The sequence below is a fragment of the Halichoerus grypus genome, chromosome 5 (genome assembly GCF_964656455.1).
Source record: "Halichoerus grypus chromosome 5, mHalGry1.hap1.1, whole genome shotgun sequence".
In the NCBI taxonomy this organism is placed as follows: domain Eukaryota; kingdom Metazoa; phylum Chordata; class Mammalia; order Carnivora; family Phocidae; genus Halichoerus; species Halichoerus grypus.
Genome location: NC_135716.1, coordinates 89,966,514 through 90,099,270, shown reverse-complemented (window position 1 = coordinate 90,099,270; position 132,757 = coordinate 89,966,514). Strand labels below are relative to the sequence as shown.

The 132,757-nt window shown below is 39.1% G+C and overlaps 2 protein-coding genes across 7 annotated transcripts; one reads left to right on the top strand and one right to left on the bottom strand.

The window, feature by feature from the left end:
• Positions 1-30,766: 30,766 nt before the first annotated feature.
• GDAP2 (ganglioside induced differentiation associated protein 2) lies at positions 30,767-101,593 on the bottom strand. 3 transcript variants are annotated; one of them, XM_036071053.2, is made up of 14 exons: positions 101,424-101,593; positions 92,773-93,015; positions 91,579-91,718; positions 81,232-81,385; positions 80,743-80,831; positions 75,533-75,609; positions 73,975-74,134; positions 71,590-71,746; positions 57,084-57,160; positions 56,261-56,337; positions 53,467-53,606; positions 52,767-52,821; positions 42,031-42,174; positions 30,767-39,079 (listed from the first exon to the last, which is right to left on the bottom strand). In XM_036071053.2, the coding sequence occupies exons 2-14, from the start codon at positions 92,946-92,948 to the stop codon at positions 39,032-39,034; spliced, it is 1,494 nt and encodes a 497-aa protein (XP_035926946.1). In that variant the 5' UTR covers positions 92,949-93,015; positions 101,424-101,593; the 3' UTR covers positions 30,767-39,031. The 3 variants fall into 3 exon arrangements, with proteins under 3 accessions (XP_035926946.1, XP_077928682.1, XP_077928683.1); XM_078072556.1 differs by lacking the exon at positions 52,767-52,821 and having other exon boundaries at positions 42,031-42,137; XM_078072557.1 differs by lacking the exon at positions 30,767-39,079 and having other exon boundaries at positions 42,031-42,137.
• A 109-nt stretch (positions 101,594-101,702) lies between these two features.
• Positions 101,703-132,340, top strand: WDR3 (WD repeat domain 3). 4 transcript variants are annotated; one of them, XM_036071048.2, is made up of 27 exons: positions 101,703-101,753; positions 104,830-105,031; positions 106,010-106,219; positions 108,448-108,566; positions 110,432-110,510; positions 111,634-111,729; positions 112,622-112,735; positions 112,932-113,033; positions 113,486-113,583; positions 114,474-114,581; positions 115,098-115,328; positions 117,592-117,685; positions 119,885-119,986; positions 121,373-121,458; positions 121,634-121,769; positions 122,496-122,552; positions 123,588-123,688; positions 123,890-124,001; positions 124,147-124,281; positions 124,546-124,596; positions 125,783-125,848; positions 126,356-126,448; positions 126,883-126,930; positions 127,819-127,862; positions 129,520-129,648; positions 131,177-131,270; positions 131,585-132,340. In XM_036071048.2, exons 2-27 carry the CDS (start codon positions 104,861-104,863, stop codon positions 131,738-131,740), a joined length of 2,832 nt encoding a protein of 943 aa, XP_035926941.1. In that variant the 5' UTR covers positions 101,703-101,753; positions 104,830-104,860; the 3' UTR covers positions 131,741-132,340. The 4 variants fall into 4 exon arrangements, with proteins under 4 accessions (XP_035926941.1, XP_035926943.1, XP_035926940.1 ...); XM_036071050.2 differs by lacking the exon at positions 101,703-101,753 and adding an exon at positions 101,760-102,041; XM_036071047.2 differs by lacking the exon at positions 101,703-101,753 and adding an exon at positions 101,760-102,139.
• The last annotated feature ends 417 nt before the right edge of the window (positions 132,341-132,757 follow it).

The following is a 132,757-nucleotide window of genomic DNA, read 5'->3' as shown; positions in this document are numbered from 1 at the left end:
TGGCAGGGAAGCTGTCATCTTTAATGCTAGGCTTCTTGTAGGACTTGGAGCCTTGGGCACCACATCTGCAGTGGGCAGGCCCCATAAGTACATGGGATATATCTGCAGGCCCCGTAAGTGAAGGAAGACAGAAATACTCTTTTTTTTCAAACCTTTAAGCCCTCCTATGCCTATGGGTCAATGTATGTTTCTCCTCTTGCCTAGAACTCCATCTCTATCCTGGATCCCTTTGTCTGGCTCCTACGTGTCCTTTAAAACCTTGATGTTTCCCCTCTGTTAAGTCTTCTTGAACTCTCACTTCCAAGTTCCCCATGGACAGCACCTGGTGCCCTATGACTGTGTTACACAGTTTTGTCATTCTCCCATTTAGCCCCCAGTCTTCTTTGAAGTCAGGGCAGTGTCTTATCCGTTCTGTCCACACAGGAACGCTCAGCACTGTTCTCTGAATAAACAAATAAAGGAATGGCATCCTGGGATTCTGAGGAGCTCCAGCAGTGTAGCATAGATGTCCTAAAGATGGAATGTCAGCAGAACAGAGCGGTGAGGCTTCTCCCAGGGATCCTAAGACCAATGGTTCCCATCAAGGTCAAGGATGGGGAAGTGAGTGGGGCCCCCAGGAGTGGCTTGGTGACCATCGTGTTAGTAGAACTGAATATGCAGAATGTGTAGCCGTTCTGAGGCGACTTCCAGAGCAGTGAGGATGAAGGCCTGTTTTAAGTTTTAAGTTATGATGTGGCCCCTGAGACATGTGAATACTACAGTGTTTCAGAGATGCTTCCAGAGCAGGGCTGATAGGAGCCCCAGTTGACCTGTGTTCTGTTGCCAGATACAGCGCAGTGTCACAGCGACCCTGGGGATAGTCACAATGGTGGTGGGGGCGGGGAGATGGATGTGAAGAAGCAGTGGGGGGGTCTGGCACTATTTTGAGTGGATCAAGTTGCCAGACATGATGTAAAGCACATAATTCCTGCCAGAGTAAGCCTCATATATGGAAGACTACTAGTAGTAATAATATCATTATTAATATTATCAAGCCAAAAATTAAAATGACCCCAACACTAAATAGCCAATTATCTGTGGGTGGAGGGGGTGACTTCATGGCTCAAGTAGTCTCATTCTGAGATGAAAGGAATAGAGAGCAAGTAGAAGACAAGAACCGACTAGGCTTGGTCATCAAAGAGCTGTGGGAATCTTGCAGTTTGCCAGTCAACATGTCTCACTTGAGACAAAAGTGGCACAGACCTGTGTTAATGGAGAACTATTCAGCTTCCATTATTAGTTTTTTTGTTTCTGTCCCTGCGGCACCAAGAGGCTCTCCTGGACAGGAGTGGTGAGGAAAGTGGAGGGCTTTGCCTTGGGGAGTTTTTGCCCTGCTTGTCAGCAGAGAGGGGCCCCAGCCCAATCCCTCTCATGAAGCAGGAGTACCTTGGTCACTACGGGGGTGACTGTACTGCCCCGTGGGGGGTCACCCTCCTTTTGTTACCAACTTACTGTTGTATAGCACTCACTAATGTCTTTCAAAGACTCAGCACCTTCTAAAGAAAACACTCACGAACCATTTCTACCTAGCAGAAACAACCGAGAGACTTCTTCAAACAAGCCTTTAGACTCAGCAGAGGATATTCTAGATCAGAGGCCGACAATTTTTTCCTATGAATAGCCAGAGAGTGAATATTTTAGGCTTTTTGCAGACCATGACCTTTATTTCCTAACTACTCACCTCTGCCCTTGAAGCGTGAAAGTAGCCATAGACACCAGGTGAATATGAGTGTGGCTGTATTTCAATAAAATTTCCCTTACAAAATGGTGGGCTGGATTTGACCTGTGGGCCATGGTTTGCTGACCCCTGAGATCAACAAAAGGCTGTCATTTCTGAAATGGTTCTTCCACATTACAGCAGGTTACTGCTGTGTTCTGGGTTCCTGTGGGGGAATAAAACGTAAGGATGGGTGTGACCTGGAGGGCAGAAAGTCAAAAGCAGGTCAATAGCCCTGCCCTGGCAGGGCAGTTCTCAAGGCCACTCTGCCAAAGAGAGCAGAAGGAGGACTGGTCAGGGGCATGAGGGGCCAGGGGAGAGGAAAAATTAGAATGTACGGTGAGAAAGGGGACTCTGCGTGGGACAAAAAAGGGGATGAGGGAGAAGCTGGGGATGGGAAGAGTAAAATAGGTGGAAGGATGGGAACCTCTGTTTTAGCCAACTCCCTTTCCCTGGGGCTGGGGCTAGGAAACACTTGCTCTGGGTCACAGACGACTTCTTCCAGCGTCTCCTGGACAAAGCCTCCAGCACCTCTGGCTGGGCCCTCAGGTGGTCCACGGTCTTAGTGGGTAAAGACCTGGTCCATTCTTTCTGCCATCTCAGATCTTGGACACCTCCTACCCCTTCAGATTTCAACTGAACTCAAATAGATGATGTGCTTAAAAGTGCTGCAGGGCAGATCCCCTTTTTCTAGGCCTGCTCCTGCTCTCCACTGTCACAGAGCTAATCTTTAAAAGTACGGAGTCCCTTAGCCCGGTGATGGGTATTAAGGAGGGCACGTATTGAACGGAGCACTGGGTGTTATACGCAAACAATGAATCATGGAACACTACATCAAAAACGAATGATGTAATGTATGGTGACTAACATAACATAATAAAATAAAATTTAAAAAAACACACAATACAATAGCATTTTAAAAAATAAAACAAATAGTGTTTTAAACAAACAAACAAAAAGTACGGAGTCCCCAGGATTGCTGTGTTTTTCCCGTAGGGGCGAGGAAATACTCAGTGATTTCTTCTTTCTTGTGCTTCTGCTTCTTAAAACACTGAGGATTCTGCAGTATTTGCTGTTGACAGCTCCCAAATAATGAATGGTCAGATCATGGAATGACTTCATAAATGGCAGTCAGCTCAGTAATAAAGAGCAGGTCTTTCCAAGGATGTTTGCATCATGCAGAGTCTACATTGTGCCTACATGTGAACATGGGGTGGAGGGAGGCAGGGGGCATGGGGCTCCACAGTTAGGAATTCTGAGCAAATACTGCACTGGAAGGAAGCATACTGGTGGCTGAGTGGCCTTCCAGGAGCCTTCTCTTCCCTCTCCTAGTCAAGGTTTTTACACAAAGGGGAGAGTGGTAGAGTGTTTAAGAACATGGGCTCTGGAGTCTGATGACCTGGACCCTAAATCACTGCTCTGACACATTCTGGCTATCAGTGACTTCAGGAAAATCATTTTACCCCTCTGAGCTGGATTTCCCTCATCTTTAAAATGAGCATGCTTATGTCTACCTTAGAGAGCTGATGTGAGGATTAATTGAAATAAGCAGTATGAAGGCTTAGGCTAGTTAGAGTTTCTTTTTCTTCTTCTCCTTCCTATTGTTACATGGACAGGAGTCAAAGGATGTAGAGAAAGCCCCATAAAAACCCCAGACCTCCTGCTCTGAGCCTATTCTAGCTGCCTGAATTCTCCTCTGGAGATTCCTTCAGAAGAAATGCACATCTGTCTGGAGATAAAACAATGTCAGTTATTTACATATTATTATATTATTATTATACATTGTCAGTCATTTATATCTCAGGGAGAGTTAATATGCTCCTCTACATGCATTTTTCTTTACTTTAACAGAACACTTTCACATACATTATATGTTCAGAACTCATAAGTCCTGGAAAAGTAAGGCTAGGGAGGAATTGTTCTCTTCATTTCACAAAGGGGAAAAAATGAGTCACAGAATCTAAGTCATTCTGAGGAATCCTGGACAGAAACCAAGTGCTTATTGCTAGAGTAGTGTTTCTCAGAGTGTGTCCAAGGGTGCCCCTGCTCCAGAAGCATTGTGGGGCTTGCTGAAAAAGCACCTTCCTAGGCCACATCCACATGGGTTATTCAGACTCACAAGAGGCAGGCCTGAGAATCTGTATTCTTAGCACCTTCCTCATGTAATTCTGATACATGTTACAGCTTTGAAATCATTGTTCCTGAGTCTACACCAGTGGTTCCCAACCCCAGCTAAACATCTAGATTACCTGTGGGGGATTTACTTAACAAAATATACTCAAGCCATACCTACTCAAGGATGGGCCCTGTACTCCAGAACTCTGACTCAGTGGGTTCAGGGTGGATCTCTGGCGTCCACAGTGATTCTTATTCTCAGCTACAGTTGAACGCTTGCTGCAATTAAAATGACTTGCACAGACTGCACCCCAAGCCATTAAGTCAGAATCTCTGGAAATAGAACCATTCGTCTTTCAAAACTCTCTTCCAGGTTGTTTCTAATGTGTAGTTGCAGCTGAGAATCAGTGGTCTAGAGCAAGGGTCAGCAACTTTTTCTGTAAAGGTCCAGGTAATAAATATTTTTGGCTTTGAGGGCCATATGGTCTCTGTCACAACTACAGACAGTCCTTGACTTACGATGGTTCAACTTACAATTTTTTTATTTAATTTACAATGGTGAGAAAGTGATATGCATTCAGCAGAGACCATACTTCAAATTTTTAATTTTGATTTTTTCCCAGGCTAGTGACATACAGTACAATACACTGTCATAATGCTGGGCAGTTGCAGCTCCCAGTCAGCCAGGTGATCAGGAGGGTAAAGAACTGATACGCTGACAACCATTCTGTCCCACACGGCCATTCTGTTTCTCATTTTCAATAGTCAATAAATTACATGAGCTATTCAACATTTTATTATAAAATAGGCTTTGTGTTAGATGATTTTGCCCAACTGTAGACTAATGTAAACATTTAAGGTAGGCTAGCTACCTTAGGTTAGCTCAAGTAGGTTAAGTGTATTAAACATATTTTTGATGTACACTATTTACAACTCACGACGGGTTTATGGGAACCTAACCCTATCATAAGTCAAGGAAGAGCCGTACTCAGTGTTGCCATTGTAGCATAAAAGCAGCCATAGACAATATGTAAATGAAAGGGTGTACTCGTGTTTCAATACATTTTTATTTACAAAATTAGGTGGTGGGCTGGATTTGGCCCATGGGCCACAATTTGCTGGTTCTGAGCAATGCCTCTCAAACTATCTGTGGTACAGGATAATTTTTAAAAAAATTTCCAGTCTGTGGTAGATTGATTTTTTTTTTTGGTAAAATACAATAAAAGTGAATTCCTTATAAAAATGAAATAAAAAACATAAAATATAAGCCCACTGATTATGCAATTAGATGTCAGAGCAACGTCAAATTACTATCAAAGCTTCTAAATAGTTACACTCAATTTCTTTACCTATCTTGCATGGAATGGCAAAACACATCTTAGATTAGATCCATCCAAAGATTACACTCTGAGTCACACTGCTAAAATCACAATAGTCTTCCTGTTTAAGAGCTAAAGGTAAACAGAATTGGATAGAATTGATGGAAACTTTGTAGAGAAAGAACCTCTGAATCAAACTTTGAAGAAGATGATGGACCTCTGTTAGTGAAGAGGGAAAGAGAAGGCATCTTAACATAATCTTGCCACCTCATAAACACTCCATAAAGTAAGCGAGCTGGATTTGAATCAGGCAGGGAAAAGCAAGCTTTATTTGTTGAAAAGTTAGAGAGGAGTGTGTTGGCTGCTGTAAGTGGAGCAGTGCTGATGGACTCCCAAGTAGAAGCACTTTGAGGGGCTTTGAAATCAGACAGGAAATGAAAACCGGCATTGCCACTTGTAGTCCAGTTGGGGCAATCGTTGACTACCGGGAGCCTTGGTGACCTCATCTGTGAACAAAGTATCACCAACTTCCCGGGACTTTTGAGGAAATTCAAATCACATATAAAGTTCCTACCTCAGTAGCTGGCACTCAGTAAAGGACCACGACTGTTCCTGAAAACAGACAGGGCCACGGGGAGACTGCCAACTCTGCAGCCAGGCAGGTCTCGGAGTGCGAATTCTGACTCCGCCACTTGTGTGGCATTGGGCCATTTAACCTCGGGGAATCTCGGTCAGCTGTAAAATAGAGACGTTAATCCCTATCTACCTTTCAGGTTAAAGTAAGAATTCGAGATGATCAAGATATGTAAAACGAGGCACAAAGGTAGTGCTCAAAAGGTGGTAGGTCCTGTTTTTTCCTCATGTAAGTTCTTTATTGAGCTACAGTACCATGAACATACAATTCACCCTTTTGTGTGTGCAGTTCAGTACTTTCTAGTATATTCACAATGCTGTGCAACGATCATCACCATTTAATTTCAGAACAGCTCTGGCCTTTTAACCCATGCAACTCAATAACCCCGAGGCCAGCCTCTGCCCTCCCACCAGCCACTGAAACTACTGACGGCTTGGTGAAGCCTGACAAGGGAGCAATGCGCCAACAACACTCAGCAAGATTTCTTAACAGTCTCTTTCCCAAGTCTCATGCCCTGCAGCTGCTGCTCCAATCTGTTCTCTCCCCTCCTCATCCTCTCCCTTCTCTGAGCTTCAGAGTCCTGCCCCACTAGCTCTGTGTCATTTCTCCCATTTCCTCAGCTTCTTCACTTTGTTACTGCCAGTCGTTACTTCACCATGTCAGGGACAGCTAGCTGGTTTTCTGAGGTCTGCATCCCCTCTCAGGATGAGGGGTTCTTGAAGAGGGCTTTCCAACTGGAGCTACATTTCCCAACTCCCTGGCATCTGGGGAGAGCTATGTGGACCAGGGAGAATGGTCCTTATCCCTGGGAGGTGGGCAGAAATGATGTGTGTCACTTCCAGGCCAAAGTGATTAAGAACTGAGTATTTCTCCTCCACCTTCTCTTTCCTTGTCTGCCAGCTAAAGGCAGGAAGGACTCCAAGACCCAAGGGAATATAGCTAAGCCTCAAGGAAGGAACATGGGTCCATGAACCATCACATGGGAGGCTACCTCTGGAATCCCTGATGGGACTGATGGGAGCAAGAAATAAAACTATCCTAGTTATGCTATGGAGAATTGGAGGGTTTGCTTCTTACAGAAGCTAGTTTTGCTTGATTAGTATACCTGGTCAGCTCAAAGAAAATAAAACCTTTTTTAACCTCAGGAGCTTCCAGAGGGAAAATGGTTATACATACTATCCTTTGTATAGATTTTTCTGTCATATTACTATGACTCTTATTACATACCCAATTCCATCCAAGATTGGGACTTGCAAGGGTGATATTAAGATGTCTCTGTTGACAAAGAAAGATACTGAGTTGCTCCCCCAATCTGGGGGGTGCTTCTGGGGTAGCTAGTGAGGGTCCCCCACCCCATCTCCCACCCTCTGCTCTGGGACTAGATGCTCTAGCTCAGCAACTCAAGCAGTCAGTGGTAACAGGGCTTTCATAAATATTCATAAATGTATTTATTCATTTATGCATTTACTTGTTCATCTACCAGACATTTCCTGAGACTGTGCCTTGTAACCAGCAGTATTGTAGGTGCCACGGGGTGTGGAGAAATAAAGAGGTCATTATCCCTGTTCCTAAAAAGGAGAACACAGAGGCGGAGATAAGAGCAACAGCTTATGACTAAGTCTGTGTCGAAGCAGTGGCAGCCACCCTCTAACAGTGTGCCAGGGAGGCCTGGGGGTTTGGTGGGACCCAGAGAGCTGGAGGCCCTTGGCTGCTCTGGGCCCTGTGGTCAAAAAAGACAAGGTCTTTGGCAGGGGCTGCACCATCTCCCAGCTAGGGTGGAGCCTATTGGCATTGCGTTAAAGCACAGCAAGAAGGAGACGCCAGAGTTCAGCTGGCTACTCCAAAGCACTAGGGAGTGGGCTCTGGCTAACTCCAAACAGAGATGACACCTCTCTCCCTGAAGTTGGCTGGAACAGTCCCAGAGAACAGCAGAAAACCTTCCTTGGAGACAGGCACTCAGGCTGAATTTCGGTTGTCAAGTCTGGCTCTCTCCCTCTTCTGCTTCTCTGGTCCCTAAGCCAGCAGTCCAAGTGAAGCCTCCATCACCTGCCCAGACTTGATCTGCCAGAGAAACCTCCATGGTGTCACCCAGGGGGAAGCTGGTGTACCTTTTTACAGTGTTAGAGAACGGACCTCTGGGTGTGTGTGTGTTAGGGGCCACGGGGATGCCCTGCCAATGAACAGGAGTCCTTTGGTACAGGTGCTACATTTTCAGACCACTACTATCTCTTTCCTCTCTCCCCTGGAAAGAAAATCAAGAGGACCATATTTCTTATAGCCCAGTGGGTAGTCAAAACCAGTTTGAAATCCACGGGAGATCTAGTTCTGGGGCAGCTCTGAGACCAAGATGACAAAGGATTTGGGTCAAAGCTCACAACCAAACAGGGGAAACACCTAGTGTTTCTTCCCTACAAAAAGGTAAGAGACAGAATGGGAAGATGAGAATGGCTCAAGTGTCTCCCTTAGTCTGTCCCTATGACCAGAGATTACAGAGCATGACATCTATTTGTGCTACAGAATTCAGATCTCCCCACAGGGAGCCAGCCTGAGGGTCACTGAACAGACGTCTGTCATCAAGGCTTCTCAAACTCCTTCCCATGCTGCCTAGTTTTAGGTAGAGAGCACAGTCCCAGAATTATGTGTCCTGTGACAACATATTGCTTCTCCAATGGCCAGTCCCTTCTGTATAAGATGTTACCTTGAATGATGTTTCACTGATGCTGCTGAGAGAGACTTGCCCAGGGTTTCCGTACTGAGTCACCATGACCCAGAGGTTGGCCCTCAGGTTTGCTGGTTTGAGAACTTAATTCTATCAGTTCCTCATAAGGTCAGCAAGCTGTGGAGAACTGAGTCCCTAACTAAGGGCCTGAGTGACAAATTAGATACAGGCTTGTCAATGAGGGGATCAGGTAGGATCACTGGTGCCCAGCCTTTTCTCACAGAGTTCCTGAGGATAATACCACCCAGGATGCTAAAACACAAAGATATTCTTTGTGGACACAGATATTCTTAATGTGGACACAAGTATAGCAAAGCTTCAAGGGATATCCTTTGCTCCTAAGGAATATTTAATCATTCTAGAGTACCTGGATGAACTGTCCTACTGCACTCTGGAGATGTTTCTGGATGAATAGTGCTGGTTCTCAGAATCAGAAGGATCCCACTCTGGCATGGAGCTTGAGAAGCACCAACCAGTTTTGTGTAAATTCATAGAGACCACCTCCTTCTGTGATGTCTGCCTTGCCCCAGACATAATACAGTACAACTGAACAAATAACTTGATAAGCTAGTGCTTCGCAACTTTTTGTACATCATGCACCCCTGCAAAACAATGTTTGTATGGCATACTGGGTGTACTGATAGAAGCACTTGTTATCCTAAGTCCTGTTCTGCCACCATAAGGTTACAAGAAAGTAAAAGCCCCCACACATTTGCAAGTCATTGTTGCCTAATACACACACGTGCTGGAAAGCTCTGTCACATACCGGGATCTTCTTCACTAGACTTGGGAATATTTAGTAGAGAAGGTAAGTTCTCTAGTCTCATCAGCAACACACCTTCTTTTAGGATCTGATCCTTTAACATTGAGTCTCGGGGTGTTTTGGTTTTATTTTCAGCAGGTGAATTCTTTGGATCCTGTCATCCACTCCCCAAATCTTGAATACCTTCTGTTCTCTCCAGATCCCCTCTTCCAGGCTGATGCATCCAGCATCCAGCTCCCAGCTGCTGATGGCTCACAGATTACTAGTCAGTGCCCTTGGCAGAGAGCTGCCTGGCTCAAGATTGAGGCCCCTTCCAGGGGCGTCTCACAGCCAGGACTGGCTAATGCAGCGCTATAAAGGTCAGGCTCCCTTGCTTCCATTGGAAATAATTCTGAAAGCGCACCTCAGTTCCAGAATTGGAGATTGTCTAAGGATTATCTGAGGCCTCAGTTACAACCATAGTAAGGATCAATTTCTTCTTCTTTTTTTTTTTTTTTAAGATTTTTTTATTTATTTGAGAGAGAGAGAGAGAGAGAAACAGCATGAGAGGGGAGAGGGTCAGAGGGACAAGCAGGCTCCCCACTGAGCCGGGAGCCCGATGCAGGACTCGATCCCAGGATTCCGGGATCATGACCTGAGCCGAAGGCAGTTGCTTAACCAACTGAGCCACCCAGGCGCCCTGGATCAATTTCTTCTTCTGAGCAGTCCTTTTGGTGTATCTATGGAAGTACACCCAATAAATTTCTGCACGCAATTCTCTGCACCAGATCTGTTTGCAGGAAACCCTACCTAGGCCATTCTCTAAGATCTCTTTAGCATTTTATGTACTTAGTGTCATATACCTTTTACTGTGTAAAATGGCCAGATTTATATAAAACACACAGAGTAAACATTAAAAGTTACTTGATAATTCGAGGACTGGTGAGTAACTAAGAAAGGACAACAATTCAAAAGGAAAATCCTAGTTTCCCTATGGGAAAGGAGGGATAATCCAGAGAAACCAAAAGACTATCTGTCTTCTACATCTTCTAGGACAAGTTCCCTTCTCTCTCTGGGCCTCATTTCCTTCATCCATCATGTGATCACCACCTGATTGCTCTGTTCAGACTTCCCAACTTCTACGTGTCTGTTTCTCTAAGGCAATGGTTCTCAAACTTCAGCATGCCTCAAACCCCTTGAAAGACTTGTGAGAACACAGTCTGCTGGGCCCCAACTCCCAGAGTTTCTCATTTAGTAGGTCAGGGGTGGGGTCTGAGAATCTGCGTTTCTCATTAAGTTCCAGGTGATGCAGAGGCTCATGCTGTTGGGCTGGGGTCTACACTTTGAGAACTACAGCTCTAATGGCATCTAAGGCTGTCTCTTCTCTCAGACGGAAGAGGGACCGTTCACAAATTATAATGTAGTGGCATTATTACTCAGGTGACTTTAAAGAGTTACTTCAGCTTCTCTATTTCTTAGTGAGAAACTTTCTGTTTAGGGAAGAGATTTCCCAGCCTAGTTGCGGCCTATCTAAAGCTAAATCTTATGTGGAAAAGAAGTCACTCTTTCCAGAGGAGACAGCAAAGATCATAAACCAAATAGATTTGGATTTATGGCAAGCTCCTCAAAGCAGGAGAAGGGAAGGAGGAAAGAGACCGTCTTTTGGAGAGGGTCTTTCTTGAAGACTCTTGCCACCTGAATGTGGTTTGGGATGCAAACAGGGTTAGATGCACAAGATTTCAGACACCAGCGCCCTGGGATTCTGGGAAAGTGCTATAACCTTCTGAGACATGCTCAGTGCCAGCAAGAATCATCGGCATAGGGCTGCACTGCTGGAAGCGCTCTCCCTTCTCTGGCCCGGGGCCTCGCCACCCAGTCTGTTTTTACTGGACATCTTGGAGGTCTGAGAGCCCAGGCGTCAGGGCACTTCCTTCTTAAGAGTGTCGTGTCTGGGATGCTGAACCCAGGCCTGCCAGTTCCCATGCAAGCCTCCAGGCTGTAACATAGCTTTGCTGGCTGGAGGAAGGCAGGCTTTGCCTGTTCTCACCAAGTATTTGGTTGGACGATGCCCTGGAACTGTCCTCTGGAAGCACTCGGGCACTGCATGGATCAGGAACATCTTCAAATAAATCTTCCCTTTTTTCCCCAAGGCAGTTTACCCAGCTTTAAAGCATCAGAGGACCTCAGGAGTTGGAGGGACGATGAGAAACCATCCCGTCTGGCTCTTTCTCTTTAATAATCATAAAATCCTAGTCATCATAATGGAGATCACATTTGACAGTTTGCAAAGTTGACAAAGTTCTTCCATGCAGATTGCATTTCCCCCTCACATATTGCAATGAATCTGCTAAAGTCCTGCTGACTCTTCCCCTAAAGCACGTCCCATGCATCTGCCCACTCTCCCCATCTTTCCTGCTGCCACCTGAGCCACCCTGGTTCAGCATCAGCCTCCAAACAGATTTGTTCTTTTGTACCCTTGCTCCCCTGCCACCCATTTTCCACAGATTTCTAAAAATACACATTGGTGGTGATTGCATGACATTGTGAATATACTAAATGTTCACTTTAGAATGGTTAATTTTATGTATGTTGTGTGAGTTTCACCTCAGTTAAGACGTGTGTGTGTGTATGTGTGTATGTGTATAAATCACAATATGTCACGTGCTGGCACAAAACTCTTCAATGGTTTCCCACTGCACTTAGTCAAAACCTAAATTCTTTACCATGAGCACACTAGGCCTACCCGATGTGACCTTGCAACCTTACCTACCTCATCTCCTACCACTCTTTATTCACTGCTCTGTTCCCAGGCACACAGACTTGCCTTCTGCACAAGCACGCTGAGCTCATTCCTAAGAACCTCTGCACTCCCCTGTCTATAATAATGTTCCACCCAGATCCACCCAGGCCAAAGGAGTCCCACCCAATTGCTTTCAGCACCCTGTTTTGCATTTTATTCATATCACTACTTGATATTGTCTTGTTTGCCTTATTGTCTGACTCTTGCCCCTCAAGAATATTTGTTCCCTGTCTCCTTCAATAGTGTATCCTATTGAACAATGCCTGACCCACAGTAGTTGTATTAGTCAGGGTTTTCCAGAGAAACAGACCAATGGGAAAGGGAGAGAGAGAGAGACAGAGATAGAGAGAGACCTATTATGAGATTAGCTCACATGATTATGGAGATTGGGCCTCCAAATCTGCAGTGTGGGCCACCAGGCTGGTGACCCGGGAGAACCAATGATGTAGATAAGGTCTGAAGGCAGTCTGCTGGACGATTCCCTCTTGCTGGGGGAGCCCGAGCTTTTTGTTCTATGCAGGCCTTCAACTGACTGAATGAGAGCCACCCACATTATGGAGGGTATTCTGCTTACTCAAAATTCACCAATTTAAATATAATCTCATCTAAGACACCCTCCAAGCTGACATATAAAATTAACCATCACAGTAGGTATTGTGTAGGTGTGAACTGAATTTCTAGTTTGATCCTTGGAAATCCTGCGACAGAGGGATGACTAGCCCCGCTTCACAGGTGTCCCCGAAGCAAGAAAGTTAATGGATTCATTTAAGAACACAGAGCTAGAAAGTGGCAAAGGCTGAGGCAAGCCCCTCTTCCACCACCGAGTCCAGAGCTCACTTTAACACTCTGCACTGCACTTGTACGCACATTGTCTTGTGCGTGATGCCAAGTAGGACTGCGTCCGGAGAGCGCCGTATCAACTCTTCTCAGTTAATTCGTCCTTACATTTACAAAAATCTCCCTGCTGGGACAAAACCCCAGAGAAGAGTCTGGTGGAGGACTGCAGTGCTTTTCCCTCTTCCTCAATGCCCTTTTGTTTTTTGTGTCTTTTGCTTCCCACCCTCTTTGCTGCAATCAAGTCAATCAACAACACATTCAGGGGGAAACCGACCCACAGTTTTGCTCTAGCCCACTCCTCGTTGAAATAGCTACCATTTATCAGATGGTATGTCTGATATGCCAGCAACCTTAAAGAGTAGATATTAACTCCATTCCACAGCTGATAAAATGGAGGTTTGGAGGAGGAGTAGCTTGCCAAGGTCACAACTTGTAAATAGCAAGACAGATTCAAATCTCGTCTGACTCCAAAATTACAGTTTTCTCACTACACCACAGGGCCTCTTAAAAGAAGTCAAATCTGTGACTCAATCCCCTCCCCACTTCTTTGCCTTCCTCTGCCAAACTGGAGCAGTGTGGTGCAGTACATAGATCGTAGGTCCTGGAGACAGAAGCCCTGGGCCCTTCCGGGCTGTCTGAACAAGGCTTTTGGTCTCTCTGTTATTCCTACAGTTTATTCATGTATGAAATGAGAAGAATGTACCACCATTTAGATGAAAAGAGATGATGTCTGTGATGGTCCCTGAGGACTAGAGAGTGATACATGTGTTAGTCGGTATTGTTATAATCTGTATACATGACTTCTTTGTTGATCTGAATTAAAAACTTAACTTGCAGGAGTCCTTTTCTGATTGATACAAACCCATTTAATCACCACTTGATTTGTATGCCTTGAGCATTGGCAAGCAGTTATGACCTCGTTTTTAAATAAATTCAGTTATTTGCTATGTATCCTCAAATGGACGGTTCACCGAGGCAGGGACTGAATCTTCTATTTCCTTTTTATCCTTCTGGCTTGCCTGACACAGGGATCTTCATTTAACAGAAGCTAAATAAATGCAAGTTGAAATAACTGGCTCAAGAATGAGAATTGGTAGGAAAAGTCAAGAAGTCATTTTGCCTAGGGCAAGTAAGACCTTTGATGAAGGCAAGTCTGGTGAATCCCAAAGTGCAAATTTGCTATGTATCCTAAGTTGGGAAGATATATTTCCCTAAGGTTAGTGAGGAATAACGGGGCCAAGGAGTGGGGCAAAGTCCCGAGATCACAGTGCTTTTACATTTTGAAAGGGTGGGTATTGGTTTTTTCTGTCTTAGGGTTGGCATGACATAGTGTAAAAATGACTAAACCAGGAGGCAAAAATCTGGGCTCCAGATTCACAAGTCATTTAACACCCTTAAGTCAGCTTTTAAATTTGTAACATGATAGTGCTGAACTCAATTATTGTAAGGTTATTATTTCCAGCTCAGAAATGTTATGATATCACAGACAAGAGGCCAACTTTCTTAACATATAAAGACCTCCTACAAATCAACTAAAAAAAAAGCCAGTAACCCAACAGAGAGGGTGAAGGATATAAGCAGATAGTTCACAGAAAAGAAATATAGGCGACTTTTAAACAAGAAGAGCCAGTGCAAGTTGAAGCTACAAAGAAATTCAATTTTATCAACTATCAGATTAGAAATAGAGTTCCAGGAGTGCCTGGGTGGCTCAGTCAGTTAAGCAACTGCCTTTGGCTTGGGTCATGATCTCAGGGTCCTGGGATCCAGCCCTGCGTGGGGCTCCCTGCTCAGCTTCTCCCTCTCCCCCTATCCCTCCCCTCTCTCTCAAATAAATAAAATCTTAAAAAAAAAAAAAAAGAAATCGAGTTCCATATTACACTGTGTTGCTGAGTATGAGAAGGCCAGCACTCTCAAAAAAGTAGTGGGAGTGTATGCTGGAATATCACCTAGGGAGGACAGTTTGGCGATTACTGTTAAAATTAGAAGCTCACATACTCCGCTGTGGCAGTTCCACTCCTAGGTATTTATACAAGAATGCTTACACACATGAGCAACAACCTAAAAGGGCATTCACTGCGGCAACTGGGCAGTATCAGTGGACTTAAAACAACCTAAATGTCCCTCTATATACTGTTATTTAAATAAATTATGGTACACTATATTTCCGTACAATGCAACAATAGCAGTCTTTTTAAAAAGCATGAGGCATCTCTATATATACTGACATGGACAGACCTTCAAGATATATTGTTAATGAAAAAAGAGAGGGGGAAGACAAAAAGAATATATATGTTATATAATATACATATTCCTTTTTACTTAGAAATACTTTAAAACTTACAACAAAACTTGTAAAAAAAAAAAGTGGTATAAAGAACATCTATGTACCCTTTACACAGATTTACTTATTATGAACATTTTACTGCATTTGTTTTATCACTTGAATATATGTATAGTTTTGATGTCTCTGGAAGCTAGCATAAGAAACTTGTAACGATGGCTGCCTCTGGGGAGGGAACTGAATGAGTTCAAGGGAGGAATGAGCAGGTGAGGAAGGCTTTTTATTCTATACCCTCTTGAACTTTTGAATTTTGTATTATATACAAAAAAGATAAATGAAAAGTTATAGGGGCATCTCTGAAAATTCTGAGGTCTGTACTTTAAAATCACTATTCTAGTTAAAGAAGTCAGAAATCTGGGGCTCCCTGGGTGGCTCAGTCAGTTAAGCATCTGAGTCTTGGTTTTGGCTCAGGTCATGATCTCAGGGTTGAGACCGAGGCCTGCGTCAGGCTCTGCGCTCAGTGCAGAGTCTGCTTGAAATTCTCTCTCCCTCAAAATATAATAAATAAATCTTAAAAAAAAAAAAAGTCAGAAATTTGAAAGGTTGTGAAAGGGTAAAATGAAAGTCAAAAGATCGCCAAGAGTGACCAAATAGTGATAAGGGATAGTTTCTCTTAACAGAGATCTTCCAGCTGGTAAACAAAGAAAGAATGATAAAATTAGTTTATCAGCATTTGCAAGCCCTGTTGTGTCAGTGGGTCAACAGCTGTTTACACCAAAAAGGACATTTCTCTTTGTGTGCCCCCTGAAGGATGTACACACCACTGCCCGAAAAGATTCATGCCAAAGTGATCCTGCACTGGATTGCCTTCTAGACCTATTTATCAGTTAAAGGACATACTGGGATCAGAGGAACATGTTAGATAGATGATATTGCATGTCCGTAGGCAATAGTCACAACTGCAGAAAGATATTTAACCTCAAGAATATACAAAATTAGGAGTAAGAAAGGGGAATTAACTATAAATATAGAAGAGATTTTAAATGGCAAAATGTAATATTTTATGCTAATAATTTGAAAACCTTTTTGAAATAGATGATTTTCTTAGAAAATATTAGATGACCAAAATTAGAAGAATTAGAAGAAAAATTGATTTAAGAAAGGTTTCTGGGCTCAGGTGGAATGCCAGTCCAGGGCCTTCTGCCCTCCAATCCACTACATGCCCTCCCCCTGCTAGGTATTATCTTTGGCAGGCTGTCCCCTGCAGGCTCTGCTTCCCAGGCTCCTGGTCAACTGGCTTCTGGTAGAGGCAGGTAGTGAGAGATTATTGGAAGGCACACAGGAGGCTGGAGGCAGGGGGTGGAGAGAAGCCAAGGTCTGTCCTCTCCTACTCTGCCCCTCATGGAGTCTCTTCCACTGGGTTACCTCTTTTCTGGGACTCAAGCTCCTGCTAGTTACACCAACAGGATTCCAGCTTCCAACTCGTGATTTTAGCCTTCGGACTCCAGTTAACACCTCTTTCTACCTTTGTTCCCTCCAGGTTAGGGGTGACAGTTGTTTCTACTATTGCTAATTTCACTTGGTTGGCTTTTGGGTTCATTCTATCTTGATTTCCCTCTTTTTAAATACTGTGGGTGGTTTCTGTTTTCTTGATTGGACACTGAATGATACAGATGGCTTTAGAGATTTAACAAATATTTCCAAGGTACATATTTTTCAGAGCATAGAAAAGGGACCCTCTGTCTTATTTTATGAGATTAGCATAGTCTTGATACAAAGCCTGTAAACACAGCAGAATAAAACTAAACAAGGTATAAGAAATGGTTTTCATATGGCTACCTGATTTGTAACAAAGATACCACTGCAATTCAGCGCAGGAAAGGATGGTCTTTTCAATAAATAGTGTGGGGACAACTGAAATCCACTGAAATAAAAAGTTCATTGATCCTTTATTTCACACTCTATTTCACAGTATACCAAAAAAAAATTTTTTTTTAAACATGTAGGCCTATATATGATCGTTAAAGCAATAAGGTCCTAGAAAAAAAAAATAACAGGAGATATCTCCATAACTTTAGGTAGGCAAACATTTTTAAAACAAGATATAAAAACCACTAAACAAGAGAAAAACTTAAAAAATTGGATTTCATTAAAACTAAGAACTATTCATCAAAAGACAACATTCAGAGAATGAAAAGGCACGTGACAGACTGGAAGATAACGCCCTCTCTCCCCCAGCATGACAAGGGCCTCATCCAGAATATATACAGACCTACAAATCAAAATAAGAAGACTAAGAGTCCAACAGAAAAATGGGAAAACACCTGAAGTTGGCATTTAACAAAAGAGGATATTCAAATGACCAATACCCATTTTGAAAAGGTGCTCAATGTCATTCGATCAGGAAATTGCAAGTGAAAACCATAATGTGATACCACCACACTACCACCAAAATTAAAATGACTGATTAAGACCAAAAGTGGTAGACAACTAGAATTCTCATACATTGCTGATGGAGTATAAATTGGTTCAACCACTTTGGAAAACTGTTCAATAGGTTTTTAATTTTTTAGCTTTGAGGTATAATTCATGTATAAAATTGCATATTTTTAATGTGTATAATTTGATGAGTTTGACTTATGTATGCACCCATGAAGCAATTACCACAGCCAAGAACATAAACACATCCACCACCCCCAGAAGTTTCCTCAAGCCTTTTGGAATCCATCCCTTCTCTCTATTCTCCACCACCTCATCCTCAGGCAACCACAGATCTGCTTTCTATCACTATGGATTGGTTTGTCTTCTATATTCACGGAATCATACAGTAGGTATTTTGTATCTAGCTTCTTTTACTCAAATAATTATTTTAAAATTCATCCATGTTGATGTATCTATTAATAGTTTGTTTTTTATTGCTGAGTAGTATTCAAGTGTATGGCTGTAGCCCCATTTATTGTTTTATTCACCTGTTGATGAGCATTTGTGTCATTTCCAGTTCTTTGCTATTACAAATAAAGCTTTTATGAACATTAATGTACAAATCTTTGTGTGGATATATGCCTTATTTTCTCTTGGATAAATACTTGGAATGGAATGGCTGAGTCATAGGTAGGTATATATGCAAATATATTAAACAAATGAGCAGCAGTTTTTAATAGTGATAATGAGCGTCGTATTCCCTGTGACCCATCAATAGTGATAATGAATGTCGTATTCCCTGTGACCCATCAAGTCCACCCTGGCTCTATTCCCAAGAGAAATGAATGTGTACGTCCACCCAAAAATATGTATAAGCATGTTCATAATAGCCAGAAATTGGGCACATGTCCAAATGTCCCTGAATGGTAGCCAGAAATCCTCCACCATTGTGGTGTTCCTGAGTTGCTTTGAGCCAGTGGCAGGTATTTTGTTGTTCAGAAAACCTGACTGTGATAATCACTCCATTACACATACCCTCAATCCCTCTGCCCCTCTCTCCTGCCCGTGTTCTTAACTGTCACACCCGAAAACTCCTAAATTCAGATCTCTGCCTACTTCCTGCCAGCATCTGAGGAGCTGAATGTGACTAAAGAAAAGCATGCTCCCTTGTGACTAGTGTCCCAGTTCTTTCCAATGAGGAACGGTTCAGAGCCCCTAGCAGGTATTTGGAAATGCAAGAGGGAGCATTTTTGATCATCACAATCATCAAGGGATATGACTAAGGGCCAGGGATGCTAAATGCCCAGCAACATGCGTGCTCAAAAGGCCAATAGGATCGCCACTGGAAAACACTGCTTGATCACAAAACTCAAGTGGTAAGTGCTGTCCATAGCATGCTATAATTCTGTCATCGACTCCTTTTTCCCACTCCCCTAGATGACTTTTATCTCTTCTCACTTCAAACCTCCAAATCCTTTTCCTTCCTCTTCATTTTCAGCTGAAAACCCTCTTATTCAAAAGAAAAAACAGGAAAGTTCAGGAAAAAATTTCCACATTCTCTTGATATCTACCAATATACCTCACTATACCCACATACTCACTGTCCCCTACAGTCCTGATGGGTACCCTGTCCAGGCTATTTTTTGAGTCCTGGACTGGATCCCATCCCCTCTCACATACTCAACAATTTCCCTCCTGCAATCATTGTGTCCTCAATTTCCCCCTCTCTGCTCTATTATTCCCATCAAGATATAAACAATCCATATCATTTCACAACTCCCAAAATATTCTCTCTTGACATCATGTGCCCCTCTCCACATTTTAGAAGGTGGTAATTTGCAGGGAGTCAGGTGACCTGGCTCTGCCACCATCTCACCAATGACCTTAGGTGGTTGGCCTCTGCACATCTCTTTTTCTCATCTATAAAATGAAAAGGTGACACTAGTTAATCTCTAAGGTTCCTTCCCTGATTAACATTTGATATCTATGACATATGACCTCACAACGTACATATCTGGCAAGGCACAGAGCTAGGCTGTTTAAGAAAGGTGTTGCACAGGGAGTGCAGGGAAACCACACAGTCCTCTTCCTGAAGAACATGCGGCATGGGACAAGAACACAACTGACTCTTCTACAAGGGGTGTTAACAGTAAGGGCCTTAAAATAGGGATCAAGTTCAGTGCGGGGGAGATCAATGAGGTTCAGAAGATTGGGGGTTTCCTGGAGGATAGGGTTTATGACAGGGCTTAAAGGATACTCAGAGGAACAGTATAAATTCAGAAATGGAGAAACTCTGGTAAGATTTAGCCTGATTTCTTTCTTTTTTTTTTTAAGATACAGAGATACAGAGACAGAGAGAGAGAAAGCATGAGCAGGGAGAGAGGCAGAGGGAGAAGGAGAAGCAGGCTCCTCGCTAAGCCAGGAGCCTGATGTGGGGCTCGAACCCAAGACCCCACTGGGATCATGACCTGAGCCGAAGGCAGATGCTTAACCATCTGAGCCACCCAAGTGCCCCTAGCCTGATTTCTTTGGAGGTAAAGGAAAGTAGTGGGAAAAAGACGAGGTTGTAAAAATGGCCTGGGGCCTTATTGTTGGAATCTTGAGGTCTGAATGAAAAACTTGTTTCTTTACATGCAGCATGGAAACTAATGCTGAAAAAACTAAAGATGATGGAAACACGTATGTTTTGCAGCTCAGCTTGAGTCCCACATCCAACATGAAACTGTGTAACTAAGGTTCCATTCTCTAATAGAGTGATTGGGGCTGAGATAAAGAGAAAATCATCTGATTAATTTGGTCAAAGCACATCTAGAAATTGTCCAAAGAGAATAAATAAATAACCCTTTCAAAGTACTATTGTACCAAATATATATATTTTTCTAACTGTTACTATACATTTAACTCTGGAAACTAGTCTCTCCATATCAAGAACATTCTGTTCCAAGTTACCACAGGAGAGTGCCTATTTCTTATTTCATATTGGGACATGCAGTTATCTGGGTGGTTGCCAAGGCAAGTCTTGTCAGAGGAAAGGCAAATGTTAAATTGATAGGACAAAATACTCAGTTCTAAGATCAAATATACATTCTCATTTAATTGCTAGCACATTCTTGGTTACTTCGTATAAAGCTCAACATTAAACACTTCAACAGTGTTCAACAGCCTTCAACACTGGTACCAGTTGTGGGGTCCATCAAGCTGTTTGGGGAGCCTAAGAGTTTGAATTCCCATCGATCCCACCACCAATTCACAGGGTATCCTTAGGAAAGTAACTGCCTATCACTATTAGTTGGCAAATTGGAGGCCTAGATACTTTAATACCAGGTTCAAATCCTGGCCCTGCCACTAATGTAACTGTGGGCCTTAATTCTTTGTGCTTCCATTTCCTAATCAGCAGAATGGGGTAACAGGAGTTCTAGCCTCACAGGATTGTTGGGAAAACCAAATATGTTCATCTATTTAGAATAATGCCTGGCATGTGGTAAGAGATTATAAACACCTGCTACTCTTATTTACCTCACCTCACTATTTCAGCCTCTCTCTGAGGTTATCACTGCTTACTGATGATTTTAAATAACTCGAAGGACCGTGAAGCAGAACTTAGGATGCTCAGAAATGTGACCTTATACCTCCACTTCTTCTCCCAGACTCAACTGCTGTGTGTCCTACGATCAGAGACCCCTGGGAAGAAAGAAGTTCTATCAGAATTCTTTCTTTGAGGTGGTCATAGTTATCCTCTGATACAGCATGTTCTTCAGGAAAACTCTTCCCCCCACCTACCACGTTATCCATTTCCATCTGCCTCCTTCAATTTCTTGGTAGTTCCTTTCCTCCTTTTCCTTTGGCTGGTTCATTGATACCAATTTTTCTTTTCTTTCTTACCTAGCCCATTTTTCAAGTGTGCTTATGTGTAAGGACAACAGGACAAATGTGCCAAAGGTCAAAGCCTGATAATTGGGTCAAGAGTATCAGTTTCTCCTGTAAGAGGTTGAGAAAAGAGGGCAGAGCCTCTTGGCTCACCAATGGGAGAAAGTGCTTTGGGAACCATGTAGTGGGCTGAACTCAGGAGATTTCTGTTAACCAAATTTCCTGTGCAAAACATGGAGAACGTGCATTTTCTATTCCTGTGTGCCTTCCTCACACCTGATGTGAAGAGAGTTAAAAATCCAACTGAGGAGCACCCTTAGTGTTCTTAGACATGTTGCAAAATTAAGTTCAGCTCAACATACTCTCAGATCTGATTCTCTCTGGAAAATCTCGGCAAGGTCATACCTTATAAGAACCATAACCAAACAAGGACACGATTACCATGTAATCTCTCTGGAATAGCTGCCAATTCAAATAAAGTTCGTCTCCTCAAATGCTCACTTGCGACTGTCATACCATGTGTCCTAAATGTTTATTTGAAAAACACAAAGTGTTAAAACTATAAGACAAGAAAGTATAGTATGCTGTTTCTGTCCATAGGTCATCCAGAATAAAGGTCAGGACTAATAACGCTCTGCTGGAATGTGGTTTGTTTTCAACACTTCACAGCAAAGTGAGATTCTTCAAATAAGACTGTAATAATTTGGTATGGAGATGGCCAAACCTCCTGGCCTTTATTGCCGAACACAATGTCCTAGTCTACTCTAATTCATTCCGTGACATATCTGCTTGAGGAATCTTGACATTTTCGTCACTTCTTTTCTCTATCTCCAGGTTGGTTGCCAACCCTTGCTAACACTGCAACAGGATGTAATCATTGACCAAAACTCACAGGACTCTGTGAACTGCTTCTGCTGCACCGTGTTCTTTTCAGGAATTTGCCTTGGCAAAGTCCTTGCATTTATTTTATTACATTTGGGTGAGCAAAAGCCTTTCTTAAAAGATGTAATTCTGGCAAATTCTTACAACATCCAGAGTCAGGGGGTTAATCTTGATATGTAAAGGATGTGACAATGATATTATTTCTAGTCGGATATTGCGCTTTCTAGTTCATAATTTACCTTCAGCTACATTTTGAGGTGATGCAGTGTAAGACAAGCATAAGGCCCAGGGGGGCCTCAGTGGCTCAGGTGGTCAAGCCTCCGACTCTTGGTTTCGGCTCAGGTCATGATCTCAGGGTCGTGAGATGGAGCCCCGCACTGGGCTTGCGTTCAGTGTGGAGTTGGCTTGAGATTCTCTCCCTCTCCCTTTGCCCCTGCCCCCACTGTCGTGTGCGTGCGTGTGTGTGCTCTCTCTCTCTCAAATAAATAAAATCCTAAAAAAAAAAAAAAAAGAAGACAAGCATAAGGCCCAGAGATAAAGGCCAGATGGGTAAGAAAACTGAGAAGCTGAGGTTCAAACCCAGGTTTTCTAATCCTAGAGCCTATGTTCTTTCTGCAACACTCTACGAAGATAAGTGGTATAAACAAGGAAAACAAGAAGAAAAAGAATCTTCAATCCTTAAATCATAGCACACTATTAGGCCTTTCTTTCTAAACTGGGACAGACTGATGATTTTACTGATGATTTTAAATAACTCGAAGGACTGTGAAGCAGAACTTCACTCTCTCATTTGCCAAAGAATGCATTTTTGATAAAAATACATACATCTTTTATATCTTCTTTGCAAATAACTCATTTGATACCAAAAGTCATTTAGCTATTTAGATATGTAAACAAGGCAAGACTGATTTTCCTGCTCCTCTTCTTCTTACCTTCTCCAGTTGTAATGCTTGTCTCTGTAGATACAGGCCTAATTGCTTTTCATGATAATATTATAGTAGAAAGTAAAAAATAACAAAAACGAACAAGAAGCATAAAAATGGGTGTGAAACAGTTAAATAGTGCCCATACCCCAGCAGTAAATAGGCTATTTTTTAAAATGTAGTGTAGTTAAGGAGTACATGTTTATAATGTCATGTCCAGAAGTAACTATAAAAGGCAGGGCTTCCAATTCATGTGAGAATCCAAGACGGCACTTAGCCTAATTAGTCAGTGAAAAAAAAATACATATTTGGTGCAGGTATTGTGCTCAGGACTGTGAATACTGCTGTGCTCAAAACAGATACTGTGCCCTCCTCGAGTGTACAGTCTAGACGGAAGTTTTTGTCTTTCAATAAAAGCCACCTAGGAGTTAATAAAACTCTTGTTATTGCAGAAATGCAAAGAAAATATTATGTAGCAGGCGGCATCCAAAGCCCTATTTGCACAACTGGCTCACATTGGTCAATCTGATTACTACAGGGATTTCCCAAGTAGCACACAGGTAGAGAAATGGCTGCAGCGATAGAAATATAGCTGCTGAAGATTCTTTTTTTTTTTTTTGAAGATCCTACATTTTAAAGCTTGAACTTAGAGCAACTGCTCACAGTGACAAATAACCTCTGAGATTAGTTGCTGTAACAGAAGGTCATCAGTCTCTAGCAGACTGAAGGTGTCCCACACCATCCTGGATCACACAAGAGGATGGATGATACAGATAGGCATGATGAGAAAGGATCTAGATGAGAATGAGGCTCTCATAAATCATGTATTAGCCTCTTGATGACATTCTGCTGGAAGAGGGAAGAGTTAGGGACTGAGTCATCACAAATTTAGGTGGGGAGTTGGTGGCTCCCTTTCTGAGGATGGGCATGTGGTCCCAAAACAAGCCCAAAGGGCAGATGTTAGTATTTAAAGATTGCAAAGTGAGACACAGGACATTTTGGACAAGGAAGATTCTCTGAGAATCATATGGAAAATAGTGAAGTGCACAGCAAGAGAGTTTAGAATCTCAGTCTAGCCCTGATTAAGTAGAAAGTTTATATATTTATCACCATGCAGTAAGTGGATCAACGATTCTATGTGCTTCCAGACATTTAAATATCACATATAGGGCAGCCGTGGTGAGTTAGGCAAATACAAAGCACACCAGCTGTGACTATGAGATTCCAGCACTTTTCCCTGCTCAGCCCAGGAGGGCGCCATGGTCATTCTCATTACAGTGATGTAAGCAGCTGCAGCTGTGATCAGTTAGTATCCCAAACATAACCTTTTTGCAGCACTTGGACTAGGCTCTTTCCAGACCTCTCTTATGAGTGGGGAAAGACTTATTAATTTGTTCCCTATCAAGATTCTCCCGGGATCCTGGACTGAGTGAAGAGGAACTTTCAGGTAGGTGATTACATTTTAGTGCAGATAGGAGGACTGACAGAATAGGTGGGCAAGAACTGATAGAACAGACATTTGCCTAGTCCCTCCTGGCTAAGGATTTTGTCCATCCCCTGTTGTGACAGAATTGGTCATTAACATCAGATTCACACTTGTCCTCCATGTTTGTGAGAACATTTAAAAATTTAATGTCTCTACCAGCCTATAGGATGCATGAAGTTAAGGACTATGACCCTCTTGTGCAAGACTGTATTCCCACAGCCCAGTGCGTGGTAGCTGCTTAACAGGTTTTCTGAGGAAGCAGTGAACTTGTGCCTATTAACTCTTTAGTAGGACAAACGCAGTAGTGTGGGTTCAGTTACTCACGACTGCAATTGATTCTTATTCTTACTATTTGTGGTAGTTACGTTCTGTAAAGTTGCTGGGAACACTAAGTCAATGAATCCTGAAACACTGTTCCAGGGAGAAATACAATATGAGGTTCTTTGCACCTCTGGGTCAAAACATTTTCATCAGCCAATCGATTAATCCACAACTTTGTTTTCCATATGTTCCTGTGGGAAGGCCCCTTATATGGCTGACTCACTAACCCTGCACTCATGGCCAACAGCACTGTACAACTCATGCCTGAATGAAGCTTATCTAGCCCATTTATTTCTTCCATAAGGAACATCGCAGCCTTCTTGCTTTTGGGAATACTAGATAGCACTTTAGCGCTACACCGGGAGCCATTTTAAACAGAGGAATCAACAAAGAACAAAAATGCAAAACACATGGCACCAAATGAACCAGAAACGGAGAACTTGTTTACAGCATGAGAGCTGAAACGAGAAGGCACCTTGTTCCACCTCAATTATTTTGCTGACATGAGGAATAAAACACAGAACCTCTTTGGTGTGATGGGGAAGAGTAATGGACCCAAGAGGCAGTTTACAGTTAGCATCCGGGTGCCTGGCAGTCCCCCCAAGCACGTAGGGCCTATTGAAGAACTACTTTCATCTGGGAATGATTACATAAAGACAGGAGACATTAAGGAGAGGAGTGTGGTACTAAATAATCACCAAATTATAAAATGCTAGGGTTTAGCAGGTATCCCTTGAACACTGAAAAAAGACAAATTTGGAACAAATGGAAGAGTATACCTCACAGAGTAAAAATAAAAAGTAACAGATGGCATAGGCTTGGAATAGCTTCAGAAGTTCAGGGACATTCACAAGTAAGCTATTAAGGAAAGGTAGGAAGTGTTAGGGAATTCTTTATAATGCACCACACTGAATTTTTTGGACTCTGCTGAGGTGATGTGAAATGCGTGTGTCTGTCTCCTAGCCTGACAAGAGAGGCATTCTGACAACGGTGCCCAGGTTTGCGTAGTGGAGCTTTGCCTGAGCCTAGCTCAGTGGGTAGGTAGTAAGCATCCACCAGTGCCCACTGTGTGTGTGTGTGGGGAAGGCAGCTGTCAGGAAACAGGAACAGCTCTGGCCACTTAGGCCTTCAGGCTTGTTCTGTGGGTGACTCCGTCTCTTCCATCACAGAAGACTGCACAAAACTCCTCAGCAAGATTACCTCATCACCTCAGAGCCTTCCCACAGGCTTCCACACCTTGTTGGCTTAGTGTAAGATTAGTTTCTACCTCCAGGTCTCATATTTGGTCCTTAATGAGGCAATTTGGGACCTGAAACCCAATCCTCGCTTATATTCAACCTTCCTGGAAAAAGCAAATTATTAAGAGTTAATGTTGTGAAGCAAGACTGCTAACCAAAGATTATTTGGCTGTCCATAAAGAAGTTATTATATAGGGATCCTCTTAACTCCTATGTCTTTCCTGCCCATATGACTTATCAAGTAGTTCCCCAATCCTGACTGATCAAGTGGTTCTCTTGCTTCAGCTCTTACTTCTTTGACACATAAGCATAAACACACTCTATATTTTTTCTTTTAGCAATTATTTAAAATTCTGTGCATGTCAGGAGCTGTTCAAGGAGACATTGAGAATACTGTAATGAATGAAACAGAAAGGTCCATGTCCCTAGTTATTCATACATACATATATGAATACGTCAACAATGTGGTATTTAAACTGGCATGGACCAATCAGAAGAGGTGCTGGCCGTAGGCTTGGAGCAGGGTTCTGGAAGGGCAGGTGGTATTGACCCTTTAGATTGTGTGGAGAACCAGGGAAACTGGGGGAAGGGTGGGGATAGTAAAGGGCATTTGGAAGGCTCAGGATAGCAGCTGTTTCCCATCTCATATGGAAGCATTTCAGTACCTTTAACAATTGGTGCGGTTGAATAACAGCCCTGGGAATAAGTGCCATGGGAAAACTTAAATGGCACAACATGGCCAAAGTGCGAATGGAGTGCCTTGTCCCAGAAACATGAGAGAATACTCATGTTTTAGAATGGAACTTCTTTGGCGGCGGGGGGGAGATGCAGTAAAGACAGTGCAAAGGGAGTAGCAAGTGAATGCAGTACCTGAATGTTTTTTTAAGTCTCCATAAGCAACAGACTTTGTTTTTACAGCATTTTGTGAAAACGAAATACCCTTAATCTTACTGTTCACCTGAAGTGAGTGAGTCATGATCTCAAGGTCCTGATGTAAAGGATGAGGGTATGTAAACAACAGATGCTTTAGAGGGGAATATAAAAATTAGTAACATCTGAATTTAATGTCGCTCTCATAATAACTCTCTCTCTCGTCTTAACGGGAGACCATGGTATGGAATGTAAGGTCCTAAGTAAATAAGAAGTAGAAGCAGCAGATGGCCCATCCCAAGTAACATACGAGCTTCAGATCTGGTTGGCCTCTAGGCAGTGGAAAAATGGATATTTCCCTCGCAACTGTATTTCTGAAGACAAAAAATTGCATGTTAGTCTTAATAGGCTGTGGCTTCTCACTTTTCATGTTGAAGCACTTGGGTCCAATAAAAGTCATTTTTAAGTAATAATTTTTGAGAAAGTGACTTGTAAGGGAATCAAGAGTTTTAAGAAGTATGTCTGGGAGCTATGAGTGCCTATAGAGAAGAAAACATTTTAGGTCTTGTTTAGTGTCCTTAATATCATGATTTAAGGAAAAAGAAAGAAATAAGACATCTCCAAATCCTGTTTCCATGCTTATGAGAAGAGTTATACTGTTCAGAGTATGTGAATAGCATCTTCTTTCAATAGTTTGCCAAATACTTAACATAAGGTGTCTTAATTTGAGATTTATCTGGAGAGATGATCCAGACCTTTAAATTGTTTCTCAGAGGTGTCCCTGACCTATGAAAAGATTAAGAACTACTGGCATAATGGAAAAATTCATTCATTCATTCACTCATTCATTCATTCCACAAACATTTATGCACTGCCCCTTATATACCAGTTACTAGCCTAGGCACTGGGGATACAGCACAGAATGAGTCCAGTGAGGTCCCTGTCCTTAAGGAGTCTGTATTCTATTGAGAGGGCTGGGAGGGTTTATGGGAATCAGATACCAGGGTTTAGATACTGGTATTGTATGAGCAGGTAATTTGCCTCTCTGAGCCTCCATTTCTTCATCTGTAGAGTAGGAATAAGAGGGTAAGAATAAAAATGATTCAACTATCTAGCACAAAGGCATAAATTCAATAAATAATATTTAAACTCCCGTCACCAGGAGGAAGTAGGTATAGGTCGTCAGACAGCTATCACCACTTCATTTTTATAGATAAAAAGGTTAAGTGTAAAGGGGTTACATGCATCATGTTAGGCAAGGGAGTGATTAACATGGCTACGATCTGGGCTAGCTAGTTGATAGGCTGGCTCTTGATTTTCTTCCTCCACATTCCTTTCCTTAATTAGGCCTCTGCTGGATTCATCAGCTTTAAAGAACCACTGAATTATTTATTTAAGACAGGGGTTGGCAAACTATGGCCCACTGCCTGTTTTTATATGGCCCTCAAGCTAAGTGTAGCTTTTTATATTAAACGGTTGAAAACAAAGGGAAATAGTGTGTTGTTATACTTGAAAAATCATTTGAACTTTAAATTCCAGTCTCCATAAATAAAGTCTTATTGGAACACAGGCACGCCCCTTTGCTCAAGTACTGTCTGCGGCTGTTTTCATGCTACAGCAGCAGAGCTGAATGGCTGTGACAGAAACCGTATGGCCTGAAAAGCCTAAAATATTTATGATCTGGCCCTTTACCAAAAAAGTTTGCCAACCCTGCTTTAAAATGTCATTTTCTCTTGAAGGGAAGACATACCAAATACATCATACAACTTCTGAATTGGGGATGTGACATAATTTAAAGAGCCAAGTGTATCTGATAAGTCTAGAAAGTGAGACACTTTGATCACAGCAATTAGAATATTTAAATAAGACAAAAGCTAGTATTTTTGAGACTTTCAGAAGTATGAAGTCATTGGGTCCTCACAATAATTCTAAGAGGTAAGTGCTCTTTACATATGAGAGAGCTGAAATTCAAAGAGGTTGGGAAACATGTCCAGGTCACATAGCTAGTAAACGGCTGAGCTGGGATCTGAATCGAAGCCTATGCTTCTATATACCAGACTAAAGCCATATAATGTAAGTAAGTAAGAAACTCTGTACAGGTAGATTTACCCAATCTTCTCTGCCTTTCCAAAACCTATTCCCTAAAATTACCTTGTGGCTAGTTTCTTTACTTCTCCAAGATTCTTCTTTCTCTTCCGTAAAATGGGGAAAATACCTAGCTTGCAAGTTTACTGTAAGAATTAGAGATAATGTATTTACAATGCCTGGTGTCCTGTAAACGATAGCTCCTACTATTTCATTATTATTTGTAAGATGAGTGGGTAGCAAATCTGCTAAGGCAACTCTGGAAGCAGGGGAAGGTGGTAGCTATGAGAGATCGTTAAATACGTTCCCTTGTCCCTGAAAGGCCCAGCAAGCAGTCCGAGGCTGCCAGTTGCCTAAATTAGGCAGCTTTTTTTCCTGGAGAGGGTTTCTGACCCACGGTGAAGGAAAGGAGCAATAAAGGCTGCTGAAGTTGGGATGAGGGGCCAGTTCTTTACAGCTGATGGACAGTGTTCGCTTCTGTACAAAGTGTGGGCCCTACATGAGAATCAACATCAGCACGTGGAGAGGAAGCAGCTATCATGCTGGACAGGAAACAGGGGAGGCAGCAGTTGGGAAGTTAAGAGAGAATAAGCAGTTGTAAGTTATACTCCAGAATTCTCTTTTGTGAGGAACGAAACTGGGAATATTGAGCCATAGGAAAGGACTACGCCACTACTTTGAACCCTGAGGTTGGTGACCAGGGGACACGCTTGCTGCCAGATTAGACATTAGAGAAATGTGGCCGCAGGTATTTCGCCTGGTCACCAACCCAGGCGTTTCTCTGTCACCCAGGGACAAATGGCAATTCCTTTCTTAGTGTGGGCCAGGTACTGTGCCAAGTGTGGTCGTATTTTCTCAGGTGATTCTCACAACCATCCGATGAAGCAGATCTGGCTAGCAACATTTTATAGATATGAGAACTGAGGCTTCGAAGCGCTAAGTGACTCCATTCCCAGAACAACACTGCTAGTAAGTAAGCATCAGTCAGGATTTGAATCTAGTCTTTTGACATCTATTCCATGGCCCTTCCAATTACTCCTCGGTTGCTACCCATGGCTAGTGACTTATGTGGGTATCAATTCATTCAACAAATATTTATTGATACACTGTTCTCCTAATAAGTGCAACTTGGAGATGTGTCTTAGAAGGAGGACATACTGCAATAAAGCCCAAACAACACAGTAGGGAGGGTGGAGGACAGTGGGAAGGGGGAATGACTGATAACGGGTATGGGGCTTCCATCTGGGGTGTTGAAAATGTTGTGAAAGTAAATAGTGGTGCTAGTTGTACAACGCCGAGCAAACTAAAAACCACTGAACTATGCACTTTTAAATGGGTGAATTTTATGATATGTGAGTTACTTTTCAAACAAAGCTGCTAAAAAAAATAAAGAGAAAATTAAAAGATGAACATACCAAAAAAGGATATACTCCACAAAAGTAGAATAGAAATAGGCATAGTCATGAGAGCTTTTATATCCAAAAAATATAATATAGGATGGTATTATATTACAATTTGATTTTGGTACATGTCACAATAAATTATAAACATAAAAATAAAACAAATGAAAAATCCTAGATGCAGAGTGGTCTTACCCTGTGCAATGCATTCCACTACTGTGAACTAAAAAAAAAATGGCGCTCTTGCCTTCTTCTCACTTCCTGTGTAATTTTCATGGGAGTTATGTGAGGCTCCAAATTGAATTTTCTAGGACAGCATTTTCCATAGCAACAGGATGGATTCAACAAGGAAATGTTAGCAACTCATAGTTCTGGTCTTGTACTAAGTGCTCTACAAAGAAAACAACTGTGCAGCATGTCTGGGCTTCACTTACCAAACTTTAAGTTGATTGATAACCTCTGCTGCTAACTCTTGAACTCTGGTCCTCCCTGGAACTTGGCTGAGCAAATGCAACTTAGATAAAAAAAAAAATGATAAATAATAAATTAAAAAAAGAAAACTTCTTTAGAGGACACAAGGAATGTCAACGCCAAGCAGCTGTGCAAACACAGTTAAACCAAAGAGCTCTAGCTATAGATGGCAAAAGGTCATCCTGAAACTAACTATAGTCTACACGATCTGGCTAGGAGTCCAACCTGCCTTAACCTGCCTGGGCTTCTACTTTTTCATCTGTTTGGGAACCAATATCCCCCCTTATAATAAGTTTTAACACCTACTTTACTATTAGAAATGAAATTCTAGATAACAACCCACCTACAAACAATGTTTAAAAAAAAATCAATGTTAGAATTTACAATAAGCATTTCAAAATAAAAATGTCAGATGTATCTAAACTAGAAGACATGATGAAATAGTCAAATGCTTAGGATACCTCCTTATACAAAATAAATCTGGATTTTAAAGAAGCAAAAGATGGGAGGCCATTCCATCCAAAGTTATAATAAACTGGTCTTATTTGTATTTAATAAGAGAAGTAGGGCTCACAACCCAAATCAAGTAACAAGACTGCTAAGATGGAGAAAATCAGGTAGAACTAGGCCTTATCTGTAATGTGAAGGCAGAACAATTTTCTTACGCTGTGCTGCAGGATGAGGCAATGAGGTATCACACAGGGCATATCTTCTATCTTGATAACACACATGTATGGAGAGCCATGCATTCACTGAACTTAAAGATCTTACAGATGGGTTAAAGATGCTGGATCAGAAACACAATAATTTCCATAACACAGATTATTATTATGCTTCTATAAAGGATGTCATAAAAGAAAAATATTTTTAAAAACAAACCTTACAAAATTCCGTGACAGCCTCACATTTCATGTATCTTCACTACCTTAATAATTTGTGCAAGTATATGTTTTAGTAAGTAGGGAAATAATTTGAATTTCATACATACTATCTCTGTTAATAAATGAGTTCCTCTTATAGCTCTCTCCTGGTATTTTCTCCCAGCATCCAATTAGAAAAAAACGCAAAAGAGTAAAAAAACCCAGCTTACAAGTATGCTTGTTCATTTTCCAGAACTCCAAAACTTATTTTAGAAAACTAAGAATAGAGAAAAGAGTTACTCAAAACTATTTTAAAGGACAAAACAATTTTTAAAAATAGGTTTCACAGGTGAAAATTAAGATGTTTGCAGACTATTTCTCAGAACTATCAAGGAATATAATAGTGGTGGGGGGAAAATCTTTTTTCTGCAAAAAAGCTATTAAATTCGAGATTCAGGAAGAATCTCATGTTATCATTAGTTACAGATGATAAATGTGCAAGAGAACAGTAATGCACAAGTTGAGCCTAATGATCCTAATATCCTTTTACTGGATCACAACCTAGCATGACAGCCTTTAAAAAAAAGATTATATTTATCTTGATCTTGTGTTGATTTCTTAGCATATTACACAACTGTTTAAAAAAACCTTAGCCATTTCCCCTAAAGAGAAACATCATTAATTTTATAATAAGAATTTTTGAGAAAATACAATTTAATATTAAATAACTTTTTAAATAAGCAACTTATATTGATGTTTTATATTATTTTTGTAAGAGTGTAAGCTTTGAAGTCAGACTTGGATTTGAATCCTAATTCTATCACTCAATATATAAAATAACATATATAAAGTGCTTATAGCAAAGTTGAAGGCACATAGTAAGTCCTTAAATGTTAGTAGTATTTCTAATCAAAGCAATGGTAGCTGCCTTTTATAAACACTTACTATGCATGCTTTATGAGTATTATTGCATTTATTTCTCTTGTATTCAATGAGATTATCCCTATTTAACACATGAAAACCCTGAGGTTCAGAAAAGGCTGAGAAACATGCCCAAGGTCTGAACCCAGGTGCGTCAGGAGCCAAAGCACAGCTACAGCCACAGCTAACTAACCGTCATGAAAAAGTCTCGTGTGTGTGGGAAGGTGGAGGGAATCTGAGGGTGTGAGTGTGTTTGGTGGGGGATCCATCAGTTTTCTATGAGAATTAGACATTTTTCATGCTGATGAAAAATTTAAGAAGTTAATATTCATGTTCTGATTAGTAATCTATTAATATAACTGCCTTAAAACCAAATTTTTCCAGGACATTTCAGTGCCTAGGTTTGCAATTGTGTTTACTTGCACGGTAGAGCCGGGTTCTGCTTTAGTTGTGGGAGGCTTATGGAGAACAGAGACTGACTTCATAGGGAAATGATTCAGTCAAGACAGATGAAGACCAAATAACATCACTGTGTACTAAACAAATGACAGTAAAGAGTCTGAACTGAGAAATGCAGTGGGAGACCTGAGTCACCATGTGGCACACACAGCACCGTCCAGGTGTATGCAGAACTCAACAGAACCTGTGAGACAGCACTCCGTACCGTTATCATGTTACAAGTGATAGTTTTGTTTTGGTGAAACATCATCATCCATCATATTTCACTAATGTTATTTTAAATTTTATTGGTTTTAGGGCGCCTGGGTGGCTCAGTTGGTTAGGCGACTGCCTTCGGCTCGGGTCATGATCCTGGAGTCCCGGGATCGAGTTCCGCATCGGGCTCCCTGCTCAGCAGGGAGTCTGCTTCTCCCTCTGACCCTCCCCCTCTCATGCTCTCTCTCTCTATATCTCATTCTCTCTCTCAAATAAATAAATAAAATCTTTAAAAATAAAAAAAATTTAAATTTTATTGGTTTTATAGTTTTGCTCGTATCTACCTATAAACTTCTTTGGGTTTTATACTTGTGCAAGAGCTATAAGCATAAAGCATTACATGTAGCTTTATGTTTATATATACTTAGGTAACAATAAATAATGAGAGAGCCTTTCCTTATTAAAAGGGGATGTGCATTATTCAAGTTTGAGAAACATGGCTCAATACTGTACTGCTTGTGTGCGTGGGAGTCAGCAGGTCACTTAACTTCTCTATCACCATCTAAGTCACAGGATTTGTAGGATTAAGTGAGATAATGAATATGAGTTACTGGCCCACCGAAGGGATTACGACAGTTGCGTCTCCTCGCAAGGGAAAATATGGAACATGATTATAGTCTGGGCTCTTTTACTTGTGGTCTTGGGGTATCAGGAGTATCGATAATCACCCAAACTGTTAGAAACTAGAATCCCAGGCTCCACTCCAGAGCTACTATATCAGAATCTGCATTTTAATAATACTGCCAGCTGATTTAATATATGCACATTAAAGTTTGAGAAGCACTAGTCTAGGTCCCCACAGAGAAGGCTGACAGTAAAATTTACTGCATTTTGTACCACTACAGAGGTTAATCTCAGTGATTAGAGAAAAGCCAGGTGTAAATGACCAGAACAGACTGTCCTACCCTGGGGTTCAATACAAACATTACCATTTTACTACTGGTTCTTCACAGGCTCTATTTGCACAGAGTGGGATCCTCTTTAAATGGAATTTAACTTGGGGCGCCTGGGTGGCTCAGTCGTTGAGCATCTGCCTTCGGCTCAGGTCATGATCCCGGGGTCCGATGGAGCCCCGCATTGGGCTCCCTGCTCGGTGGGAAGCCTGCTTCTCCCTCTCCCACTCCCCCTGCTTGTGTTCCCTCTCTCGCTGTGTCTCTATCAAATGAATAAAATCTTTAAAAAAAAATAAAATAAATGGAATTTAACTTCTAATTCAGAAAGACTAAAATTTTTAAATGCAAAGTATTCATAAAAGCATTCTGAATTCTGAAGAAACAAATTTTAAGATGTCAATAAAACATTTTTAAGTCTCCTGTGCCCAATAGCAATTAAAATCATTTATGTATGTTAAGCTCATAATTAAATATTTCGGCCCACCAGAACTGGTCTGACAAAGTGCTGGCTCAGTTTATAATGACTGTGTGCTTACACTAGCAAAACACATTGCAAAAAAAAAAAAAAAAGTATGACTGTGTATACAAAATGTATTAATTTTAACCGTTCAACAAAAATATTAGGTCACATTCAGTAGTTACGATTTTGTTAGTGTAATTCACCTAGAGAATATCTATGTTTTTCTCCTTCAACTCAGTGGCCCTATACATCTACTTAAAAAGATTACTTACTTCACTTAAAAAGATTAGATACCATTCCTGGAAGCAAAGAAAACAAAATTAACAGCTAGTATCCAAGAGAGCCACTAATATATAAAATGACCTTGATGTCATCTGCTTAAGGGCTTTTTTGATAGAATCCAAGCTTCAACTATGTTATTTATTGCTCTGTGTTCTCTACATATGGGCCACAGAAACCACATTCGAAGAATGTAATGCAAAGTAGATTACCATGCGCGTGTATACACACATATACGCATATGTATATATGGTTTGGCCTACTAGGCAATTCTTATATTCTCTGCGCTTCTGATATGACCTAGTCAAAGGTAGAGTCCTCCCAAGAGTCAATCATATACCATGAAGTATATTATAAGTGCCAGTATAGGTAAAACACTCTACTGCATGTTGACTGATGATTTTAACTTAGTAAGAGAACAACAATTTGAAACTCACTGGTCAACTCCAATTTTAGAGGTGTATATGCTATTTTGCAGTCTTTTGGGTCCTTAATACAAACAATCCACTGTTCTTAGAACCATAATAATCCTTCTCTTTCTAGTACTTCAAATTCTAATAATTTCTAGTCATATATTAATCAATATAAACTCTATATATACATACACAATCAAGGGAAACACAAAGAGTGATTTTTAGCTTATACTGAAACTACATTTTATCACTTTCCTATTAGCAATTGCAAAGAAAAGAAACCATTACCTACAGTTTGAATTCACTGAATGATATCTCAGCAAACAGAAAACAGGAAGAAATAGGCAAGCCATGTTTTTCTACTAGAGTGGTTATACGTATCCCTCTCTAGAAATGCAAGATATTTTAATCCTTCCAGATTTCAGATATTTGATAAAAAATCTATACCCATTTTTCCTATCAAAAATACTCTAAAAATCCTGTTCTTTAGTCTAAAACTAATTGAATCTCTTTGAAAAAATAAACATAATAGAGTACTAGCCAATGAAATAAGATGTATATTAAGGAAAAGAAAATCTTAAACCACTTGGTCTCTAAGCCTTAAGAGAGTCTAATAAAGACAGTTTCTTCCAAGAGGTTTTTTTCGCTTATATTAAGAAACTTGGATATAGATGAGTTAAGAAGAACCAAATATATGCTGAAGAAATGTACTTGTTTAAGAAAATCCTATTATGCCTTGCATGAATTAATGAATTCACTTAATATTTTGTACGTTTTCTTCCTCAACTAGCATTTGGCATGACCAAAGTTTAATTTAATTAAGGATTTGGTGGTGCTTTGAATTAACATCAGATGCTAGTACTCATCTCCACCCAGTCATCCTTTTATCCTCTAATGTGTCTCTGAAAATGGCATGTGTTCTCCAGGCAACCCAACCTTTGACAAAGGCAGATATATAGAACACTACATAATCATTTCACTATCAAGGTCACTATGTTCCTTCGGTAGGATTTAATACATTGAAACAACTTCATTACCTAACACTTAAGACAGCTATGAAAGCATGAACTTGGTCCCATACCAAATTTAGTTTCACTGAGAAGTGCAGCCCTTATTTTTAGTCACCATTAAATTATGAAATGTGGTTGGTATGTATACAGTTCCATACTACCTTAATACCCTAGGACATCAACTGAATGAGAATCTCACTATATATAGAATCCTGCTTGTGTTACTAGACATTAATATACTCATATGAAGGGACATTCTTTCAAAATTACTGCCTATAAGAAATTCTACACATCAATTTCCTTTCTTTCAAATGGCAAAGTAGCTTGCAGCCTCTATTATCTATAGAGGAAATGATTCAGGCCAAATGCCAATTTGAGATAGCCAAGTCCACTTTCAAAAAAGAAAAGCTGGCGTATTTTTATAACTGCTCCTAGTGCAAAGATACCTCAAATATGATCTAACAACAGACTGGAGAAGATGAAGCTAATTTTTCAGATTTTTAAAGTTCAAGGCTTAAGGGATTGAAAGTAGTGCTGTTTGAGAGGAAGCTTACTGTAGACATCTGACTGGCTGTCTGGATCTGATGACCTAGGGAACGTAACAGGAAACCCTTACCCAATAAGCATATACAAGGAGCAAGTGGCTTTGATTTCTGACACAAAGCAAATGTGTCCATTTCATGCAAAAAGATATGAGCACTTATTGAAGGAATGTAAAGCCCCTTCTTGTTTGTAGGGGAAAATAGAGGATGGGGCTAATACAACTATAGGGGGATTTCTCTGTCATAAAAGAATTATGTTTCCTTTATCCACTGAAGAATTAATTTGGGCACAGAGGAATAGGACCTTTGGAAGCACTGATCCTGAACACAGAACAGAAGAGTTCTACTTTTTCTTCTCTGAACTGCCAATGTACATGATGGAGTGAGGGAGATGGGGGGGCGGGTGGGTGTAGGAATCAAAAGGAATATGAAGACACCCAGATGGAAATGATACTGGTTTGACCTCAATTCAAGAAGAAATGTTTAAAATGGCTAACAGATGCCTCTTGTTAAAGTGTAGCACTGGGGGAGGAGGAGGCTAGAAGAAATTCTGGACAAAGTAGGAAGGAGGTCTTCAGGGTTGGGATTTTTTAGTAACAGCTCTTGTCGTAAGACAAGAAAAGTCACTCAAAAGGTGCCAAGGACAAGAGGAGTGCTTGGTAGTACCCCCAAGTACATTTATTATCATTTAAAAACTAACTGAAGCGACACCTACACAAACTCCCCTAGCATTCTGCATCCAAAGACATCACAAGCCCTTTCTAAATGTTAGCCTTATGATACCTCTGTGAGGTCGGTATCATAATCCTAATTTTTATTCATAAGCGAGCTAAGGCACAAATACTGAGTGGCAACAGCAGTCTGGAATTCTGTTCACTGCAACGCACTTCCTCCGTTTTGACATAGGCAACTCAAGAGACACTGTGAGGAAATGTCCTTAGAGGGAGTAGCTATAAAGCCCAACAAAATCACAACTCTGGGGAGACAGCACCCTCTCTAAAGGCTCACTGATGGAGTCTAAGAGATGCCTTTCACGTAAGAGTACTAATGAGTGCAGCCTTTTAGAAAAAGGACACCAAATCACCCATGATTACAGGAAAAAGGTGGAAGATACAGTCTTCTTGTTTTCCCCCACTGTTGACACCAGAACAGTGACAATCTTAACAAATCATATAATCCAAAATCTTAATCTTCACTGGTGCAGTAAGATTCTAAGACCTATATTTTGCTAATGATTTCAATGTTTTGATCAGATACATTTCCACATCCTTGATCCCAGACAATTCTATTTTACCATAACTGAATTATCTGTATAAAATGTAATGCCAGGATCTGAAGCAAACAATGCTTATGGTCAGCATACATTGGTTCTATATATTTTGAGAAACACTTAAGTACACAAAGGAAGCAGACAATGTTAAAGAGATGGCGTGAACAATATTGGCGGCTTGTCTAATGGAAAATCCAGTGTCCTTTCAGGAAACTGAAGATACTCAAAAGTTGCTCCCCAATTTCTATTAACAACCCTCTAAAAATGAACATTTTCATTTGATACAAATATACAAATTTAAAATAAGTGTGCAGTTCAGAATGGCCTACTATTGTCAGATTGCTTATGTGCCAGAAAATATACAGTCAATAAAAAAATACCAGAGAGGTGGGGACAAAAGGCTCTCTGGATCTGAACAGCAAAAATGAATTTCACTTCAACAGGTAGCGATTCGTGGAGAAAGTGATGTCCTTGGAAACCAGTAGCACTAAAAGATGGCAGGTCACAAATCTGGTGATGGGGGATAAGATGTATAGTAAGGCCCATTTTCCTGTGGAAGAAAAAAAAGACAAGAACATTAAGTAATAAAACCAATTTAAATAGGAATGTGAAAGAAAAGGATTTATAGTCAATGATATTGTGTATGTATCGTGTATTCCATTCTACTACCATATTTTTTTAGGTTTTCCTAATCTACATTAAATTGTGATAAAGTATGAAGGGCAAATCTAATTCTTAATGCTATGAAATAAAGCTTTTTATATTAGTCTCATACTGTGCAAAAGACGGCCAAGCAATCTATTTTCTCTATTTCTGGAAACAATCTTAGAACTTTGAAGAACTGTTGCCAGGCAAATTTGTATACTCTCTTCTTTGACTATATTTTGTATCTGTAAGAATGCTCACTAGCAGCCTTTCTGAAATGGTCTCCGTAACATTTTGATATAGAGAGATAAAAATTATCTTCTAATTACCTTCAAAGGTTCCTTTCATTCCCATAAAACTTATGTCACTGTTCTAAGTCACACAAGACCCAGAAAATAGCCCACTGAAACCAGCCAACAATGACACATCATGCCCTGTCATACCTACTATTGCAAGGCACAACTGAACAGGACAATAAATTAACCAATTCCATACTCATTTCCTTTTCTCTGATTATATTTTTCATTTTCCTAGCAAAGGCAAATATTTCCTTACAAGATAATATCCAACCACCTACTGGATCTCCACCTCAATCCTAGTGTGTCACAAACTGAACATACCACCTGTCTCTTCTCTCCCACCCCCTCAACACCCTTACCCCCAATGCTCATCCTCCAAACTGCCTCTCTGGGGTGGCAGCAATACCATCCACCAAGTCTCCTACAGCAGAAACTTTGGTAGTCACCTTAGGCATCCTTCCTCTTTCATCTCCCCTAATGGTTTACTCAGTCACCAAATGCTGTGGATTTTTTTTCCTAAAACGTCTACTTCTAAATCTAAGATCTTCAAGTCATTGCCATTATCACTACTGCTGCCCTAGCTCTAGTCTCATTTCTCCTCCGACTTTCTGATAGCCTCTTACTTGTCTACCTGCCTAGACTGTTAACCTCTCTAGTCACTTTCTACGCTGTTTCTTTTGCCATCATTCTAAACAGAAATATAATGGTAGGTCTCCCTTGCGGAATATTCCCCACAGACCACAAAGCCAAAGTGCTGCAAGTAACATGTAAGGCTCTACGTATCCAGTGACCTGCCCTCTGCCGGCCCTTCCCATATCATCTCCTGACACCTTCTTTTGTTTCTTCCCTGTTTTTATTTCTCTCTTTGGCCTTTATATACAGACGGCCTAATATCTCAATTTTAGAAAGCTCTAGTACAGGCACAGAGAGATGATCCAATCACCCAAGAGTTAGATGTATAGGTTTGCTTTTTTTTTTTAGAGATTTTATTTTATTTGAGAGAGTGCACGTGAGTGCACAAGGGGGGGGAGGGGCAAAGGGGGAGGGAGAAGCAGGCTCTTCCCTGAGCAGAGAGGCCAACACACGGCTGGATTCTAGGACCCTGAGATCACGAACTAAGCCCAAGGCGGAGGCTTAACCGACTGAGCCACCCAGGTGCCTCGAGATTATAGGTTATTTTATTAAATTTTGATTAATCACATCACTTGACCTACAAAATATAAGAAAAATATAAGAAAAACCTAAAACAAGCACACAAACAAAAAGTTTGAGTGTGGTGTTGATACTTAATGAAAGTCGGCTTTATAGGCCCTTAAGTATATAGAAAATGTGCTGGCTTAAAAGCCAGCCATTTGGGTTTTCTAACCAATGCAATCCAACTTGTATATTATACCCCAGAAAATAAATTATAAATCCAGACACTAGTTTTGAATTGTCATTCGAAATTTTTGACCACAAAATGTCTTTTAGTGTCTTTCATTTCCTGCTATCCATTTTTTTTAATTATTAAGAAGAGAGATGTATACTTCAAAAGAGTAACAGTAAGGCCATTTTCTACTCCGGCAATCTACAATAAACACAAACTGATGTTCTTCCCCCCCCCAATATATTCAATAATCTTTGTATCTATGATCCAGCTTCTTCAATTACAAATCCTCTCTGTTCTAAAGCCAAGCATGAAATTTTATTAGCCATTAGAACACATTAAATACTTTGCTCTTCACATAAAGGAAGACAAAAATTATTGCTGAAGTTAAAGAAATGGTAGAGAGAAAATGTCTTGCAGAATATTTATTTTAGTGTATACATGCTGTACAATAATTAGGGCACAACAATTCATTTCAAACTGAATATAACCTTCAAATATATTCCCTGATTCATGCATAAAGATACGTAATCAGCAACAGTTAGATAAGGAGACTGATGATCTTTTGGCCATGCATGTTACTTACTTTTTTTTTTTTTTTAACTACTAAAGTGGTAGCATGAATAAACAAATGGGGGATGGAGCTTTAATGAAATTCAAGAGTAGCCCTTTATCAGTGTTTAAATAATATATTCATAAATGCATCTATAAGTAATAATACTAATACTACTGGTTGATACTCTTAAAAACATTATATAAACTTTTAGCAAAATGAAACCTTTAGTAGGGTAAGGGCTACTAAGATAGCCCACTGTTTTGAATTAATGCTGAAAATGTCACACACCAACAGATTCTTCTGACTCTACTTATGTAGATAAAAAGTTAATCAATCTTAAGAAAATTAGGCAGAGGTGGTAGAAAATGGACAATATAAGCAAGGATTGGCTTCAAACCAACAGCAGGAAAATCTCCCATTGAAAAGTTTACTGGGGAAAAAAGTCCTCTCTTAGGACAAAGTGTTTTCCTAGTTACTGTAGGAAAAGAATGTTAAATGATACTATCAAGTTTACTAAAACCTGCTAATGGCATTCATATCATCTTCTAATCAAAGCATGTTGTGCTCATCAGCAGTGTCCTATAGAACAGCTAAGATACTGCACTAGGTGAGGGAGAACTCCTGGTACTTCTTACCCTGGCATCATATTCAAGGACAAAAGGAGGAAAGTCAATCTGTTCTGGTGATATGGCAGAGAATAGCTGGTGGAGGCTGTCCACATGGTGGATTTTGTCCTTCAGTCCTGAGACAGAAAAGGTGGTAAAAAACCATGTTGATACCTGATTAATAGAAGAGAAAAACAATTTCAGCCAGTGGCCAAAGTTAGAAATATAAACATGATTTTGAAAATTTATACCAGGTAGAAACTATATTTCAAAACTGAAACCGATGTCAGAAAAAGCTTATAATAAGTAATGTTTTTCAAAGTGTGGGTTGTAGTTCATCAGTGAATTATGCAATCAGTTTAATGGATTATGAAGAGCAGTAAAAACAACAATAAAAAGGAACCACACTAGAGCAACAATTACTGGGGAAGCTAGTAAGGGTGGGCGACGTGTTTCATGAAGCTTGTGCTTCTGTTTAGGTGTCTGTCTGCTCCTACACGTGTCGTACATTGTCATGTAATAGAGGCTTCTTACTGTGGGTTGTGGGCAAAATCCCCTGCATTATTTGGTAGAATAATCGTTTCATTGCTACTCTGAAAATGATTAACATCTCCAAATTCACAAACTCTTTTCATTTTTTCAAATGAGACTAAAAGAGAAGTTTGCCAATATTGGATACATCTATTTTTCAGCTGACGTTTGGCATGTGGTCTCTTTCTTAATCAATCAAAGCAAAACCTCTGTGGCTGTGGAGCCACCTTTGCTCATTTCACTTTACAACATGCAATCCCTCTATAAAAGCTAGTCCGCAAAATTTGTGGGCTCCAAAAAAAGAAAAAAAAATTCTTCATAGCAAACAACACTGACATAAACTAGGCAACAGCCAGAACTCACAAATTAGCGTTCATCTATCTAAACTGCCAATCTAATTAGTCATGTTTACCAGTGGCTTACACAACCGTTCTAGGAGGCAGATACAATATTATTGCTATCCCCATTTTATCTACAGAAGGAAACATGTGCATATGGACACGGGCACTGGAATGGTGCATTACGAATGTATAACTGGGTATGTTATACGTACACGACACTCTGGGCATCTGCCACTGATGCCAATCTTATCACATTTTCCAGGGGCTGTTCCAAACCTTTCACATATTCCATGCCCCTAATATGACATACTTCCTTTGTACCTCTTTATGAGAAAAGGCATGAAAAGAACAGAGACAACACTGCACTAACTTATCAGGATCCTGTCCAAATCTGCACTTGGTAGAGACTCATTTCCAGCATTATTTGTCCCTTACATTAAGCTCCAGATTATCTCTTCTATTGAGTTCATAATACCTGAAATTTCCATTGCATTTGGAGCACTTATTCCTTCTTCCTAGTATTTCAGCTTATGTCCATTTCTATAATTTCCCTAGGACTTGGCAGACAACCATAGAATAATAGTCTAAAGTTTTATAAGATACAGACAGAACCATCATTTTCAAAGTATTTGATAAAGAATGAGTAAATAAAGGTATCTACAATGATTTTTATAGCCTGAGTCACTATTCTATTTTGGCTATACTACCAATGACTGGCATAAGGCCTAAAATATTAACATTACCCTCTGCATCCTCTCCCCTCCCCTCTTACCAAGTTTATTTGGAGGGGGGTGATGGAGGGGAGGGGAGGAACCTGACGTTGCTAGAACCAGGCAGGTTAATTTAAATCAAATTAAACAGTCACTTACTTACATACCCCGAATCAGTTTTTGACATCAGTTTCTTTAAAGCACACACGTTATATACCTAATTAATATAAACTTCTGCAAACTAGATTAGTGACACTTCCAGATTAGGGCTCTACAACCAGCCACAGAGGCAGCTAATAAACCAGTAAGAGCTATGGAGAGGTCACAAAGATTTTGCAGATTCCAGAAAGAACTTAAGGAAATAGGAAGACTGTAGCGTCTGAACAGAGAAGCACCCGAAGGCCATGTTGAGAGATTAAACATGTGTGCAAGGAGTTAAACATCTGCTGGTCACCTGCGTACTAAGCACTGAGTTGTAGGTGATACAGGATAACAAGGATAGCGCCATTCTTCTAAAGGGGCCTTGGATTCTAGTACAGGAGCCAGATTATAAGCATAAGCATAACAACTACCTAAGGCAAAATGTACTAAATGCAACGAATGGCCCACAGAAACATGTGAATACCTATATATGCAAGGAGCCCCTGCTACGTGGAAAAAGGGAGAAAAATACAGAACTATAAGGGCCTAAGCAGAAAACTCTCGTGCCTTTGTTCTCTTGCCTCAGAAGCTTTTTACATGCTGCTTTTCTATGCCTGGCAATTGTTCTTCAGAGCTCAGATCAAAATTCACCCCAGTTAGGAGGCCTTCTTTGACCACCCTCCACCCAAAACTAGAAAGGAGCTTCTAAATGTTCCAACAAACACTTTGTTTACTCATGTTATTGCATAATTAGCATTCAGTATTGTATTATCTGATTCTCTAAATAGAATGTCTTATTCAATACCATATTCGGTACATATTAAATTAATGCCCAACAAAAAAAGTAAGGAATTTAATGTGTTGGAAGAATTAACAAGTGGAGGAGTGAGAGTTTCTGAGTGTATTATTTTACTACTGTTTAGGAATGGTTTACTATTTCTTCATTCTACAATAAAAATACATTGTACTTCAATCTGCACCTCAGTTTTTTCCTCTCTAAAATGAGCAAGTTAGACTTACATGATCTTTAAGGTCCCTCTTAAGTTTTACAGTTCTAGGCAAGGACTCCTGCATATGCCACACCAAACGACATGGTGGGGTGGCGGTGGTAAACTCAAAGAGAAGGCTGGGTTGGGGAGACTAGGCAGTGACCTCAGGCATACAATCTGAGAATGAGAAACACATTTCTCTATCCCATTTTCTGCCATTACCTCCTTCACATCCTCCAGGTATTGGGAAGAGAAAATTACTCAAAGTAGACAGAAGGAGAAACCCAGTTAGAAGTTTTCTGTTCAGGGACACTCAAGAGCACTGTCTTTGCTTTTTAAAATTTTAGTTTTAGGGCGCCTGGGTGGCTCAGTTGGTTAAGCGACTGCCTTCGGCTCAGGTCATGATCCTGGAGTCCTGGGATCGAGTCCCGCATCGGGCTCCCTGCTCAGCAGGGAGTCTGCTTCTCCCTCTGACTCTCCCCCCTCTCATGCTCTATCTCATTCTCTCTCAAATAAATAAATAAAATGTTAAAAAAAAATTTTTAGTTTCATATAGCTTAGCTTTTAATTTTCAATTATTTGTAAGTCACAAATGTACATTTACGTAAACTTGCATTACTTAGTATCTACTATTTTAATGAGCTGATGAAAATTTAAACTTTGAAAACGGACTGCTGTGATATTTTGTGAATGCTGCAAATTCTTTCACCCAATTACTCACAAACGCAAAGCCAAGAGCATAGGATCACAAAACAATATAAACTAGGAAAAGACTGTTCACACACATGTGCACTAAAATAATCTACTGGAGCCAGAATCAAGAGTGGGTTTAACTTGTTAGTTTGCCTTGTATTAGTAAACTTCAAAGAAGTAGTGATTTCTATGAGCAGTCAATTTATTACCACTTTGGGTGGAGTGCCCTGGAAAAGATCTGAGGAGTACTGAAATCAGAACAGTGTGATTCGATTGTTCTATTATCCTTTGATTTCATCTCATTATTTTATAATTACAAACACCCCATTTAGAGTTTTTGACTTAGTATAAAATAACGGTGGATTTTGTTACACATGGTTTTATTCTCTCAATCCTCCCTCATTTTCCCCATCCTAAAATGTTATGAAGAGGTAACAGAGCGCTTTTCACTTTATACATCTGGTCTTCAGCCTCTGCCCAGCCTGCCACTGACTCCTATCTGAAGCAATTCCAATGTGTGACAGCCAAGGCTAGTGGCTCTAACACTGAAATTTCTGGTAATGTGCTTCCATCAATGTCGCAGGGTGCATAGCTATTTAGACGCTCTACTGTGGAGGAGGAGGGATTAAAGTCGTATCTTAGCAAACAGTGGCTACACAGTTTTATAAGTCTGGTATAAAGGAACACTATTCTGATAAATCTGAATTTGTAATAAGTAAAGAAAATTACGAAAATGTTCAAATATGTTAAAAGAATTTTTTTACAGTGAACACCAGTATAGCCACCACTCAATCATTCACGTTTTCCTTATGTTTTCTTTAACACATATCTACCCATCCCTCTGTCCATCTGCTGATCCACCTTACTTTTTTGCTGCATTTCCAAGTAAATTGCAGACGTCAGTAAGCTGTCCCCAAATACAGCATTCATATCTCTAACTAGAGTTCAAAGTTTGTTCAGTTTCTTTGCTATAAAATTTACATTTGATGAAGCGCACAGATTTTAAGTGTCCTTTGCTCTTTAGGCAAATACATACTATATATATTAAACTCCTACTCAGATATAAAACACTTTCGTCACCCCAGAAAGTTCCCTCATGCTCCTCTTCCCTTAGGGCCCTCTCCACAGAGGCAAACGACATTTTGATTTTTTTCTACCATGGATTAGTTTTGTCTGCTCTAGGATTTCATATAAATGCAATCATACAGCATAATTTTTATATAAGGGTTCTTTCACTCAGCTTAATGTTTTTAAGATTCTTGTGTGTGGTTTTGTATGTCAGTAGTGTGTTCTCTTTCATTGCCAAGAAACACTCTTATTATGAGAACATGCTAGAGCTTAATTATTCATAATTCTATTGATGGGCACCTAGGCTGTGTCCAGTTTTTGGCTGCTCTGACTAAAGCGGCTATGAACATTCTTATACGAGTCTTTTTTGGCACATATATTTTCATTTCATTTGGGTGAATCTTAGCAGTGGCACCGATGTGTCATTGATGAGGTATATATTTAGTTTATAAGAGATTTTCATAACTCTTTTCAAAGTAGTTGCACAATTTCCAATTCCTACTTATGATGCAGGAGAATTCCAGTTGCTTCACATCATTGGCAATATTTGGCACTGCCAGTCTTTTAAATTTTGGCTATTCTGGTGGCAATGTAGTGGTCTCTCACTGCAGTTTTTTAAAAAAAATGTATCTTTTAAGTAAGATATAACTGATACACACTAAGCTGCACATAACTGAAGTATACAATTTGTTAAGTTTTGATATATGCATACACCCATGAAACCATCAAAATCAAGAAAAAGAACATAGCCATCACTCCCAAAGGTTCTCAGGGTCCTTTGTAATTCCTCCCTCCCACCCCATCTCCCTGTCCACAGGTAATCACTGCTCTACTTTCTGTAATTACACATTAGTTTGTATGCCCTAGAATTTTATATGTAATCATACAGCTGTTACACTTGTGTGGCTTCTTTTACTCAGCATAATTATTCTGAGATTCATTTGTGTTGCTGCATGTATCAATAGTTCATTCTTTTTTATTACTGAGTAGTATTCTATTGTATGGATATATCACAGTTTGGTTATCAATTCTCCCAGTGATGGGCATGCAGGTTATTTCCAGTTTTTGGCTATAACAAATAAAGGGGCTATAAGCATTTGTGTACAAGTCTTTGTATGGATAGGTTTTCATTTGTCTCAGGTAAATACTAGGAGTGGAATGGCTGGATCACATGGTAGGTATACAGTTAATTCTTTAAATAAACTGCTTTAAATTCTTTAAAGAAACTGCCAAAGTTTCTGTAACATTTTATATTCAGATAAGCACTGAAGGGGAATACCAGTTCTTCCACATTCTCACCAATATTTGGTATAGGTAGTCTTTTAGCCATTCTGACAGGAGTGCAATGATATCTCATTTTGATTTAATTTACTAAATTTCCTAATGACTAATTGGGTTAAACATCTTTTCATGTGCTTTCATGTGCTTTTCTGATATTTATATATTTTCTTTGGGGAAATGTTTGCACAAATCTTCTGCCCATTTCTAAACTTTTCTTATTAGTGATTTTTGAGATTTATTTATTCTAAAGAGAAATCCTTTATCAGATAAATGCTCTATTTAAAAAGATTTTCTCTCAGGCTGTGCCTTGTCTTTTTACTCTCTTAACTATCTTTAAAAAGGCAGAAGGTTTTAATTTTGATTAAGTCCAATTTCTTTTATGGATTGTGCTTTGGTGTTATATCTAAGAAATCTTTGCTTTACTCAAGGTCACAAAGCTTTCTCTATTTTCTTTTTAGAAGTTTAATAGTTTTACATTTTACAGTTTAGGTCTTTGATCCATTTCCAGCTAATTTCTGTATGTGATGCAAGACACGGATCACAATTCATTTTTTTTTTTTTTTTTGCATATGGGTATCTAATTGTTCCAGGATCATTTATGGAACAGACTCTCCTTTTTCCACTGATCTGACCTGCACTCTTCTCAAACACCAGTTATCTATATACACAGGAGTATATTTCGGATTCTCTATTCTGTTCCACTGATCTATATGTCTGTCTTTATGCCAACACCTCACACTGTCTTGAGTACCGTAGCTTTAGAATAAGCTTTGAAAGCAGGGAGTGTCAGTCCTCCAACTTTGGTTTTCTTTTAAAATAGTTTTGGCTATTTAAATTCTTTGCATTTTTATTGGTCAATTTCTACAAAAAAAGCTTGCTGAATTTTTGGTTGGTGTTGAATCAACATATTTAGCAAGCACTAATAATTTCACAACATTAAGTCTTCTAGTCCACAAATACAGTGTATGTCTTCCTTTACTTAGGTCTCCTTTAATTTCTCTCATGAATGTTTTGCAGTGTATATAACTTGTATAGGGCACAGGTCTTTCACATCTTTTGTCATAGTGATCCTTAAATATTTAATATATTTTGATGCTAGTGTAAATAATATTACTTTTTGAATTTCAATTGGATTGTTTGTTGGTAATATATACAACTGATTTTTAAATTTTGATCTTAAACCCTGAAACCTTGATAAAACTTACTCATTAATCCTACTAGTTTTGCTGAAGATACCATAGAGTTTTCTACATAGATGCTCATGTCATCTGTGAATAAAGACAGTATTATTTACTCCCCTCTAAATCTAGAGGCATTTTATTTCTTTTTCTTGCCATATTACACTGGTTAGAACCTCTGGTACAATACTGAATAGAAGTGTGGAGAGCAGACATTCTCACAAAGACATGCTAAAAACCAAGCTCATCCTTCTGTTTATCTCCATTAAAGAAAAAATTTCAGTAGCTACTGGAAGAACAAAATATAAATGGATGATGAGATGCGGGGAAATAGTCAAGCAGTATCTTTAAGTGCTACAGAAAGAAAAAATTAGCCACCCACTGAGCATAACAAAATAGTGGAAAAGTTGATAATAGACATTATCTGATAAGACCATGTAGTCAGAACTTAACTGAACAGAGCAGGAAAAGTCCTTCATTTAATGGACTGTTCCAACACTGTATTTTTTTTTTTTTTTAAAGCCTGGCCAAACAGTGTTCTCATAAGCATTTAATTAGCACTTACTAAGCTATTCTAACACTGAGGGACCAAAAGTAAATTTGCAACTTTTATAAGAAATACTTAAAATATTTCATGCAAATTTTAAAGATAGTATTTAGATGAGAAATTCAGCAATTTTATAAACAATGAGAAATCCCAAAGTGAAAACCATTCTCTCAATGAAATCTTCACTCATCTATTAATTATGAAGTGTAATGAGGACTTTTCACTACTTATCTTAGTTAATTTCTCCACAGTGCTTTAAAATAATGACTACTTCTACAGTCTTTGATGCTTTTCCTGTCCACTGGCTCCCAGAGCATTAGTCAATCTTGGCTCTCCTGCTGATTTTTAGATTACTTCTCCTTGATCTCCTTCCTTGATCCCAGGGCTCTGTCTTTAGCTATCCTCTTTGTGACTTAATTCATTAACATATTTAAAGAGTTAAAGCTCTATTTACTTGATGGGGACTCTCAAATTTATATCCCAATCCATGATCCCCTTTATCTGATGACACCTGGGAGTCATGGATGACATAGTCCTTTCTCTCAACCCTACTCATCTAATAAATAACTAAATCCTGGGCTTTATGCTGAAATAAGTCCTTTTTTTCTCCAAACCCCACTGATATAATCAGGTTTTGTTGTTGTTTGCCTAGACCCCAAAGTTGACCAACTTTTGCAAAAGACCCTGTAGTAAATATTTTAGGCTTCTTATATTAACATTATAAGAAAATGTCATTAGGCAGGCCTGAAGGAACAGTGCTACATACACTGGAGGCAGGACAATATGGACACTGACTAGGAGGGAGCTGTGTCCTTTCAGATAAAAGATGGTGGTGGCATGAACTAGAGGCAGTGGGACTAATGGCACAGGCATAGATTAGGACAACAGCAAGCACACAGAACTGACGTAATATGATGTTTCCCTGGCTCCTGGCTCAGGCACCTAACAGGCAGTGGTCCCATTTACTAAGATAGGAAATATAAACAGAAGTTTGGGAGTGAGTCAGGGAGGAGGGCATGAGTAGTTCTGATTTTAAAATGTTGAACTTCAGGGGCCTATAAGACCTCTAAGTGAAGTATCTAATCAATAGCTCAACATGCATGTTTAAGCAGAGGAATGATGATGATCATGTTGACAGTGGTAACATTTACTGAGCTTTTATTATAGGTCAGGTAATGTTTTAAGCATTTTACACAAATTAACTACTAATTTCATCCTTCCAATAACCTTAGAAGGTGGGCACTATTATTATCCCTATTTTATAGAAGATGAAATTAACACACAGAGAGGTTCTATAACTTGCCTGAGAAGATAAACTGGTAGTTGGTAGAGCTGGGATTAGTAATTCATTCCCTGAGTCTTGGGCCCATGCTTTAAGCATTAGGCTTCACTGCTTCCCCTGACATGTATTTGGGACTTGCATATAATTTCGAGGGTTGTTGAAGACACAGGAATGAAAGAAGGTACAGAATGAAAGAAAAGGATGAGGGCTTGGGAAAACTTTCAAAGGATGAGCAGAGAGAGGGCACAGCACAGGGGACTGAGAGGGAGCAGTTAGAAGTGGGAGAGAATTCAGCAAGGTAAGTTTCAAGGAAGCCAAGACAAAGTGTTTCAAGGAGAAGGGACCATCTGTGATTAAGGCTGCAGGGAAAACAGGATAAAGTTGACCAGTGGTTTTGCTGTGAGTAGCTTTAGCTGTCAGAGTGGGATTTGAACCAGATGGGAGTAATTTAAGGTGTATAAAAAATGGAGACAATGAACATAGAATGTAGATCACACTAAAAAATTTTGGTTGTTAAAGGGAAGAGAGATAAATGGAGGCTTTAGCATGTATAAAGTTGATGAGTTAGATCCAGAAAAATGGGAGAGGAGAAAGATAAAAATTGCTGAAGAGAAAGTCCTGAGGAAATGGAAATATATTGTGTAGTTATGAGTGGAGGCTCTATAATTAAAATGTTTAGATTCAAATCCAGACTGCTACTTATTAGTTGCTAACCTTGGAAAAGTTATTTAATCTCTCGAAGCACCAATTTCTTCACCTGCAAAATGGGCATAATACTACTATCTCCTTCATAGATATAAGGCTTAAATAAGACAATGCATGGGAAAAGCTGGAATATAGTAAGTGCTTAGAAAACATTAGCTATTATTACAATGGGATCCGGACCACAGGTAGAGGGGCTGCTCTTCATTAAGAAGAAACACATTTTTTATGACAGAAAAGGAGGCAATGATAGGAACTGATGGCAGGTAAGTGTGGGGTGGGAGGGAGAAGACCGGCAGCTTTTTACTGATGTTTTCAATGTTCTTGGTTAAGAACAAGGCCGGGCCAATCATTGGAATGAGGAGCTGCTAGTAGGACAAGGCTTGAGGAGAACAGAGAGCCTCGCTGGGACATTGTCCAGCGAAATACCAGGGGCCCCTTAGCAGTGAAAGCTCCATAAGTCTGCTTAGAAGCCCAAAATCACATGGATCTAAGACTTCTCCATCTGTGCCCAGCAACCCAGATACAGGAGTGAAGAAAGCAGGGTGATGAAATTATGATCAGGTTTTGATGGGCAAGTGTGATGAAAGAGTAAGAGATCGTAAGTTATTTTAGGCATTAATAGCAGTGACTGAAGTGATAGAATGTGGGTTTTAGGCTATATAGGGAAGGAAATTAAGACCAAAAAAAAAACAAAAAAGAGATGATATTTTCAGAAAAAGCAAAAGGACCAAAGGAGTGCATGTTTTGATGAAGTCAAAATGCAGGATTAGATATGAGGGATATTAAAAGAGCAAGATAGCTATATTCTAGCTCTCACAAATCTTGCAGGCTAGCCTAAGGTAGAAAATTAAGTTATTAGAATTAAAAACACCACAATGATAGAGACTAAAATCTTAAGGGGGTACAATGCAAGAGTACCTACTGGTTGCAGAATTGGTCGGAGAAGGTTTTCTATGGAAAGTAATTGTTAAACAGAGATCTGAAGGACAAACAGAAGTTAGCCACGAGCAGAGGAAGTAAAGTATATTCTGTATTAAGAGCATGAGCAAAGCCCAAACAAACACAGAGCATTAAGAGGCAAGGACCGAGAGGCTTGTAAGAGTTGCCTACAAAGATACTGGAGTTTACACAGGACCAAAACATTAGGACCACAACTCATTATCACTTAAAAGGAACAGTAAACAAAGAAATCAGCAGGCACAGTGCTGACAGTAAGAATCAAGATCTTGATATATAGCTTAATATGCTGGCATGCAGTGCACTTAAATTCAAGATTTAGCTAAAAAGAAACACACTGTACCTTTGAACGAAATGTTGGATGAACAAAATAAACAGCCTTCAAATTCCTCTTGTATCTGATTCGAAATAAAAACAAGGGTCAGTATGTCATGCTATGGACAATTAACTCTTTGCTAGAGTACAGAAATATATTCACAAAGAAAAAAATTTAAAAATTGCTCTAGTTCACTTATTGAATTTTAGGTGAAATGTCAAAAAATTATTTGTTTTATAGAAGATATTATTTCTCTTGGCTGTGACAGAGCCACCTATAGGTAGAACAAAGTAAATTCATATTTAACAAACATTGTGTACCATTTTTTTATATTGCACTAGAATTTCTGGGACCAGGTTATGAATTAACACACTCATGGGTCACTGGGTCAAATGAAATAATATTTATAAACGTATTTTGAATAAAAGTAACACATCTTATTAATAGAAGGTGGTATTTTTGTTATTTTATATACAAAGACTGGTAATGATCCCAACCCTTTTTCAAGATGTTTAAAAGCAGGAAAAAGTTTACATATGAATTAACTTAGATGCAAAATACGCTGGAGTTAAAGAGGGCCACCTCATATTAAAATATCTATATATGATAAAATTCTATGTTATATGAAATATGTTTCTGCAGAATATGCAGCAATGTTTGTTTACTGATTAATTTTAGGAAAGAAGGAAGCTCTCGCCCCTCTTCATAATTTGCAAAAATAACTAACTTGACATCAACAACATCATAGAGTTTCTTCAGGAAGTCAGAGTCCAGGTGATTGTATTCACTGGTCAGTGTGTGAAAATATACTAATACATATTCCTTCACAGCAATGTGATCCATTACATGGATAAAATATAAGAGAGCCTAGAAAAAAAAGAGAAGTAAAAGTAAGATTATCTTGCACAGTGGTCTATTTCACAGAAGCCAAGAGCGAGGCAAAACCCAGAAGATTAGTCTAATCGATGCCCCTGGCACTGCAGATGGACATCTCAGACTAATGAGTAGTATCAATTTTCTTTAAAAGAGCTTCAGGAAAGTGAACCATGCCAGTGTATAGTAATTCTCAGAAATGCTACAGTAGGATCCCTTTTTGCCTATTCTAAGTGGTGGGGGAAAACAATCAGTCTCTGTCCTCTCAAAAAACTCTTCATATACTCAAAAGAGTTCTTCAGTCAGCTGCCAGGTTTTCCCTCTCTAGGATAACGCTATCAATATCATTAGAAGTACAACTTGTAGACTTCTGAACTTTCTTGAGGTTTCTGCTTGAACTCAATGAAAATCTTTGCAGTCTCTACTGGGATACAGACTTAGGGCTCTCACGTAACCAAGAATTACTACACGAGGACATCACGAGTGATGCCTCCCACCCATGGCTCACTTTGAGGACTAATTTTCTTGGCATCTTTAATGTTGACCTGAATGAGAAAAATGAGAACAAGTTTAGTCAGTGGATGGCAATGGACTAGCATTTCTAAGGCTCTGAAAGACTCAAATTTAATGTGACCCAGATCACATTTGAGAAATATTAGAGAAATATTCCATCACAGGAAAGATGAAATTTAAGAGAAACATTAAACACAAAGCAGAGATACAGTATGGGCAGGGCCAGGATGACCCAGTGGTGTACTATAAACAATGACATAGAGGAAGCTAAGAGTTAACAACTGAAAGATTATTATCAAACAGGCGATTTCCCAATTCTCCTCAGGAGAGTCCTTGGCATTAACATGAGTGGACTAAGATGGATTAACATCCAACTGCTACCAGAGCTGACAGAGGAGGGCACTAAAACACAGTATCTTTCCAGTTTGTTGGTTTGGACCTCACAATATATCTCATTGTATTATATGAAATGATACATCATGGATATCCAGAACACCAAGCAAGTGCACACCAAAATCAAATGCAGAGATTTATGTTTTTATTTGTATCAATCACATTATTAATGATGAGAATGAATGTCATACTGATTGTTAATAACACAAAACAAATGACTACAAGTAGAAACTTACCAATGATATCATTTGCATCAGTTGAGTTTTTCCTGTGTGTGTGTGTATTTTTATTATTATTTCTGGTTTTACCAGAATGCTTCTGGTCCTCTTTATATCTACCCTCCACTCCCTCTCCAGGACAATTAAGATACTCATTTTCAGCTTTAAATTCCCCATCTTTAACTTCAGTTTTTTTCATTATAAGGAAGTATAGCCACATGACAGAAAAATGTAGAAAACAAATTCTCCCTAAAACCATGAAATCCATTTTAAATTTTTACATTTTGAGTTTTTACCTTTATGCTTAAAACAAAATAAGTTAAGGTCAGTGTATAGGCAACTTAATGTATCACTTTTTCTCCTACTGATATTATAAATATTTCTCTATAGTATTTGCCTTTGGAACCATAATTTTTAAGGGTTACAAAACATTCCATTTGTGGATACACCATAATTACCTGTTAGGAATTTAAGGTCCAATTCTGTACTACAAATGAGCCTGTGGTAACAGGCCACATCCAATGCTTCCACAGTGACCAGGAAACTAAGGGCTTAGCCAGAAGCAATTATCTGCTTTTGTATAACTCTGTTTTATCTTTAAAAATGGGTGCAATTTTTACATTTTTAAGCACATAATTTGTTACTATGGTTAAGAATGATGTATTAGTTAAAAGTGATTCTCCTCTCTTGCAGTCAGTTTCTAATAAAACTGATGTTCTAGGACAATTTACATATTTATCTTTTAGATTCAATGGTCCCTTGCCCAAGTATTCCAACTTGGGCAGTTTCAGGGTCGATAGCTACTTCCATACGCCAGATTATTTCCTTAGTACAAATTCTCAGGAACAGAATTCCTGGGTCAACGGTGTGACCACTTTATTATCATTTTAATTCATCTTTGATGACAATGATTATTATTTAAAAGTTCTGGCTAGTTTTGAAGGCAACAAAAGGTATGTCATTCTGATTCACTTTTTTGAGGGGAGATTACTAATCATTTTTAAAAGCAGTATCATTTTCTTGTTTTTTTTCCTTATTTTTTTTTTTGGCCAATAATACCATTTTTTCTTTTATGAATCAGCTATTTCTGTCCTTTGTCTCCAAATGAAGGGATCATGGCATTATGACATCTTGGGTTAACTACATCTCTGATTTCATCTCTTCAGATAGATATTCAAGAGTTAATTTTTCTTTTTTCAAGAAAAGCAGTATTTGATTGTTAGTACAATTATAACCCAGAGTGATTCCAACCCAAAACTTGCCAGTTGCGTCATATCCGAAACAGAGCAGCTGCGTTTTTGGTCACATTATGGCATTCTAGTATTTTTGTTTCTCCTACAGAACAAAACCAAACCCCTAGCTTACTGAAATAGTATGTGCCAACATGCAGAGCCAGGGCCATTCTTCTGCCCAGATACACACAATTCTGCCCCATTTCCTTTTCTAAGTTCTGATTCCAAATTCATATCCTACTAATCATAAAAATCAACATTATGTGTAAAATAGAGCCTTTTTACGGCTTACCTTGTCCATGTCTATTAATGTGACAGGAATGTTTCTTCCAACTACCACCATCACTGTGCGACCACAGTTATCAACACCTGCGAAGAGGAAATGTGATCAGCGCCCAGAGACTTTATTCCAAGACTGGACTCTAATGTTATAAAAATATTCTACACAAATATAAAAGACTGCATATCAAGAACTTACGTTTTTTAAATTTCATCTTCAGATGTCTTTCACTATGTGGAAAACAATACTTTTTTTTTCTTTAGCTTCATGAGGTTTTGATGACTGCCCTTACTTTTAAGATAAGGCTTCTTACAGGTTTTAAATCAGGGACAGCCAAAGTTAAGGCTGCAGGGCATAAACCTTTTTATAAATAGCTTTTTGTTTAAGTTCACTCCAACTTTTAATAACATTAGTGATCCAGGAAAAACTACTTGGAACTCAACTCTGAAAATAAACAAGTACTGTCTGAAAAAGAAATTTAATGCAGAAAAGAATGGAAATCTGAGAACTTTCACCATCTCCATCATATATTTATGTAAGGTTTGAATTTTGTATAGCAAGTGGGTGACATTTTTAAAAGCAGAAAAAAATGTTAAAAAAGGTAAGAAAAAGGACATTAAGAAGAAATAAAGTTGGCCAATGTAGAACTACAAGATGAAAATTTGTAGGTTGAGATGTTATTTTTACGATCGTGATGATGAGCAAAAACTATCCCCATTACTACAAAAACATTTTTTTCATAGATAAAATGAACAAAATCAGAGAAAATGAAGTTTCTAACAGCATGCTAGGGAGAGTCCTTAATTAGTAAAAGTTGCTATGTCCTTAAGCTCACCTGTTTGGTATAAGGCTTTTAGAGAAGCAATATCAGATAGATCCTCAGATCTTGCTTGACATAACCAGCGATTATAACTAGAGAAATAAAGGACATAATTATTATAATAACTCCTTGTAAATTAAATTTACAAATGGAATCTGTTTCTATCTTTCCCTAAAGAATGAGATTTTATTGTAATGTGCAAGGAGTTAAGGAGGTTATTATATTATGCAGAATCTCCACTAATGTGTTATTGATAAAATAAACATGAATGAGTTACTGAGTAACTAAGAGAAGAAGGTGTTCATACTAAATGATTTAAAAAAATCCTTTATGATCAAGTGAAGACTACTCATATTAATGGCAAAGATACCAAGTACTCCAATTAACAGTTTTCAATATTATCTTCCTTTACTAAAAAACATGCAAACAGAGAAATCCTAAAGCAAAAGCAGTTATCTAGAAGAGATGTTCACTCATCCAACAATGACTTGGTATTGAGAATCCTACAGTGAACAGACATGGTCAGTGCCCTTAAGGAGTTTACTTTTTATAACAAAAACAGGTAAGTGTTGAACATGTTATGTGGACCACAAAGGAAATAGGTAATTTTATGCGGGAAGTCTAGGCTTATTTAATGATTAATCAAGTCAGTTGCACTGATAATGCATATAGCGGATCCTAGGGACTACAGCTTGACTTTAGCTAAGAAGGCATTAAAACTGGAAGAGAGGATGTCTGGGTGGTTCAGTCATTAAGCATCTGCCTTCGGCTCAGGTCATGATCCTAGGGTTCTGGGATCGAGTCCCACATCGGGCTCCCTGCTTGGCGGGAAGCCTGCTTCTCCCTCTCTCACTCCCCCTGCTTGTGTTCCCTTTCTTGCTGTGTCTCTCTCTGTCAAATAAATAAATAAAATTAAAAAAAAATTAAAAAAAAAAACTGGAAGAGACATTAAAGATCTCAAAGAGGGTAAATGACCTGCAAAAGGTTGAGCTAATCTTAGTTACCAGCCAGTTATTGGTGGAGCTGAATTTGAAGCTGTACTCAGATCTCCAGATTTCTGAAAAGGTCAGTATTTTCTACTATTTCATACCACTTTCTTAGAATTCAAAGGGCCACTTATTTGCAAAAAAAAAGCTTTCAAGGCACTGAAATGCATGAAAAGCAACTTTGAAGCATCTAGGTCACATAGGGCAACATACCATAACATAAGGAAAACTAAACCAGGAGAGAGGGAGACTTGGTTTCTAATCCTATCACTTTCTGTGCAACCTTAGTAAATAAAGCTATTTCACCTCTATGGACCTGTTTCCTCATCTGCTAAGTGGTGTTTATGTAGAACATTTTTCAGCTATAAAGTACAATCACATAGCTAAGGATATTTAATAGGAAGCCTATTACATTTGGATTGTAATGAACATGTGATGATAAAGCCTGCTAGTATCACAGAAATTGTTACTGCCTGTGAAAAAAACACTTGGTATCACATAGTTCCACAGTTTTCCTTTTTAAATTTGGAACCTTGGGGCTCCTGGGTGGCTCAGTCTGTTAAGAGTCCGACTCTTGATTTCAGCTCAGATCATGATCTCAGGGTCTTGAGATCAAGCCCCAAGTTGGGCTCTGCACTGGGCATGGAGCCTGCTTAGGATTCTCTCTCTCCCCCTTGCCCTCTACCCTTCCCCACCTAATAAAAAAAAAAAAAAAAAAAAAAAAGGAAACTTGCCCACCTATGTAAACTGAAAAGTCAAAGAGAAACAGCTTTAAATTTTGATTTAAGACACAATTTGCAAGTCAAGAGAAGACCTATGTTTATGGTAGTTCTCCTTATCCATATGTTGTGTTCCATATTTTTACACAGAGTCAATTCCTTGGTTATTCACACTAAATCCCCAATCGTACTGTTTTCTAATTGTCTTATGATTGAATCATCTTCACAACAAGACTGAACAGAATGCATCTTAAGTGGCTTATAAGCATCACAGGTCCTAGCACAAATCATGTAACAGGAATTCAGTAAATGTCTGTTAATTTCTATACTCCATTCTTGAATTCACTAGCTCATTTTTCAAGGATGTACTGTGTTCATGCAAGTGCCTGCATCATAGTACGGACTCAAATCTTTGTTTAGTGAAATAATAAACATGAGTATTATTCAAGATATTTTGCGGGGCATCTGAGAATAATAAAAGGTCCCTGGCTTCAGAGTTTAAAGTTGAACACATCAGATAGATACATAAAGAATTAACTCTGTGGTAAAACAGAATGAAACAAGCAATCCAGCAGAGGTCTAAATATTCTATCAATATGCTGAGAGGAGGACCGGGAGGGGTAGGGTTGGGAGGGCAGAGTGAGGGGGAGTGGAGTGGAGGCAAGGTCCAGATATGGAGAACTAACTGCTCCTCCTTCTTTGCACCATAAAGATTTGCACAAGACTTCACCCACTTACGGCCAGTGTTTGTTTCTACTCTTAGACAACAAGATAGGGAATACATCTTATTTGTCTCTGTATGTCCAGGCAATCTCTAGGGTTACTGCTGATGCTGAGTAACAATGTGTTCAATGAACTCTGAAAAAATTTTTTTTCGAACTGAATTCAGGTGCACAAAACAGAATTAACCTTGGTTCAAAACACGCTCATCATGGGTACACACATGGTTTTCTTTAAAAACTAGTTATCTAGGGGCGCCTGGGTGGCTTAGTCAGTTAAGCATCCGACTCCTGATTTCTACTCAGGTCATGATCTCAGGGTCGTGAGACTGAGTCGGAATCCCGTTCCACCCTCAGCAGGGAGTCTGCTTAAGATTCTGTCTCTCCCTCTGCCCCTCCCCCTGCTCTTGGGCACATTCCCTCCCTCTCTCTAAAATAAATAAATAAATCTGCAAAATGTTTAAAAAACTGGTTACCTAATTAGTTATTTTTATTGAAATAATAAGCATTCTGAAACTTACTGCCCCAAACAAAAGCTAGCACCCTCGCAAAAATCTATCTCTAATCACGCGGTCATTCCCCTTTAATTCCAGCCCCTGCCCCCATAACCAGTCTCTGGAATTGCCCATCCATCATCTTCTTGCTTTCCTTTTTATATCCTTTTGGTTCATCTGATGTATTCCTAAAATGTGTTTTTGAAAAAGCTTATTATAATGTATGTAATCTTTTGGGTCTTACTTGTTTGACTTACTAGACTGCTAAGATCCATCTATATCATTGTGTGGCAATGTTGTTCCTTCACCTTGACAACTATATGATGTATCTGTACCATATGAAAACTATAGTTTTTTTCATCCACTCTCTTACTGGTGGGCACTTGGACTGTTCCCAGGTTTTTGCTCCTGTGCATAGTGCTATATCAACTTACTTAACATGTTTTCTGGTATATGTGTGCCTGACTTCTTCAAGTGCTAAGTTATAGGTATATTCAGTTTTAGGAGATAAGACCAGACCTCTTTTCCGAAGTGCTGTACCCATTTATACTTCTACAAGCAATGAATATGAGATCCTGTGAATCCATGTCCTCAACACTTGGTATCAGCAGATGTTTTAACTTTTGCTAATCAGGTCTGAAATGGTATCTCATATCTCTGGTCACTAATGATGCTGAGATCCTGTTCATGTTTAGTGGACATGTTTCCCTCCTCTGTGAGATGCCTGTTCATATTCTTTGTTTTCTATAGGGCTATTTGTTCTTTTCTCACTTACTTGTAGGAATTCTTTGTATATTCTTGATAGTAATCATTTGCCAGTTATGTTTACTGTGAATACGCCCATTCTATAATTTCCTTTTCACTTTCTTTAAGATTCATTGCCCCACTTGCCAAAGTTCTTAATTTTAATATAGTCAAAGCTATTTTTTCTTTTATAGTCAATGATTTTTATATCCTGTTTAAGAAACCTGTTCCTTTCTCCAAGGTATAAAAGATACTAGTTTACAACTTCTTCCATGAGTTTTAATTTAAAAAAATAATTAAGTCCTTAATCTATCTAAAATTGACTGTAGTCCATGGTGTGAACTCTGAAATAGCATGAACTCTAAAATGTTTTTAACCTTGATCTGTGATTAACAACTTGAGATCCTAGAATAGATTCTGGTTGGCAAAAGCAACATCCATATGAGCATGTTCAAGGGGAGAAGGCCTATAACTTACATGAGATTCTTAAAGGCTTTATGATTCAAAAAAGGTATAGTATCATTGCTGAGACAGTGGTGCTGCTCCAGTTCCTAAGGGTTGTGATGAATTCTAGGGCAGCAACTCAGGACTGCCATCTTCATCTGTTTCTTCTTTATTCTTATTAAAGTCTCCTCCATTCCCACTATGGATCATGTAAGTTTGATTTGACTATCTAGTCAGTTTTTTTTCTTTTAAATAAGTATATGGGAGAAGGGAATAAAAGCAAAAAAAATGTTAGCTTTATCTCCTCAGCCAGTAGAGAAACAATGCTTCATTTCCCTCATCTATTCAAAAAGTATTTTACAATTTCCATTATATCTCTTATAAACTGCACCTCATTTTTTATGGTCGTTTCTGCATTTTATTTCAATAAAGATATATAATCTTTTATCCCAGTCCAACAATCAAAAGCTAAAAAAGGAAAACATCAAATCAAAATAGTTTCTTGTTTTCTTAGAGCTTATTCCAAATAAACATTTCTATTACTTGTTGGGTAAACTATAATTATCATAGGTAAACAGTCACACAAAATATTTTGGCAAAATGGCAGCAAAGGTAGCCACTACAGAGCTCTGAAGGCAGAAATACTAAGTAGACAGTTTCTCAACAGGCTGCAATCAACTAAGGTTGGTTGCTGTCCTCACAAAGCTAATAAAAGGCAATTTCTTCCAGTTAATCAATTACTGTCTGCATGCATAGCCACAGGTTGAATGATGAAGAAAATTTACTCTAAAAACTCTTAAAAGACTAATGACTAACCTATTTGTGTACAACCAATAGCCTGGATTTTGGAATCAACACAAGTTTTTCCTGGCCTGAGGCAACTGCTCCCCACACTGGACCTAGTTAGGACCCTTGTATACTTATTGCATCCTGTAATTTAAAATAAATTATTCATATAATAATTAGTTTAACATTTCTCTCCTCTGCAAGATCCTAAGCTCCACAAGGGCTGGGGCTGTAACTGTTTAGCATGTCACTTTATTATGTTTTCAGCATGACACTTGGCACGTTGGTAAGGGCTCAATAAATAATAATGAATGAGATAAAGTTTTTATTGTGGGAAATGACTTAAGAGTTGTAGGCAATTGGTCTTAGGCTGACCGAGGAACACTCGTGAAAAAGTTACTGTAAAATAATTTTAAGAGTTTTAAAAGCTCTATCTTTGAAAAAGAATATTGCTTCCTAATTTTTGTAAGTAAGCCAACTTCTTCCTTATGATATACCCAAATTAGTGTCACAGTTGGATAGAAAACCTAGAAATATTAATAAAGAATTATACAACATGCCTAATTTCTTCAGATGAATTACCACACAGAGACAATGATGTGGCAAGGCAATGCCATGAGAGCAATGATCTGACCCTATGTAGTCAATCCATGGGACCTTTAATTTACCGATGGAAGAATTGAAAGCTTTTTTTTTCTTTTTTTTAAGATTTTATTTATTTGACAGAGAGAGACACAGCGAGAGAGGGAACACAAGCAGGGGGAGTGGGAGAGGGAGAAGCAGGCTTCCCGCTGAGCAGGGGAGCGCGACGCGGGGCTCGATCCCAGGACCCTGGGATCATGACCTGAGCTGAAGGCGGACGCTTAACGACTGAGCCACCCAGGCGCCCCAGAACTGAAAGCTTTCAATCTGATCAACTAACATAATTAACAGAAACCAGACTCATTATGTGTAAATAAAGCCTTATGTAGAAAAAATAAGAGAAATAAAATTTAAAAACCCCACAGCCTACAATCTTAAACATTTAACACATGGCAGAGTTTGCAAACAGATGACCCATAGCTCAGTTATATCATATAAACTCCTAAACAAGTAGCCATCAATTCTCAAACTTTTTGGTCTCAGGGACCTTTTATGTTTATGTCAATTATATCTATCAATATTTACCATATTAGAAATAAAGGCAGGAATTTTAGAAAAATTATCTGTAAATCTAAGAACAATAAAAAGCTTAATGTGAATATACATAACTTTTTATGACAAAAACTGTGTTTAGGGAGAAGAGTTAACACTCTTTTAACATCTTTGCAGATCTCTTTAAGTTCTGCTGGATTCTCACATCTGCTTCTGCATTTAATCTACCGCAATGTCACATGGTACGTAGCCTCTGGAAAACTCCACCAAACACTGTGAGAATGGGAAGGAAAAGGGCAAGTATGTCTGAGTAGCATTATAAAACTAGTTTTGGTTTCATAGGCTCCCTGAAAGGGTCTCTGGTTCCTTGACCACACTTTCGAGCTGCTATTATTCTGGAGTATTCTGCAGCACAGCTATGAGAAAGCACCTCATCTTTAATCATCACAGGCACTGGACACTTATATGGGAAACCTGAAAACCTTTTGATTCAGACGTAGCTTATCACTCAAGAGAACTGTGTGACAGAGGCACCGAGCCTGTTTATAGTTCAGGCTTTGGGAGCTCCAGGCTGTGCTCTTCTGAGAGTCAGCAACTCTGTGCTGACTACATGTGCATGCAGCCTGACCACCGTTCAGAACATACCCCTGACCTCTGAAGGCCGTGTGGCTCACTCATGAATTTCACAACAGAAGGACCACCTTATTTATCTGGGTATGTTTCAGTACCTAGAATATTATCTTGCACAGAGTAAACATCTAATGTCTCCTGAACTGAACGGAAACTATCGACTGTGTAACAAATATGAATCTCAAGATCAAAGCCCTCTACCAATAAGAACAGTGCTTTCCGGGGCACCTGGGTGGCTCAGTGGTTAAGCGTCTGCCTTCGGCTCGGGTCATGATCCCAGGGTCCTGGGATCGAGCCCCGCATCGGGCTCCCTGCTCAGCGGGAAGCCTGCTTCTCCCTCTCCCACTCCCCCTGCTTGTGTTCCCTCTCTCGCTCTCTGTCAAATAATTAAATAAAATCTTAAAAAAAAAAAAAAAGAACAGTGCTTTCCATGCTGTATTCATATTCCTTCCTAGAACCTATCCCATTCCTGAGGACTTCTTTCCAGAAAGGAGGGAATAGCTTTATTTTAATACTGGCTTGAACTAGTCATTATTAAGAGAAACACATTTCCTCATTAAAGAGAGAAAGAGACAAAGACAAGTCTCCAGTCTAAACACAAACTTCAAAATTTCCACATTATCTATACTACTCACGGAGAAATGAAAAAGGTAAGAGGGGTGTGTGTATGTGTAAAAGAGAGAAAGGAAGAGAACAGGTTGGCTGATTTGAGAAAAGTGGTAACAGTGCAGTTCTTTGTATATGAATAAAGAAAATCTCTAGTCTTTTGCCAACCTGTCTGAAGTTGGTTCGTGTAAGTGGGCTTAAGAAGGTGGTCGAGAGGGAGATGTGCCACAATAGCCACTTTCAAGGCTCTTTCTCAATGAGCTGTAACTCTGGGCAAGCTCATCTAGGGGATCACTTACCCCCTGAAAAGTAGACCGACTAGATCAGTGATTTGGAGCACAAAAGAATCACCTAAGAAACGTTAGAAGATTTCTGAGCCCTTTCCACAAAAGTTCTGATTCAGGAAGTTTGGTGTGGGGCATACACATTTTTAGCAAGCAGCCCTGGTGATTCTAATGCTTACAGACTGTGTACTCCATTTTGGAAAACTGTATCAGATGATTACTCAAACTCCTTTCAACTATAAGGTACTGGTGAGAGACCACAGACCAGTGGTTCTCAAAGTGTGGTCCACAGTCCTGACGCTTGTTAAGGGGGTTTGCAAGGTCAAAACTGTTTTGACAGTTTCACAATCATACTGAAACATCATTTGCCTTTTTCACTGTGTTGACATTTGCACCAACGGTGCAAAAGTGCGGTTAAGTAGACTATTGGTGTCTTAGAATGAATCGAGGTGGAGGAACCAGATTGTACTAGCAGTCACTGTGTTCTTCACTGCCAAAATTCTCACAGGAAAAAAAAAAAAAGAAAGAAAAAGAAAAAAGCCAGTTTTATTTAAGAATGTCTTTGATGAGGAGGTAAAAATTATTAATTTTATTAAATCAACCCTTGAAACACATCTTTTTAAGATTAACGTATCATAAAATGGAAAGAACACATAAACTTCTGCATACCTAAGTATGAGGTTGTCTTGAAGAAAGGCACTGTATGACTTGTAAGCTAAACTCATTGTTTTCATGGAACACTGTTTTTCTTCAAATAACGACTGGCAGACAAACTGTGGTTATTCAACATGAGTATTTGGCAGATGTTTTCTCAAAAATGAATAAATTGACCTTGTCATTTCAAGAAAAACAACCAACAGTATTTCTTGCCAGTGATAAAACTTGAGCTTTAAAAAACATACATAATTTTGGAAAATTTGTATCCACCCCCAGAAGCTTACAGTTTCTAATACTTAAAGACTTTTCTGATGAGATCAGTGGCAATATTAACAAATATAATTTTTTGATATTGTGTAATGAAATGTATCATTATTTAGGAGATCTGAATAATTCAGTGAATCAATATTTTCCAAAAGACAACGCACCATGTTATAAATTCATGCTGTAAATTCCCATTATAAAATCCATTCAAAGAGCAGGATAGAACAAACATTTTAATATAACAGAATATAAAAATTTATGGATATGCTTTGAGATTCCATATTACAACTAAACTTTAAGAAACTACCACTTATCAGGGTGGCTCAGTCGTTAAGCATCTGCCTTCGGCTCAGGTTATGATCTCAGGGTCCTGGGATCGAGCCCCGCATCGGGCTCCCTGCTCAGTGGGAAGCCTGCTTCTCCCTCTCCCACTCCCCCTGCTTACGTTCCCTCTCTTGCTATCTCTCTGTCAAATAAATAAATAAAATCTTAAAAAAAAAAAAAAGAAACTACTACTTATCAAGTTATGTTATAATATCAAAGAATATCACAAGTTATTTGAAAAGGCTATTAACATACTCCTCCCCTTTCCACTTATATATCTGAGTGAGGTTAGATTTTCTTTATATACTTCACCCAACATAACTTATTCCAAACATTTAAACATTTGCAAAAATGTAAAATAGTGCCATATCTTCTCACTCATTTTTTAAAATAGTTATTTTTCAAAAAAACATGATGGGTTATTTTTATTTATTTATTTTTTCCCTGTGAAGATTTATTATGTCATGTTAATCACCATACATTACATCATTAGTTTTTATGTAGTGTTCCACGATTCATTGTTTGTGTATAACACCCAGTGCTCCAGGCAGTACGTGCCGTCTTTAATACCCATCACCAGGCTAACCCATCCCCCCACCCTCTCCCCTCTAGAACCCTCACTTTGTTTCTCAGAGTCCACAGTCTCTCATGGTTCGTCTCCCCCTCCGATTTCCCCCCCTTCATTTTTCCCTTCCTGCTATCTTCTTCTTCTTTTTTTTTTTTTAACGTATTAATGTATTATTTGTTTCAGAGGTACAGGTCTGTGATTCAACAGTCTTACACAATCCACAGCGCTCACCATAGCACATACCCTCCCCAGTGTCTATCACCCAGCCACCCCATCCCTCCCACCCCCCACCACTCCAGCAACCCTCAGTTTGTTTCCTGAGATTAAGAATTCCTCATATCAGTGAGATCATATGATACACGTCTTTCTCTGATTGACTTACTTCGCTCAGCATAATACCATGATGGGTTATTTTTACATAAATTAATAAATAATTTCTCATATGATAAATATTGGTAGGTACAAACCATGTAAACAAAAGCTCTCTGGAGTCCTCAACAATTTTTAAGAGTGCAAAGGGCACCTGAGACCAAATCGTTTGCGAACCACTGCCTTCGACTATAAAAAGGTACTCAGACCTAGCAGTGCATGAATCACAAAGTGAAAAAGTTTCAAAATATATACAGATGCCAAAGTCCCAGTCACGTGAGGGACAGCCCCTTCATTGTATTTAAAGAAAAATGTTTGCCAAATGATTCTTACACATGACAAACTTAGAAACCACTGAAACTATCATGGTGATTGTGACAACCTTTGAAAAAGCTATTCATTGCTGCCCCCTAGTGGCAAATTTGCTTTCATTTCTAAAAATAAAATCTGAATAAAATGAAGACCAGAAACTCAGCCAGACACAACATTCTAATTCTGTAAGGAACTCCAGAGGTCATCTAGTCCACTCCCAGTTTATAGATGGAGGCTTACAACAACTACACATCACTGCAATATACTGTGATAAATGCTATGCTTTGGTTAAGTACAGGGTATGAAAAAAAAATACAGGAGGAGGTGTCTATTCCAGACTTCTCTTCCGTCTATCCTGGCTTATCTTCAGGAAGATAAATTTCCAGAGGCAATTACTGTTAAGCTGAAACCTGGAAAATGGGCAGAAATTAAAGGATGAGGGTATTCCAGTCAAAAGGGATGGCAAGTACCAAAGCTAAAAGGTAAAATAGACCATGATTTGCTCAGTACCGAGTAGAACAGCAGTGACCAATTTCAAGAGCTTGCTAAGTACCAGGTGCTCACAACAACCCTATGAGATGTTAACCTCTCAACCAACCCTATAAAGTAATGCTGATATGAACTGTTCAGAGTTTATCATTTTTTTTCCTTTAGAACTTTTTGAAAAGCAGCTAGCCTTCCAAGGACTGTTAATCCTGGGAAAAGCTTACCCAGAAGTACATAAGCTATTTTCCTTTATGCTTTAAAAAGGACTTAATAGGAATTGCTTTAGAAAACACCATAAGCTACCTAAGAATAAACCTAACCAAAGAGGCAAAGGATCTGTACTCTGAAAACTACAGAACACTCATGAAAGAAATTGAGGAAGACACAAAGAAATGGAAAAACGTTCCATGCTCATGGATTGGAAGAACAAATATTGTTAAAATGTCTATGCTACAGGCTGAGGGAAGATGGGAACCGAGATCAGTCCTGAGCTCTAGCTGCCACCGCTCTTGCTGCTGCTGCCTCATGGGCAGGTCTATTTCTAGGGAAATTTAGGAGGTTCTATTTTTAATCCTCTCACCTTTAATGTGTAACTACACTGTTGCATTTGAAGACATGAGATCAGATTCTGAGTTCTAAAGAGAGCCTTTCTATTAAAAATATATTTTAGGGGCGCCTGGGTGGCTCAGTCGTTAAGCGTCTGCCTTCGGCTCAGGTCATGATCCCAGCGTCCTGGGATCGAGCCCCACATCGGGCTCCCTGCTCAGCGGGAGGCCTGCTTCTCCCTCTCCCACTCCCCCTGCTTGTGTTCCCTCTCTTGCTGTGTCTCTCTCTGTCAAATAAATAAATAAAATCTTTAAAAAAAAAAAAAATAAAAATAAAAATATATTTTAGAACAGGTTGAACGTGGGCACATATCCTAGAGTGCTGTTTTCTAAGACTAACAGCCACCACAAGAGATTTTGGGGTGGGAAATTTGTTTATGAATATATTTTATGTATCTTTTAAAACTTCAACTTTTTAATAAGTGAGGGAAAATTTTTACATGTGAAGTGGTTAGATCTTAAGTGTATAGTTCAGTGACTTATGACAAATGTTTGCACTTGCATAACCAACAGCCAACTCAAGATAGAAAACATTTCCTTCAACCCAGAAAATTCCCTTGTGCCCCCTTCCAATCTTTCCCCACCATCAGCAACCACTTCTTTAATTTCTGTCACTATGGATTACTTTTGCTTGTTCTTGAACTTCACATAAATGTAATCATATAGTATATACCCTTGTGTCTGACTTGTTTGCTCAACAGAGAGTTCTAGAGATTTATTTATGTTGTTGACTATATCAGCAGTTCATACGTTCTTATCATGAAGTTGTATTGCATTATATAAATATAATACAATTTATTTATTCCTTCTCCTATTAATAGACATTTGGTTTGTGTACAATGTCTGTCTATTATTTCAAAAGCTACTAAATACATTCTTGTAAAAGTCAAAAAAAAGGAGTCTATGCTACGCAAAGCAATCTATACATTCAATGCAATCCCTATCAAAATACCATCAACATTTTTCACAGAGCTAGAACAAATAATCCTAAAATTTGTATGGAACCAGCAAAGACCCCGAATAGCCAGAGGAATGTTGAAAAAGGAAACCAAAGCTGGTGGCATCACAATGCCAGACTTCAAGCTCTATTACAAAGCTGTAATCAAGACAGTATGGTACTGGCACAAAAACAGACACATAGATCAATGGAACAGAAGAGAGAACCCAGAAATGGACCTCAACTCTGTGGTCAACTAATCTTCGACAAAGCAGGAAAGAATGTCCAATGGAAAAGACAGTCTCTTCAACAAATGCTGCTGGGAAAACTGGAGAGCCACATGCAGAAGAATGAAACTGGACCGTTGTCTTACACCACACACAAAAATAGACTCAAAATGGATGAAAGACCTAAATGTGAGACAGGAATCCATCAAAATCCTAGAGGAGAACACAGGCAACAACCTCTTTGACCCTGGCCGGAGCAACTTCTTGCTAGACACATCTACAAAGGCAAAGGAAACAAAAGGAAAAATGAATTATTGGGACTTCATCAAGATAAAAAGCTTTTGCTTGGGCACCTGGGTGGCTCAGTCGGTTAAGCGTCTGCTTTTGGCTAAGGTCATGATCCCAGGGTCCTGGGATCAAGCCCCACGTCGGGCTCCTTGCTCAGCAGGGAGCCTGCTTCTCCCTCTCCTCCCTGCTTGTGCTCTCTCTATCTCTGTCTCTTGCTCTTTCTCAAATAAATAAATATCTTCAAAAAAAAAAAAAAAGAAAAAGAAAAAGCTTTTGCACAGCAGAGGAAACAGTCGACAAAACCAAAAGACAACCTACAAAATGGGAGAAGATATTTGCAAATGCCTTATCAGATAAAGGGCTAGTATCCAAGATCTATAAAGAACTTATCAAACTCAACACTCAAAGAACAAATAATCCAAGCAAGAAATGGGCAGAAGACATGAACAGACATTTCTCCAAAGAAGATATCCAAATAGCCAACAGACACATGGAAAAATGCTCAACATCACTTGGCATCAGGGAAATACAAATCAAAACCACAATGAGATACCACCTTACACCAGTCAGAATGGCTAAAATTAACAGGTCAGGAAAGGACAGATGTTGGCTAACACAGGAGAAGGGGGAACCCTCCTACACTGTTGGTGGGAATGCAAGCTAGTACAGCCACTCTGGAAAACAGTATGCAGGTTCCTCAAAAAGTTGAAAATAGAGCTGCCCTATGATCCAGCAATTGCACTACTCGGTATTTACCCCAAAGATACAAATATAGTGATCCAAAAGGACACGAGCATCCCAATGTTTATAGCAGCAATGTCCACAACAGCCAAACCATGGAAAGAACCCAGATGTCCACCGACAGAAGAATGGATAAAAAAGATGTTGTGTATATATATACAATGGAATATTACTCAAACATCCAAAAAAAAAACATCTTGGGGCACCTGGGTGGCTCAGTCGGTTAAGCATCTGCCTTCAGCTCAGGTCATGATCCCAGGGTCCTGGGATCAAGCCCCACACTGGGCTCCCTGCTCAGTGGGGAGTCTGCTTCTCCCTTTCCTGCTCCCCCTGCTTGTACTCTCTTCCACTTTGTCAAATAAATAAATAAAATCTTAAAAAAAAAAAAATCTTGCATTTGCAACGACATGGTTGGAACTAGAGGGTATTACGCTAAACAAAGTAAGTCAGAGAAAGACAATTATGATTCCACTCAAATGTGGAAATTAAAAAACAAAACAGAGGAGCATAGGGGAAGAGAGGGAAAAATAAAACAAGACAAAATCAGAGAGGGAGACAAACCATAAGAGACTCTTAACCATAGCAAACAAACTGAGGGCTGCTGAAGGGGGGGCGCGGAGATGGGGTAACAGGGTGATGGACATTAAGGAGAGCACAGGATGTAGAGAGCACTGGATGTTATATAAAACTGATGAATCACTGACCTCTACCTCTGAAACTAATAATATACTATGTTAATTAATTGAATTTAAATTAAAAAAGAAAACACCTGAAAGAAATGGAATGGCTTTATAAGGTCCTTGGGATAAACCAGGGAGAAATAAAGTGCTTTTAAATTTAACAAAACGACAGATTATGCTTTAATTACAAATACAGTAAAGTAAAAACTTCATAACTCTGTCTTTCCCTGTTTCTACTTTTAGAACCTAACTTCACCGAGAGGCACTAAAATTACAGCAGGAAGATCAGGAAATCAGATGTGCATCTGAACACTGGTTTCACCACATATTAACTGTGACCACCGATAAAATTAACTTTGAATTTGTACATCTACAAAATGGGGATGATATCCTCCTCCATGGACTGTCACGAAGAATAAATAAGAATACGTTTTATGTAGATCATTTAGCAGACGTAGGCTCCTTGCTTATTTCTCCTGTCCTTCTATGTCTATCAGGCCAAAGGGGTTTGCCTTACTTTCTTTGATGCTGCTTCTGCAGGGCTGCCTCTGATAACTGTCCCTGAAGGATCAGTCTTCTTTGCTTGTCAATATCTCCTTCCATTCGAGCAAAAGCATGAGAGCCGATGAAAGAGAGGTCAACTCCCAAGCCTTCAGCCTCCTCTTCTTGGCTGTCTGTAACAAAAATACTATAAATAGAGAGCTTACAACAAAACTTGACAGTAAATGCTACATTGTGAATGCTGCAACAGGGATGACTGTGACATAATCAAAAAAACTAGGGTTGAGGGTATATTTTTGAGAATCAAACTGAAATCAGATTCAGGTATCTGAAGAACTGAAATAACGCAAGAAACCACCTGTCCCTGTGTGATAGAAGTTTTAGGAATACATGAAATCAAATCAAGATGACCTGGGTGTAATTGAGGAAGGAAAGAGCAGAATGTAATGATAAGCAAAAAGATAGAATTAATTACACTTTATGTAGGTTTAAAGAAGGGCTATAGCACTGCATCTAACAAAAGAGAAATATAAAGAACAAATGTTTGGGGTCATTTATCCAGAACTACTTAAGGAGGGAGCACATGATAAATTGACACAAAAACTGGAGTCCTTTTGTCAGATAACTCTCAATGGCAGAAGGCTGGACCAGGACTGCAGAGTAGGATCCACATTCACTAAGATATGTTTTCATTCTAATTTAGCATCCTGGTTTTCTGCAGTGGTCATGCTGACATAATCATCTGACCCATAAGAGTTCCAGTTTTCACTACAAATTATTTCTAATCTATCCAGATGATCATTTTATGTTTGGCTAGAAGTCAGTACTTTGGGAACAGGTCATCTATCTCTTAGTGTGTTCCCCACTGCTTTACTAGCTTTGTTTAAAAAAAACAAAAAAACCCAACTTTTTTTTCTTAAACAACAACAAAAAATGCCTTGGACCATGGGGAGCTTCCCAAGGCAATGCCACTACTTGAAACCCAGTCAGGTGGGCCATCCAGCTGGGACTTTCTTATATCTATTTCACGCTCCTTAAACTGTGACAGGCCAACGGCTGAGAAGAGTGTGCTTTTACGAAAAATACCCATGAACAAATCAAGTAAAACTGATTTTACATCTATTTTAACAGACTGAACATTCTAACTGAAAATATTTATGAATACTAGGTCTTACATCTATGAGGTAATTAAGCACTCTTTGAAAATGGTAGACACAAGGCACCCTTTGGTTAATGAGTTAGCCTAATCTACTGCCCAGAATTACGATCTCAAATTGGGTTAGCAATTATTATTTTTTTTTTTTTTAAGATTTTATTTATTTGCGAGAGAGAGAATGAGAGACAGAGAGCATGAGAGGGAGGAGGGTCAGAGGGAGAAGCAGACTCCCTGCCGAGCAGGGAGCCCGATGTGGGACTCGATCCCGGGACTCCAGGATCATGACCTGAGCCGAAGGCAGTCGCTTAACCAACTGAGCCACCCAGGCGCCCCTGGGTTAGCAATTATTACTCCTTGTCATACAAAATGCATTTATGCATTTAGGAAAAACTATATTCTACAGTGGTGGTCATGATCATGAGGATTCCCAAATAACTCTGGGCATACCCTAAAGTACATGGGTAGCCCTCCAGCAAAGCTTGGTTCAGACATTTCCTGATGGTACACCACTTATAATTCCCTCCATTTGACTTAAGGCTGTGTACTGGTGATAAAAAGGAGATGAGCAGCCTTCTACAGATTTTAACTTGATGCTCATTTAAAAGTGTTCATGGTAGGAATCTCATAGTAATTCCTAAGCTGCCGAATTTTCAGAGCAAGTTCTAGCACTGAGGCTTGTGAGGCATGTCTCCATAACTCCACACAAAGAGTTATGACCTTAACCGTGTACCCATGAAGATCATTATTAGCTGTCATACAGCACAGATTCAGAAGGGCTCCCATCCTACTGTGCTCTACCATTGCTTCAAATTACATGAGAATATAACCTAAAGAAACAAAACAAGTGTTAATGGTATTCTTGTCTTAGTATTTAATGTTAGGTCTGGCTTTTGGAGGATATTGTTAAAGCTGCTGAAAATTTTAGGTGATTATGTACTTGATTACTGTCTCAACAGGGTCCTGCATACAACTATAAACTTCACGAGGATGCAAATGTTGTTATATCCACCTCTGGATCTCTACTGCCTAACAGACTTGATGTTGTGTGTGTGTGTATAAATATATATATTTTAACTTAAAAGACTAAATTTTAACAAGAATAAGACTCTAAAAACATCTAAGTTGGTCTTGAATTTAATGTCACACCCATAGAGAGCTCCCCGAAGGTAGACTGAACTTTCTCCTTATTGGTGGTGTTTTATCAGTCCCCGATAAAAGAGGGAAATTAAGAAAAGCAGAACTCACCCTCCGGGGCACCAGGTTTTTCACTTATTCTAATCTGTCGTTCAGGTACCACAGGCTCCCCTTCTGCATTTCCAATATCTGCAGGTAGGTATGGCAATGATCGACATTCCTCCTTTAGTGACCTTGGGAAGTACAGAGGTAGCAGCTTTTGGTAAGTAGCCTGTGTCAGAAAAGCAAGACATTCTGTGAAAAATAATGAAGTAATGAAGCACGCGAGCTTAGTGCTGTTTCAGACACAGTGAAGAAAGCCTCCATCAAGAATAAAAACCTAAGCTCAACTAGATGCTATCTGGGACCCTCAAGCAGTTCTTATGTTAAAGGTCAGGATACTGTCAGGTGGTCAAGTTAAACGTGACTCCCATCCTGGCAACTTCAGGTCAGCGAACCTGGAATGCACAAGTCCTGCCACTCCTGTCCTATTGTCATTTGCCCCTCCCCAGGAATATCTTTATTTATTCTTTACGATGATTTCAAGTTTATCACCTCCCATAGGAAGCATTTCCTAACCCTGTGCAGGCTGGAGTTCCTATCTATTCCATACCTCCATTAATGCACTTACCATAATTATCATAACTTATCTGAACTGTCTGTCCCCACCAACAGACAATGGATTCCTTGAGGACAATGACCCTCACTTGTTCACTGGCGTATTTCCAGAATCTAGTGTAATAAACCTGGATGCTACAGACACTCAATAAAAGATCACTGAATGAATAGGTAAACCAGATAAAACAAAAAGAGATAGCAAACAAGCAAATGTGCCTCATTTTAGCAATTTCAAAAGTATTTATATATCATGTATATAGCTATTAATACCATGAATGGATATTTCACATGTGTTAACTCATTCATCACTAAACTCCTGTGCTGTAAGTACTACTAATACTCCTATTTTATCAAAGCACAGACAGGTTAAGTAACTTGCCCAAGGTCACAAAACTGCAAAATAATACAAGCTGAACTGGATGGAGCATACTAAAACTAAATAAAATTTAAAAAGGGTTAAAAAAAATAAATAAAGCCATAAAAAAAATAAAAAGGGTTAAAAAAAACACCTCATTTTCTAAAATGGCTCTAAATTAAACTGAAACATACTAAACCTAATTACACACAACAAAGCAAAACATAAACCTCACAACTTAATCAATGCTAGTCACTAGGCTAGGCTGTCATGTTTCCAGGCAAGGTAGACCCAAAGCTTTTCCAGCACAGCAATTTTCTAGTTATACTGCCCAAGCACCCAGTACTCAGATTATAAGGTGATGCCTTGAGAGGTTTTAAGAGCTAATACAGGGAGCAAAGCAGAACAACTCCACCTTGTAAGATTTCACTAAGTGAAAACAGTTTAGCAGTAAAAACGTTATCAAAATGCTCCTTCTTGACTTGTTTTTAGTATCTAATATGCGTTCGTTTCAACAAAGGATGGTAAGCCCCACTGCCAAATACATACACAGATACCTAGGATTTGCCTGCTGACAATTCAGTAAATAGAGAATGATGAGACAAAGGCAAACAAGTAAAAATAAGATTTAAGCAATGAAACATAATTACAAAATACCTCTTCTAGTTCAGAGACAGCAAATACTACTTTTTCAATGGTCTCCCCATGAATTTCTAGGAATCTCCTTACAGTGCCTAAGGAAAGGAATAGAAAAAACGATTCAATAAATAAGAAATACCTGTGTGAAGAAAATTCAAACTCTTCGAAGTTTTATTTTTATAATGGATCACTACTCATTTCAGTCAGGTCTCTGCTCAATGACACCTCATCAGTGAAGCCTGCCCAGAGTACCATATTTAAAAATCCTTCTCTGATTTGCTTTCCTCCAGAGCAAATATTATAGACATTTTGTGGAGTTTCTTATTTTATATCTTCTCTGCCCTCCCTACCCCATCTGCTAGAATGAAAGTACCTCAACAGCAAGAGCTTTATTTACTGCGTTATTGCCAGCTTCTAGAACAGTGCCTGGCCATAGAAGATGCTGATTCCAGACAATTCTTCCTTACCCAGTATAGTTTTATTCCCTGGGGCCTCTCTCTCTGACCATTTAGTTAACAGTATTCAATGACCTACTCAGCACTGCATCCCTGTCAAAATCCCATTGACCAAAGGTGAATTATTTTTTTTTGATTTCTATGTTATCCTGATTCTTCCCTATCAATTTCCTATCAATGAAACCTAATGGCCTTTTCTTAGTCCTTACCTCACTAGAGATTTCATTAGCTTTAGTTTTATGTGCCCATGCCCTACCTTTTAAAATGTTGTCCTCCACGTTTCTGCCCTCCACATTTATTTTCTTGATATATATATATATCAAGAAATAGATCAATTTTTGATATCAATTCTTGATATCATCAATTCTTGATATCATCAATTCTTGATAGCAACATCATCAATATCAAGAAATATATATATATGTATGTATATTCTCTTTAGCTCACCAATTTGCTGGCTTAGCACCAATGTAAATATTTATATTCTCAAATCTTTATATTCTGTTTTCTGAATAAAAGAGCTGAATTCCCTACTGCCTACTGGGCATATCTGCCCAGATAACCCAGAGGCCTCAAACTCTGAAGGTCCGAAACTGACCTCCATCTTTTCCAGCCAAAATCTGTTCCTCTACCCATATTCTTTTTTATCACATAGCAACATCAAATCACTCATCCAAGCTCAAATCCTGAATTTTTTAAACACTTTTTTCACCTCTTCCTTCATCCTGCATTTTCAATGGGTTCTCATATCCTTTATTTCTACTGCTATTTCTAACATCCATTCCTTCTCTCTTCCAGATGCTCTCAGGATCTTAATGCTCATGAAGCCTTCAGCAATAAGCTCTTGTTTTCTTGTTTCTCTCTTTTCCAGGTCTATATATTCACTGTTGCTTGAGTTATCTTCCTTCCCTTGTCACCCTCCTTACTAAGTAATTCTGAGGCTCTGTACTGCTTGTAGATTAGGATCTAAGTCCCCAGCAAGGTTCGCCACACTTGGACCTCAATTGGCCACCCCTCCAACCCTGCCCTTTAGTCCTATTTCCCACTATTCCTCCCACAGGCCTTACTTTCAGCAAATTGGCTTCTTTGCTGTACTCAAGAATATTCCACTTAACTTTCATGCTACCCTGCCTCTGCTTGCATGGTTACCTTTGACTAGAATACCATTCATTCACCATGACCTTCTATTAGTGAAGTCCTACTCATTTTTCAAGATCCAGTTCAAGGCCATCTGGTTTGTACAGAACTCCATCCTTCCTTGTGTTCCTTCTATAACCGGAATGGCCCTCCATTTGTGAACTTCTCATTGCATTTTATAGCTAGACTGTGAGCTTTCTGAAGGCCAAGTATATCTTACATTAATATTACCAGAACCTAGCACATCTTAAGATATGGCAAACAACTGTTCAAAAATAATTAGTAGCTGAAGTAACATTTTATGGGTCTGGTTATCTACATATTGTCTACCTTGTTTACTACTGTATCTCGAGAATCTAAGACCCATTTGTTGAAGGACTAAACTATTTAGAATTCTTCCTCTGTTAGGTGACAAATTTATTTTTCATTTCTCTCTCTATTCTGCTTTAATGATTTTCTAAAATTGAATTTTCCAAAAGGGATTTTCTTTTATTTTGACACCAAGGTTTTTTTCTTTTTTTTTAAGATTTTATTTAGAGATAGAGTGTGCGCGACCATGTGTGAGCAGGGGGAGGAGCAGAGGAAAAAGGACAAGCAGACTCCGCACTGAACACGGAGCCCGACATGGGGCCCAATCCCACGACCCTGAGCTGAAACCAAGAGTCGGACGCTTAAGCGACTAAGCCACCCAGGCACCCTGACACCAAGTTTTAATTAATGTTCACATATAGTGGTTTCCCAGCATACAACTGTAGGATTTTCAATGGAAGACAAAATACAATACCAGAGAGTAACCAAACTGAATTCCCTCAGCAGAATTCATTAAGAAAAGTAATTCTGCAAAAAGGAGAAAAGAAAGAGTGATGTCATGGCTATAATATTTTAGTACCAACTGCCAATTCAAATGGTTTCTTTCAGAGTTTCATCTGTGCACTATTCTTTGCAACCAACCAGGATGTCATGAACCTAACTTTTAGTGAAAACCCTTTAACTGGGAGAATGACATCTGGGGCATTAAAATTCCCAACATGGAACCACAATTAAGAACAAACAGCGTCATCCTTTTTCTCACCACTGTATTCTCTTTTATATAGCACAGGGTCTCCTACACAATCACTCAAAATTTTGCTGAATTAATAAATAACCTGATAAATTTATTTCAATGCAGAGGTTTCTTTAGGCTTCTAATGGAGAAGAATTGAACTGTACATGAACCAAGAAAAAAAAGACAAACAGTCTTGATATATCTATCAAGAGGATATTCCTTAGGTTTCAAATGAAATAAACTTTGGTAATAGTTTAATAAGTAGGAAAGAGTTTGGTACTAAGGACTTAGAGTTACATTTATTAGATTTGTTCTTGGCCCATATATGCTGCAAAAGTATACAAGCCATTGATTTCCCAAATGCTCAGAAAGTGTGTGAGCAAAGGTCACAACTGTTTATATGTACTTTTTTTTAATGAGATGCTACAGTTTTACTATCAGATTTAAGGTGCAATAAGTCAAATAGGCCTTATATAATATAAGTTGACTTGTCCATCTTTATGTTTTCCATTTCATTTGTGCTAATTCAATTCTTAGAAATTGCTTCATCTAAGTCCCTTAGGCCACTGTTGATTTTCACCTGCTCTTACTACAATTACTGCTCAAAGTTAACACCTCTAGGGTAAATCGAGTGATTTATCAAGTGATTTAGCTTGGGAAACAGAGCTGGTGAGACTGGTAGAATTGGGATCAAAAAACAGTCTTCTGGACTCCTTTTTCAGACTTTTCTATAAAATGTTGCTTCCTCTTTGAATTCTGACCTATATGATTACTTTAATAAGAAACAGAGACATAAAAAAAGACTTAGCTCAAGGTATGGGATGATGGGGCAAGGACTAAGGAATCAGAGAATGTCAAGACCTGCCAAGAGCTTTGCCAAAAAGAATTATACAAAGGCAGGGACTTTGCTTTGGTAAGGCACCATTCAGAATATATGCAGAGTATCGATAACATATGAGTTTCCTACTGAAGTAGTTCTAACCTCAAGCATAACTGAATTATGTAGTATAACAGAGAAGTTACTAGACTTGGGAGTCAGGAATCTACATAACCTTGAGAACATGATAAATTTCTGAGCTTCTTTATTTGTAAAATGGACACGTGAAACACAGGGCTGTTGAGGAAACAAAATGGAACTTCTTTATGCCTTTTTAAAACACGTATTTCTTAAGCAAGTATCATAGGTAAAGCATTCCTGACATATGAAAGCACTGGAAATGCAAAGATGAAAAGATATCTGCTCTTCAAGAAGCTCAGTCTAATATATATAAATCATAACTATAAAATATTAAATTTACTATAAGATCCTTGACTTCTAAATCTTAAGTCTTAGAAGTAGCTAATTATTAAATAAGATTACTTATGTCATAACTGACCCTAAATTCTAGGCTATAGACTTATAGACTAATAATAATTTTATACATTGGAATATCTCTGTAATTTTTTGGTGGATATAAGACTTCCAGCTCCTCCTCTTTAAATTCTAGAGATAGAAAGGGGTCTTAAAGATCATTTGGTGTAGTTTTCCTCTTCAATGAGGAGTATCTGCAACAGATGGTCATTTAGCTTCCGCATTAATATTCCCAGTGACAAGAAGTTCACTTAAAATACCTTTCCATTACAGAGTCCTATCTCAAGTGGGACCAAGTCTCTTTCTTTGTGACATAGTCTTTGACCTGCCTTCTACCATTGGAGGTCTTATCTACAATCCTTACCAGAATCTATTAGCTTCCTGAAATTGCACACAAATTCCCTCTGTATGTACATTCCTCTGGGGAAAGGGTCCACAGCTTTCCTTCAGCAGATGCTCAATGTAATTTACGATGGCTCCCAAAATGGTTCAGAACACTGGTCTCAAAATGTAGCATAGAATAAGCTCACAATGAGACTCCTTTAGACATTCAAAGATGAGAACCATATATGCTAAAATAATGCATGGTCTTCTTTAGGAGAAATACCACTAATGTTTCAAACTGTTTGCTCTCCAGTTTGTCAGTGTCTCATATTAGACAGGACACCCAGAACTACATACAAATGTGTAGATGTGGTCTGAACCTGCATATAATACAGTGAGACCATGGGTTCTCTTGAGCTAAACATCCTATTTTTATATCACATATATGACATTGTCTCATTATGATTGAGCCCAGTCTTTTTTAAACCTCAATGCAAGGATTTATACTCAAGTAGCACCTGTGAAAGCTGCTGTTTCAACTACAAAGTGCTATATAAATATTATATTATGAAATCTGTTTTGGATTCATTGTTACAGCCTGTTATAATTATTCTGAATATTGATTCAAACACCCAATGTGTTGGCCATAGTTCTTGGCTTGGTATCATTTCCCAATTTAATAGGCAAGTCTGTAGGAGAAAAGTGGAGAAAACATCAACCTGAGAAAGTAAATCGAGCTCAGCAACTTAATACAAAGTTCTTTCCAGGATGCCATGATCTGTTCATCAAGAGATCTTCTTCAGCTATAACTACTTAACTAGTTACAAAAAAATCTGTAAGACTCAATTTATGTACAGCATCCCAATCCTACTTACAAAGTGCTCAATGTATGCACAGCATCTCCAATGTTACTTACGAAGTGCTATGTGTGTTGCATCCTCTAAAGGATAACCTCGTTTTGCAGAATTGATGACACAGAATCCCACAGAAGACATTGATTGCTCTCTGCAATCAAACAGAAAACACAAACCACCAACATTCATAATACATACATATGTAAATAATTTAAAAATGCAGCTCAACTTCTCTTTCCCTACCCCCTCAACAAATCTATTATAACAGGTAATCCACTTGCACTTTTTAATAATTACATCAATATTATAATTGTACCATTTGGGGGAAATATATTCCAAGTAAAGACTGAGTAAAATGGGAACAGGTTAAATTCTTTAGTCACCCAAATCCCCAAACCTGCTAAGTGTGTGAAGATAATTAATTTTATCTTCAGAGTCCTCTTATGTGATTTAAATCCCTCAAAACTGACTTCCACAGCTAGGTTTCATTCTGAAGCGGGGGCCTTTCACAGTATACGGCATGCTGCTTCCAGGAAGTGGGTAAGCCGTACTTGGCCAGCTGAAGCACGTTTCTGTAGCAGCTGTACAGGGAACTCTCAGCAGCTGTGCGGTAGCGGCTCTTGTATTTAGGTCCCACTGTGTGAATGATGAACCGGGCAGCTAGATTAAATCCTTTTGTCAATTTGGCTTCACCTGTCCGGCAACCTGGGAACAATGGAGCGTACATAAGTCATGGAGGTGTCAAGAAAAAAAAAAAAGTCAACAAAACAAGGCATGAAACAGAAAAGTAGTAAGAATTTTGAGAAATTTCAATTAAAAATATGGATTGAACACAAACATTTATCTCTGTTCCCAAAATGACAGTGAAGCAATACAATAGGTATAAAAAACACAGACAAAGAGAATGGGAGAGGACACGAAGCAGATAGGCATCATCAGAATTTTGGAAGGCAGAAAGTCAGTGGCCTCGAAATAACTCATTTAGCAAGCAGAGAAACCTAACTGCTCGTAGAAATAGGGTCACCAATATGAAGCAAGCTGGTCTGTACTGAAAGGCAGTGTTGGATTCAATATAGACTGCTTTGATTCAAATCTTGAGTCTACCACCCTCCTGCTGTGCTACATGGGCAGGTGCTTGGCCTCTCCATGCCTCATTTTCCTATTTAATGGGAATACTACTGGTACTTACTTCACAGGTCTAAATGAGTTAATACATGCAAAGTACATACATGCATTATCTATTATTCTTATTGTTGTTATTATTACAGAACAGTAGAAAGGCTCAAAAAGTGGAAACCTACGTACTTCTAAAAGCTATGACGTGAAGTGGGACTAAAGAGGGGAGGCTGAGTTAAATTTGCATAGAAACAGTCAAATCTGCAACAACCTTTTCCCCAGCCAGCACAGCGAGGTGATGATTTATCACCATAGCAGCGGGAAGGTTTACTCTCTAGAGATGCTGAACTAGAGTTTCTGAACCCCAGAACCTCAGGCATGGCTGAAAAGATGGAATTTAGTTAAAGTGTTACACTCAACAGTGATAGCTCTAGCCCTCTGCTCCTAATTGGCTTCTGAAACACAGACACCCACACTTACACCCCTGAAAGATTCCTTTCCAGGAAACTAAGAGGCCCAAACCAAAGGAGTCACAGATTGTGACAACTAAACAACAAAACAACAGGGCTCCTGCTCATCCTCTGCTTCTAGATCCACCAAGCAGTAACTCTTGCCCACGCACACAAAGCTTCCGTTCACTTTCTCAGTTCCTCCCTCATAAATACAATTGGCACACTGACACTCAAGGATCACCAGGAAGCGAGCAAAGCCTCTGGCCACAGGGGTGTCAAAGCAATGCTCAAAAAAGAGAGAATGCAACTCCCAATACCATAATCACTACTGTCAGAGAGGTAAGAGAAGATATAGTATCTCTGAAACAAAACCAGAATGTTGTAAGAAAGAAATATTCAGAGAACAGGAAAAAGTGCTTATATAATTTATAGCCAAGTGAAAAACATGATAGCAGTAACAAAACGTTCAATTGGTGGGTTAAAGCTAAAGTTAAGGAAATCTTCCAGAAAATAAAAAGCTGGAAAATAAATAATACATGAAAATTGGAGGATTAAACAAGGAGGTACAACATCCAATAGAATTTCTTCAAAGAGAGAACAGAGAATACAGAGGGAAGGAAATTAGGAAAGAAATAAAACAAGAAATTTTCTGGAACTGAAAGGTAAGTTTCTAGACCAAGGAGCCCACGGGATACCCAAACCACACCAAGGCACCTCACTATGAAATTGAGAACACCCGAAATAAGACGAGATCATAAAGTTTCCAGAGAAAAAACCAGTAACATACAAAGAATCAGGAATAAGAATAGCATCCGATTTTTCAAGAGCAATAATAAAAATTGGGAGTAATGCCTTAAAAAACCTGGAAAATGATTAACAACTTAGAGTTTCATTTCCAACCAAACTTCTAATTAAGTATGAAGGTAGAAGATCTCAGCAATTTTGCCCCCATCCATCCTCAGAAATCTCCTGGTAGATTTACTCACAAAAATTAAGGAGTAATCACAGAAGAGAAAGGCATGAGATCTAGAAAATGAGGGGATCCAATCCATTAAATAGAAAAAAGGATTTCCTAGGATGTTAACTGTACAACAGGCATAAAGAACAGTCTAGAGAGGAAAGAGGATGGGGGATTCCAGGAGGGACCTTATCAAGAAAAAAATGGAGCTGAGAGATAAACAGAAGTTTTGACTTTATTGAGAGGTTTACAGTTAAAGTCTGGGATTGAATCAATAAGTTAATTAATTAGAAAATTAAGTAATCAGATCAATAACTTAGAGGAAAATAATTGTACAAAAAGAACACTAATCAGTTTTGTAATCAGTGGCGAGTAATATTTATACATTCATAATGTTAATGCTGAATGCGGATTTAATAAAAATTTGACAGGCCAATCTGGGAAGGTGGTGAAGAAGGAAGAAAATGTGAGTGTTTTATGTACAGGCAAATGAGGGGAGTGGATGAACAAGAGTTTAATCTTTAATTTCCACAGTAAGAAGTAAACAGGGGAAAAAAATCAATACAATAGTTGTAGCATATTATATGGAAACAGAAGGTAAATAAAATAAGGAACTTAAAGGTTTGAAAGTAGATGCCCCTGGAGAACAGAATCAAGGCAGGAAAGGGAAAGGCAGAGAACTGTAGCTTTCCTTTGTACATAAAATTCTTTAACTTTTAAAACCACATATACGTTGATCCATGAAAAGCCATAAGCACAAAGTGACACTCAAAAAAGAGAAAGGCTTTTGGAAAACCCTCATTTGGCACCACTTGAGGCAGCTATTAAACCAATTCTTTATTTTGAAAAATGGTAATTAAAAGAAATAAGCATTTACCCTGCCCTCTTACAGAAACTGTAATCCAGAGTAACCACATGTCAGTTATTGAGGAAAGACTCCACAGGAATGTAACCATGGATATAATGACAGGTTTTAGAAAAATACAACTTCACAATCTTAATGAAATTACTGACTCAGACAAGGACTATATAAATAGTTGCTAAAACCATTATGTGAACGTGTGACAGAGAACTGGACATTCATAGAGCTTAAATAACCCCATATTGATTACTTTTCAGTCACAAAGGGTAAAACAACTGTATAAATAGAAGAATCAAGTTGTCATCACTCTATAACAGAGAACCATCCTAGTGTTAGTAATGGTTCACTAATGGGTCAATCAGATTTTATACATCTTCCAATATGATACATTAAGTATACAATACAATAATCACCTATGGAATGCTTAAGACAAACCTGATTCCATTAGATATAACTTCTAGGTTATAGGAGATACAAGGGATAAAGCAACAAACCAAATGGCACCTCAGGGTAATGAGATAAATCCAGAAGGTGGGCCATCTTGGAAAACATTTTGGCCTAGTACTCAACAAGTCAGTGTCATAAAAAGGGAACTGAGTTGGATGAAAAAAAAAATTTTTTTAAGATACAACAATTAGAAGTATGACCCTGGATTGGATATTAGTTTGGACAAACTAGCTGCAGAGGGCATTTCAGGGTCAACTGGAAATTTAAAATATGATTTGGGTATTAGATGAAGTAATTTCTGAAACCAAAAGGTGGGATTCATTTGCTGAAGAAAGCAGAATGCAGAACAGTATGTGTACAATTATCTTATCGTAGATAAGGACTGTATACATATAATTATTTTATGCTGGTAACAATGTATTTAAGAATGTATGCATATGCCCACATATACCTACAGAAAGATCCAGAAGAATATGTACTATAGGACTAGTACTGGTGATCTTTGTGTGGTGGAAATGTTAAGTTTTCATTTATTTTGTAGCTTCTGTGCATATAATTTCTACAATTTACATTTATTGCTACTGTAAGTAGAAAACAATTATTCAAAAGAAATGATATATATATTAAAAAAATAAAGCAAGCAAGCAAACATGTATTTGGGTAGTCAGTTTGCAGAATCAATCCTGAAAATCTCTGAGGGCAGACTACAGAAACAGAAAAGAATTGCTAAGTGTTCAGGATACTCTGGTTTTGGGAATCCCACCTTTCCTTTAATAATTGTTAACCAAAACTCAGAACACTGGAGACTAGACTTAGGCTAAGTACTGTTGCATTGCTTCCTAATCTTCCATTTGTTCTTTCTAAGCCTATTTCTTCTAACCCAAAACCCAAATCCTGACATGATTATGAACAGTTAAAACACAGTCCTGGAAGTATTTTTAATTCCTGTAAAACAAATACAAATTTACTGAATAAGTCCAAGTTCACTCCAGCCATAACTCTGTCCAGTGCATCTTTTACCCCTGACTACATCCTCTGCCAAGGAGCACCTGCTGCAATGATAACCTGAATATATCTGAGTACTAAAGATTAGTTAGGGCTCTTCAACTTCACTTATTTCTCTCTAAATCCCAACATCCACAGTAAGAAACACAAAAGTTGTCTTAATGTTTATAGCAAAGAGTCCTATTCATAAACTTAGCAATCAAAAAATGTAGTATACGTCTTCCCATCCTAGCAAACCTGCGCATTTAATACCAAGTGATGGAACATTTCAGCAGCAAAACTATACAGTGATCCTGATGGGAGAAGAAAGTATTTTTCTCATTTTGCACAAGGAGATACTTACACTACTTAAGTATTTAATATTTAAGTACTTACTTACATGTATTCTTGCCCAGAAAAAAGTAGACAGGCGAATTATCAGATGTTATTCTGACCCTAAGGTTGAACATCATTTATCAATCTCTCTCTTATCACACATTCCTTACCAAAACAACAGCCCCACACAGCTTTAGGTTCATAAAATTCCTAAATTCAAAGACTGGATATAAGACTGAGATACAAACACACACACAATTTTTTTTTTTTTAATTTGGGTATAATAGGCCAAACCTGCCCATTCCATTTTTAGGAAGCTCTATTTCTTAGAAAATTTTCTCTAAATGAACTGAAATGAAGTTTTATGTATCTTCCCACCAAGGATTCTAGGAACACAATAAAATTATGTCTCACTCTCTTCAGTATGAAACTTTTTCAAATGTTTGGGGAATACAATCATGTTTCCCTCAAATCTTCTCTGTGCCAACCCTAGCCCTTTAAACTATACCTTCAAATGATACGGTTTCCACAGTGTATACCATGCTAATCATTTTCCTTTAGGTGTCCCCCAGTTTATCATCACTCTTAAAAAGTAGTAATAAAAATAAGATGAATACTGACTGTATACTACAGGTCCTACCAAGACAGATAAAGGACAGATATTCTTGACTCTGATGCTATACTTCTTCCCCCCACCCCCACCAGCTCTATTGAGGCATAATCAACACATAACACTGTGTAAGTTTAAAGTGTATAACTTGATGATTTAAGTATACATTGAGAAGTAATTACCACAATAAGGTCAGTTAACACATCTATCACCTAAAATAACTACCTTTTTCTTTTAACAAGAACATTTAAGATCTACTTTCTTAGCAACTTTCAAGTATATAACACAGTATTGTTAATTATAATCACCAAGTTGTACATTATATCCTCAGAATTTAATCATGTTATAGCTGGAAATTTGTTTCCTTTGACCAACATCTCATTTCCCTTACTCTCCGGCAACCACTATTCTCCTGTTTCTATGACTTCAGCTTTTTTTAGGTTCCACATATAAGTGAGGTCATGTAATATTTGTCTGTCTTATTTCACTTAGCATACATAATACCATCAAGTACTATGCATGTTGTCACAAATGACAGGACTTCCTTCTTTCTTATGGCTGAATAATATCCCATTGTGTGTATGTGTATTTTATACCATATAATGTGTACACACTTGTGTATGTGTGTATATATATATACACACACATATGTATAGATAAATGAATAAAGAAAATGTGTTTGATCCTTTTAATGTACTGTTGAATTTGGTTTGCTAGTATTCTGTTGAAAATTTTTGCATCTATGTTCATCAGGCATATAGGACTGTAGTTTTCTTGCAGTGTTTTTACCTGGCTTTCGTATTAGGGTAATGCTAGTTTTGTAAAATGAGTTTAGAAGTGTTCTTTCCTCTTCAATTCTTGGAAAAATTTGAGGAGAATTGTTATTCTTTTTAAATGTATGATAGAATTCACCAGTGAAACCCTCAAGTCTTAGGCTTATCTTTGTTGGGAGGCTTTTGATTACTGATTCAATCTCCTCACTCCTTTTGGTCTGTTTAGATTTTGTTTCTTCACGATTTAGTCTTGGCAGGCTGTATGTTTCCAGGAATTTATCCATTTCTTCTAGGTTATCCAATATGTTGGCATATAATTGTTCACAGCAGTCTCCCATGATCCTTTGTATTTCTGTGGTGTCAGCTGTAATAATATCTCATTCATTTATACTTTTATTTGACTGCTTTCTCTTGGTTAGTCTAGCTAAAGGTCTATCAATTTTATCTTTTTTAAAATCAATTTTTTCATTGATTTTTTTACGAATTCTTTCTAGTGTCTATTTTATTAAATTTCTGCTCTAGATTTTATTATTTCCTACCCTCTGTTAATTCTGGGCTTACATTATTCTTCATTTTCTAATTCCTTGAGGTTTAAAGTTAGGATGTTTATTTGAGACCTTTCTTTTCTCTTAATATGTGGGCATTAATTGCTATGAATTTCTGTCTTAGAACTATTTTTGCTGCATCCCATAAATTTTGGTATATTGTATTTTCATTTTTTTTGAGATACTTTCTGATTTTCCTTTTGATTTCTTCTTGACCCACTGATTGTTCAGGAATGTATTAATTTCTATGTACTTGTGAATTTTTTAAATTTTCCTTCTATTACTGATTTCTAGTTTCACACCATTGTGGTCAGAGAAAATACCTGATATGATATCAATCTTCTTAAATTTGATAGGGCTTGATTTGTGGCCCAATATATGATCTATCCTGGAGAACGTTCTGTGTGCGCCTGAGAAAAATGTGTATTTGGTGTTGTTGGATGGAATGTTCTGTATATGTCTATTAGGTCCATTTGGTCTATAGTATAATTCAGGCCCTCTGTTTCCTTATTAATTTTGTCTGGATGATCTATCCAGTGTTGAAAAGTGGTATTCTGTGGTCCCCAAGTATTACTGTATTGCTGTCTTTTTCTCCATTTAGGTCAATTAATATTACTTTAAATATTTATTTAGGTGCTTCAATGTTAGGTACATACATATTTACAACTGTTACATCCCTTTGATGAACTGATCCCTTCATTACCATATAGTTACCTTCTCTACCTCTTGTGACCAATTTTGACTGAAAGTGTATTTTACCTGGCGTAAGTATAGCCACTCCTGCTCTCTTTTGGTTTCCATTTGCACAGAATATCTTTTACCATCCCTTCACTTTCAGCCTATGTGTGTCATTAAAAAGCTAAAGTGAATCTCTTATAGACACTATACTGTTGGATCTGTTTTTTTTAATCCAACAACCACTCTGTGTCTTTTGACTGGAGAATTTAGTCCTTTTATGCTTAAAGTAATTATTGCTAGGTAAAGAATTACTATGGCCCTTTTGTTAATTGCTTCCTGGGTTTTTTTTTTTTTTGAAGTTCCTTTGTTCCTCTCTTGCGGTCTTCCTTTGTGATTTGTTTTTCTTACTGGTATGCTTTAATTTCTTTCTCTTTATCTTTTGTATATCTATTAAAGGTTTTTTTCTTTGTGGATACCATTAGGCTTACATAAAACATCTTATATACATAATAGTCTATTTTAAGCTGATAACAAATTACCTTCCTTTATGATGCTGTATTTCTAGTGATATAATTTGATGTTAGTGTTCTCAGTAGAAATGAGACATTATCACCGCTGAGTCTAGTTAGTTAAAATCCCAGAAAATTTCTAGTCATTCATCTGCTACTTAAAGGATGCCTCCACTATTCTTGTTACAGAACACATAGAGACCAATACGACATACAGTCTCTGTCTTCATGGAGGCCAAAGTTTAATGGGAACATTGTCATCAGGTAAACAATTTATGAAATTACAATTGTGATAAGAGCCCTAAAAAGAAGTACTACAGGCTGGGAGCATATATCATGGGGAGAGTGGCCAATTCTGAAGTAAACAGAACAGTGCTTTGAGGAAGAGATATAAGCAAAGACTTAAGAATAGAGTTAAAAACTGAAAGAGCAAAGTACATGCGAAATTGAAAAGGAGCTAAACATAGCAACTGGAGATCAGTTTGGTTCAATATGTTAAGGAAGGGAAAAGGGGCTGTGAAAGGAGCCTGGAGGCAAGTGACTGAGACCTTGTAAGTCCTTGGGGAACCAGCTTAAGGAGTTTCCATTTTAAGTGTAATGGGAGGGCTATGTGGTTCAAAGCAGAGAAGCAATAAGAAGGGATTTACAATTTAAAAAGCAATGCTTCCTGTATATGGAAAAGAGATTTAGGTAAAGAAGAATGACCAGCTGAAAGGGAAGCCATGGCTATAGTCCACAGAGGGGATGATGGCACGATAGGCAAGTTTGGAGGCAGTGGTGATAAACAGATTCAAGATACATTTATGGCTTGATGACAAACTTTATGTGGCAGATAAAGAGGAGGAAAGCATTAACCCTGAAGCTTTTTGCATGAAAAATGAAAAATGGAGTGAATGATAATGCCATTTTACCAACAGTAAATACTTTCTTATATAATAAGGGTTGTCAAACTGGGCTTCCCCATCCTGAATTTGGATAATTAAGGTTTAAACTTATTGCAAGACTTTTATATTCATCCTTGTCAAATTTTTTTTTTTTTTTTGGCTCATACTTCCAGTCAGTTCAGAATATTTAAAATTCTTTGGTCTAACACCCAAAATCTCCTTATTAACCCCTCTCAGCTTTCTATCACACACAAATTTAGGAAGTCACACTTTGTAATCACTTATGAAGTTGTTACTGAAGATGCCCGCAGGGTGGCACTGACTCATCAAACAACTGAGGCCTATAGCTAACACCAGCAATTACACTAAACACTTAGAATGTGCCTAGCGCTTAATGTTCATTATTTAATTTGGTTTTCATGATATTGTTTCCATCCTCAAATACTCACTGAGCCCTTTTATGTGTAGGAAACTGCCCATTTTAGAGAGAAGGAAACTCAGGCCCAGAGGTGAAGTTAATTGGTTTTACATTACACCGTTAGTGAAGGGCAGAGTTATAACGTGCACTCCTGCTCAGAGGCTCTCAAACTGTTAAATTCTGAGGTTTCATTTGTATCCTTGTATTAAATTTTATTACTTCCTTTTTCTTATCCCCAAGTCCAGCTCTAAGGTATGAGAATACACACACACACACACATACACACGGACAGGCCATAAGGAATTTTTCCAGACAAGCTTCTCTATTACCTTTATCAAAGAACTTCTCAGTATTATCTGTACTACATTTTCTAATTTCTACATGTTCTTCATGGTATCATGTTTTTAGGTTGAGGGCTTTTTTTTCCCTCCTTCTGCCATCATAGAGTTCAGCTTCTTGATCAGATAATGTAATTCTTCTCTATCCCCTCTTTCATAGAGTCAGCATTATTATGTATTCCTGTTCAAATTCTAATATCCTTATTAGGTTAGAAACCAGTTTTCACTGTTAAATGGTAGAGGTCAAAGAAATCAAGATTTTATACAGGTGAGATTTGTTGTTTACATTTTAAGAAACATTGCTGTATTTCATAAATACTTTTTATAAAATGGGATGACTGAATTTCACAATATTCTATTTGGGCTCAAATAACAGTAACCTGGTTTGCCAGGTTGGTAATTTAAGAAAATGAATGCGGATAAAGTAAATAAGATGCTGAACTAATAGAACTCTTCCTGTCCCCATTTCCAATGAAATATTCTCAGAAGAATGTTCTGGTTAAGAAAAAAGGAGCAAGTACAAAATTAATTGAGAATATATTTTGCTCTTACAATGCATTTTGGTTTTATCAATAAGTTAATTACATTTCCAAAGTGCAACAACTGCCTTCCACGAGGTATATGAAAAATTCTCTATCAATATCAAATCATGATAAAATTTTTCAGTTTAGAGAAAGGATAGTTGTTTCACAAGGCTTATTAGTGCAAGAAAAATATACAGCCAAGAAAACACTACCAAAGATTTAACTGGCTATAGTGGTTGTCATTTTCAAATTCGAGAACATGACAGAGGAGTTTACTGAGAGTAAAGTCTCAGTGTTCTGCTTCTAACACAATGTGGGGTTTTCAAAAGCTGTGTTTATGAAGTTTAAACAATAACAAAACAGCTACATCTACTTAGTATTCTCACTAAAAGCAAAATATGCTTCTTCAAATATCAAAAATAAATGTTTCCTAAGCAATAATATACCTAGGAAACCTCACTCACCCTTAAGTTTCTGGAGGTCCTCCTTCAAATCAGGTCCTGCAAGCATGAAGATACTCTCTGACACAGGGTTCTTATCTGTAAGATTTTCATTGCTGGTATTCACAATGGCTGTACAGTTCAGCAATGCCACATCTCCTTTCCTGAGGAAATGATAAACAAATGAACAAGTGGGGAAGAGGAGGGAGATAAGAAAGCTAACTGCTAATTCTTTCAAAATATTCTATCCTCACTCCCCTTACAACGTTGGTTTGGTAGCTCACAAGCTTAAGCAACAGTAGAAAAGTAGTTCTGGACTCAGGAACACTAATCTGGCATCTTAGAACTTCAGTGCAAATGCTACAACCGTGAAACCCACAGAACCCTCATGTTACTCCTTTGCTTCTGCATTTCTCTTTCACTGTAATAGAATGCTTATATAGCTAAAAGTGGCTGGTTTCAAGAGTTTACCACAGCAGCATTATTTATGATAGCCAGAAAGTGTCAACAACCCAAATGTCTATCAACTAATGAATTGATAAAGTGATAAATGTGATAGGTATATCCATACAATGGAATATTACTTGGCCATAGAAAGGAATGAAGTACTGATTCACACTCCAACATGGATGAACCTTCAAAATGTTACACTAAGTCAAAATTGATTCCATTTACATGAAATGTCCAGAATATACAAATCTATACACAGAGAAAGTAGATTAGTGGTTGGCTGCAGCTGAGAGATGGGTGAAATGAGGAATGACTGCTAGTGGGAACAGGACTTTGGGGTGATGAAAATGTTCTAAAATTGACTGTGGCGATGGTCATACAACTTCGCCACAAAATATACAAAAAACTACGGACTTATACAATTTAAACAGGTGAATTGTGTGATATACGAATTATACCTCAATAAAGCTTTTTTTTTTTTTTTAAAGGTATTACTACTAATAGCAGTATCTTGATTGTGGTGATCAAAGTGAGAGAGCAGGTTCATGGATACATACATGTCAAAATTCACCAAACTGTACACTTTAAAAATGTGCAGTTTATTGTTATGTCAACAATACCTCAATAAAACGTAAGTATAAGCGAAATAATATGTCAACAATGCTAGGGCTTACAAAGAAGAGTTTTGAAGAAATTATGGGAAAAAAAAGTTTAGAAGAAATTATCAGAGTATTATTACATCACAATATGATTTAATCAAAGAATTACCAAAGAACCACTTTCCCATTGATATTCTTATTGTAAAGAAAAGGTGATCTAATAGTGTTTTCCTGAAACGTTTCAGCTGCAGTATCAGAAGTATCTAATTCATCTTCCCACGAGTCGCCCCAGCTTGGTAGTGTATCCACATCCACAAACTGGGAAGGTGCACCCAAGGGATCCATGGAATGGGAACTTCAGCTTGTCTTTCCCCAAATTCCTCAGCAATTCAATATTCACAGCAGACTTTAGCTTAAAAGAAAAGAAAGAACTGTTTTAATAGAGAAGTACAGATACTATTTTACTTCTTAGATCAAAAAAACAAATCTCTACTGTGAAATGCTCTAATAGGACATTGTGTGATTAGTCACTTAAAATATTCCATAAAAACCAATATATAACAAAGAATTGCAGTAGCTTCTCTAAAACAGGAAGAAAGGGAGATTATTTCAGCACAAATTCTTTTTTTTTTTATTTTTAAAGATTTTTATTTATTTATTTGACAGAGAGAGACACAGAGAGAGAGGGAACACAGCAGGGGGAGTGGGAGAGGGAGAAGCAGACTCCCTGCTGAGCAGGGAGCCCGATGCGGGGCTCGATCCTAGGACCCTGAGATCATGACCTGAGCCGAAGGCAGATGCTTAACGACTGAGCCACCCAGGTGCCCCTCAGCACAAATTCTTTTCAAAGAATCACAGCCATTAAAATAACCACATGGTCCACCAGTTCTACTTCCCAGAAACACAGGACAATTCATTCAACATTCACTGAATGTCTGCTATTGGGGGAGGGGAGCTTGCTAGGTGCTGCAACAGATATAAAGATAAATAATATGGACAATTTAAAGAGTTCAATCAAAAAAAGTAAAGAGTTCAGTCAAATAATAATACGGAGATAAGATCTTACTCAATGATAACTGAGTAAGACAAAATGAGAAGCAGGGAGGTGCCTGCAATCAAGTAGTAAGAGACAATAAAAGTTTAAATTTAGTGGGAGAAGCCGATGGAGAAGAAGGCATGGATTTGAGAGGCAACATATAAAGGAAGAATTAACAGGATTAGACAATTTATAAGATGTGGCATGAGACACTGATGTAGTAGGATACTGGCTGTACGGAAATACAGAAATTAGAAGAGGAGGGTGATAGGAAGACACACAGTATCAAGTATTACAAAGAGAAGTAAGGATATTTAATTTGCCAAGAAGTCAGATAGCTGTTTCAGTAAAATGTAGATTCATTCATTCACAAATCTTTGTAAGCATCTATTATGTGTCAGGTACTGTTCTAGGCACTGGGGATACACTGGTGAATAAGACAGAGCAAGTCCATGCACTTACTGAGCTAATGCTTCCTGGAGAGGAGATGATAAACAATAACCAAACAAGCAAGCAGGTATCCAACAGAATGACTGGAAGCAGTAAGTATTATGAGAAAAAAGGTGCTATTTGAGTAGAGAGCTAAACAAAGTAAGAGATCAGGCCATATGAAGCCCTGCAGAGTGTTTCAGACAGAGGAAATAGTAAGAGAAAAGGCCCAAAGGGCAGGAAGGAGCTTGGTGTATCCCAGGAAGGGCGAGGAAACTGATCTGGATAGAACAGAATAAGCTAGGTAATGAGTGGTAGATGATGAGGTTGATGGGAGAGGGAAAGGCTGAATGATGCAGTGCGTAAGCCCTGATAAGAAGGTTTGGTCTTATTGTAAATATGGGGGGAAGCTGTTAGAGGATCTTGATAGGGGGAATGACTTAATATAAATAACACTTGGTCAGATTACTCTAGCTACAGTGAAATCCAGTAGGGGTGAGAGTACAACCAGAGATGAGCAGAAAATGACTGCAGATTTAGGTGAGACGGTGACGAAGGTGAGGAGAAATGGTTGGATTTGGAATGTATTTTGAAGGTAGAGTCAACAAGACTTGCTCAATGAATATGAATGGTGAGGGAAAAGAACAGAATCAAAGGTAAGGTAACTCCTAGATTTCTTGCTTGAGCAACTGAGTAGATGCTAATTCTATTTACAGGGAAGGGGGAGGCTGGAGTAGGCTGTGCGGCACAATGACAATCAAGGTCATTCTTCCTCCTGTGTTTTTGCATGTGTGAAGTTTGAGATGCCCCTCATTTGGCCAAGTATTGATGTCAGACATGCAATTGGCTATATGAGGCTAGAGCTCAGAGGAGAGGTCGGGCTACACACGTAAATATGGAAGACTCAGCCTTTGGGTGGTATTTAAGGCTACGGGAACTGGACATGATTACCAAGAGACACAATGCAAATGGAGAAAAGAGACTGGAGGGCTGAGTCCTAAGGCAAAACTTACAGGCTGGAAAGAGGACAAGTCAAAAAAAAATGAGGTAAAGAGGACTGATAAGACAGGAAGCAACACCAGGAAAGTATGGCAGCCTAAAAGCAAAGTGAAGAAAGTATTTTGAGCAGTGCTTGAGAAGGATCAGTAAATGCTACTGAAATGCTGAGTAACAGGACTGACGACTGATCAGTGGGTTTGCTAAGGTAGAGATCATCACCGGTAACACTGAGCAGACAGACGATCAGGAATGAAAACTGGCATGTGAACTTCCTGTTAGAGAAGTTTTTCTGTGTGATCCTGTCTGTTGTTAGAGGCAAGGAGAACAAATACACCTTTCTACATCTAATTCCTTGGTGTTTCTTGCTGAGAAATGTGAGATACTAAGTGGAATGAACCATGGATCAGGCACAATATGTTAATTCCTGCACCAGCACCGTGCAGCAGGAAATGTGATCATTTATTTAACAATTTCTGAAAGGCCTTAGAAATTATACCATGATAAAACAGTATAAGAGGATTATTCTTATTTGATACAAAAAAACTCTTTTGAAATTATTTTGAAATAAAGAGACTAATTTTATCTAGAAGTTGGTGTTTAGTCCATCCAATTGGCCTTTGAAACTAGAGGCAACCACGAGATCTGTTGATTTGTTAAAAAGTATTCAAACCTGAGCTGGACAAGCTGAATAGAGGACAGATAGAGACTACATTCATTTTCCATGGCTGAACTGCCTGAAGCTCAATGGAATGACACTTCACAGAAATTCATACTTTAAAAAATTATTCACAGATTTTTGAAGACAATGACTCATGCTAAAACTTTAAAAAATATATATTTTATTTATTTATTTGAGACAGAGAGAGCATGAGAGACAGAGCACGAGCAGGGGGGAAGGGCAGAGGGAGAGGGAGAAACAGATTCCTGCTGAGCAGGGAGCCTGATGCGGAACTCGATCCCAGCACCCTGGGATCATGACCTGAGCCGAAGGCAGACGCTTAAACAACTGAGCCACCCAGGCACCCCATGTTAAAACTTTTTAACTATAATATAAAAAATTCCATTAAACATTAAACTTTGTTTTCATTTTGCAAACTCGAGTGCTGACTTTCAGGACAAAATTACTTTTTTAAATAACTTTTCTAAGTAATACTCACTTATAGGACATATAAGAAAAAAAAGTTAAGAAAGGAAAAACTCCCAAATTTTAATAGAGTTCCTATCTTTTTCTATGATAGGTGAAATCATACTGTAGGTACAATTTTGAATCCGGCTTCTTTAGTATTTTGAGATAAATATTTCCACATGCAATTATACTGTGGGGGAGAGGAAGGGTGGTGCAATGTGAGAGCTAGGGTTCTGTTATCAGCAGGCCTAAGTTTAGGTCTAGGACCTAACAGCTAGGTTATCCTTGACTATAAGCCAGGGTTTCCTTATTTCAAAGATAAGAATAATACACTCCTAGGGTTATTGTGAGGATTAAGTGATATAATCTGGCACAAAGCAAGACACAATAAAAGTTGTTACAGCTTTCTCAGAGCCAATGTGGAAGTCACCTGCACAGCTGTTGAGATAAAGGTATGTCTCCGTGTATGACAGAGACTAGAACACTTGCTGTCAAAGACTCTAATGAGCACCAAAAACCAAACACAAATTGCTGAATTAAGATACAGTTATTTATCTCAATGTCTGCCCTTGAAATGACTTGTTAATCCCTAATACCTAGATCAATCCAACATCTGTTTTCTCTAATTCTGCTCTTATGCTACTAGGGAAAAAAAAACCAAGCAGTAATTATCCTGTCTGCTGCCAAGACAAATGCATGTTTTTCAATGTCAGCTGGGCCCTCCATCAACACTATTAGGAAACTGTTTTAATAATTCTTGGGTGACTCTCTATGCTATACATATAGCATCTGTGGTTAACATCCTCCAAGATGTCCTTCAATGATACCTGCTTCCTGATATCTATGCCCCTGTATAGCTGCCTCCTACAGAGAATAGGGCTGACCCATGTAACTAACAGGATACCGCAGAAATGGCAGTATATGACTTCCAAGGATGAGTCATAAAAGATATTGTGCTCTTTCTTGGAGTGCTTGCTCTGGGGAAATTAGCTCACATGATGTGGTACACTCAAGCAGCCCATGAGAGGTCCCCATGGGAAGAACCTGAGGGTTCCTGCCAACAACCAGCATCAATGCCCAGACAGGTGAAGGAATCACCTTGGATCTTCCAGCCTTAGTTGGGCTTCAAATGACTTCAGCCCAGCTGACATCCTGACTGCAACCTCATGAGAAACCCTCATGAGCCAGAACCACAAAACTAAGCTGCTACCGAATTCCTGACCCATAGAAATTGCAAGATAATAAATGCTTATTTGTTCCATGCCTTCATTTATTCAAGCATTATTAGGTACGGAGACTCTAATGGAAGAGACAGACTCATAAAAATCACACAAATATAATCACAGAAATAAATACATAGTTAAAATCTGTGAGAAGTGTTCTGTAAAGAAGAACAAGGTGGAAAGTTAATTTAGATTTGGAGAAGCAGAGAATGTCTCTTCCACAAAGTGACAGTTAAGACCAAAAGTAGAAGAGTTTTACAGAGATAAGGGCACATCTGGGAGCCACACAACCTGCCAAACTGCCTTCATTTACGCATTTTACTCCACTTCACCAGCTCTCTTATAAGAGAATGTTGTAACTCTCCCTTCACTATATCTACTCTCTCCTTCCCCTTGGTTCTCCTATTCTCAAAAAACTCTCCTACCCCATTTCTTCTTCAGACACCAATGAAAAATCCTCATTCCACCATTTAACATTAAAGCATAATCTGTTTTGCAGCTCTATCTCCTTTTCTCCCATTTATTCAACCTACTGCAGTTTTGCTTCCATCTCTGTTAACAATGCTGAAACTGCTCTTTCAATGTCTAACAATGTCAAATCCAGGAACTAATCAAATTTTAGTTGCATTAACTACTAATCATTCTTTCTCTGAAATTCTATTATCTTCTTTGACAGTACACTACTGGTGGTTCTCCTGTATCTCTAATCACATCTTGTCTGCATAATTTGTGGACGCTTCTTCCCAGATCTTAAAAGTCATTGTGACCCATAAGATATTGGGTACTTAATGAGTAATAAATACAGTTCAGGGCTCTCGAAGTTTAATGGCATTATATAGAAAGTGTCATGACATTTAATAAAGGGAAAATTCTTTTTCAGCTCCATCTATAAGCTGAAATTGATTCTTCTCACCAAAAAGAGATTTAAATCTCCCCTCTTCTCCAACACAGCAAAGCCAAGCTAGGCAGGAAAATTTGATCTCTGATGCTTAAGGTACAGTGGTTCTTAACATTCTTGGGGTCACAGATCCCTTTGAGAATCACCTAAGAGGTCAAGACCTTTTTACCATCCAAAATGTGAGCACATGATGAGCTCATACAAGCAGAGTTACAAATAAATTTGAGAAGGTTCCCAGACTCAGATTAAGAATCCCAATGATAGAAAGAAGACAGAGTGCTCAGGTGAGGGAGGGGGGAAAAGCTACAGTAATCTATAGCTAAAGCAAGACTTTCCACTGAATATCAGTTGATCAGTTCTGTACTTTGAACAGGTTCAAAAGCAAACACTAAACCTTAGTATTAAAGGCTCCTGAGACAAGACATCTATGTCCAGGATCAAAAAATCTACATGAGACAATCAGAAGATTCCAGAATGGATCATATCTATTTCCTTAGCCATACTATGTTAAGGGTTACCTTCAGTATCTTCATGATTGAAGACCTAAAGACAAAAAGAACTCTCTATATATCCTTTATAATCCAAACCCGTAATGAGTATAAACCATTCTCATTACCCTGCGACTTGTCTTTTTTCTCAAATATTGTAAACATTTAGGTTAATTACTCATTTTTTTTTTTTTTTTTAAACAAATCTCTCAGTCTTTTAGTTTAAGAAGTCCTCTAGGGGCGCCTGGGTGGCTCAGTTGTTAAGCGTCTGCCTTCAGCTCAGGTCATGATCCCAGCGTCCTGGAATCTAGCCCTGCATAGGGCTCCCTGCTCAGCAGAGAGCCTGCTTCTCCCTCTCCCACTCCCCCTGCTGGTGTTCCTCTCTCATTGTGTCTCTGTCAAATAAATAAAATCTTTAAAAAAATATAAAATAAAAAAAGAAGTCCTCTAAATAATTCTTTATATGAATAACTGGATTGGCTAGAGAGGTTAGATTTTTATTGTTCAAGACTAAGCAGAGTCAGACAGAATACCCTGGATCACGGTCTCAGTATAACCTGGTTTTTGTTTGGATAAAAAGAAAATGGTATCATTTAATAGAAAAGCAGGAACTTTAAATCTGTTTGCTTGTTCTTCAAAATGCTTACATTGGTTAGACAGGCCGGGATAAAAGTATAAAGAGATAAATTACAGGTTTACCATTCTTTATGACGTGTATTTCAATATTTAAAACTTCAGGGCACGTTAGATATTTATGTATAATACTCCATCCCAACATCAAATCTATTATAATATTTAAAAATCATTCTACGCAAATGGAAATAACCTTTTTTTAAGTTACTTAGGTGGAAAAAAAAAACTGAAGCAGCTAGGTATGTTAACAATAAATACAGTAAAACAAAAATATTTCTAAGCAATATCAATGGTCTAGGTCAAATTTAACACGGTCATTCAAGAACATCCAGAGCACAGGCCCCAATGGTGAGTCTGTAGTACCACCTTCATATTAAAAGAAGTTTCCTACGTCTTAATTATAAGTATTAATAAATTGAACAATTTGAAACTTAAATTAGAAATTAGGGTTATACTTTTTAAAAACTGTATGATTTGGAAATTTTATAAGATGCATTATCTTGGTACATAGGTGCTCTTACACCAACTCTTATTAAAATTATTTTTTCCATTTGTGATTGTCCCTTCCCATAATATTTCATAACATTAAAAGGAATTTTTTTAAGTAAAATCATGACTCATTCAAATATAAAAACGAAAATGTGTTCAACATTTTATTTAACTCAGAGAGAACCCGTCAGGTGACAGATAAAAGGAATCCCAAAATTGAACACATTAATAGATCAGAAATACTGAAATGAATGTACAAGAAGGCAACTTCCACTGAATCTCTAAAAGGACAGAATCTGCACGTCTATAGACAAAAAATATTTAGTACTGACATTAGTTATCTATAGTTCACAGAGTTGTAAAATTGCTTTCTTGGAACAGCTTTCTAGATAGAATCTAGATTATGCAGTTTTCTACTGAAGCACACGTTTTTTCCCTATATTAATATAATGCACATCTCCTATGGGAGATATTAACCATACACACCCACCTAAATGCTCCCTTCCTCAGGAAACTTACTGAAACAATAGTCTGTTGCTACAATTTCCTCTCTTCTCATTCATCCAACCCACAGTAATCTTGTTTCCAAACACCTACATCTACCTACAGTCTCATCATATCCATTCGCTACTACTGCAATTTTCTTGACTATGGAAGACTGGCTGCACGTCTTAAGAACTCAAGAAACGAAAAAAAAAAAAAAGAAAAACTCAAACGTCTGAAAATAACGAGATAATTTAGATAAAAGTCTAATTTCTAGGTTGGCTGCAGATATCTTGCTCAATAATCGAAGGCAGAGGCTTATTTCTTTTGTACAGCTATATGTTAGCTTTAATTTTCCACAACTACAGACACCGGAACTCATTTTTGAACATTTCTATACAGCCCAAGAATAGAAGCGGACAGAGCTGCAAGAGAGAAAAGCTAATTTCTACCTGGTGACAGAGCACCTAAACCTCAATTACCAAGGAAGGAGGAGTCAGCCCTGGTCACTTCCCCCTCAAGTGGCCAGGGAGCGGAAACACAAAGACCAATGTCACTCCAGGGACTGCGGGGATCCAGACGACTCAGCATCTTGGGCTTAGCGCCTTACCCACTCCTGACTCGAGCTGCTCTCAGTTTGTGGCACGCCGGGTCCACACGCGCGGCAACATAAACTCAACCCTGGGACTGTAACCCGCAAAGGTCCCAGCCGCCCTATCTCGCCTGCATCAGGGCGCGTGCCTTCCTAGTGACTACAGCACCACTGTCCCTGGTGCCCAGGTCCGCCTACCCTCTCTCTTCTCTTCGATAAGTCGTCCCCGATAGCGCCGCGGGCCAGAGGAGCCCGACTAACCTCTGGGGAAGAAGCGGCAGGCTCATTCTTCCAGAGAGCGGACAGCACTAACCCTCTCTGTCCGCACCCTCAGTCCGGGCCGAGTCCGAGAGCCTCCCGCCGCGCCCCCACCCCCCTCCGCCCCGCCTTCCCCCCCGGCCCCGGTCCCAGTCCCACTTCTTACAGCACTCCGGCGGTCCCATCCGGGCGGCAGCAGGGCGGGTTAAGCTCCTCGTAGAAAGCGTCAGAGCGGCATCCCCGGACACCCCTGGCCAGGAGCTCGACGGTCAGGCGAGTCAAAGTCCCAGGAGCCTGGAGTGACCAGCTGCAAGTGCTTTGAGTGGCGAAACACTGACTTCCGCTACCGGCCGGTCCTCACCAACCAGAGACCGCCTACGTCATTTCCTCCTTGAAGGCAAAAGGAATGCCGGGCGGAAGTGGGTCCCGAAGCGGACCCGGAAGGGGTTGGTCCCGGGGGCGGGTCCAGGAGGCTCGGAACCTCGTGGAGGCCAAGGTAAGGACTGTAGGAGCACGGCGTTCGATCGCCTTTGCTTGCGGCTCGGAGTTAGTTGCGTAGTCCTGGCTGAGGCCCCCGTGGCGCCAGCAGCAGAGGAGGCGGGGGCATTTGCGGCCGGTTGCTAGGGTGGCGACTGGGAACCTACCGTCCCCCGCGGCCGCCCGCAAACGCCCGGGGCTGGTGCGTGCACCGTGTCTCCCGAGGATGCTCAGGCAGCATGATCGGTGCGCGGAGCACCCCCTCACTCTGTCCTGACTGAAGACTCGGGTTAGGGACGTCTGACAGGTCTGTTACTACGCCTCAGCCCCTCAGTGCATCATAGATACAACATGTTTTCGGGCTCCGTAGGTATTGGAAGCAGGGATGGTAGGTCGCGGAAGCAGGTAAGGTCGTGACCTCTCTCCAAAAGGCGTTAAGATCTGTGCACGTGAGACACAAATGACTAGTGCCAAGTTGTATGGAAGATACCTTAAATATTGAGGCAATAGAAAAGGCTGCGAGAATGGTCTAGCCTCGCAGGAAGTGGGCCTCAGAGGATAACACCGATTTAATAAAATAGGTTGACATGACAGTGCACGTTATTGTAGGTGAGAGGAACAATATGAAGAATGCAAGGTGGCAGGACAAAGGAAGGAAACCAACTAACCTGACAAGAACCCAGTGATAAAGAGCTGGAACAGAAAGTGGAAAGAGAGAAAAGAATCCTACTTCAGAAAACCGATGAATTAGGTGGAAGTTTCTGACAAAAGAAAGGACAGGCAAAGAAGCAGTTTAGCTTAGTGGTTAAAAGAAGAAATTTTGGAATTTGACTGTATTGGAACCTGGCTTTGGCACTTAAAACTGGGTGTATGACTTTGGGCTAGTTATTGCACATCTCTTTGCTTAGTTTTCTTGTCTGTAAAATGGAGGTAAGAATAGCGCCTACTTTGTAAGGTTATTGTGAAGAATTTTTTATCCTTATATTTACAATATTCTAGATGCTTTTCACTTTTTTTATTTATTTTTAAAGATTTTATTTATTTATTTTGACACAGAGAGAGACAGCGAGAGAGCGAGCACAAGCAGGGGGAGTGGCAGGCAGAGGGAGAAGCAGGCTCCCTGCTGAGCAAGGAGCCCGATGTGGGACTCCATCCCAGGACTCTGGGATCATGACCTGAGCCGAAGGCAGACGCTTAACGACTGAGCCACCCAGGTGCCCCTCTAGATGCTTTTTAAAAAATATTTATTTTAGAGAGAGCATGAGCAGAGGGAGGGGCAGAGGGAGAGAATTTCAAGCAGACTCCCCCCTGCGCACAGAGCCTGCTTTGGGGCTCAATCTGATGACGCTGAGATCATGACCCCAATGGTAATAAGAGTCCGGGGCTCAATGGACTGAGCCACCCAGGCGCCCCTTGATGCTTCTCTAAGTGCTTTGCACATGTTATCGCTTTTAATTAACTCAGTTGCTATTTGTAATTAAACAACTGCATATGTTTACTCAGGTGTATACATTGAATAAATTGCCATATAGTAAGTGCTCTGTAAGTCTTGGCTGCTCTAATAATATTTTTTATTAATGAGCCAAAGTTTGCTACAAGGCTTATGAGCCTGAATGGCAAAGGGGATTGTGTATCTTAGAATAAGAAAAAAAATGAGGGGTTCAGGAAGCGAGGTAGGTTCGGTTTTACCCATGTTCAATATGATGCTGCAAGGTATTTAAATGGGTATCTCATGAAAGTTTTTGGAACTCTTATCATTGGTATTCGCGTACATGAACAGGACTGAAATAGAGATGTAGGTGTCCCTAGGCCTAGGTATGCTATATGAAGTCTCCAAGGAAAATACTGTGGAAAGAATTGATAGATGGCCAAAGACTATCAAGAGGAACAACTATAGTTAAGGGGCTGGAGGAGTAAGGAATCGGGAAGAGTTGATGAAATGGCCTAGGCTAACAGCATTATCACCATGTTAATATTCTTTCCTTGATTTTTAACTGGCTTTTGTTGGTTCCTAGGTGAGGAAAAATGAATGGTTACTAAAAGAAAATATTAAAGAGAGTAGGCATTGAATATTTGTCTGTTAAGATAGGCTAAAACCAAGTGTAATCAGAAATGGACCCTGTAGAATTAAACCAAAAGTAAAAACCAACAACAAAAATCAGCTTCCCCAAAAAAGGGTGTATTTGCTGTCTCGTATTGTGTCTTTTTTAAGTTGCATGGGTGTTTGGGGCACTTTTCACTCTTCCATATCAAGACCAGACTGGCTTGACTTAGTATCTCCTTCACTTGTTGTCTCTTTTATCTATAAACATGTTTTCAGTGAATTTGATTTAGGGGAGAACTAAGGCATCTTTCAAAAATAATATGCCATGTTGCTGTATCATGTTTCTGTGCCAAGGGTAGGTGGCTGACCTGATTTGGAAATCAAAGAAGGACATGCGTGTACTAGAACAGTAGTTCTCCCAAGTGAGGAACCACACAACCACAGCATCACTTGGGAACTTCTTAGAAAGAAAAATCTTGGGTCCCATCTCATACCTACTGAATCAGAATAGGCACTGTGGAGCTTTGGTGGACGTGGTTCCCAGCAATCTGTTTTCATAAGCCCTCAGGTGATTCGGATACATACTAGAGTTTGAGAATCACTGCTGGACGTGTGCCACGAGGTTGGGGATTTTATTTTACTCAACACTCTAGTGTCTAAAACGGCGCTTGTCTGGGTAGTAGGATTACAGTAATTGTTCACTGTAAATATTTTCCGACTCAATCTTGTCAATCTCAGTGTAAAAATTTGATGGTGGTTAAATGAACAGTGGTGAATTATTTAGCTGCACTAAGGCCATATGTCAGTTATTTGTGAGGCAGGCACGACAAGGTGACCAATTTGAAACTTGAGGAATGAGGGCTTACATGCTGAGTCAACAGCAAATACAAAATGATGATGTCAGGTATTTATGTCAATGCTTTACTCAGAGTAAACAAAGGTTAAGAAGTCACAAGTTATAAGTTTTAATCACATGATACACGGTGATGTTTGCTAGTCTAGCAGAACCAAGGTACCCAATGAGCTGACTTTTCTTTGTGTGTGTGCACAGCCGCCTCACTTGCAGTTTCAGACGTTATAACATGGGGCTCACGAAGCAGTACCTACGCTATGTTGCCAGTGCAGTTTTTGGCCTTATTGGCAGCCAAAAAGGTAATATTGTCTTTGTGACCCTTCGTGGTGAAAAAGGACGCTATGTGGCGGTACCAGCCTGTGAACATGTTTTCATCTGGGACTTAAGGAAAGGAGAGAAGGTAAGCCGGAGATCAACTAGGTTGGTAACTGATTTATAGGTATTTGAGGATGGAGAGGCAGAGTGGGAGAGCTCTGATTTATTATGCACAGATTTTTTTTTAATGTATGTGCCCCTGAAAGAGAAATCTTTCTTCGTTGGGTCTAGGTAGCCAAGTATCAGGTTCTGTTGTGTTTTTCTGCACTAAATTCTGAAAACCACGACCAAATAGGAGCTTACCTCTTAGGTATCCATTTGTAGTATTTACAAGTAATTATTTGTAATCACAATTCTGACATGTTTGGTTTTCTCTACCAGTTCTTTATTTTTCAAGTTCCTCTAGTTGCCCTCACAACCAGTTATAAAATATTAGGCGTTTAAAAGGACTAATACTTAGCTGTGTTGGCAGAACCTTTTTTTCACTGATACAGAGGAGGCCCAAGTTTGTTAAACTAGGCTTTGATATTTTGTGTCACTGAGTTCCCTAAGCCTACCATTTCTACCACACCAAATACAGGTATTTTGATCTTGCCCAGTCACTGTGTGACTCCCAGGAGGTTAATACTTTGATACTTGTTGCTAGCCAGCTTGTTGGGGATAAACCATGTAGCACCCTAGTGCCCTACAGGTTGGTTTCTCTCAAGATGGGGTTCAGTTAAAGCAAGGATGCGTTTATAACCCTTTATGGAATATCATTTGGTGTTAACTTAGGATAAGGACTTAGTAATTTATCGCTTGGGAAATTTTTGTACATACTATGCTAATGTAGAGCTTTGGAGAAAATAATTTTAACCTTTCTTAAATGTTTCATTGCCCTGTACAAATAATAATGCTTATATGAAAGAACTTGAGATGGATTGCAGAATTTCATTATTATTCATAAGAATGATTTGGAATTATTGATGCTCTTAATTTTACTGTCCCCAATTATTCCCAGCCATTTCCTTTGATGACATGCCTAACTCTACCTGTACATTGTTTATGATTCCTGTGATTTCAGATCCTCATCCTTCAGGGGCTTAAACAAGAAGTCACTTGCTTATGTCCCTCCCCAGATGGGCTACACTTAGCTGTTGGTTATGAGGATGGGTCTATCCGAATCTTCAGTCTCCTAAGTGGAGAAGGAAATGTGACCTTCAATGGACACAAAGCAGCCATCACTTCCTTGAAGTATGATCAGCTAGGGGGCAGGCTGGCTTCCGGGTCCAAGGTGAGACCTTGAATCATGTACCCAGATTTTAATCTAGTGAACGAGTGTAAGGCTTATGCTGAAGCAGGTTGTTCGCATAAACTGTTGGGTGAAACAGTGGGTCTTTGATGTACAAAATAGTATAGGTGGTGGAAATGGAGGAAAGAAGGATGAATATGAATTGGGAGGTTCATTTTGTTGCCTGTCACGTTCTCTAATAAAAGCCTATTAAGTATAGGAACAAGATGAGGATGCCTCTGATAAGTATTATATAACATCATTATGGAAGTGCTACTTAAAACAGTACACAAGGGGAAAAAAAAAACAGATGGGACAAGGAGAGACAAACGGTCATTCTTTGCCATAAATATTGGTAGCTTTCCTATGTCTCAGAGTCATCAGTTAGAAAATACAATGTAAAAGATTGTATTTACAATAGTATATTAAGTGACAGAAAAATACTATGAAACTGTACTGAAGAATGTAACAGAAGACCTGAACAGAGATACGAATCATGTTCTTGAATGAGAAGACAAAGATGCTGGTGTTTTCTGGTTAATTTATATAGTTACAGCAATGTAAATAAGTGTCTCAAAAAGGTTTTGTTGTTGTTGTTTTAGTAACATGACCAAATTATTTAAAAGGGTGTATGGAAAACAAATGAGTCAAAAACACCAGAAATTTGGGAAAGAGGAATAATAAGAGGGCTGTAGATTGTTTTTTTTCAGAGTTAGATATTTTTTTAGGAGGTTTCAGATGTTAAAATGTGTTATGAAGTCATAATTAAAATGTGTTAAACTAATCTATCAACACAAAATAGGTAGGTTATTGCAACCAAATGGGAATCCCAGACACAAATCCACTTTCCTATTTCTAATAATATTTCAAAGATGACGTTTCTGGTGTGTATAAAAATGATGAATTCTAAAACAGTGCTTAGACAATTGGCTATGTAGGGGGAAGTTTAAGTTAAAGCTTTATGCCACCTACCAAAATGAGTCACAGATTAAAGACTTACATATTAAAGATATTTTGTGTAAACTGGAAGATATGTAAGTAAATGTTTATCTGATACCAGGGTAGGAAAGGACTTGAAGCATATCAGCAAAGAAATTATAAAGAAAAAGAGTGATAGATTTGAATATTTAGATTTAAAACATTTGTACATTTGAAAGAAATAGGAAAGTTGTTAAGAATAAGTTCCAAGAGTTCTTATCACAAGGAGGAATTGTTTTTCCTTTAGTCTTCTTTTTTTTTCTTTTTATTCTATTTATATGAGAAGATGGATTTAGCATCATGTTATATGTATACCTTAGACTTCTACAGCAACGTATGTCAATTATTTCTCAATGAAACTGGAAAAAAGTTAAAGGACATTGAAAAAGAAAGTATTTAATATTTTCAATATAAAAAGAATTAATATCCTTCATCTCTTAATAACTTATAAACAGTCAAACAAAAAGTAAGACCCAGAGGAAGACGAAAGACAGGCCTTAGCAGTTAAAGAGAGGTATAAGTGGCCAGTAATCCCCACAGAGCATGGACAGAATTTCTCATTGGTATTCAGAAATGTAAATTCAGTAACTACTGAGACAGCATTTGTAGCTGGTTTTTGAGAAACTAGTAATATCCAGAGCTGAGGAGATGGGAAAACTGGCCTTGTCATTCATATCCCTGGTGGACCTAGAGATTGGTGCAATTTAAAGAGATCAGCTTGTGATGAATTGCAAACTTTAAAGATAGAAATACCTTTTAACCCAAGAATTTCCCTCTTTAGTATTTATTCTGACCCGAGGTATATACGGAGATTTATGTACAAGAATGTTCACTTCCACATATTTATAATAGCAGAAAATTGGGAACTACCTAAATGGCTAAAGTAGAAAAATGTTTAAATGGATTATGGTATATCCTTAGGATTGATTATTTTATGATCATTGAAAATGAGAACGGTCTGGAAGGACATGGAAAAATGGAAATATTTTGAAATAATGGGGAAAAAAGGGGGGAGGGTTATAAAATGACATGAATAGCATGATCCCAGTTTTCTGAAAATAACCTGAATGTTGAATTGGAGCAGTATAGATGGTGGAATTAACTGTTGTTTATTCCCTCAAAACTTTTCTGTTTGCTTTCCAAATTTTCTACAAGGACTACGTATCACCTTTGTAATAAAAATATTACCTTGTATTGTTTGTCGAGGCCTGATGAGGTAAAGAAAATTCTTCTGTATTATCTGATCCCTTTAGGACACAGATACTATTGTGTGGGATGTGATCAATGAAAGCGGCCTCTACCGTCTAAAGGGGCACAAGGACGCCATCACACAAGCACTGTTTCTACGAGAAAAGAATCTGCTAGTTACTAGGTAAATAACGGTTTCATTTCCAGTTCTTTTCTATGTAAATGCAAAGGAGAGGGTTTCAAAGACAGAATTTGGGTCATTCCTTCCTCATTCGTCCACACTACCCTCAGACTCATGTGTTGGCTTCTTCTGCCCTCTGCTTTCCTCTCTCCTTCCCTCTTCTCCCCAGTAGTACCCTAGAAGCTATCCATAGAGTTACTTCTAGCATTTTTAATTCTCTTCTGATTTGTCATTAATATCCTCTGGTATTAGCTTTTTCACGGTCCTTAAGCTTTGACATGCCATTTATAGAATGAGCTGTCTGCTTTCTGGATCCTGAGAAAGTCAGGAAAACAGAATGTGGAGCAGTGAGCAGAGGTGAATACCAAGTGTTTGAGTTGCCTGCCTTTTGAGAGCAGACATACTCTATGTAGGCCTTCTGAACATCTATTAGGTTGAACCATATGAAATTTCCATTTGTGCAGGTCAAACATGATAGGTCAAATATCAGCAATTTCATATGTTTCAACCTGATATAATAATGATCCATCCTAAGGAATGGCCACCCAGGAAAGTTTGGGATCCTGAGGTTTGCCAGCAGTAACTAGAAGAACTATAGTAATGATTCAGAAGCAGTTGTGAAGGAGCCCTGAATGCCATACCATTGGTGGGCTAGTTCCTGTGGGATGGCACATTGGTGTGTTGTTAGATAACACAGATTTTGTGAGAGAATGACTAATGTTCTAAAAGAATATACACATTTAGCTTAGGGAACAGTTGATCCTTGAACAACAGGGTTGAATTGGTCAAGTCCACTTGTATGCGTTTATTTTTTCAGTAAATCCAGTACAGTACTGTAAATGTGTTTTCTGCTATGATTTTCTTAACATTTTCTTTTCTTTAGATTACTTTGTTGTGAGAATATTACATACAAAATAGGTGTTAATGAACTGTTCATGTTACTGGTAAGGCTTCTGGTCAATAGTAGGCTATTGTTGTGGGAGAATCAGAGGTGTGTGTGGATTTTTGACTACACTGGGGGTGAGGGAGTTGGCGCCACTAGCCCCCTCGTCGTACAGGGATCAACAGTGTAAAAGAAAGGAAATAACACCATGAGGTGGGATTGTATAGGAAGGACTTTACAAGTAGGGTTTTTGGTTTTTTTTTTTTTTTTTTTTTTTTTTGCCAGTTTGGTCATGAAGGAGGATTATATTTGATTTATATTAGTGAAGAAGCAGGGAAGGGGCATTTGAGGCGGGGGGAGTAGAGCTCGTTGGCAGGGAGACTCAGAGCCAATGAATAAGAAGTTTCGAAAATGGTGCTAAAGAGCCTGATTTTGATTCTATAGAGAACCTTGAGCTAGTGGAAGTTTAAAAAATTGAGATTATCTGATAGTTTATTGGATGTAATGAAGGCACAGGAATGGACAAAGAGACCAGATGAGAAGCTATGAAAATAGTTCAGGCAGTAGAACTTAAATTCAGGGTCGCAGGCAGAAATGGATTGGAAGGAGTCAAGGCCTCCCAGAGGAGGTGTTTTCAGGATGTGGGGACCACCTGGACATGGGAGATGGGAGCAGAAGAGATGTGAGAGATTTCTGTGTCAGACGGGGGGGGAATGTGGGTGCTGTGATGATGAGCCACAGGTCAGCGTCTGTGTTCTGTGACACTCTGAATTCGTAGTTATTTCTGTGCTTACAGGTGAAACATTGTATTTTCTACCTAATAATGGAAAGTTAGGATTCTTTACTTTTTAAGAAAAGGTGAGGTAGAGTGGTAGCATTAGACATTGTTGCTACATATATTTTTTTGAAGGCAACACATGAGTCCTTGACCTACCATTTACTGATTTTTTTCTAATAATATTTTTCTCCTGTTTCTTTTTTTTAGTGGGAAAGATACCATGGTGAAATGGTGGGACCTTGATACCCAGCACTGCTTTAAAACAATGGTTGGCCACCGAACCGAGGTACATGTAGGATCACGGGCCCAGGGAAAGAATGGCAGGGCAAAAAGATGGTTTTCTTCCCTGGGCCTCTCATGGCCCTTTGCTTTTACTGCCCACAGTAACCATCATGTGCTGTCTTGAGAGACAGAGGTTGGAGTGGTGGAGGGAGTGAGCGCTAGCTGTCGGAGCAGGTAACAGCTACCCTGGCATTTAGTAGAAATTGGCCTTGGAGAAGTTTCTAATCCACGAACATGAGTTTCATTGTTTTTAAGTAATGTGTCCACCTTTTTGATGGTAGGGAGGTCTATTGACGCTAAATGTACAGTGCTTGGCCCCGTGACCTGTAAACAGCAAATCGTAGTCATTATAATAGTTACCCGAATGTAGACGTTTTCGATAGAGATCAGGGAGTATTTTATATCTTTGCATCTTCCTCCATGCTTTGTTCATACCAGGCTCTCAAAAACATTAATTAATGACGAGGAAGAGCAAATTATTCTTGGACTGTTGATTCACAACAATACTGTTCTTTTCATTGTTCTTAGATATTTGAGGCTGAAAATTATACGATAGACATCAATGGGGTACCTTTTATTTGCAGGGCATGGCTGAAAGCAAAGAAGTACCGGACTTAAAATCATCATTTGAGTGGATTCTAGTTAGGAATTGTGCTGAACAGCCATTATCTAAATTTAAGGGTAGGAAATTACAGAGAAACTTGTAGTTTACTCCATAATCAACAGTTCTACCACAGGCCATGTTTTCTTTCCAAAAGTGAGATTTTTCTCTCTCTCTTTTTTAAGATTTTATTTATTTATATGATAAAGAGCGCACAAGCAGGGGGAGCGGCAGGCAGAGGGAGAGGAGAAGCAGGCTCCCCGCTGAGCAGGGAGCCCAGCGTGGGGCTCGATCCCAGGACCCTGGGACCATAACCTGAGCTGAAGGCAGACGTTTAACCGACTGAGCCACCCAGGCACTCCGAGATTTCTCTTACTGTATTTTGAAAGGGTTACCTTAAAATGAGGCTTTGCAAATGTCAAACAGATTTCACTACAGACAGTCTACTTAGATTTTTGGAATGTCACATCATATATCCTGGAGTCTCTTAAAAATCATACTATTTGAATCTTTTTATACTCTGTAGGTGTGGGGGTTGGTGCTGGTGTCAGAAGACAAGAGGCTCATCACTGGGGCTTCCGACAGTGAGCTGAGGGCTTGGGACATAGCCTATCTACAGGAGGTAATTGTTTTTGGTTTTTTTTGATCACGGGCAAGTGCCGTGTTTTAGCAGTGTCACAGGCTCATTGAATTTTGAATTAGCTGTAATTATTGAGTACTTCCATAATACTAGAAGGAATTTTAAAACTTTTAGTCAGAATTTTTTTCTTCATTGTTAGCTCAGTTGCCCTCATTTATTTGAGCTCGAGGAAGGATAGTTTTAGGCTTACACCTTCTGGTGATGCTAATGTTTTAGTTTGTGGCGTTCTTAGCCCAGAGTTCCTGGACCTTTGGGTGTCCATGGATGGACTTCAGGCTATCTGTGACCCTTTCCCCTCAGACAAAATTCTGTGTAAAATTTGTGTGTGTGTATAAACATATGTTCTGAGATCTATAACTCTCTCAGATCCTCAAAAGATTTTGTGTGGAAGAAAGTTTATGGACTGTAGGTTTAGCTGGAGTTAGGTGTGTAGCGTTATGTCCAGTAGCTGTTCTGGTGGGTTCTACTGTAATAGGCTAGGCTTTATCCTTTCTTCACGTCTGGATTGCCTCTGTAGTTCTGTGTGCCAGACTGGCATCTTTCCTCCAGAATATGGTAGCCTTTCATATAAGAAAATTTTAAAGTTAATGAAGAATCAGTCATCATTTTTTCACCTCAGTTTAAATTACTAGGTTGCTAAACCATAGTCTGTATTTTTTGGAAAGTTACCGGAGATAGTATAGTGAATACTGTTTTGTTTGTATTTGCCATAGTCTGTTTTTAACATACTCTGGTTAAGTGTCCTACCACTGAAGAGGTTTGATCAAAGAGACCACTTATTCATGGACATAATAGGTTTCTAAGTCATTAGGGTTAAGAGACACTTCCTGGGACACATTATTTCAGCTTCTATTTTCCCATTTTTATAAAACAGGTGGAAGACTTAGAAGAACCAGAGCCCAAGAAAAGCAAAGGGTCTTCCCCTGGAATACAGGACACACATGAGCCTGAGGATGGCAACCCAGAGACAGATGAAACTCCTGAGGATGTAATTCTTTTTCTTATCTTCATTTGTGTTGTGTCATGGGGAAAGCGAGAATTGGAGACTTTTTAATTTAAAAACTCACAGTTATCGTCATTTTTGGGAATATCTTTGTCCCCTGCATCTCTTTAGAATCGTACCTTTTCAGAGGTTTGACAGAACTTGCATTTTACTTTGGTCTTCTCCCTTGCTTCTTCCATAGCGCATCCTTACATGCAGAAAAGCTGGTTCCATCATGCGGGAGGGAAGGGACAGAGTTGTGAACCTTGCGGTCGACAGGACAGGGAGGATTCTAGCTTGCCACGTGAGTACCAGTTGTCGGAGAAAGCAGGGACGGGGCTGTTCCTTTCAGAGACTCGTGCTTGTTTTATATGCAGTGTAGAGATTAATTTTCCCCCAGTCTTGTTAACAGTTTATTATGTGCTGCTGTGTAGACCTATAATCCCTAGCTTCTATTAGCATAACACAGTAATAGTTACTATTATTGTTCTTATTAGTTAGCAAGCATTAAATGCGTGCTTTTCTGAGCAGTCTAAAAGCATTAGCCAGCTTTTTATTTAGTCTTCTGAGCAATGCTGTGAGTAGGAGGTGGTATTCCCACTTTACACATTAGATGGCAGTCCCAGAGGGAGGAAGCTGTCCGAGGTAATACGACCAGTAAGGGAAGAAAAAGGAACATTATTGTTTAGGTCTTACTGAGAAAAAGCTACGTTACAAATTGCCTTTCCTGGACTCACGTCAAGTTTCACCTTTTAGGGAACCGATTCTGTGCTAGAAGTGTTCTGCATCCTTTCCAAAGGAGAAATTCAGAAGAAAATGGATAAGAAGATGAAGAAAGCTAGAAAGAAAGCAAAGTGTGTTGCTTTTATTTTTTTTTAATATTTACTATTAAAGTATCTTGGGTAAGCCACGTAGTACTGATAGAAAAACTATGGCTTCTTTAAGGAAGCGATTACTCTGTTAGCAGTTACTGTTAAAAGGTAGAGAAGTTGTTTGGAGTGCCAGGAGTCCCTGTTTTACATTTCTACTCTTTAGTACAGCTTCGTAACTAGCATGTTCCTGAGTCGTGAACTCAGAGCCACATAGAACTAGAAAGCCATACAGATTTTTAAAAATAGCTTCTGAATGATTTAGTTCTCAGGCCAGCGGGTATCTTCACTGACAGCAACTCATACACAAGGAAGCTGGGTTGCATAATGCTAACCTTGGGGCCTGTGAGGAGAAGGACTATAGAACTGGCATTTGGGGGCAACATCACCTTGGAATAGGTTATTATAATAACCAAAGAAATCGGTTCCTCAGTGGTTGAAATTTATCAAGGCTCAAAGAAAAAGTCACCTTGGCAAGCCTTGTGAGACCTCTGGTTTATTTGACATAGTTGGACTTGTAAGTGCAGCTTAATGGATCTTCTAAAAAGTCCTGAAGTTAGAAAAGTTAACCAGGTACACTTCATTGGAATAGTTTGAATTACAAAGACTTACTTGCCCCAAGAAATTTTATGGGCTGTTGCCTTCAGAATCCACTTATTGAGGGTACTGATTAAATGGAATAAAATTTTATGACACTGTAGTTCACAAAGCATTTGTCCATAACACTGCATTATCTAATTCTCATGGTACTCCTTTGTTAAGTGACTCTCCCAGGATTACACAGGTTGTTGGTCTTGGAGCCATAATTTGACTAACGTAATAGCAAAGCTTCTTCTAGAAAAGTCATTGTTCTCCCCCCCCCCCCCCCGCCCCAGATTAAATTCTTCCAAAGGGGAGGAGGAAGACCTTGAAGTCAATGTCAAAATGACACTGCAAGATGAAATCCAACGGGTGACTAATATCAAAACTTCTGCCAAAATCAAGTGAGTAAAAGTGTAGTATCTGAATTACCTGAGAGCAATATTGTAGAAATAGTAAGCTACAAAGTTGTATTGGTTTTTTCATGCTCATTGTTAGCAGTCTAGAGGAATTACATATTTGGAGACAGTGATCATGGGATACCTGATAGGCCTGCTTATTCATCATCTCATATTTGTTTTATTATAGTAACTGTTTCTATTTGTTTAATCTTCTTTCCTGCTGCCAATTAAAAAGAAAAACGTGTACCCCATGCTCCAAAAGGATTTAAGGTCACGTATAAAAATTATTTACATAAAAGCAAGATACATGTCAGATCCAGTATCTGAGCCCAGGTTTTTTTGACTTAAAAACCCATACTCAACTACCGTCCCAAGACGCAGAGCACTTTTTGTAAAATTCTTTATACTTGCTCAAACATCACATAAATGGAGGACGCTGTGAAGCCTTTCTACTAGAAACAGTTAACCTTGTGAGTGAAGATGGTGGCTAGAACATTTATGAATTATTTTCTCACACAGATCCTTTGACTTGATTCATTCACCTCAAGGAGAGTTGAAGGCAGTCTTCCTGCTGCAGAATAACTTGGTGGAGTCATATTCGCTGCACCTGTCCGCGCCTGCTCCTCAGCCTGTCAGGACGAGCAGAATCACCATCGGGGGTCATCGCAGTGACGTGCGGACCCTTTCTTTCAGCTCCGACAACATTGCTGTCCTTTCGGCCGCGGCAGATTCTGTGAAAATATGGAACAGGTTTGTGAAATGGTGCTCTCCATACTTTTATCCAGTCATGTTTTCTTTCCTGCGAATGAGGTTCTAGTACTCTTGATGGTTAGTTGTTAGTCTCTTAAGGCCCTACATACAGTTCCATCAAAAATGTATCTTGACTGTGGGCCTGTGGAGTTTAGAGTTGGAAAGGTTGCTTTTTAAAATTTGGTGCAAAAAATAAACGCAAGCTTATTCCATGTCTGAGGTTTGTCACCGTACTTGGGTAGAGAAAAACACACAAACAGGCTGCCTACTCCTTGAATTCTAGTAGGCTCTTAGTGCTGTCCAGTATTTTTACTATAATTTTCCATTCCTTTCCTAGATGACTATTCCACACCTCTTCTCTCCTCAAGCCCCAAAAACCTCTAGCACCTTCAAGCTGGTGACCTTGCTTCCTAATTCACTGAAAAATGGAATCATCTAGAAAACATTCATGTGCTCCCGGCACATCTGCCAACTCAGCACATATATACGTGTATATCCACGTAGTCCACTTTCCCTCCTGTCACTGTGTTGGTGTTCCTAATCAGCATTGACCACAGCTTGTACCTGTGGCTCTTTCTCTGCTCCCCTGCTAGCGGTTGTCCTCCTCCTGCATCTTTGACATTTCTGCTCTGTTGGATCATTCCCGTCAGCATGCAGCTATGCTCTAATACCTCCCATCTGAAAAGAAGTAATAGCCCTGTCTCCTCCTCAGTCTCTCTGGTTACGTCCCATCCTCTGATTTCTTTTCTCTGTTCTGTCTTCATCTGTCCCCCATCAAGCCTTTCCCCACCTTTTCACCATAGCAGCTCTTGTCGCCTCATCAGGGATCTTCATGTTTCTGAATCCAGTGACCCGTAAGCTTCATGTGACACTCTCTCCTGGAATTGGTAACTTTCTCCTCTTTGAAGCACTTTGACTCTCGTTACTTCCTCTTCCTCTGCTGGCCGTTCCCTCTGTCTGTGCTGGGTCCTTCTTACCTTTCAGACCTCTAAGTGTTGGAATACTTCAGGGCAGAGTCTTTGGACCTTTTCTCTGTCTACACTCACTTTCTGCAGCTTTCTCTATGCTGACGATGCATACATTTCTCTCTAGCCTTAGCCACTCCCTGAACACCAGACCCTTACATCCAAGTCTTTTGTTTGTATCACCACCCGGCTGTCTAATTGGGCATCTCCATTTTTCATATGGCCCCAACCAAGCTTGTGATCTTCTTTCTCCCACAATCTCCCACCTGTTGCTCTGCCCCGTCTTCGAAAGTAATTACTTCCTTCCAGTTGTTCTCCCCTCGATGCTGTGGTCACTCTCTCATATCCTAGGTCCAGGTCACTAGCAGATCCTGTCAGCTTCAGCTTCAGAACTTAGCCAGCATCCAGCACGTGTCCTCACCTGTGCTGCCACCCCCAGCTCCCATCCGCCATCGCTTCTCACCGTGGTTGTTGTCGAGAGAGCTTCCTGGCGGGTCTCCCCGCTGCGTGCCCCCTTGTAGTCTGTTCTCCACACGGCCGCCAGCATCATCTTCATGATGGAAGTGTCACTCCCAGTAGATCCACCTCATTGCCTGGAAGCCAAAGTGCTCACAGACCTCACCTCTGACCCCCCTCCCCTTCTGCTGTGCTAGAGCCCACTGGCCTTTTCTCATCCTTAAACACAGCAAGAGCATGTCCCTGCTGTGGTGATTGCATGCCTGTTTTTTGTGCCTGGAACCTTCTACCACCCTGACCCTCCTCCTCCCCTTCCCCCAGTGTTGTTTCTCCACAGCACCTGCTGTCACCTGATAGACCAGTATGTGTTTGTCTCGTTCCTAAAGAATGTGAGGGTCGTTTCTGTTTAACTCACTGTTATACCTCTAGTGCCTAGAATCGCATCTGGCATTCAATAAGTGTTGAATGAAGTGGGCATTTGATACATATCTGTTGAAGGGATGAATGTTTATCGTCCAATAAAATGAACTCGTAGAGATATTTAATAATAGGCTAATTCGACTTGTAATCCTGTGGGCTCGATTACTTCTTTATGGTGGCACATTGAGCCCAGCAGATGCTTTTTTTTTTTTGCCCTGCTTTTATATAATCTATTCCTTAGGATTAGGAGGCCCCTACCAAAAGAAAAAAAAAAAATGCCATTTAAATTTTTCTCTCTTGACTATAATTGGGTCTGAGCCGAGCTCTGTGTGGCTAGGTGTGTATTGAACAGACATGCTGACCTCTAAGACAGGGAAGCAGGTTCTCTTAACATGTGGTTCTTTATTCGTTCTTTCTCACAGGGCCACATTACAGTGTATCCGCACGATGACCTGCGAATATGCGCTGTGCTCGTTCTTTGTACCTGGTGATAGGCAGGTGGTCATAGGAACAAAGGTAAACTGAGGCTTTTTCTTGGATTTTGGAGGTTTTTCTACTCAATATTCTTAAAGTTTGAGAACTCTGATTCCTATTTTTGCATGTTGGAAATGAATGAGAGCTGGGTAATTTGAGAAGGTTGGTAGTTCGTTGCCCTTTTTTGAGGGGTTTTCTTTTAAGGTTTTTTTTTCTTTATTTGTGTTTTTAAAAAATCAAACCTTATGTCAAATTGTGAGGAAGGAAATTACAATCATGACCTTGAGATAACTGTCCATTCATGTTTTGGTGGTCGGCCTTTTGTGCATCTCTTCACGAACACATATGTAATTGTGTTTTGAGAAGACTAATGATGAAATATATGAAGTACCTATTGTCCGGCTTGGCAGGTAGAAGCATTCAGTAAAGACAGACTGACTAGTCCTCATTCCCAGTTGCCAGTCAGATTGGGAGATAAATGTGTGGGAATAAGCAGACTTGGATTTGGATCCAGATTGTCCCCATTTTAGAGTGGATAAATTGCTGCAAGTCCCGAAACTTCTTATAGTATGTTTCCTTATCTATATAATAGGATGAAAAGAAGTGCTTTTTGACAGTGGCTTTTGCACTACATAGGCCTAGCCTTGAATTCTAGATTTTCCACTCACTGAGTGTGAGAACTTTGGGCAAGTTACTTGCCCCTGTGTGCCTTGGTTTTCTCATGTAAAATGAGGTGAACAACCTACCTCACCCTACGGAAAGCACTTAGCACAGAAGCTGGCTCACAGCGAATAACAAGTAAATAAGAGCTGGGAGCAGAAGTACTGGTAGTAGGAGTAGCAGTGAGAATAAAATGGAATGAGGTCTTTGGAATACTTTGAAAAGTGCTTTGCAAGGATTTGTCATTGTCGCCCCCCTAAACTCGTGCTGTATGTGCACGATTGTTTTATTAGAAAACCTGTGTATCACAATGGGTCTTTTTTTGCCCAGTTAAAAGTGTAAAGTAAGCCAGAGAGATTTTAGGGTCACTGTCAGGGAATGAACATTAAATTCCAATTACAAGTTTCTCTCGTTTTTCATTCCTTCTTTCAACAAATGTCCCCTCTATTGTTTTTGTTAGGAGAGCATTTTGTGAATATCTTAAGTCTACCTGTATGGCTAAAGTGCAATCCGCAGACCCCAGCCCAGTCTCTGTGCGAGGCAGTTAATGTACATGATCTCATTTAATGCCCACAACCACTTTGAGATGCTGGTGCTGTAAATCCCATTTTACAGATGAGAAAACAGACTCTTGGAGGTGAATTCAGCAACAGTCACAGAGTATGAAAGAGGCAGCCCTGGAACTCAGGTCTTCCTTACACTGTTGCCACCCCATGTGCAGAAGCCCATCATAGAGCAGGCTTTGCTGCTGTGTGTATGTGATCATGTTATTTTTATTTTTATTTATTTTATTTTTTAATTTATTTAATTTAATTTATTTTTTTTTAGTTTTTAAATTTTTCATTATTTTTTTTTAAGATTTTTATTTATTTATTTGACAGAGAGAGACACAGTGAGAGAGGGAACACAAGCAGGGGGAGTGGGAGAGGGAGAAGCAGGCTTCCCGCTGAGCAGGGAGCCCGATGTGGGGCCTGATCCCAGGACCTGGGATCATGACCTGAGCCGAAGGCAGACGCTTAACGACTGAGCCACCCAGGCACCCTCTTTTTTATTTTTCATTAGCCAAGTTCTAAGCAGGAAGTGTGGCTCATTGTCTTCTAAGCTTTTGCGTTTTTTTTGTGTTTTTGTTTTAAGTCCATTGCCCTCCCTAGCATCGTAGGTAGATACCTATTTCTCATTGTCAGTGTATTCTAGAGGAGGAAACCAAAACTAGATGGGGAAGAGTTAGTTAAGCCAATTACCATTTAAACTTGATAAAGCTTAAAAGTTTTTTAGGTGTATTTGCTGTTGTGTGTCTCCTGATTTGCTGAAGTTGGAGAACCAATGAATGTGACAAGAGGCGGACTGCCAGGTTGCCCGGTTCCGTCATGCCGCCGAGCAACCTTGCCAGAGTTAACCCAGCACATCAGTGGTGTTTATTCAGATAGGAGGCACAGAGCGGGGAATGTGGGATCCATTTGCTAAACTGTCAGCCACATGGTCGCTGCTCGGCTATGAAATCTTTCCTAAACTGCGTAGGCATGAATCTTGGAGGTTGTGGGTGTGCTTGTTGGAGCTGTGCTCATTTTGTGTCTTCCTCAGACAGGAAAGCTGCAGCTTTATGACTTGGCCTCAGGAAATCTGCTGGAGACAATAGACGCACATGATGGAGCTTTATGGTCCTTGTCTCTCTCTCCAGATCAGGTAATGAAACCAGATGTTATGATCTGGACTTGAGTACTTCCCCGTTTCTTACATCAGATTTTACTGCTGCCTAACAAAGATTTATTAGGTGTTTCTTTAGAGAAAGCCCGCTTCTTGTCTAATCTTTAGATTTCCTATATGATGGCATATCATGTGCCTGATAATATGAATAGCTGTCATTATCAAATGAATTCTCATTCAGCTGCTCTTGATCATCAGCTGCATGACATCCGATTGCTTACCCTTGTGAGTTTTCACCAATGGTTTGTGCTACTTCCCAAGAGGGAATATTTCCTTGGGCAACAAAATGCAGAGGATGGAGTAGACTTTTCTGTTCCCCTTTTAGTCTATACGTCTATGACTATATAAGTCTAGTGTTGATAGCAAATATACCAGCCCTTTCAAGTCAGTAACGGGATGCTTCCCTTCAGAGGGGTCACCTTGGAGAACTGTATACTTAACTCTAGTCATGGTGCTGTTGCTCAGAACATTTTGAGGTATTTGGACAATAATAAGAGATTGTGGCCCGTTCATTTGAATCTTCTCAATAGTGGCAAACCTTCATCCATTGAAAGTAGATACCATTTTTGGAAAAAATTGAATCTGGAATTTAGAGTGGGTTATGCCATTTGGGGTCAGATCAAAACAACTTTAAAATTTAAATAGTAGTAACATCTTGGATTTGTAGAGGATTCTTTCTGCAAAGTATTTTTACATCCATCATGTCATTTATTATTTGCATAATGGTTTTATAAACTAAACTATAGATAGTCTTTGTCATTACAGCAACACTAAAGGTCATCGGTAGGTTCTTTTCTATGTTACTAATCTCAGATGGCAGAATAAACACTTGGGATCTAATTTTCTGACCCATGCTCATATACTTTAATGCTACAGTGTGATGGGACTAATTTTCTTGATATTGGAAAACAGTTTCAAACATATTTTAAGCAGGGACATTCCAGGAATAAGTTTATACCCTACTGAGGTAAATACTTTGAATAAACTTATTTTGATGATCCAGTCTGTGTATATTTGTCAAACCATTTTATTACTTAATAGCAAATTCTTTGACTGGTGCTTTCTCAGGTGGAGCAAGAAACCCTACAATGTTCAGAGACTTCCTGATGCCGAATGAAAGTATAACTAGAACTTTACACTAGTTACCATCTGTCTACATTAGCCCCTGCTAGAAATTTTTAAATAAGGTCTGTGGCAGCAGCCCCAAAAGAGCAGTGGAAGGGGTTAGGAAGGAACCACATTTTTCTTAATTCTTCTCCCATGCTGTTAAGTAAAAATGGTCTTTTACACAATTTTGATATGTATCTTCTTACCAAAGTTTCTGTAATAAAATATTTCTTAATTGCAATGTCATTGGCTTTTCAGCGTGGCTTTGTGACAGGTGGTGCAGATAAATCTGTCAAGTTCTGGGATTTTGAGTTGGTAAAAGATGAAAATAGTACCCAGAAGAGGTGAGTAGACATTTTTTAATTTGTGTCCTTTTTTTGGAGGGAGAATGGGGAACCACAGAATGGGCCTTTGACATGTGTATTTCTGTTGCACTCCAGGGAGTTTTTGGAATTTTTGTCTGCCTGTGTAGAGCCCTTATTTATTTATTTATTTATTTCATGCTTTCCGTCATGCTAGACTTTCTGTGAAGCAAACCCGAACCTTGCAACTAGATGAAGACGTCCTGTGTGTCAGTTATTCTCCCAACCAAAAACTGTTGGCTGTGTCTTTGCTGGACTGTACTGTGAAAATCTTCTATGTTGACACTTTAAAGGTACAGTGATTATGCCTGGAAATAGTTTCTGTCTTTCTCACTGACCGTGGGTTGAGCCTGGAGAGTGGCCTTGACTGTGCCCAGCAGTGGTGTGTTTCTAAAGATGTATGTGTGAATCAAAACACTGTAGGTGTACTAGGAAAGCTAGGATTTTTACAGAACCCTTTGGTTTATAAATTTTGCTTAAAGCGAGTTGTATTTCATAAGCTCAGAAAATCTGTAGACGGCACATCCTGTTGCCGCCAGTAATTGCAGAGAATTGCTGCATCTCCTGGGCAGGGATTCCACACTTGGCTGGACATCAGGATCATTTGGGTTGCTTTTAAAAATTACAGATTACTGGGCCCTAGGCCCAGAGTCGGGGGGACTGCAGCAGGCCTGGGAACATTGTTGGGAAGCGAGTGCCCAGAGTCTTTGCAGCTAAGAGATGCAGAGGACGTGCCTGTGGCCTGTTCTGACTGAGGTGGTAGGCTTCTGGGGGAGTGGCTCCTCCACAGTGCAGTGTTCAGGGCAAGTGCATGAGGGCTCCGTGTGCTGGACACGGGTACGAGCTGCCTTCAGTGGTTTGTCTTCCTTGAAAAGAGAAATAGGAAGCAATCCAGAACAGTGTTTAGGATTGTATCCTAAAGTTCTACTTTAGATCCACATGTAACAAACAATGCCTATATCTTATAGACAGACGTGAATTGTTTACATTCTTTTTTTTTTTTTTTTTTTAATATTTAGTTTTTTCTTTCACTCTATGGACACAAACTGCCTGTTATATGCATGGACATTTCTTATGTAAGTAAAATTTAAAGTGTCTTAGTAACAAGCACTTTCTTCGTTCTTGGCTTGCTATCTTCATTTTAGAGTATTTTTTCATCCTATTGTATATCTTTCTCCCCAAAAAGCCATAAAATAATGTATATTGTAATCGTACCTCATATATGTGTGTGTGTGTGTTGTGTGTATATATATATATATATTTTTTTTTTTTTTTGCTATATATAAATTACTTTAGTGCTGTCAGAATATGTTCAAAATATCTGAGTTAATCCTTGCAGCTAACACCCTGTTGTGGATTCCCCAGATAGTATTTTCTTATCTAAAATACTATGATTGGTAGACCACCCTAAAATACAAAAGACTTTAAAGAAGGCATCCCCCTTTGTTCTGAAAGATAATGCCGGTGAAGAAAATGGAACTTGGCTTCACATTTGGACATTTACAGTATTTTGCACTATATCTATACTGTTAGTTCCTTGACCAAAATGATATTTTTGCAATGTCTAGTTATGGATAAGAGTGGGAATCTGTGTGAAAGGACTGCATACTCTGGCCATCTGTGATCAGTACCTTAACAGTAAGTGGGCGGCACAAGATATTTCCGGTGGTCTTGTTATGCTGACAACTATTTGAATGAGGCATTGACATAGGAAAGATAAAAGGGAGAACATGGGATAAAAGGCTGGGTCGCAAACATTCTAGTAGGTTCTTTCCCAGACTTTTCTTTCCTCCTCCTTCCCTCTTCCCCCAAATCCTATGACAGGGATGAGCGATTTTTCTTCCTGTTTAAGGAAGTAAATAGGTAACAGACATCAAGGCACAGTACCGCCCTATAGCAGTACGAAAACTTTGGAGCCACAGAGTTCTTGCTTTCACTCAACAAGCTTTTTAAGGAAATCTTAGGTTAAAGCAAAGAAATAGGTGCTCTTGATAGAGATGGTATTTGTATTGATTTTAATGTTTCTGGAAGAAATGGGTTAGTCTTGCTTTATCTAACTGTAGATTTTCTGATTATCAGGTAAAGTAATGGTTCCCTTCTCTTCCTCGTAGGATGGAGCACTAATAGCAACAGGCTCTGCTGACAGGAATGTGAAAATCTGGGGTTTGGACTTTGGGGACTGCCACAAGTCTCTCTTTGCACATGATGACAGGTAGGTGCAGTCTTTTCAAAGATGTCCCTTTGAGTCCTGTACGTATCATTTCCCTTGAATGTCTGCGTCTATTCAGACAGTCATAAATACAAAATTCTAAAATATAACCAGGCATGCTAGAACTAGCTCTTCAAAACTGTGCATGAGGTTCTTCCCTAATGTGGAATTGCTTGACATTTGATCACTTTTCTCACTTTTCAGTGTGATGTACCTACAGTTTGTGCCCAAGTCCCACCTCTTCTTCACCGCTGGGAAGGACCATAAGATTAAGCAGTGGGATGCAGACAAATTTGAACACATACAGACTCTGGAGGTGACCTCTTGCCTACTTTGCTTGCTCAGTATTCAGAACTACTTTTAAGATCAAGTGTTGATCTTCCACTCAGATAGCGCAGGTTTCGGCCAAGGAATAAGGTGTTCCTACTCAGGGTTTCTCTTTTTGTGTCTTCTTTCTCCAGGGGCACCACCAGGAAATCTGGTGCTTGGCCGTAAGCCCCAGTGGAGACTATGTTGTGTCATCGTCACATGACAAATCCCTGAGACTTTGGGAGAGAACAAGGGAGCCTCTTATTCTTGAGGAAGAAAGGGAGATGGTAAGGACTCAGGCTTGGTTACAGAATGTGCTGGTGGGTGGGTGTCTAGTTCTGTCTAGTGCGGCCACCCCTCCGCCAGTGCATGTCCAGGCACCTCCAGAAGAGGTTTCCAACACCCCCATCAACCATTTCAGCAGCCACACAGAGACAGAGATGCCATTAGGGGATTGCATTTTGAAAGACGCAGCTTTTTACTGTCTCCTTTCACTTCATGTAGAGACCGTGTTTCTTCTTCCAGATTAATTTGTATCTGTCTCTTGGCAGCAAAGGGAAGCAGAATATGAGGAGAGTGTGGCCAAAGAAGACCAACCTGTAGTAAGTAAATTCTGGGGGACCCTGAGATTGAGCCCTGTAATTATCTTATTGGAATTTACTTTAATTTCAAGAATTTCTAATAGAATTAGAATTGGGGCCAGATGCCAGAGTCATCACCAGCTGATGTGGAAAGCAATCTGTGTAGTCCTGTTTGATTCAACTGTATATCCTGATTTTGTGGGACAAACGACCGACCAGATTTGGTATTGGATGTTTGTCATTCTGGCTTTTTTTTTTTTAAGGAGGCTTCAGAGAATCATAGAACAAAAATAAAAATCAAAAAATTTTAGAAATTGGGCATTCTCTTTATACTTTTAGAGGGTAGGATATTCTTTTCCTTTTTTTCCATTTTTTTTTTAATGAGTAATTCTTTTTTTTTTAATTAATTTTATTTTATTATGTTATATTAGTCACCATGCATTACATCATTAGTTTTTGATGTAGTGATCCACGATCCATTGTTTTCGGATAACACCCAGTGCTCCATGCAGTACGTGCCCTCCTTAATACTCATCACCAGGCTAACCCATCCTCCCACCCCCTCCCCTCTAGAACCCTCAGTTTGTTTCTCAGAGTCCATAGTCTCTCATGGTTCGTGTCCCCCTCCAATTTCCCCCCCTTCATTTTTCCCTTCCTACTATCTTCTTTTTTTTTTTTTTTTAGCATATAATGTATTATTTGTTTCAGGGGTACAGATCTGTGATTCAACAGTCTTACACAATTCACAGCACTCACCATAGCACATACCCTCCCCAGTGTCTATCACCCAGCCACCCCCCCACCCCCCTCCACTCCAGCAACCCTCAGTTTGTTTCCTGAGATTAAGAGTCTCTTACGGTTTGCCTCCCTCTCTGGTTTCATCGTTTCATTTTTTTCCTCCCTTCCCCTATGATCCTCTGTCTTGTTTCTCAAATTCCTCATATCAGTGAGATCATATGATACTTGTTTTTCTCTGATTGACTTATTTCGCTTAGCATAATGGAGGGTAGGATATTCTTATGATAATGAATATAAAATACTTAATAGTGTCTGGCACTTATTAAGTACTCCATTGATGGTAGTTGGTAGCACCATGATAGCATTATCATAACATAGTGATGACTGCTCTTTTCTGGATATAAGATTAATTTATTGGTTCTTTAGTGCCTGTCAACAATATTATCAAGGATCTCTTTGTTTCTGGCAGGTTCCAGGAGAGACTCAAGGTGACAATTACTTTACTGGAAAGAAAACTATTGAAACGGTCAAAGCAGTAAGTTGATATATATTCTGTATCTATATTTATAGATGTGTACATTTTTAAGGAGGATCCCAACTTTTTAGTGAAAGGTTTTATCAACCAGGTAGCCCTTTTATGGCAAAAAGTTGATGAAATTCATAGGTAGAGCTCAGAACCTCTGTTGTCCTCCCTTGTAACCAAGGACAGGAGTCATGTTGAATCGGCACATGGTTTCTAGAAAGGAAGGCTTGATCTCCTTGGAAGCAGCACCCCTCAGAGGTCCCGGGAGCTGCCCTACTCCATGTGTGCGCATACATATGACCTCACCTGAACCCAAGACGCTCCGTCTCCTCCCTGTAAATTAAACAGAAAAAGAAACACCAGAGACATCATCACATGCTGTTCGGCACTCTCCTGGCACACATTTATTAAACCGATTCAAGCTAGTTGGTACTTTTCTAGTCAGGCCTTCCAGTTGCAGGGTTCCGGGATGCTGGGACACATGGTGATGACTTCTCTCCTTTGTCACCATCCACGTAGGCTGAGAGGATCATGGAGGCTGTCGAGCTATACCGAGAGGAGACTGCAAAAAGGAAGGAACACAAAGCCATTTGTAAAGCTGCAGGGAAAGAGGTGAGATAGTCCATGGAGTTACACTCTGAGAAACATGTATCCATAGAATTCCTGAGAAGAACACCATCGCTGTGGGAGTTACTGACTCAGATCAGGAAATGACATAAATGTGATAGAGTCTTTTCTAATTCAGATATTAGAAAGAAGGAGTCGAGGGGCTGTGAGGAGGGGACCTGGGTCTTAATACAATTGCAGACTGAGTTGCTTACCATATGGAGCAGAAACTGCTCCTGCAGGGTTTCGGACGCACCACAACCGTTACAGATTTCTAGATGAATTCTAGAAATTCTAGAATTGCCTGAACTCATTAGCACTATGGAAATTAAAAGGCCTGATATTTCTTGTATATTCTTTCAAAACTGTACTGTTGTCGCACTGCCTGTGACAAACACTGTCTTGTTTTATAATGACTTGATCTGATGATTTCTTCACAGGTTCCTCTTCCCATCAACCCCATCCTCATGGCTTATGGCAATATCTCTGTAAGTAGAGTGTCTACCAGTTCCCCTTGGTTACTCAAAGGTTACTTTCAGGGACAAGAGAGGGACAGTAGGAAGTGCAGAGGCATGATTTGAGGCTGGATGCATCGGGAAAAACTTTGCCATTAACACTCTCTCCTGTCCTCTAGGATTTTGAGCGTTTCAAAAGGACCATTTTAGTGTAACTTCTAAGTCATCTGTTTTGGTTGGACTGGATTGGCATTCTCATATTTTCTTCCTTTTTTTTTTTAAGATTTTATCTATTTGTCAGAGAGCGAGAGAGCAGAAGCAGGGGGAGAGGCGGAGGGAGAAGCAGGCTCCCCGCTGAGCAAGGAGCCCGATGCGGCACTCGATCCCAGGACTCTGGGATCATGACCTGAGCCCAAAGCAGACGCTTAGCCGACTGAGCCACCCAGACGTCCCGCATTCTCTTATTTTCTAGTGCTTATTTATGTTCAGTATCCAAAGCCCTCTGAAGATTCTCTTCATCTAAATGAACTTTGAAATTGAGGTTTTTGGAGGAAAACTTGACGTAAATCAGTCAGATAAAGGAGGACAGAGAGAGAAATGTATGCTTATGTAGCAGTCTCCAGTTACTTAGTACTTTACTCACATGTGTCATTCATCATGGTCATCACGTGAGTCAGTGTAGCCTCATTTTACAGTTGGGAAATTAGCCTGACTCACGGTTAGAAGGGAACAGAGTTGGGAAGTGGTGGAGCTGGACTGTGAACCCACATGGGACAAACTCTAAGCCCATGCATGTATATTGCCATCCTAGAACACTGTTTCTCCTCTGAGTGGGATCCCTGGTTTTTAGATGGGAATTACAGATCTCCAGTAGAAACCAACCTAGAGTATCACTAAGGCTGTTATTTGCTTCCTTTATAGCCTTCAGCTTATGTGTTGGAGATTTTTAAAGGAATCAAGTCGAGGTAAGTCCCAGTGTACAGTGACTATAATTTGTCAGCTAACAGCATTTATCGAATGCTTGTCTGACCATGAGATAAATAGAAGTTATAATTGATGGTTATTTTCCTTAAAGGTTTAATTATGTCAACATTTTGGTGGAAAATAGTATATTATAATGTCTTTCTGAAGCAGAACTAGGAGGCTCCTCCTAAAGTATGAAGGGAGATGCTTTTAGAGACAAATGAAGGGTAGCCCTACTTTATATTATAGGTAATGAAATCATCATCAGTCACAAGTACCAACTGGTAACCTTTTTTGGTTATGTGTTTCCTTTGGCTTATTTTCTGTGTACATACACAATTGGAATTCTATGTATATAATTTTATATCCTTTTCTTTTTCACGGAATATTTCCTGAGCATTTGCTCAGGTTACAAATATTCTTCAAAAATACATTTGTTGAATTATGTCAAAACATTCCATTGTATGGATAATTACTATTGGATTTGCTTTTGTTTTTTTTGCTGTTAATCAGTACTGCTTCAGTGAACACCTTTACATAGGAATCTTTGTCATAGCATAACAATAACTATCAGTGGGCATGAGTTTTTTAAAGGTCTGTGTTGCTGAATTACTTTCCAGAAAGTTTATAGTGATTTTGACCAGGCTTTAAAAAATTCTTTTGCCAGGTTCAGAGGCAAAAGGTGGTATTATATTATTTTAATTTCTTTCAATTATTAATGAAACAGAATTTTATATTTGTTGGCCATTTGTGTTTTTTTCTGTGAATTTTTAGTTACTTTTCCTTTCTTATACTGTTCAGTAGTTTCTTACTGGTTTTAAGAATTTTTGTATCTTTTGTCATATATTTTTAAAATAATGTTTCTTGTTTGTGATTTACCCTTGGATTTTATTTATGAGTTTTACCTACTTAAAAGTTATTTTCATAACTTTTCTTAATCTCTAAATCTGTCCCTTACAACAAGAAATAAATACACTATCTGAGGATCTGAAACTTCCCTGGAGAAATGTAAATCAAAATTTAAATTAATGGAAGTGTTGTGCATTCCTAGAAAGGAAGATTCTATGTTCTAAAGATTTAGGTTTTGTTTTTTGTTTTTTTTTAAATTAGTTCATAGGTTTGTGAGCCTGGTTGAAAACCTCTTGAGATTTGGAATTGGAGTTGATGAAATGATGCTAGAACTAGGTCAAGAAAAATAAAACAAACCAGAAGAAAACAAGAGAGAGCTATCCTCCTAAATTAAAAAGCTATAAAATTAACAAAACTAAAACACTACTGGATTATTGTTAGAATCAATCATTAAAACAGACTTGAAAGCCCTGAAACAGAGTCTCATATGTCTCAGTGTATGGCAAAAAGAAGTATATAAAGATGGAATATTCAACAAAAGACTTTGGAGAAATAATTTCTCCAAAAAAAAAAAAAAGTTAGATTCTCCTATCATGCCATGGACCAGAATGCATCAAATAGGTTAAAATATTAAATATAAAAAATACTGAAAAGAGGGAACCATCAGAATATAGATGAATAGTTAATTTAACCCTGAATGGGTAAGATCTGTTCAAATATAAAAGCAGGAGGAAAAAAATAGTAAAAGATTTAAAAATTGAGCATGTTGAGAAATGTGACATTTTTAATGCTTATTCTCTTCTTCTTCAGTGAGCTGGAAGAGTCTCTGCTTGTGCTACCTTTTTCTTATGTCCCGGACATCCTTAAGCTCTTTAATGAATTCATCCAGCTGGGCTCTGATATTGAACTTCTGTGTAGGTGCCTCTTCTTTCTGCTCAGGTAACATCCTTTCCAAAGAATACTGTGTCTGCTCCGCCTAAGTGCGCTGGTGCTACTTGAACTAATGGTGTTAATGCTCTGGGATTAAGAAATCTGATGTTTCAGACTGAGAGGGTTACAGGATTTCATTGCTGTGGGACATAAATTGTTATCCTGCAGAATCAGTCTTGTCCTTACACAAGGAGAGTGATGGCCCACCTCTTTAAGTCACAAGATAGAGCATTGCTCAGGGATGCTTGCGTCAGCATAGGTCTCTGGGTTGCAGTAGCTCTGATCCTTGTCTGTTTGCTGAGAGCCCATTACTGAATGGCCAATTGGCCTCATTTGTTGTGTCTTTTTAACTGTGTAAGCAAAATGATTTAGTTTTGTCCTCATAACAGCATCGTAAGGAATGGTGCCTTTACTTTTCAGGTCTCTGTAGAAACAAATGGAAAAGTAAGGGCATACAGGGAGGGAAGGAAGAAACATATGTTTATTGGATTATTCTTAAATATGAACATTTCCTCTTAGTGTGTAATTGAGAAGAATATATTTATAAGAGTTTAAGAATATACTCTTCTTGAATCCTGTTCTCTGCCCCTCAGTCTCCAGCTGTTAGAGCAGAGAACAGAAACAGAGAAATTGAACACTCTTTAAAATGCTCTTAATGAAGATAAAATACAAACTGATCAGCCAATACCAAATAGTTAAAAAAAAAAAAAGCCCAAACAGGTATATTTCATTAATTGGAATTTGACTCGATCTATTTTCATGCTTCTTAATCCTCTGTTCCTTTTATTCCATCAAGATAGTAGCAAAAGAAGAACAGTGATATGTTTATAGTATTCTTTTGCCGTATTTATAATTCTGGGCAAGCCCTGAGGCCTTCAGTTGGTACTCAACAATGTTACTAATAATTTCTTACCGCTGTGGCATCTGTACTATTGAAATCAGGGTTACTCATTCTAAGTGAGACACTATGAGGGCTTCCGGCATATCAGAGGGGTCACGGATGGGGAGGCCCATACAAGTAGCTGTGGCAGGTCACAGGTGAGCTTGAGGATGCACACCGAGGAACATAAGTTCATGGACATCATCTTGGTACTCTAGGTCGGAGTCTGACTCTCTGATCAGGGACTCTTTTTTGCTGTGGCTTCACTAGAAATATTAATAAACCTTTGTTGAGTTAGTATTTCTTAGAGAGTTCATTTCTCTGAGCTTTCCATAAAATACCATTTTCAGAGTCTGTGGCCGCATGGTAGATGGCTGCGAAAAGAGCCGGCTTTGCAAATGAGTTGAATGTGTCATAACTTTTACGATAGTAGTGTTAAAATTGACAGATAAAACTGAGTAGCAGGCAAGAAACATCTTTAGCTATTTTTGCCAGAAGCATTTCTATACTGCCATAATGATATGGTGAAATGAATCTTTTGTGTTTTGTTTTGTTTTGTTTTACTTTGATATTGTCTATTTGCTTTTCTAGAAGGGGTAAGCAGAGCCAGAACCACTACCTCTCTCTGTAATGTGACTGTTTTGTTTTTCTTATTAGAATTCACTTCGGGCAGATCACTAGTAACCAAATGCTTGTGCCAGTGATTGAAAAGTTAAAGGAAACAACTATTTCAAAAGTCAGCCAAGTCCGGGTAGGTATCCCTGTAGAAGTACAGTAACGAGGGGGAAATCCTAGTGTGTGTGTGACTTAGAAGTAGCACAGCGAGCTGTGCCTTGTCTTTGGTGGTATTGACCAGACATAGATCAGTATTTGAGATAAGATTTTCATTGGAGCTGGTAGGAATAGGGAGAAGAAAACAAAACCAAACCAGGAAGACCTTGGACAAGGAGGGATGAGTAAGAACACCTGAAGCATTGGTTCTCCTGACTTGCTTATGCTGCTGTATTGAACTGAAGTGAAAGAAAGGTCATTTAATCTTTCTTATATCCCCCCCCAACCCCCCAGGATGTTATTGGCTTCAACATGGCAGGTCTTGAATATCTCAAGAGGGAATGCGAGGCAAAAAGTGAAGTTATGTTTTTTGCTGATGCGACCAGCCAGTTGGAAGAAAAGAAGAGGAAGAGGAAAAAGAGGGAGAAGCTAATTTTAACATATACTTAGAACTCAAATGTGGTGCCCTTTTCTTTTTATTTAAAAGGACTTCTAAACTAAGCAGTGGAATTGGTGTCAACTTGGAAATAACCAAGTGACAGAGCTTGTTGTGTTATGGAAGATGTCAGGATGTGGTTCCCAGCTTTGCCTGAGGAAATGCCCAGTGTGGGGCTGTGCGCTCTATTTCTTGGACTTACGGCTTGATAGTTTAAAATCTCTCTGTGCCCTTGAAGGTTGAGCCCTTCAGGAGTTGTTCCCATTATATTCTAGCAGGGAACAACGAGCTTTTTTTTATTAGTTTTTGACTAGAGCTGAAATGAACATTTCTAAAGTTTTTCTTATTTCTGTGATAACAGAAGATTTAATGATGTGTTACTCTTTGTATTATGTTTTACCTCCTACAGAGACTATCAGGTGCACAATTGATTGCCCTCTCCCATTAAATGCAGAGTTGTGGACCTACAGAGCTGAAAAGGACCATAAAAATTCTCTAAAACATCCTCCTTTAACTTCACCTCTTAGAGGTGGTTATATCTGTATATAAAAATATCTAATTGCTAATTTTTTCTACTTGTCTAGTTGTTTCTAATTAAAGTGCAGTCAAGCTGAGATGCCTTGCTGGGCTTCTGGGTGATTAATACCATAGACATACATACATACATATGTATATGCATGGTAAGAGTTTGGGGAGGTGGGAATATTTTAGAAGAAATGGACACATTCCTTTGGGTCTGGCTTCTCTTTGTGGGAAGTTTTTAAGTTGCTACTCCAACTTCGTTGCAGTTCTGTGTAGATTTCTCTGTCATCTTTTTGTTGTTGTTGTTGTTTTAAGATCTATTTAAATTCCAGTTAGTTAATATACAGTATAATATTAGTCACACATCCAGCACATCGATTCAGCACTTCCATACAACATCTGGTCCTCTTCACAAGTGCCCTCCTTAATCCCCATCACCTTCACCCCCCCACCCCCCCACACCTCTCCCCTCCAGTAACCATCAGTTTGTTCTCTATAGTTAAGAGTCT

Excerpts from the sequence above, each read along its gene's own strand:
- WDR3 (XM_036071047.2), top strand. The coding sequence starts at position 102,120 with ATGGTAGGTCGCGGAAGCAG. Across the intron at positions 102,140-104,829 it reads ATGGTAGGTCGCGGAAGCAG|CCGCCTCACTTGCAGTTTCA; the intron begins GTAAGGTCGTGA and ends GTGTGTGCACAG. Across the intron at positions 131,271-131,584 it reads CAAAAGTCAGCCAAGTCCGG|GATGTTATTGGCTTCAACAT; the intron begins GTAGGTATCCCT and ends CCAACCCCCCAG.
- GDAP2 (XM_036071053.2), bottom strand. The coding sequence starts at position 92,948 with ATGGATCCCTTGGGTGCACCTTCCCAGTTTGTGGATGTGGATACACTA. Across the intron at positions 53,607-56,260 it reads CATTAATAGACATGGACAAG|GCTCTCTTATATTTTATCCA; the intron begins GTAAGCCGTAAA and ends TTTTTTTTCTAG. Across the intron at positions 42,175-52,766 it reads ATCCAACATTTCGTTCAAAG|GTATCAACATGGTTTTTTAC; the intron begins GTACAGTGTGTT and ends TCTATTAATCAG.